Raw genomic sequence first — 144,179 nt, 5'->3', positions numbered from 1 at the left:
CCACAACAATAGCATTGACTTCCCCCCATGAACTTGCTAGATTTACAAAATGACTGTATATCTTTAATTATAGACATCCTTATGAATAATAGACTAAGCCATTTTGAAAAATTGTGCTACGACTTCAGCTGGACTACATGCTTTAGCATCATCCATACAAAAAATAGCATTTCTTATATATTGAAGGGTAGAACGGAAAATTTCAACTCCTCTATTATTTGGATTGGAAACAACTCATGAACTATTCCCTCCTCATTAAGCTTGATGTTTGATGCTCAAAAGCAACTGCTTATAGAACTCTACAATCATACTTAGCAAAAATTCAAGATCAGTAATCTTGTTGCCATTAATTACTGTCAACTAGACATTCGACTATGCTTATAGAAACTTCCTCAACTTGGACAAGGGACTAACACAAGTGCAGACGATCCATTTCCCTCCCCAATAGTCAGGATTTTTTGGAAAATAAAAATCTAAACTAACTCGAGTTGCATATTAGCATTCATCATCTTTTGAGAAAGATGATCAAAGAAATTCTTTTATTTTTCTCCTTTAAAGTCCCTTTAAGAGCTTTTAGCTTGTTGTATAGCTTAAGCATGGGAACACATTTCACATCAATATCCCAGACATTTTTGATCCAGACAAGATAATTTTTATGCGCATTTATTAATACAATATTGTCAACAGAGATTATTAAAGGGCAATAAAAGTAGAACTGCACAATATTATCAAAAAAAGATTATTATAAGGCAAAAAAGTAGAACTGCACAGAGCACAACTATTGCCTTTTATTAATACAACATATTAATTACCAAACATAGGAAATAGACATCATCTCGAAAAGTAAGATGATCTCTTCTTCAATCGCTAGCTAGAAGATAATCACTCTCATGCATCGACTCATCAAACTTCAAAGCTCTCAACTTTTCACCATTTTAGCTTTGCAGGGAAGTACTGTAACAAGTTAACCCATAGAACAAATAAGAAACCAGTAATTGAGGTGATAAAGAAACTTGTAATCTTCAAATGGTACTCACCTTTTCAATCAGAGAGATATAGTATGGCTTGACCTTCTCAACATCAATTCGAACTTTGCTTTTGCTATAGAGGTCATATTTGCTACATTAAAAGAACAAGAAAAGAGAAATTGACATTTAGTATTTATAGTTTAAGGAGAAAGTGACAATCATTCATCATCCAAATAGAGTCTTACTTGAATATTTGAAGCCATTTCAGATTCTCAACATCCTCCTCATTCATTAAGTGCTTATATGCCCCCGATCTATGTAAGGCTGCAATATCAAATATTTCCATTAGATCATTTAATAAGAAAATAGGGCATATTTCATGTAAATGGGAAGCTTATACTTATAGCATTTGTCCATATTTCCTACTTACCATAGAATGAGTGGTATCTGATGACGAAAAGACCTGCTGAAGGTAGAGTGGTCTTATTTTCCTTGGCCACCTGACAATAACATACCAAAGTTACAGATTCTTTCATTCTAGTTTATGAATAGTACATTGATTTTCATGTATACAATGAAATTTAAACTATTTTTTTATAGTTCAAAGATGTACCAAATACATGTAGTCATCGTGTCCCCATGACATCATTACATTGTTGAGTCCACATCCCTCAAAGTAAACTCCATATTTAGTATTGTAAGCAGGATTGTAGTGGTCTGGATTTTCCTTGAAATACTGTGGTCAGAATGTAACATTAGGTCAGATGTTTGAACTTTGATCCACCAAAGACTAGAATGTTTCGTAAATTTTTAGTCAAACGCTTTGCAACCATGTATCTCTTGAAGGATAAAGTTTGTGGAAAAAGCTACCTTGTGATGGACAATTGATTCATCATAAGCACAGCCGACTGGGAATGTGTCCCCTGCATAACGGATTTGAGATTGTGTAACTAAGATTGGCAAATTGGTATGGTATTCTATTTTCTTAGTATCATAAATTGCTATAGTCAAACGCAATACTCACCAACAACAGCCCATTGTGGAAGTTCCCCAAAGCTAGGAAGAAGAAGCACCTTTCCAAGATCTAGAACACAAGCAGGAACCAAATTAGATGATAGCTCCAATTATTCACTCCAATTATTTCTGGCTTTTTTTTTTTTTTTTTTTTTTTTTGTGATTTGAATATTTAATTATTTATTTATTTATTTTGAGGATAAATAACGATGCATCATATGTGGTCCTAAGCTATATATGTAACATAAACCGAAATGTCTAATCATAGCAGGATAAATACCATGGATAAGGCCAGTGAGGTGTAGCCAATCTTCATCAGGATAGTCCCTTCTAATGGCTTCAGCGGTTTGCAACAAATGCTCAATTTGGGGCTCGTCCAAGTCTGGGTCACTCTCGTCAACAACTTCATTAAGAAGTTCACAACATTCCCATATGCTCATCTCCACCCTGTTCAATTTTCCATACTGTTCTCTCATCTTCTTAACCTGTAGTTACATGATTACTTATAAACACAATGTTTATACAAATTTCAATTCCTAAGAAAGTTGTGACATGGGCATGAAGTAAATGTAATGCAAGGGTAAGTTGCATACAAAGTCATAAGTCTGGTGAATGTGATTGGTATGATAGAAGTTCTCCACGCCCTGCCGTCTCTCACTTTCAGCATCATAGTCCATATATTGCATTTGTGTACAAGATTAGAACTACATTAATCATTAACCAAAAATAATGAAAATTCTAAGATAAAGACTACTGTTATTAATTAAAAGTACACTTGACACAAAATTAAAGCGCAATCAAATTTGTGGCTAATTTTTATTTTTATTTTTTTAGAAATTTGTAGCCATACTTTGTTGAGGATAAGTTTATTTTATATTTTATTGATTTTCTGGAAAGAAAAGTTGTAGCAAGTCACATGAAGGAAGAAAATGTCGTCTCTTAAATTAACTTTGGCAGTTGCCCCCAAACTGGGGCTCAATCCATAAGTTTATTTTATATTTTATTGTTTTCTTGAAAAGAAAAATTGCAGACAAGTTACATGAAGGAAGGAAACGTCGGCTCTTGAATTGACTTGGCGATTACCCCCAAATTGGGGCTCAATCCAGCATGCACGTTATTCAATTTGCAATTGTTTTCCTGAAGTGGAGCCCTAAATTGGGTCATTAATAAATGACCTTAATTAGAATCCTTTTATTAGGCAGTCACTTGATAGTTATAGCTGTTTCCTACAAAGTTTGGTTCGGGTGAAAAAGAAGAATTCAGATCTTTTAGATTTTATAGAGTATTTTACAAATAGATTTCTTTAAATTGTAACCATTCTTTTATGATTTAAGAGTTTAGGTTCTACCATATTAGCATTCCACTAATAATACTCTTAAAATAATATTGTAAACAAAACAATTAAGATCATTGTTAATGAAATGCTGACGTAGCAAAATCTAAACCCTTAAATCATTAAATATTGGTTAAGATTTAAAGAAATCTATTTAATAGAATACCTTAAGAAATATAGATGATTGGAATCCGGAAAAGAGATGATATAAAATGAATAAAGTAAAATAAGATTTATTTATTTATTTTGTATATGAGAGAAAATAAAATGAAGTGGAATTTTCTATTGGGTCCATTTTTCCCCCAAATGGAGAAGAAAGAGAGAAGTAAATGACACTAAGAAGAAAAATACAAAATTAGTAAGGGCCTGTTTGGTTTAAAGGTGTCTCAGTTTTCATAACTCAGTACTCAGTTTTCATAACTCAAATCCAAAACCCATAACTCATAACTCAAACTCTACTTTCATTGAAAAATCCCAAAACTCTTGTTTGGTTTAAAAACCCAATCGCATAACTCATCTTTTTAAGTCAACTTTTTGCTAAAGTTGTGGACCCCACCCACTAACTATACACAGTTGTGAAGTCGTTTCCTAACCGCGCATCCAGATTCTTTTATTCTTTTCTTTTTTTCTTCTCCTTCATTTCATCCCATCAGAAAACCCCTTTTATTTCTTTTCTTCCCTCGCCTTCCACATCAACACAGAAGCACAACATAGCAAACCCAAACTGGACTTGCTCTTTCTCTAATGGTGACGATCTAGTCTTGCTATCTCTGATGCCACACCAAAAAAAAAAAAAAAAAAAAAATCCAAAAGAAAGCATAGCAAACCCAAACCACAAATATAGCAAACCTAAACTCAAAATCCTTAGATCAGAGACCCAAATCACGAAATTAGACACAGAGATGAACCGATCTTGGCTGAGCTTGAACTGATCTCACGGTGGCTCGTGGTGGTTTCTCTGTATCTCCCATCTTCAATCTGTTTTTGATTTTTTTTTTCTCTTCTCTGTTTCATTCTTAGCTATTTTTGGTTGGTTTGAATTGGTGGTTATTGGGTTTAAAGTGGTGGGTTGTTTCAGTGGTGGAGATCGAGTTATGGGTCACGGTGGAGATCAGGTTTGATTGGGTTTTTGGGTTTCAGTTGGTGTTTTGGTGGTGATTTGTTGTGGTGGGTTGCTGTGGCGGTGCTGGGTGGGGCTGGGTTTATGTTTTGGTGGTGTTATGGTGGTAGGTTGCTGTGGCGACGCTGGGTGGGGTTGGGTTTGTGTTTCGGTGGTGTTGTGGTGGTGGGTTGCTGTGGCGGCGCTAGGTGGGGCTGGGTTTATGTTTCGGTGGTGTTGTGGTGGTGTTATGGCGGCACTGGGTGGGGCTGTGGTGGTGTTTGCAACGGTAATACCCAATAGCTCTGAACGGACAAGATAACACACAAGCTGTGGGCTCCATGAGGTCAAAAATTTTACAATCTTGCCACTGAGTTATGTAACTCAGAAACTAAAAACACCAATTTGGTGTTTCCAGTTTTCATCACTCTCACTCAACCCAAACTGAGTTTGAGTGATGAAAACAGAGAGAGGAAATCAAGCCAAACACTCAATTCTCAGTGGGTCCCATGCAATTCTCAGTTTGAGTGATGAGAACTAAGTCTTATGACTCAAAACAGGGCTACTTCAAACAGCGCCTAAATCACTCATACTTTTTCTTCTTTTTGTTTTTTAATATAATAAATACTTTAGGGCCACAGTTTGGTTGCCAAACCCCTATTTTGTAAGTCTTAGTCCAAAAAGCGCAACACAATGAATTTTTGTAGAGTATGGGTCAAATAACTAGGTTTAAATAAGTTAAACGGAATATTGCATGGGATAAGGGAACACATGAACAAGAACAAAAGCCATTGCACTGAAAGATCACCCAGACTAATAGGGCTAAAAACTTAATTTATGGATATAGGTCAGTGCAGTAGGATTCATTTGCATGCTACAGTAGTCTCCCTTCTTTTTTCCGTCCCCTTCTTATGGGGACTTCTACACATTATATAGGTCTTTTCTTATCATCTGAGCTTTACACTTGTCGATCATCCAAACCTTCACTTAAGCATCTGTCCCATTAGACACCTCTTTCAGTTCTTTGTGAGTTGCGGTAGCCAAGGCAACACTGTTCAGGGGTCTTCTCCATGTTAATGCGGCCTGGAAAGTAGCTGTAGTGTATTTAATGTGGTGGTGGCAACTTTTGCTTAGATATTTTGTGCTCCCTTCCTTTTCACGTATTTAGAGGATGGGCTTTAGTGGCTTGGATTCCCTTTTGCTCCGGATTTTCGGTGTTCGAGGAGGAATTCCTCCTCGGACCATTTTATTTATTTCCCAAGATAGATTTAGCGTGGATCGCTTAAGCCATGTTGCCTCCTCAGACGGGCCCAAGGCCCAACTCGTTGTTTTGGGCCATAGCCCCCACAAACACATAATAGCAATTTATTCTCTTTCATTTAACATTTTTATACTTTCTATCAAACACATCTTGTAGAAACACAACTATACCCAACATTTTCTATTCTCCAACTATTAATAATAAGTTAATCACATAATAATGACCAAATTTCAATGTAACACGTTCTTAGATGCACGGTAGCTCTAAAATCTTTCTATGACTTGTTTGCCACGTGAAGAACTTACGTTCCTAAACAAAATATAGATAAATTTTTCCTAAATGAATATTATAAGTAAAGAATCCAAGTAGTTTATCAAAGACAAGATATGTCATCCAAAGTAGTGTCATACATCATTATAATCTGTAATTAATACAAATAAAATAGAGCATTCATGTAAGCTCATGCTTAGTGACTTTTGGGCCAAAATTGGCCCAACCAGTCTAAAAAATTAGTTACATCAACTTATATATTTATTGTGTAAAAATGCATTTTTACTACAATACTTGTGTAAATATACACAAGCACTGTTGTTTCAATTGTTTACTTTTTTTGCATTTCCTAAGGATGAATAAATAGAGTGATTGATAGTTTTGGTGTTTGAAAAAAGAAAAACAATTAAAAAAAAACAAATGATATTTGATTGAAATGGAGTTTAGGATAAATAACTTAAAAGGTAGGTATTTCGAAAATTTTGTTAGATAGAATAGAAAAAATAGTTTTTATATTAAAATAAACATATTTTTTTACACGAATAAATGAGGATGCTATGTTTTTCTCCCAATGGTAAGAATAAGATGATTTTGGTGGGCAGATTGGAAAGTCTTTACTAACTCCCTTTTCCATCATTCAACATCCATCGCACCAAACCAAAAAACAAAAATCTCACGCTTTTCATACTCAACCTTTTCCACCCAACTAATGGATAAGTATCCATTGCTTGTCGAAGAGTTCAGATGCTGTTTTTGTTGACTCGTGGATCGCGGTAAGCATGCATGATTGGAAAAAAAAAATTACAAAACAAAACTTTAATTGAAAAGTAGTGTCCTCAAAGACTAACGTCCCATGACCAAAATTGGTTCTTTATTTTTGAGGGGTTGATAAGGAAATTTGCCTACTTTAAATTGGTACTCCAATTATTTGAACAATGATAGTTAGGCTATTTATCGATTTGTGTATGAAGAAAGATTGACGGATTGGAACTAGAGTGGGTTCAGTAATGCTTCAATCAAAGAACTTAACAAAGGGGATTGACCTTGCATGTCCCAATCTGGTTTGCAAAAGACCTTTGGGTCAGGACCCAAGCTTTTTCCACGGGCCTGCAGAAGGACTCAACGGAGCACGTCAATTCGAAATGAACCTCGCCCAAACTTGGTAGGGACCTTTATAATAACTTGCCTCTTATATGAGTGAATCTCACAAGTAATATTAAGATCACATGTGGCCCATCGTGAGAAAATGGTTTTATGATGTCATCTCATTCATTCAACTACGTCAAGCACCCATTGATGACCCATAAACCTAAGCATCTTTAGCCTGTAAGACATACCATACACAGCCCATAGGCACCTTGGACTAAATAAACAGCCCAGCTGAAGCCCAATGAACAATCCAAATATGCCTACCCAAGCCCATCATACACAGCTACCAAAGTAAGCTCACTAGTCCTCTTTGTCAAATGAATAATAATTTATATTATACGTAACAAATACATAGACAACAATTGTGTGTCTATACATGTACCGCAAAAAACAAATTCGATATATTTGGTGAAAAGCAACATAGATCCAAGATATGAGAAAGCCCGAATCACAACATGCAAACACAGTTACACAGTGCAACTTTTTTTTTTAATGGAAAAATAAAATCACAGTGCAACTTAGTCAAAATTGCAGAGAATACTTTTATTATTGGGAATTTGCTCTCAGCTCCCTGTGAAACGAATAATAGAATAAGAAATATCGCACATAGATTGATCTATTTGGCAGCAAATTATACCATAATAAAATAGTGACACATTTTTTTGGTCATAAGTCATAACTTCATTATACAGAAGCACAGGAAATGTTCAACCACCACACCTCCAAAAAAGGACGGAGGGAGAATTTATTACAACACAAACTAGACCTAATCACAGCAGCAAACATTGCATGAGCATGGACAACAGAGTTTCCATCTCTTATAGCCAAAATAAATGAACAATATTCAATTGCAGAAATTCATAATTAAAACGTTGATATATTTGGTATCAAATTACAACAACAACATAATAAAACATTGAAACTTGGTCACCATTGTATAAACAACTTTTATTCTTGAAATTTGGCTCTCATGGAGTCCTGAAATATGTAAATAGTACTATCATGGAGAGCCATTCTTAGATTGAGTGTCAACAGGAGTTGCGCAACACTGACAACAAGAGCCAGGTGGTGCAGGTGTGCAACAAACACAAGCAGGACATATTGGTCCCGAAGCTGCATGCAAATCAAAAATCAAAATCAAAATTTAAAATCTTGTCACGATTAGTAACAATTACATATAAACATTGGTGATGAATTATTTATATAGATACCTCGTTGAGTAAACCTAACTGCATGACATGTTGACATCGGGGACAAGATGATGGCAAATGAGAAGGGTCACCAAACTAGAACTCAATGCCTTAGCTGCCATTGCTTATAAGAAAGAAATATTTGCTAAGATGAACAAAATATGGTGTAGGGTGAACCATATAAATATATAAGATTTGTGGGGCGTTCTAGTCTTTTAGAATTTAGAGTCACATATTTTAACTAAGATGGTATGTCGAATAGTTTGAATGAAAAGGGTTGATTTTTCGTTAGTTGGATGGCTGAAATCTTAATCTGTTACGTACATTTTGCAATGTTATCCTCTTGAATTTTGCAAAATGGTGTTCAGCCATATTCAACACTTTGACTTGACTGGTTTTATTAACGTGTTCCCCGGCCTTTTCGATTTCATTTTAAAGCCCTCACATATTTTTTTGATGAACGACCTCATTCTCATTATAAAGATTTTAAAATGGTACTAAAAAAACCATTGAAGTAAAAATCAAAGAGAACCAGCAATAAATTCAGAGGACTCTTCCTTTACATCAGATTTCACATCTAGTAATCAAAAGGGAAATACCCCAAAGGCAACAAAGACAGCCAACATTTTATTGAATGAAAAACTACAGGCCTAGATAGTTGATTTTGGGTTCTCAAAATATCCACTACTATTCTTGGCACGCTGGGTTACCTTGATCCAGACTAGTTCTTTTTTATTTTTTTCCTTTTTGGTTTTTTTTTTTTTTTTTTGGTGGATAAAAATGTCGTAATTTCATTAAGACGAAGATAAAAACAATACTTCTTGAGTTAAAACTGACTCATTCATACTAGGAAATCCTATATCCAAGTTATATAATGAAACACATTCTTCGCATATTGAGCCAAAATGTGTGTTGGCCAGCTGCCTTGTCTTCTGAAATGAGAAATTTGTACCCGTCTAAACTCCAGAAGTTTATGACAAATCCCCTCAATAATATTACTTATCACAGTTGGTGACTCACTCACACCATACAAAGCATCAGCCATAATCTGGGATTCACACTCTACAATTACTTCAAGTATACCTACATCCCAGGCAAAAAAGATCACCTTCTTCTAACGCTTTAGCTTCAGCTTCCAGCGGTCCCAATGGGAGAAGCAAGTGTTTGCTTAAAGTAGTCGTTACTCTTCCCTCGGCGTCTCTAATAACAGCCCCCACACCAGCCGTTTGAGAGCTAGAGAAGACCGCTCCGTCAACTTTAAGCTTATACCAAGGAGGACGTGGAGCTTCCCATTGGACACAGACCTAAGCCATAGGTAGAGTGATGCTGAAGTTGGCTATTTGGAATTCGTTGAGTAGAAATCTAGCCTTGTGCAAAATTGCCCCACCCTCCTGACTCGGTTTACCTCGACGAACTTCGTTCCAATTACACCATACAGGGACGGACCCAGGTACAAGGCAAAAGGGGCCCGAGCCCCCCCTGGGCCCAAAAAAAAATTTTTTTAGCAAGTAAAATTTTTCCAAAATAAAAAAATAGGGGCTTGGGCCCCCCTGAAATTTTTGCTCCGGCCCCCCTTCCCCTAGCCCATCATCCGGCATGAACCCCCCTTCCCCTAGCCCATAATCCGACCAGCTCAGAGCAGAGCAGAGCCCATAAGGCCATAACCCATGTCAATCCACAACAAAAAAAAAAAAAAAAAAAAAAAAAAAAAAAAAAAAAAGAGAAAAAATCTCAGCCTCAGCAGTCCAAAACCAAACGGAGAAAGCAAAAACCAAAGGATAAAAAAGAAAAAAAAAAAAGAAAGGAAAGTGAGAGACCGAGAGGCAAGAGCTACGAGCGAGAGTGCGAGACGGAGAGAGACAGAGAGGCAGCGGTGTCGCCGTGACGCCGTGACGGAGCGAGACGGGAGCGAGACGAGAGCGAGAGAGTCCCTGAGTCAGTGCGAACCCAGCTGCTTCGAGCGAGACCCACGCCGGCGAGAGCGAGACCCACGCGGGCCACGCCGCCACGCGAGACGAGATCAACTTGCTGCTGCTGCCGCCGGTTGCTGTTTCCCGATCTGCCCAGCCCAGCTTCGAGCCTTCACAGAATCACAGCACAGGTATTTACTCTTTAACTCTTATCTTTTCCTTCAAATTTCAAAACCTTGTGTTGTGAATCTGTGATCTGAGATTCTGAGAATCAAAGAAATTAAGAAACTGTGCAGCTGTGCTACTGCTTGTGGTGTTTGTGTTTTTAGTTTTTACTGATAACTGATTTGGTGCTTGTGTTGTGCTGCGGCTGAAGCCGCTGAACTGAACTGTGTGTTTTTTTTTTTTTTTTTTTTTGGGTTTTTGGCTTTGTGACTGTGTTTGTGGGCTGTGGCTCTTGCTGCCTTGCATTATATAGATAAAAGAAATAGAAAAGAGATAGAGTCAGATGCTTTGTGCCTTTGTTGACCGGTAGTTGGAGTGTTGGACATTAGTTGGACATAATAATAGGGAATAGGGAAAAGTGGTGTGGAGTTGCTGTTGGGCAAAGACAAGCGATAGGGGAGAAAACAAAAAAACAAAAAAGTAATGTTAAGAAAAGTTTTTGTTAGTAGTGCTTGACTGTCTGTAGTCAGTGTAGTGGGATTCATTGGATATTTGGGTTAGTGGGTCAGAATTAGGAAGATGAAGACAAGAGACAATACAAAGATACAAAAAACATAAAAGATATAAATAAAGGAAGAGACAACACATAGACATAAATAAAGGCAGTTTAAACACAAAGATATTAAAGGCAGACAAAAGACAAAAAGAAAAAAAAATAAATCATATAATATAAGAAATTATTACACAAATTTAAAAAAATAACGGTAATTCTTATATAATTTTTATTTTATTTGTAGATCATGAAAAAATCAACTACAATGCTTGATTTTTTCAAAAGAAAGGGTTCAACTTCAAATTCTTCTGAAGTCAACGTGGAATTGCCAACAACTAATGTTGCTATTCCAATTCCGGAAAATGCGGATGTTCCAATTCCGGAAAATGCGAATGTTCCAATCTCTCAAACACAATTTCAATGAATTGACCTCGATTCTTTGGATTATGATCCCGGAACACGCAAACAAATATGGGAATATCATGTTAATCAACGTGATGAAATTCGACGGGCTTACATTAAAAAAGGTCCGCACCAACCTCCTCTAGAGACATTCAAAAAAAGTGGAAAGCAGAATCGTAGTTTTCAAGCTTCTTGGTATAGAAATAATTCAAAATGGCTTGAATATTCTCCTACAACAGATGCAGCTTATTGTCTACCCTGCTTTGTCTTTCATAATCCAAATGTGGTTGTGGGACAAAATACATTTATTGTTGGTGGATTTAGAAATTGGAAAAAGGTTAGGGGCAAAGATTGTTCTTTTCAAGTTCATATAGGAAAAGATCCTAACTCAGCTCATAGAGTTGCTGAGCAAATGTGTAAGGATTTGATGAACCAATCGCAGCATTTGCAAAGAGTAGTTGATCATTTCACTACTGAACAAATTGCAAATAATCGGTTGCAATTGAAGGCCACAATTTTTATTGTGCGATATCTTGCCTTTCAAGCTATAGCTTTTAGAGGTCAAGATGAAAGTTTTAGTTCATTAAATCGTGGGAACTTTCATGAATCATTGGGTATTGTGACTTTTTGGAATGAGAAGGTTGCTGAAATAATAGAAAAAGCTCCAAAAAATGCAACCTACACATCACCTAGGATTCAAAAGGAAATTCTACATGTTTTCTCAGCCAAAGTGAAGAAGGCCATTCGGGAAGAAATTGGTGATGCAAAGTTTTGCATAATGGTTGATGAAGCTCGTGATGAGTCCATGAAAGAGCAAATGGCTGTGGTGTTTAGATATGTTGATGCAGAAGGCTTTGTGAAAGAACGCTTTTTTGGGCTTATTCATGCTGTTAACACTGCAGCTTTGACTCTAAAGAAGGGGATATATTCTTTGTTATCTCAATATTGCTTAGATATACAAAATATTCGAGGGCAAGGATATGATGGAGCAAGCAACATGCGAGGTATGTGGAATGGATTACAAGCTTTGATTTTGAATGATTGCCCATATGCTTACTATATCCATTGTTTTGTACATCGCTTACAATTGGCATTAGTAAAAGCATCAAAACAAGTTGTTCCCATTAGTCATTTTTTTCTTACATTGCTTTTTCTGATCAAAATTGTTAGTGCTTCATGCAAGCGCAATGAGCAATTGAAAGTTGCCAATGCTAATGAAATAGCACGTTTGATTGATCTTGAAGAGCTTGAGACTGGAAGTGGACTTAATCAAATTGGCACTTTACAACGACCTGGAGAAACACGTTGGAGTTCACATTTTAGATCAGTTTCTAGCTTATTAAGGATGTTTAGTTCAACTGTTGAAGTTTTACAAAATATAATTGATGGTGCAATTGATGGAGAAAATCGGGCAGAAGGAGAGTCAGCTTATGAAGGTTTAACTTCATTTGAATTTGTTTTCATCTTGCATCTTGAGAAGGAAACTATGGAGATCACTGATAAACTTTGTCAAGCTTTGCAAAGCCAATCTCAAGACATTTTAAATGCTATGCATTTAGTTTCATCTACTAAAGCACTTATCCAAAAATTTAGAGATGATGGATGGGATGGCTTACTCACCACTGTGATATCATTTTGTGAGAAGCATCGCATTGATGTCCTGGATATGAATGCTCGTTATGTTGCGAGGCGAGGTCGAGCTCGTAATCAACCAGATAACGTTACAAATGAGCATCATTATCGAATAAATATTTTTTATGCTACAATTGATTCTCAACTACAGGAACTAAATTATCGGTTTAATAAAGATGCAATGGAGTTGCTTAGGCTTAGCTCAGCTTTAGAACCTCGAGAGGCATTAAAATCTTTCAGAATTAGTGATCTTTGTTTGTTGGTAAAGAATTTCTATCCACAAGATTTCACAGATTATGACAAACAAGTGTTGGAGAAGGAGCTTTATCATTTTAAGCATAATGTAGTCCAAGATTCAGAGTTCAAAAAATTGAAAAGTTTATCTGAGTTGTCTCAATGGTTAGTGAGAACTGGAAATTCAGAACACTACAAACTTGTTTATAGAATGGTGATACTTGTGCTTACTCTTCCAGTTTCTACTGCTACTACAGAGCGAGCATTTTCAGCTATGAAACTTGTCAAAACTGAACTTCGAAACAAAATGGAAGATGACTTTTTGAATGACTCTTTGATGTTATACATTGAAAAGGATATAGCTTCGACATTTAGTTTGGATTCAATAGTAGATGATTTTGAAGATTTGAAAGAGCGTCGAGTTCCCTTTTCATAGATGATTGTATAAAGAAACAATAGTGTTTCGCATCTTTTGTTTTTGTTAGTAGATTGTATCTTAATATATTAAGAAACAATAGTGTTTCGCATCTTTTGTTTTTGTTAGTAGATTGTATCTTAATATACTAAGAAACAATGATTTTTGGGTATTTGTCTTGGTTGATCATTTATTAATACTATATGGATGCGTATTTGAAAAAAAAAAAAATTTGCTTATCTCTAGCCCCCCCCGGCTTAAAATCCTGCGTTCGTCCCTGACACCATATACTCCATGCCACCATGATCATGTGCAGGGACGTAGTTAGCTTTGCCCCCCTAATTTTTTTAAAAAAAATATTATTATTATATATATGTGCACTAATTTTAGCAATTTTGTTTTATAAAATTACATTTTTTTTTATCTTAAACAATATCATTGATTTTTTTAAGAGTAATGCTATACTCACAAACTTTTTAACAACATTTTTACAAACTGTTTTGGTAGCAAATTCTTATTGGTTCACACATGAACTCGCTACTCACATCATTTTTTTACTTACTAGTAATCACTTATTACATCATTAATTTATAAAAAAGTTTGTAGTGTTAGTATTTTCCTCATTTTAGTGACTATAAAAAAATTTATAGATCTAAAATCTAAAACAAAATATACAAGTTTCAAAAAAATAGCTCAATAACAAAAATTACCAATAGTAAAACTTAAAAAAAAAAAAAATTAGCTCAATTAACCAATTTTATTTAAAATAAACCACCCTGTCATTTAAAAAATTCTAAACAAAAATAATTTTATTCTTACCGTCACACCAAAAAAAAAAAAAAAAATCTCAACAGCTAAGTAGTAGCAGAGTTAAAGGTTGAAACCACTGCACACAGCCACCAGTAAAGCCGTCCCCCTTAACTCAAAGCTCTGGCTCCATCCCTAATCACGTGCTCCTATTTTTACTTTGGTATACTTCCATACAGTTCATTTTTTGGTTTTTTACTTCATTATAGTCTATTAATGCTAACTGAGGTCATAAACGAGCTGAGCTGAGCCAAGTTTCAAAATTTCAAGCTTTTATTTTCCTTTTTTTTCGAAGATGAGCCAAGCTTGAGCTCATCATCAAACAAAATTTTATGTTCAAGGTTGACTCATTTTCTTGTCAAGCAAGCTCAAGCTTGTTCATGATCTGCTCGATTAACTCTCTTTTTTCTATACATTGTGAAACTATTACTGAAATATTTACTCTCTTCAAAATTTCATGAATTTTCACTATACATAGACTATTTATATTATTAGTAAGTTGCAAATAATAATTTTACATCATATGAAAATATTTAATGTTGAGAAATTTATACAATAAAATTTCAAGTCTGGCTTGTTCACAAACAATTATTATACTTAAGCTTGACTTGTTTAATAATTAAGTTTAAACTTAACTTGGCTTATTTTCTAAACAAACAAACATAAATAAATTTTTTCTCAAGTTGAGCTTGAACTGTTCATAAATAGTTTGGTTCATTTACAGCCTTATTTTTATGAGATTAAATTATGTTTTCTTCAATGCATTCTGACTAACAATAGGGTATGTTACTTTTACAATATAGACTATAGTGTATGGTGATGAAGAAGGGCAAAGTGTTTGGACTTGGTTTAGACTATTACCACCCCACTCCCTCCCAAAAACACTCTTCTTCTTTTATTTTCTTTTTTTTTTTATTTTAAAAAAAGAATAAATTTATCTATATAATATCTAAAACCTGGAATGTAGCATTTATACGCTCTTGTTGAATCACATCAATGTAGCATTTCGATCTTTCTTCCATTTCGGTCCACTATGGTCCATTAAGCTCATGATCTTAAAGTCCTTAACAAAATGATGCTATAAAGTAATTTACATTTTTTTTTTCCTTGTATTTTGTATTTAATTTTTTCACCATAAATTGAAGACAATTGGCTTTTGTTTATTTTTGTGGATTCCATTTGCAATATAAAGTATAAGATATAAAAACTGATTTTAGGCATATGTTATGTCATACTTTAAGATAACAGAGTTTTTGCGTGTGACCTTGTTTGTATTAAAGAGATGTGATATTTAGCACTTAGATTAATGGTCTTAATCAGAGTTGTTCTTCAATGCAGATACTACAATTCGTCACTTCCAACAGGTTAACTAAGTGATACGCCCGTAATTTTGGTCGTTCATTGATGACTGGACGACAGTTACAATCTACATTAAAGAGTCAGCAAGTAGCACGCAATCAGATAAATCGGACATAAGATCGTTGTCAACTATAGCTAGCAGACTGCAGTGTAAGCAAGCGTTACAAACACCATAAATGCGTGGCCATAATGACTCCAAAGGATATAAGATGAAGAAGCCTAGAGAAGGGCTAGACCAAAAGAAGAAAGTCACAGACAAATATTCTTAGCAATATTCTATACTCTTTATTCTCTCCAAATCACTTCACTGACTTGATCTTCTGAGGATTTGTGGCTAGCACCACACCAGTGTCTTGAGTCCTTATCTTAAAATCATGAAGAAGCCTAAAGAAGGGCTAGACCAAAAGAAGAAAGTCACAAACAAATATTCTTAGCAATATTCTATACTCTTTATTCTCTCCAAATCACTTCACTGACTTGATCTTCTGAGGATTTGTGGCTAGCACCACACCAGTGTCTTGAGTCCTTATCTTAAAATCACCTCTTTGCAGGATCCATTTTAGTCGTCCACACCATCTTTGGATGAAGGGAATCAGCAGACGATATTCTGCATCATCACAAAGCAAAGTGATGTTTACAACTTTGGAAAATTACTTTTGGAGCTAATAACCTATGTTGCACGTACACGGATACGACACGGACACGGACACAGAGATATGGCAATTTTTGAAAAATAAGGACACGACACGGCGGGGACATGGCGGTTAAATAATTAATTATATTTTATATTTAGGCATATTTTTTAATATTTTTAGACATAAAATACGTTTATGTCTAGAATTTAAATTATGTAAGAACTACAAATAAGTAAACTAACACCTAACGTAGTACAATAATACACAACATTTAACTTTAATAAATAAATAAAACTATAGCAAGACACACAAAAACAAAAATCACTAAATTCATAATAAATATTATAATTTATAAGACAAAACAAAAGGCTGAGTAAAGAAATACATTAACTGTAAGAGTGGGATTAAAAAAAAAAAAAACACGTTATCTATACTATTATTTAAGGGGCTTTTCCTATTTGGATTCTTTATTTTTTTGTTCAAAAATGCCCCTATACTCCTATGTTTAAGTAGAGACAAAACTAAAGGACAATCCGGTAAAAATATAACTCTAACTCTCACTAAAACATTGCCTAAAAAATAGAGTCACTCTCCTATTAGTTTTCAAATTACTTTATCTACTTATAAATTAAATTTCAAAATAAAAAATTATATATTCACACCCAATTGATCATTACTCAACTTCAACTGTTCTTTTTTATTAAAAAAATAAAAAATTGAGACATGTTATTCCATTTACTTCACAGTTACACATTTATCACATCAGAGAAAATAGAAGAGAGAGAGCGAGAAAGAACACAGCATAAAGAGAGAGGGAGAAGGCTAGTGGAGATCAAGTGTCGCCGGAAGGACAAAGTTGGCAGAGATCGGTGTCACCAAAATTAATATCTGAAAAAAAAAAAAAAAAAAAAAAACAGAGAGAGGAGGTCGGACCTGTTGTCCACGCCGAGAGAGAGAGAGATCGCCGGAAGGGACAGGGCACAGCGTCACTCGACGTCTATGGAGCTCACCGATTGACCCGATCTAGCTCCGGCGAGGGACAAAGGGCAGCAGCAGAGGTCAGAGGGAGGTTGGGTTGAGAACTTGAGAGGTGGGTTTCTCAAAATGACTTCTCAAACTCAAAACCTGTGATTTTCTTCTTCTTTTTTCTTCACTGTTGGCGTGTTGGATGCGTCGGAGCTGCATCAAAGCCGCGTCGGCGTGTGTCAGAGAAACAAAAAAAAAAAAAAAAAAAAGTGGTCACTTGCCGGACACCAGAATTCAGCGAGTCGTACCCGTTCCGGTGTTTGACACGTGTCCGACACCGACACGACGCCAAAAATGGCGTGTCCATGCAACCTAGCTAATAATAGGGAAGTGGGCAATAATAAAAAGCTATGAGAATGATAACATTAACAATATTTGATGAGGGACTATCCGGTAAAAATATAACTCTAACTCTCACTAAAACATTGCCTAAAAAATAGAGTCACTCTCCTATTAGTTTTCAAATTACTTTATCCACTTATAAATTAAATTTCAAAATAAAAAATTATATATTCACACCCAATTGATCATTACTCAACTTCAACTGTTCTTTTTTATTAAAAAAAATAAAAAATTGAGACATGTTATTCCATTTACTTCACAGTTACACATTTATCACATCAGAGAAAATAGAAGAGAGAGAGCGAGAAAGAACACAGCATAAAGAGAGAGGGAGAAGGCTGGTGGAGATCAAGTGTCGCCGAAAGGACAAAGTTGGCAGAGATCGGTGTCACCAAAATTAATATCTGAAAAAAAAAAAAAACAGAGAGAGGAGGTCGGACCTGTTGTCCACGTCGAGAGAGAGAGAGATTGCCGGAAGGGACAGGGCACAGCGTCACTCGACGTCTATGGAGCTCACCGATTGACCCGATCTAGCTCTGGCGAGGGACAAAGGGCAGCAGTAGAGGTCAGAGGGAGGGTGGGTTGAGAACTTGAGAGGTGGGTTTCTCAAAATGACTTCTCAAACTCAAAACCTGTGATTTTCTTCTTCTTTTTTCTTCACTGTTAGCGTGTCGGATGCATCGGAGCTGCATCAAAGCCGCATCGGCGTGTGTTAGAGAAACAAAAAAAAAAAAAAAAAAAAAAAAAAAGTGGTCACTTGCCGGACACCAGAATTCGGCGAGTCGTACCCATTCCGATGTTTGATACGTGTCCGACATCGACACGACGCCAAAAATGGCGTGTCCATGCAACCTAGCTAATAATAGGGAAGTGGGCAATAATAAAAAGCTATGAGAATGATAACATTAACAATATTTGATGAGGGACGATTTTGCCTCATCCATATGTTCCTCGTCAGTATGATGGACGACTTGGAGCTTGTCAGTATGTTCCTCGTCAATATTATGGACGTCCTGGAGATCTTGTACCAAAGTAAGCACTAAGTAGATAATGACACCGGTTTGGGGCCTACCAAGGATCCTTCTATGCTTAAATTAGCTTAAACTTTTTAGAAATTCGTAATCTGTAGAGTAATTTGTGTGTGTGTTCAACATGCCTCACGTACTTGTCTCTCTTGGCTTTATATAGCCTTTGTGTGAGTAAATGCTCAGTCTACTAGCCTCTCTAACGTTGTACCACAGCTGGAGGATTTATGGCCTAATAATGATCGTTTATCCTCAATCCTTTAACGTCTATAACGGCCATTAAATGCATATAATTGGACGGCAGTAACGGCTTCGTGCTCATTTATCATTTGGACATTAAATGTTGTGTGGAACTAATGTGCTTACGCTCATCTATACTTTTACTCATCATTAACATGGATGGTTTACAATATGGACGAGCATTTTATCGCTATCCATCAATTATGGTTGAGCTGGAGGGTTAAATGGCTCATTTAATAGCCATTTAACGTCTTGTAATGGCTGTGTAATGGTCAGCTTGAGATAGTTGTAAGCTGTGAGCTGGTGGCTGGAAAGGCTGAACGTCCATTACACTTGTGCCATTTAAGCAAGGAATTTATATCTGAGCATTAATGTGTGCTTATGATTGTCCTTAGTAATGATGATCGTCCTTAGTAATGACGGTCACTTTATGGATGACCATTTTACACTACTCATTAATATTGTTTGGGTCTGTCCCTTCTTGCAAGAGGCAATATAAGAAACATTGTTGATCCATGACTGCATGGAAAATTCGACACCAACTCGGTTTGGAAAGCAATAGAGACAGCAATAGCATGCGTGCCATTAATTTCCATCCAAAGGCCAAAGCGTGAGCCATGTGGTGATTGAATTGAAGGAATGCTTGGAGATAGAAAAGGCTTATGAACAAGATTGGGGTCCAATTATGAAATCCAACGATGCATTTGAAATGAACCCTTTGGGCCTTGAGATGGGTATGGTTACCCAGGCAAGGTAGTGCGTAACTACGTACCATGTAGCCAATGGCTGGTTTTTTACTATAATAGCATACAAACGATTCTGTTTTTTTTTTTTTTTTTTTTTTTTTTTTTGGAATTTATGAAAAACGATCCAATTTGTTGAGTGTGAATATAATGATCGCTTATTTTCATTTGAGAAAGAAAACAATAAGTTATTATTTTCAAAATCTATAGATCTTAGTATAAACAAAATAAGTTATGAAATCCGTAGGTCTTTGTACTTGTTACTTGTTAGCTAGATTTGTTGATATGTAATCCAATCAAAACCAAAGAGAGAGAGAGAGAAGTCTTATAGACAGAGAGAGCTACCTTCTGGTCTTCTTTTGAGGTTTTTTTAAAATTATTTTCTTAGTATATATTTATAATAAATATCACTTTTGAACTTTAACGTGGGTGTCAGTTTGGTTTATAAACTTTTGATTTGAACGGTTTGGAGTGTTAGTGACTATGGACGACTTGGCAAACTCTTGGACTCGCCTTACTCTTTCCGATAGAGAAGGGCCAGGGTGCAATCTCACACATGATGATAGTGTTATGGATTTTTCCATTGCTGCAAAATTTTTGACAAGAATAGCTCTCAATGTGGAGGTAATAGCAAAAACTTTCACGTCATTGTGGAGAGTTAGGAATGGGTTCAAGATCCAAAAGTTTGATGACCATAAAATTTTATTTACTTTTGATAACAAGGAGGATGTGGATAGAATTCTTAACAGTAAACCATGGAGTTTTGACAGACACTTAGTAATTATGGAGCGATATGAAGGTGATAGACCTTTGAATGAAATTAGGTTTGAGAAGACAAACATTGGGGTGCAAGTGCATGGACTCCCAATCAAATACATGAGTATGGAAGCAGGGATCAAAATTTGTGAGGTAGTAGGTGAGGTAGTGCAGCCAACGGAAACTAGATTGTTTAATGCTAGTAATTTCATCCGTCTTCAAGTGTCCATTGATACATCTCTACCATTGTGTCATGGTCGCCTGATATCACTGCATGATGGAAAACAAATTTGGGTCTCTTTCAAATATGAAAGATTGCCCAATATTTGTTACTGGTGTGGGAGGATAACCCACGACAATAGGGATTGCGATCTCTGGATTGAGAGTGAAGGGACTTTGAACATTGATCAGAGGGAGTTCGGCCCACAACTGAGAGCACCACCGTTTACCCCTTCAAAGAGGAATGTTTTTAAGGTTGTGGGGTATTATGCCGAGAAGAAGAAAACCAGTCCTATCACCTCAGCTGGCCAAACTTCAGGCAAGCCACCGCAGCAAAGAAGAGAAACAGGGCCGGAGCAGTCAAACAACGGTGATGAACGTTACGAGGGGCACATAAATTCACCATTAATGCACAACGGTCTGGTTGGAGTTAATAGCTCGACTGAAATGGAAATTCCTCAATCATATCCAGCTAATCCCGATATGGAAGCAGCATTTAAGAGTCCTAATGATGTTCAAACAGCACCCGAAAATATTGAAGAAGATATTGATGAAAGGTTAAGAAAGGAAAAGTCTTGTGACTCAGCAGTTGAATTAACCAGGGACTCTACCTCACGTGCTCAATTAAAACACACTAAGTAGCCACTTATCAACTCATGTGTTGATCAGGTTTCTCCTAAGGCTTCACCGACTACTGAGAAAGCACGCAGCCCTCAAACCTGGACACGCAAAAACAAATCGCATATCTCAACTGTATTAGGTGCAAGGCGGAATATTTCTGGTAAAAAAAGAGTAGTAGATGAAACAGATTATCAACTTGAGGTGCCTTCTAAACGCATCCAGGTTCTCCATTATGATGAGCAAACAATTTCTTTATTAGCAGAGGCTGACAGTTAGCCCCGTCAATAGCAATGAGTTGCTTAGCATGGAACTGTTGTGGGCTTGGAAACCTATGTACAGGAAGAGAGCTTGTGGATTTAGTATGGGCAAAAGATCCCTTTGTGGTATTTTTAGCCGAAACTCTTATAGATGAAGCAAGGCTAGAGTTCATTCAGAATAGTATTAATTTTTATCATCGTTTGGTGGTTCCTAAAGTGGGGCGCAATGGTGGTTTGGTTCTTTATTGGAGGTCTACGATCAATTTGACTATAGAAGGATCAAATAAAAATTTTATTGATGCTGTTATTGACAAAGGTTTGGAAAGTGAATGGCGTTTAACCGGTTTTTATGGTGAGTTAGAAACAGCAAGGCAGTTTGAAGCTTAGGATAAGCTTAGGAGGTTAAATTCAAATTCAGAGAGGCCATGGCTGTGTTGTGGTGATTTCAATGAAATTGTTAGATAGGATGAAAAATTGGGAGAAGCAACTTAGCAACTCGATCCCATGACCAGATGCAACAATTCAAAGATGTGATTGATGAGTGCAGCTTTATGGATTTGGGCTTTCTTGGTCCAAAATATACATGGAGTAGACACTTCGAAAATGGTAATTCAATATGGGAAAGATTGGATAGATGTTTGGCAACAAATAGTTGGTTTTGAAGTTTCCGGGAACAAAGGTGTATCATCTTCGTTGTGATTCATCAGACCGTAGCCCTCTTCATATTGTTTTTTTGGGTATTGATCCTCCTACCCGGAAAAAATTATTTCAATTTAAAGAGATGTGGCTGTCACATTCGGGGTGTAAGGAAGTGGTGCAGGCAGCATGGACTAGTGTTGGGGTGCTCGGGTTTGTTGATTTTGTTCTTGCCAAAGTAGACAAGTGTGGGAAAGATTTAAGGTGGTGGAACAAAAATGTTTTTGGTAGCATGAGAAAGGAATTGGATCGTTTGAAGAAGAATCTAGCTAAGGCTAAAATTGAAGCCATGGCTAATGGTAACAACCATTGGATTAGGCAATTAAAAAGGGAGATTGAGGTGTTATTGGAGAGAGAAGCTATTATGTGGGCTCAAAGATCAAGGGTACCATGGGCAAGGCAAGGGGATAGAAATACCAAATATTTTCACAGTTGTGCTACAAGGAGATATAGGAAAAATATGATTGAGGGAATTAGGGATGAGAAGGGTAGGTAGAGGGACTAACCGATTGAGATATCCACAGTTCTGGTAAATTATTTCAAAAACTTATTTACCTCAACTGAGCACATTATGCCCCAAGATGTATTATCATGTGTACCTGCTATTATTGATGATGAGATGAATGCCGCTCTAAGTAAAAAACTTTTGATGAAGAAGAAGTGGAGGAGGCTTTACACGAAATGGCACCACTCAAAGCTCCTGAGCCTGATGGAATGCCTCCACTCTTCTACTAGCATTTTTGGGGCACAGTAAGGAAGGATGTCACTACCTCCTTTCTGGCATGGTTGAACTCAGGTACCTTACCTTCCCCCCTTAACCACATTTTTATTACTCTCATTCCTAAAACAAATAAGCCAGAATATGCTCATCAATTTCACCCAATTAGTCTTTGCAATGTGCTATACAAAATCTACTCCAAAGTTTTGGCCAATCAGTTGAAAAAATTATTGCCCTCTATTATAACTGAACACCAATTAGCTTTTACAAAGGATAGACTAATTTCTGACAATATCCTTGTAGCTTTTGAAACCCTTCATAGTTTGCAAAATTTTAAGTCAAATATTCATGCTTTTATGGCTATCAAATTGGACATGAGTAAGGCTTATGATCGGGTAGATTGGGGTTTCTTGGAAAAATTGATGAGGCAAATGGGTTTCAATGAAAGGTGGATCCAATTGATAACGGGATGTCTAAAAACTGTTTCGTATTCAGTGTTGGTGAATGGAGAGCCTTGTGGGATGATACAGCCTACCCGTGGGATAAGACAAGGTGACTCATTATCACCTTTTCTTTTTCTGCTATGTACTAAAGGCCTAAATGGGCTAATCAAAAGAGTTGAAAATAATGGAGAAATACATGGTTTTTCACTACGTAGGAGAGGGCCCAAACTAACCCATTTTCTTTTTGCAGATGATAGTCTTCTCTTTTGCAAGGCAACCATAGATGAATGTGGCAAGATACTAGAGATTTTGAATATGTATAAGGAAGCACCAAGGCAAAAAATCAATAGAAGCAAAACGACATTATTCTTTAGCAAGTGCACCCCAAGAGAAACGAAACATGAAATAAATATGGCTTTTGATGTTCCGGAAATCATGCAGTATGAAAAGTACTTAGGTCTTCCTTCCTTTGTCGGAAAAAGGAAAAAGAAAAGTTTCAACTACATCAAGGAGAAAATATGGAAGAAGTTACAAGGAAGGGAGAGTAAATCCCTCTCTCAAGCTGGTAGGGAAGTGTTACTAAAGTCAGTTATACAAGCTATCCCTACCTACACAATAGGTTGTTTTAAATTACCCATTGGATTCTGCCATGGAATTGAAGCCCTAATTAAAAAAAAATTGGTGGGGTCAACGTGGTGACCGTAGAAAGATTCATTAGATAAAGTGGGAGGACATGACAAAATCCAAAACAGTGGGTGGAATGGGTTTTAGAGATTTAGCACTATACAATGACTCTCTACTAGAAAAGCAACCATGGTGCCTTTTGCACAACAAAACATCTCTATTCTATAAGGTGTTTAAGGCTTGTTTTTTCCCAAACTCTACAAGCATGGAAGCAGCCAACTCAAGAATGGGATCCTATGCGTGGAAGAGTATTCTTAGAGGAAGGGATATTATTCAAAGCGGTGCAAGATGGAGGGTTGGAAATGGAGAAAATATAAATATATGGCAACGGCGGTGGCTGCCTAGAAAACACCCAACAAACCTCCCAACATGTCCCATATAAGACTTTGAAAACACTATTGCGTCTTGCTTAATTGATCAAACCACAAGGCAATGAAGGGCAGATTTGGTGGATAGGTTATTCATGGAGGAAGATGCTGAATTAATCAAGTCAATGCCGTTAAGTCTTGTGGAAGCAGAGGATGTGATATTCTGGCCGTACACAAATAATGGTGTCTATACATGTAAATCGGGTTACCGATTCCTCAAAGAGGAAGCTGAAATGGAAGCCACTAACTAGGTTCCTCCTATTCGAGACAAACATGTGTGGAAAGCTATTTGGTCGATGCAAGTACCATAGAAGGTTAAGATGTTTATATGGAGAGCTTGCCGAAACACCATGCTGATGAAACAAGCCCTGTGAGACGCACTATCATTGGTAATTCAATCTGTGACCATTGCCAAGCTGAAGTTGAAGACTCACTCCATGCTTTGTGGACTTGCACCGAGCTTGACACGGTCTGGGCAGATCAAGCTTTATAGGAGTTCCGAAACTCTGTCGATTTTGCAGACTTTAAAGACCTGCTTTCATGGATAATAGCAGAAGGTAAGCAACTGGATCTTTTTGCAGTCACCACATGGTCAATGTGGAATCAAAGAAACAAGGCTCGGGTACAAGCTTCTGCTATTGACCTTCATTAGATTGCCACTGCTACAAGAATCAATTTGGATGAGTTTCATATGACAAGACAGGGGCTAGAGTTTCAGAGGCAATGAGCAGTCCGATCAGCACAAAACTAGTGGTTTCCTTCTCCAATGGACGTGGTGAAAATAAATTTTGATGGAGCGACGTGTCCAAAAAAGAAGAAGGCTGGTATAGGAGTAGTGGTTTGTGATGTAAATGGCTTGGTGCTGGCCTTATGTGTAAAGATAAAACACCAACCTTACAAGGCAGTGGAGATTGAATCCTTGGCAGCAGCAACAACACTATCCCTTGCAACAGATCTTGGTTTTCGACGCGTTATTTTGGAGGGAGATTCAATGGAAGTGATATAAGCTTTGCGAGAGAATTCACAGCCCCTAACACCTACAGGTTTACTAATTGAGGATGTCAGAAGGTTTTCCCAAAACTTTGATGAATTGCTATATTCTCATACTAAAAGAGATGGCAATACTGTAGCTCATAGTCTGGCTAAATATGTTCTAAGCATACCAGATTTTTAGTGTGAATGGAGGATGTTCCATCACACATTTTTCCTATTGTACAAGCTGATTTAGCACGATTACATTAAAAAGTTTAGTTTTTTCCCAATCAAAAAAAAAAAAAAAACTTGTACTTTTCATTAAGGACATACATTTAATCACGCAATTCACACAAAATTCTTTTCATATGATTAGTAACTTCGGAATGTCATTATTATCACGTCAACAGTATTACCAACCATTCTTGATAATAGTTCTTTATCATTAGACCAAGACAACATTCAGTTTTTTTTTGTGTAGACGGGAATTGAATTTCATATCTCTTATCCAACCATAAGAGATTTTACCAGTTGAACTAATTAAAACCCATATATTACCAACTTAATGTATAGGCATTAATTGTTCCTTTTATATATATATATATATATATATATATATGTTCAGGAGAATCAGGGTTCATTGTTCAAATTAAAAGCCCAAGTACCAAATAGAAACTTATCTTAAAGTCCAAAGGTGATGTTAGTTTAAAGTTCACACAATTTTTCTATATCCGTCTTCAAAATAATTAAAAATTTAATTAGTCTGGCTCATGGAGACCCATTCTTAACTTTTAGCAGAAGAAGCACAACTGTATAACTTGTGGTGGTGGATTCACTTATATATAGAATATAGGGTATAAAACTGCACCAACAGTTTTTTTTTTTTTTTTTTTTTAAATTTATATATATAGGCTATATATTAAAGATTATTATAAATTTTTGAATTCTTTTTTATAACTGCACTCACTAAATAAATTTGGAGTTTTTACGAATATCTCCCTTTCGTTTCCATAGCAATTAACAGAATGACTAAGCTTCACATATAAAGAATTGTGTGAAAATAGAGATAAAATATTTCCCAAAAAAATAAAAATAAAAATAAAAACTGAAAAAGAGGCTTGTCTTGGATTGTATTTTCATATTTTGTATACCTACGACTTTAAGTAGAAGTGGCATTATTGAAAAGTGTTGAACACACCAAAAGATAAAATTTGTTTAGTACAGCTTATTTTTAAAATTTTCGAAAATGTGATTGTTTAAAAGTTGTACTTAAAAAATTGAAGTTTAGTAAAGTAATACTTGGAAAAGGTGCGGTCTGTATTATCTCACTTTAAGGAAATGCAAGTTATTTTTGTCATAGTTCTTTTGGGATTTTTTTTTAAGGATCTCCATTTGAATTTTGGGCTCTATTTTAATTGTTAATTATGTATTAATAAATTTTCTTGAGAGAGTTTTAACCTATTGTGTTCAATCCTAATAATAGTTCTTTAGCATCAGACAAAGACAATAATTAGTTTTTGGTATAAGCGGGAATTGAATTCCAATTTTTTTTTTTTTGGTTCAAAAAAAGAAAAAAAAATTGTGGTGGAAAAATGTAACTAAGAAAAAAGTGAGGCCAAAAGTTTATTTTAGTCACTTTTAATTAATAAATTATAAAACAATCGGATTGAGCTAAGTAGGGCTGAGGCTGAGGGCATTGACTTATGTTTTGGCCTTGTGGGCTAGTAGAAACCAGATGGAAAATCTTTTGATGCCTGATGAGGGTATGTTGACTAAGGATTCAATACTCCTGAGCAAGCCATGGAAGGAAACTAACGACGTCTATAGATCCGTCAGTTTCACAAAAGCAAACGGAGGATAAAAACAACAGCAATGGAATGAAAGACGACGAAGCCACACCAAAAACCCGACGGGATGAGTAGCCAACGGGCTAAACAAAAAGCCAACGGGTCTAGCATGGCTTTGCTTGACCCACACAAATGTTAATATAAAGAAACATCTTGCATGTCACGCAAAATAAACCCACTATTGATTTGTATCTCTCTCATATGGAAAGACACCCTATAATCTTGGAAATGCTAGTACCAGATCTTCTCCATAAGGAAAAAACCCCACTCTTAAGGGATCTTAGCTCACTACTCACCAATATATAAGCACCAAACCCTTTCTTTTCTGAGGTACGCAGAAAATCCCTAGCTCTCTCACTATAGATTTCTTAGAGGTTTCTTATTTACTGACTTGACCTTCGGAGGGTTTTTGGCCGGTACCACACTAGTGCCTTTTGTTTGGTCCTATTGTTCTTATTCCACAGGTACCCATTGGAGTGATTAGCCTTATCATTGACTCTAAGACGAAGGGTTGCATGGTCCAGACATGTTCAATGGCTACCACCAACCAGGAAACAGGGAATCCCTCTAACGCCTTGGAAAGACAGGTGCAAACCCTAACAGCAGCGATAGAACGACTCACACATCGCAACCAAGAGTTGGAGCAATAGCTAAACTAAAGGAACGAGCAACAACGCAACGAGTGGGAGATCGACGAATAGAATGAAAGTCACCTATCGATGGGAGATAGACAAGGAAGGGAAGACCAGGAAGAGAGTAACATCCCAAGCAGGAGGGATGGACCGGAAGATACCAACCACCCATTCGAGGCGGAAGTCAGTGCTATGCACAAGGCCCAAGGCATGTAGATGATGAAGGAGAAGATGGATGTGATGATAAATGCCCTGAAGGGATGAGTATCTACCAATCTGAACGAGTTGGTACATCAAACGAACTCCTCATTCACCACCTAGGTGACCTCCTTCCCTCTCCCAACAAAGTACCAAATGCCATAGGTAGAGGCGTATGATCGGTCGAGGGACCCGCATGACCACCTAGAGTCATTTACAACCCTCATGCACCTACAAGGAGTTCTGGACAAAATTATGTGCAGGGCATTCCCTACCACACTAAAGGGGCCAGCAAGGGTGTGGTTCAATAAGCTTACCCCAAACATAGTTTCTACCTTCAAAGAGTTGAGTGGACACTTTGTCACACACTTTATTGGAGGGCAGAGACACAAAAGGTCTTTCGCAGCCATATTATAAATTAAGCAATGGAAAGATGAAAGCCTAAGGTCGTACATGACTCGTTTCAACAAAGAGGCTCTCTTGATTGACAAAGCTGATAGCAAAGTCCTCGTCACCGCCTTCACCAGTGGATTGAAGCGGGGGAGTTTCTCTTCTTCATCTATAAGAAAACCTAAAGACAATGGCCGAGGCACTATACAAGGCCATGAAATACATGAATACCGAAGCTGCAATGATTGCCCAGAGGGACACGTCGAGAAAAAGGGAATGACAGGACAATCATCGTCTGGACAGAGGAAGAAAGTCGGCTCGAATGAATGACCGAAGGGACGACAGGAGATCAAAGACCCCCTCAACGAGGACAATGAATTTCACCCCCTTGAATACTCCGCTACATCAAGTCCTCATGCAAATAAGGGATGATGTGTTTGTCGACGCTCAGGCCACAAACGGCTAGAAAACTGTCGAGCCTTTGTTCGACTACCCATCGTGGCGACGCTCCCACGCATGCGGGTCCCGTTGGAGGCCCCTCTCGATAATTGTGTGGTTCGCGTAGAGCTTCGAGTGCTCTCTCTCTTGGGAGAGGAAGTTGGTCTACCTTTGGAGGTGTGGTAGGAATCTTGGCCAAATTTTAGGTGATTACCAAAGGTAAGTGAAGTTGCCACCAATCATTGGGTTTTTCTAAGGTGTGATTAGTCATCTATTTCTAGTTGATTTTTTACTAATCCTAGGCTGAGAAAAAGGGCATTTTTCCTAATCTATTGTGGATGGCAAAAAATCTTGATTCTTGAGTTCGGAAGTTTGGTTACGTGTAGGGAAGGTGTTAGGCACCTCAACGTCTATCCAAGGACAATCCTTTGTTTTGATAAAACCTTAATTTTCGGGGATTAGCAATAAAAAAACATGATTTTGGCATTGGCTTTCAGGGCTTTGCATGCATGGGAGGCTTTTGAACGGGTGTGGCCCAATCTATGCTTTCCTAAGGCATTCGGGCAAAGAACTAGATTTTCACAGCGAAAATCCGATGACATGTCACCTTACTTTCACAGTAGAAATTAGGCATCGCTTTACCTTAGGTGACATGGACTGTGACAATCACACCAGAAGGGGCAGGCAGGTATATATATACATACATTATGCACAATGCAAGCACACAGAATAGGAAAATAAATGCCTACATCCTTAGAGCATGCCCTAAAATATAGGTGCAGGAAAGTAAACAGGGGTCGCCATACTTTAGAGATGAGAACGAATGGTACATGGCATGATATACCTAATACAACCCATCTAAGAGAGAAAGGAGGGAGGAAGGAAGGGGGTTTAAAATAGTACATAACCAAATGGAAGAGGCTAGACTCCTAAATCTACTGAACATGGCCGCTTGGCTTATATCGACATGGCCTGGGAGACCGTGCCCTAGCTCCATACGTCCTCGCTCCATGTGTGTACATGCAAAGGCAAGAACAAGAAACCAACAGACAAGCAATGGAAAGAGAGAGATGCGTAGATAATGCGCAAATGGTACAAAGCAAACAAGCAAGATAGATATGGCAAGCATAGCATGTGGCGGGAGACATGACAAGCAAAGATAAGTAGACAAATAAGAAAGCAAGCAAACAAGAAAGCAAACAAGCAAGAAAGTAAGTAAGCAAAAGGGCCAACAAAAGGTGGTGTCCATGGGGGACAAATATAGGTTTGAATCGGGTTTCCATATCTTCATTGTGTTGAAGTATGGACGGCACACTAGCAAGCAAGACTCATGCATGAACATGTAAGCAAGCATGTAAAGATGCATAGAAAGCCAACAGATGGCAAGAACAAGCATGGCAAGCATATCATCGCACGGAGCGAAAAAAGGAAGGGTATACAAGCAACTCGACATCCAGAGATGCATCCCAAGTGGTTACTCCCAAACAAGGCCTTATGGGCATTGGATGTAACCAAAAAAGATCAGGCCCGCGGAAGGCGTCAAGCATGGCAAAGCCTAGGACAAGAAAGGCTAACACAAGCATAAAGCATAGAAGCAAGTAAGCATAGACATGCAAATAGGAATGATCCAAACCCTTTTGATATGGGCCATGGTACATGGACGATGACAAAGCCATAGGGTCTAGATCAAGTCCAAACCATTAGGCCAAAACACAAGAAAATGCGATAAAAGGAACAAAAGGGGTACAATAGCACATGGAATGACAAACAAAGCCTAGGCCTAAACACATAAACATGGCAAGAAGCACGCAAGCATATGAAAACATAGATCTAGACATATAGGCATAGAAACATGCATGTAAACATGTAGATCTAAGCAAGGCGCGGCCAAAAATGTGATATCAAGCATGTAAGCATGTAGATCTAACCAACAATACAAGGAAAAGATAGATCTAAGCATGAAAATATGGCATATGGCATGAAAATATGTAGATCTAAACATATAAGCATGTAAGGATGTAGATCTAAGCATATGAAAAAAGAATCCAAACACATAAACATGTGAAGACAAGGATCTAAGCATATAGACACGTAAACATAGGCATAAACACATGGGTCTAGACATGTGAGCATGGCATAAAGCATAAAAGCAAGCATAGGGACCCATAAATCTAGGCACAAGCATGGAGATAGGCATATAGACTAACATAGAACATGTAAATCAAGCCATAAACATAGAAAGCATGGAAACTTGTAGATCTAGACACAAGCACCACATGGAAAAGGTAGATCCAAATCATAAAACATGACATAAGGCATAAAAAGTAAGGAGATTTAAGCTAGAAGCACAAATAATGCAAGAAACATGCTAAAGAAAGTAATAAATCATGTTAATAAAGCAAAAAGAAAGGATAAAAAGCTTGATGAAGCTTTATAGGAAAAGGGGTATGGATTGTAGCCAAAAAGCTACATCCATAACCCTATACCTCAAATCTAAGGTATAGAACCAAGAACAGGAAGATAGAGGGTATGAACATTACCTTGTATTTTTGGAGAAGAGAAAAGAATCAAGAAATTTTGATGTATTTTGTATTTTTTGGGAGAGAAATATGGTGAGAAAATAGAGAAAAAATGCCTAGAAATATGCCCAAATAGATCCCAAAACGCCCCCCCTTCAATCTGAGCTACCAAGAGCCTTTTATAGGCCCTGGCACACTTTTCAAGGAAAGCTCTAGATGTCTAGTTTTAATAAAACTAAAGAAATTAAAATTTCAATAGTTGGATAAGAAGTTATGACCTCGGAAAGCATGCTAACGTGCTTTTCACGCTTATCTCAATATCTCAACCGTTTTAACTCCGATTACGACTCATGAATAGTCGTTGGAATGAGAATTTTATTATCTTCTCAATGGAATTGGTCTCAACCTAATTTGAGGACTAGATCAAGATTAAGGTTTCTAGGGCCCATTAGGAGTCAACTTCGAGTCAAAATTGCTAAAAATATCAAAAGAGCTCGAGTTTGATATAAAACCATGAAAAATATTGTTTTGTGAGGATTTTGACCTTGTTTGACCTTTGGTCAACCTAGGGTTGACCAGGGGCATTTTGGACATTTTGGCTGAAAAGGCACTTTGAGCGCTCCAGTGTCCGAACGGGTTACGCCATGCCATTATATATGTTCTCGTGACCCCATGGAGAGAAAATGATATTTTTGGATTTTTCAGTGTCTAGCACACAAATCAAGGTTAGACAAAATATGGTATCAATAGCTTCATTGACTTGGCCAGAAAAACTGAAGGGTGACCCAAACAAGAGGTCCAGGAACAAGTATTACCGCTTCCACTAGGACCATGGGCATGATACTTCCAAGTGCTACGACCACAAATAGAAAATCAAGGCCTTCATCAAGTAAGGGAAGTTGTAGCGGTTAGTCAGGGATGGGGAGAACTCATCGCGAGACCTCGAGTCGGATTGGCAGGTAGAGGAAAGGCCAAGAGCCCCACTCAAGGAGATAAGGGTAATCATAGGAGGAAATATTATGGCAGGATCATCTAAAAAGGCGAGGAAGACATACTTGTGTATGGTGTAGAGCGTCCAGATTTTCGGACAACCTCCTAAAGCAACCAAGGTTGATAACCCTACCATCAGCTTTACAAAAGAAGATGCTAGACAACTACACCACCCTTATGACAACACTTTGGTAATTAGCTTGTCTATTGCAGATTTCAATACCTGACGGGTATTAATAGGTAACGGAAGCTCAGCAGATATCCTCTACTATCCTATCTTCTAGCATATGAGGATCGACAAAGAATGTCTCCTACCCACAAACACACTGTTAGTTGGATTCGATGGCGCCAAGGTCTTCCTCGTGGGAGCTATCACCCTACTAGTAATCATTATGGTGTATCCTCAGTAGCTTGCTAGAGAAGTCAATTTTTTGGTGGTTGACTGTTCCTCTGCCTACAACGCCATCATAGGCTGACCTACACTTAATTCCTAGAGGGCAATCACATCTACAGACTACTTACTGGTAAAGTTCCTAACGGAGTACGGGATAGGAGAAGCGCGAGAGGACCAGATGGCCGCTCGCGAGTGCTACATCACCATGTTAGAGATGGATGATCACTTACAAGCTTTGAACATTGAGGAAATGAGGGTTTCAGTAGAGCCAACAGAAGACTTAGAAGAAATCTCCTTGGACAACAACATCCCAGGTCGAGTCACTCATATCAGCACGTAGGTCGACCTTTCAATTCGCAAAGAGCTTGCCCTCTTCCTGAAAAACGTTTGGGACGTCTTCGCTTGGAGCCACAAAGACATGCCAGGGATTAGTTTGAGGACCATGGTCCATAAGCTTAACGTATGCATGTCCTTTCCCCTAGTCCAACAGAAGAAAAGGGTCTTTGCACAAGAAAGGGATAGGGCCATAGCCGAAGAAGTACGCAAGTTATTGGAGGCAAATTTCATTTGGGAAGTCTATTACCCCGAATGGTTGGGCAACGAGATAATGGTCAAAAAAGCAAATGGCAAGTGGAGAATGTGTGTAGATTTCACCGAACTGAACAGAGTTGCCTTAAGGATAGCTACCCACTCCCACAAATCGACCTCCTCGTGGACTCAACAACAGGTCACCAACTTCTAAATTTCATGGACACCTTCTCTGGGTACAATCAAATCAAATTGGATAAGCAGACCAAGAGAAGACCTCATTTGTCACGAACCAAGGACTCTTCTACTACAAATTCATGTCGTTTAGGCTGAAAAACGTGAGATAGGGTGAAACGTGGAAGTATACATAGACGACATGCTCGTGAAAAGTGCAAAGGAGGTTAACCACTTAGATGACCTTTAGGAAACATTCTATACTCTTTGCCTCTACGACATGAAGCTTAACCCCAACAAGTGTGTGTTCGTTGTGGCGTTAAGGATATTCTTGGGTTTTATGGTGTCACAACGTGGTGTGGGAGCTAATCCCAACAAATTTCAGGCAGTAATAGAGATGGCTCCACTAAAGAGCATGAAGGAAGTGCAAAGCTTGAACGGTAAGGTTGCAACCCTTAACAGGTTCGTCTCTAGGGCGACAAATAAGTGTACCCTTCTTTAAAGAGCTAAGGAAGGCTTTTGAGTGGACTGACAAGTGCTAGAGGGCTTTTGAGGAACTAAAGACATACCTTACATCCCCACTTTTGCTCATCCTATCCAAGTCAAGTGAAGAGCTCTCCCTCTACTTAGTCATGTCCCTAATAGCTGTCAGCTCCGCTCTCATATAGGAGGAAGACCGGGTGCAGTTACCCGTTTACTACACCAAATGAGCATTCTGGGGAGCTGAAGGAAGATATCCCCCAATAGAGAACCTAGCCTTCGCACTGATCATAGTTGCCCGAAAACTCAGGCCGTACTTCTAAGTACACACCATAGTGATCCAAACAGACACGCCACTGAGGAAGGCAATGAACAACTCGGAAGTAGTAGGACGAATAGTTCTATAGGCAATAGAACTCGACGAGTTCAACATCCAATATTGGCCTAGAACTACGATCAAGGCACAGGCTTTGGCTGATTTCATTGCCAAGTTTACAACAAAAGAAGACGAGGAGGTGGTATTGATGGTATGGATGATATGGACGGACGGATCGACTAATCAACAGGCTGGAGAAGCTAGGGTCCTGTTACAATTGCCTAAAAGAGACACACTAGAGTGTGCAAGACACCTCCAAATCTCAACAACCAACAATGAAGCAGAATATGAAGTAGTTCTCTCAAGCCTCGACTTGGTTAAAGTAGTAGAGGCCATGTCAGCAGTTATACACTGCGATTCACAAGTTATAGTCACACACATCAACGGTGACTACAAGGCAAAACAGGAACAGATGAAAGAGTACTTGAGTGTGGTTAAAAGCAAGATGAGCAAAGGGTTTCCAACTAAGTTTGTGCAGATCCCAAGGGAAGAGAACGAGCAGGTAGACCATCTGGCCAAAGCTGCTTTCGCAGAATATACGAATGCCACTAATCAGGTATTATCATTTGTTCAATATGCCCCTACCATTGACAAACTAGAAGTACAAGTCATCCCCACAAGAACCAATTGGATGATGCCAATCGTACCCTATCTCAATAAAGGGACATTGCCAGAAGACCGCAACGCTTCCTGTAGACTGAAGGTACAGTCGTCACATTTCGTAATGATTGGGGATGTCCTTTAAAAATGGGGTTTCTCCCGTCTGTATCTGAGGTGCCTATCCCCCAACGAAGCAGACTATGTCATGAGAGAGATACACGAAGGAGTATGCAGGAACAACTCAGGGGCACATTCACTGGTTCACAAGCTAATATGGACTAGATACTACTGGCCCACTATGCAAAAGGACGCCCAGTCCTACATGAAGGTATGTGACAAATGCCAATACTTCAGTAGCATCATTCGACAGCCGTCGAAGGACCTTACACCAATGAGCGCCCCCTAGCCGTTCGCCCAATAGGGATTGGAATGTCCGAAACTTCATATGGAAAAGCATTATTTGTCGCTTTGGAATCCCTTAGGTCTTTGTCTCTAACAATGGAATGCAATTCGACAACGATGCGTTCAGGGACTTTTACCAACAATTGGGAATCATAAACCACTACTCCTCTCTTGCTCACCCCCAGGCCAACGAACAAGTTGAAGTCACAAACTGATCCCTGCTCAAGATGATTATGACTCGACTTGAAGGGGCAAAGGGTATATGGCTGGATGAGCTACCTGGCGTCTTGTGGGCATATAGGACGACAACTCATACACCTACAAGGGAGACACCATTTCGCCTCGTATATGGGAGCGAAGTCATCATCCCAGTGGAAGTTAGACTGACCAACTATCGAGTATCCCACTATGATGAAAAAATGAATGAATAAGGGATGCGTCTATAGTTAGATCTTCTTGACGAAGTCAAAGTAGCGGCAAAACACTACAACACTACAACACCAAGGTTAGGCCTCGTCATTTTCAGGTTGGGGACTTGGTCCTAAGGAAGGTAACAATGACTACTAGAGATCCTTCACAGGGTAAGCTAGGCCTCAATTGGGAAAGGCCCTACAAGATTGTCGATTGCTATAGAAGGGGGACCTACTACCTAGAAACCCTCTACGGACAAAGGCTTCATCACTAGTGGAACATCGAGCACTTAAGGAAGTACTACTAGCAACAGACAAATGCAGCTTATTTTATCACTTTCTTATGTTTTTATGAATTAAGTATCAAGAAAGATTGAAAGATGTTAAGTTTCTTTTTAGCTCTTCATTATTAATAAGACTTGGACAAATTATCAGAAATGTTTTTCTACTTTTTACCTTTCAATGAAACATCTAAATTCTACTAAGTCTTACCTACAGGGTGGATGAAGGACTAAGGATATTAACGGGTACTTGGTCTCAAGAATTCTACTAAGTCCTAACTAAGGGTGGACGGAGGACCAAGGATACCAATGGGTACCTGGTCTCAAGAATTCTACTAAGTCCTACCTATGGGGTGGACGGATGACCAAGGATACCGACGGGTACCTAGCCTCGAAAATTGAACTAAGTCCTATCTACAGGGCGAACGGATGACCAAAGATACCGACGGGTACCTGGTCTCGAAAATTGAACTAAGTCCAACCTAAAGGGTGGGCGAATGACCTAGGCTACTGACGAGTATTTGGTCTCAAAAATTCTGATAAGTCCTACCTAGGGGATAAACATACGACCAATGATACCAACGTGTACCTAGTCTAAGGAAAATCATTGATTAAAGAAAAAATTGTTGTGAAACGGATGGATAAAATAGAATGTAGACAAGGGCATATGCAATTGTAATGGTAGAAATAAGAAAGCATAAAGCAGTAGACAAACACCCAGAAGGGGAAATGTTTTTACACAATATAAAGATAGATGTCTTTACAAAAAGCCTGACGAAAAGGGCAAATAGCATTTTCTTACAAAAAGAACTCATAAAATAAAAGAAAATTAAGTATAACTCCTGGAGGAAAGGATTCAAGATGGGGGAGCTTGAGAAGCGGTCGGATCCACAGGAGACAGGCCATCCGCGGTAGATGGATCAACGGCTAGTTGGGCAGCTAGAGTCTCCAAGCCGTCTGGAGCAAGTTGAATGATAGTCTTAGTGTTGGCATCCTTTGCCCCCTGCTCAATAGTGTGGATGGAGTCACTGGTCTCTTCACTGATGGTGTCATCTTCTTCGGGTGTCGACGGGATGATGTTGTCTATTATAATCTAGGACAAGTCCAGATCGAGGTAAGCAGCTTCCACCTGCTTCAAGCAATCGTCGAACCTATCACCATAGTAAATGTCGCATGCATCAAAGAAGGGCTAAGAGACACGGAACTCCGCCACAGTGTCAGCCTTGGCCTTGTCCATCTACTCATGGAGAACAGCTAGTTCCATCGTCAGATTGGTCTTCGCCTTCTCTACCTCCTCCTTAAGACGGGACTCCTCCTTCAGCTTAGTAAGCATGGTCGTCAGCTTCTTGTTAAGGGTACGAACAGCCTCCTTGTACTGCTCCCTTTCCTTGTTCTCGCTCTCTTGATGCTTGCAGAACCGTCAGATCACCCCTTCGTTGGCAACACACCTATCCTACAAGGCCTTCATATGCACCAACGCCTGGAATAAAGAATAACGGTTAGAACAAGAATGTAAAAATTACAAAGTACCATAAGTGATGGAAACGTACCCTGAACAAGTTATAGAGATGAGACACCCCCAAATCTTCTGAGGAGTGATAACCACAAGGATTTAGATCTGTCTCCTTGATGATCGAATTGACCATCTTGACAGTATAGTCTTTGTGTGTAACCAACCTCTAGACAGGATTGGGGCAATGAGACCCTTTCTCGTCATCAGGCCCTTCCCTACTCTATGACGAGGAGGGGGAGGGGGTGAAGAAGACTTCCACTGCTTATCCTTGGTGTCACTCTTTCTCTTAAGGACCGCCTTAGCTCCCACCTTGGAGGCCGATAGTAAAGACCCAATCAGCTGCTTGCGGGTAGCCACAAACTTCCTCTCTATTGCCCTTTGTTTGCTTGCATCCATCTTTGCAAAAGGGCAATGAAGAGCATGAGAAAAGAGGGCAGATGGACCAAATACAGTACTAAAGCTATAAGTTAAGTCAACGGGAAAAAGCGTGCAACCGTTAAGCCAAAAGCGTTGGTTCAAGGCCACCACAGAATGCATGAAGTGTGTCAAGAGTAACCAGATCCTTCCACTTCCTTTGCTTAAAGGATATGGCCCCAACTCGCCAAAGGAAGCTCTCTTGCTCGTCGCTAATCTGCGAACAGATTTGAGCTGAAGACAATAAAGAAATATGTTAGGAGCTTCATCAAGACAGAGAGCTAAAGCAAAAATAGACACCGACGACCCACCTGACTCCTTTACAATGCCCCAAGTGTTATCAAAACCATTAGGCATACTATCCCATTCCTCGGGCCTACAAACCCAATCTGTCACTTGGACGAAGAAATAATGATTCTTCCAATTTTTATTGGAGTCAGGCATATCTGACACCAACCTAAGTGACATCTTCCTTGCCAAGAAATGGTAAATCCCCTTCGACAAGGAGATTTCCTGAGACTTATAACAATAAAAGAACTCGTTGAGGGATAAACGACGATTGCCACCACTAAGTTAACCCAATATCACCTCTGAGCCAATGAATATTCTCCACGCAATGGGAGCGATTTGACTAACAGACAAGCCTAAGTAGTTGGCGAGCTAATGGTGTAGCTCTGTCAATGGCAACTTCAGCCTTGCAATAAATATGGCATCGTACATGCTGACGTTTGTAGTCCTCTCGGAGTAGCACTTTTCAAACTTCCTTGGTAGACAAATGGGAATGTTCTCAGGGATTTGGTAATGGTTTAGAAGGGTGTTGAAAACCTTGTCAGACATCGTTGGGTTAAAATCGTTAACCGTCCATATTGAAGGGAGAATAAAAGGTCGGGAACCCCCGTCCACTTGGCATACTGCCTCAACTACCTTAGGCTGATCTCCCTCATCAACCCTCTCTCCCTAGTCTTCCTTATCTCCCTCATTATATTTGTTTTCTCCTTCCTCATCATTTTCCTTATCCTACTCCCCTTCCTCATCTTCCTTGTCCTCCTTCTCTTCCTCAGTTGGGGAATGGGCAGATGGTTCCCTTTCTGGGGACTAAGGGACATCTTTCTCTGGCTCACGCCCTGATGGATAAACCTCGTCGTAGCCTGCACCTTCACGAACTGATGACGACAGTTCACTTATTGCTTCTCTATCTGATATCTATTCACCTACAAGCGACAGAGGTTTTCTAAGAGCCTATTCGACGAGTCTCTAAAAACAAATGACGGCTACCCCAAAAAGTAAAAGATAAAAATGACAAAAAAAGAAACTTACGAGAAGAAACGGATGGTGGATCGGTATGATAGATTCCTCGGAAGTAACGGGGTCACAAGCAACAGACGATGCAAACAAGAGTGTGACAACTCTGGTCTTAAAAAAGCTCTCAAAAAGAAGTAAAGTAAAGAAAATTAGAGCAAGGGAGAACTATTTATAGAGAAAGGGAGCATGGCATACGAAGCAACGCCAACCTGCCCATGCCACTTGTCACGTGGCGTTTAAACTCGAGGCTGCTTAAGCCATTTATTGACACCTTCTTCAACAAAGCCCTAATTAATGATCATGAATACCCATGTTACTCCACAGCCCGTCAGCTAAAATCAATGGAGCCATGTAGTAGGGGGCAGCTGAAAAGGGATTTTGACTAAGGATTCAATACTCCTGAGTAAGCCATGGAATGAAACTAACGACGTCTATGGATCCGTTAGTTTCACAAAAGTAGATGGAGGATAAAAACAACATCGATGGAATAAAAGGCGACAAAGCCACACCGAAAACCCGACGGGGTGAGTAGCCAATGGGCCAAACAAAAAGCTGACGGGTCCAGCGTGGCTTTGCTTGGCCCACAAATGTTCATATAAGGAAACATCTTACATGCCACGCAAAATAAACCCACTATTGATTCATATCTCCCTCATATAGAAAGACACCCTATAATCTTGGAAACCTTAGTACCAGATCTTCTCCATAAGGAAAAATCCCTACTCTCAAGGGATCTTTGCTCACTTCTCACCACTATATAAGCACCAAACCCTTTCTTTTCTAAGGTACGTAGAAAATCCATAGCTCTCTCACTATAGAGTTCTTAGAGGTTTCTCATTTACTAAGTTAACCTTTGGATGGTTTTTGGCCGGTACCACATCGGTGCCACCTGTTTGGTCCTATTATTCTTATTCTATAGGTACCCATTGGAGTGATTTGGAGCCTACAACTCACTAACAATTTTAGCATATCATCAATGCCACGTACCAGTATAAAATGCCTAGCCCGTAAACTCATCAGTTGTACAGGGCTTTGCAATTGCTGCATCATTATAGCGAAAGCTGCAAAACGAACCAAAGAAAGTGCTCAAGGAATATATTTTATAATAAAAAAAACATGTGTTCAATAAGAAATTAGCTATTCTTTTTGGAAGAATTCTATAGAAAATGTATCAGACATTCATCATCACATTATTATTCTAGTGGAACCAGTAATAATTAGCTTCAATTCAAAAAATAGCTTAATGAGGTGATACATTAAAACTAGGGGTTAATTTGTTTGAAAAGGCCTTGGTTGTGTTATGGTTTTATAGGAAAATCCTAGTACCAAAATATGTCAAAATTGGGCTATATTAAAAAAAAAATTGTGTTAGAGCCGGGTTTGGGTCAAAAGCTACTCAAAGCGGCTAAGGTTATGAGCTAACTCAAAGATAATGAGTTGATAATCATTTTTTTTTTATATGTTCTAGACCATATTGAATTTCTAAATGAACTTGTTTTGTTGGAAAATAGATATTTGTGCTTTCAAAATAAAGAGAAATTTAACCCAATTTGGAATTAATTGAAATGAGTGAGATGTGTCAATTTGATGTTGGCATAACTTTGTAGTCTCCGAAATTTCAATCGATTAAAACTCAATTTGCTCAACTGAAATCAGATAAATAGTAAACCAACTTGCAATACTGGCTATTTGATATACTTTTCTCTATATATACAAATCCTTGCTACAGAGCGATGGTAAGAGGCCGCCATACAAGAGTAGATCTAAGAGCCAAAATTTCCTTAAGCCAAAAAGATCTCTCAATTCCACCCCTTTGAGTTTTTCTCCTTGTGAGATATCTTTTTGAATTCCTCGTTGAGAATTTCTTGCCTTGATCTTTAACTATGACATTAAAAAATGTAAGTATTCATCCAAACCACACAAACTCTAAACCTTTGTTACAAAGTCCAAGGATAGAAAACCTTTAGAGAGTTATTTGGTGTGTGTACACATAAAATTCGTTAAAGATAAATCACACGATCACGAAATAGTGTAACAAATTATCAATTTATATTGATTTTTATATATGTGAGTACAATTCTCTGTATGACTCTTTACAATGAAAGAATACAATAAAACTCCTCTGATTCGATCTCCAAAGAACTTTACGACCCGAAAGGCTATGAAGCTTAATCTTGAATCGTACTTTGATGTCTCTAAGTTGGATGTGTGATTGGATGTATTTGAGCTTTGATTTGAAGTTGAGGGCCGTTGGCTTGATCTCTGTAAGGTTGAACTTATTCAACTATGTGTTGGTTTTATTCTATGCCAAATTTGCTTGTAATTCAGTGTTTAGAAACCCTGTATTTAGGTGGGAATAATGTAAAGGTTGTGTGTGAGAGAGTGTGAAGAATTGATCAAATGGTTGCATCAAAAGGCTTATTGCGACTGGACCTTGCGATTGACTCGCGAGTGGTGACATGCCAGAATCCAGCACATGTGTGAAGCATGCTAGAAGTTGAAGGATCAAGACAGTTAGATCACTACAGGACAAAAAGTACAGTCTAGGCATTCTGTTATCTGGCGACTAGAACTCACGACTCATCCCATTCACGAGTTACTCGCCAGTGCACCCTGTTTTGCAGGAAAATGACTTTTCACATTCCTTCTCATACCCTACTATAAATACCCTTATACCCACGAAATGTAGAGAGCTTCAAGAGAGAATTTTGAGAGAAAAACCCTAGAGAACAACAAGATTGATTCATCCACAATCTTATACATTTGATTCTCCAAATTCTTCTACTCTCAACATCTCCATTGTCATACCCTTGAGAGGATCTTAAGCCAAATTCTTACCTCACCACGTTCAGAACAGTGAGAAGGCTATTGGTGTTTGGGAAGCAGTTCAAGAGAGAACCAATTCATTTTAGTTGATGCAATGGGCTTATTGTAGGATCCAGTAAGCAAAAGAAGATAAGGTTAGGCTTGACCCTGTTGGAGTAAGAAGTTTGGAGGGCTAAGATGCATCGGGTAGATTAGGCTTGGAGGGTCTATTGTTATTCATGTATCCTAACTGATTTTCTAGTGGATCATTTTACCGCTTAGAGGGCGGTGAAGAGGTTTTTCGCCGAATTCTTCAGTTTCCTCTTCGATAACACGTGCCGGTGTTATTTTGTGTTTGCTTCTCTCTATCTATTACTCTTTGCTTTTAATTATTGCTGAGTTGTGATTAAAATATGGCATAGAGTAGTTTGGATGGAGGGGAGAAGGAGAGGGAGTAGAGGAGAGTAGAGTAAAATTGGTTGAAAATAGGCTAATTTTGGGCTAAATTTACTCTATTTTACTCTACTCTACTCTACTCTCCTTTCTTTCCCCTCAATCCAAACAGGCCATTAAGAAGCCTTTATTTATAGGCAACTCAATAGCATTTGATTTGAAATATTCTCTAAACATTTATTGAGAGTTAATTAAAAATTTAGATTTGAATTTAATTTCTTCTTTCATTTAATAAGAACTTTCTATGTGAGTCTTTTCTTCTGACGTTGCCACATGGCTTTCTTTATTTAATGTTGCCACGTGGCTTAGACACATGTCATTTATATGTATGTCATAGTAACTCAAAAACTTGACATGTGGCTTGATTTTATTTGCTGATTGTCCTTGTTGACACGTCATTAAATGCAAACCAATTTGACCATAAGTATTTGATCACGATTAATCAAATGGCTGTAAATACATCATAAAATTTTGATGTCTACAGTGTGTATCAAAGTTCTGGGATTGTTGGAATGAGGTTTATTCATGGAGGAAGTTCATGTACACGAATTCGATTGTTCTAAGGTCACTGCGTTGGCAAGACAAGTGGGCCATTTGTTGAGGTTACATAGAGCCTATGACGGGAAATGTTTTGTATGTATAATTGATTATAATTGTTTCTTCTCTAGTGGATTTTTAACGAATTTGGATCATCTATAGTTGTTTTAAATTTCAAAAGGCGCTTCATCGATTTTTCAATTCTCACTTCGTCACCCAAATCTCTAAGTTGAATGTATAGCTTTTATTATTGTTATTTTTAGATTTGAAAATTGAAAACAATGTTTGGATTATCCATTTTTTGTTACATTATTTAATCGCTGCTTAATCAGTTTGGGTCTAAATCCAAAATTTCAAAATTGGAACAAATAGAGCCTAAGTAATAATCACTCTAATGCATTTTGCATACATATTTCATGGTAGATGGTACTCACCCATCAATCCATAATCAAAAATTAATTCATTCACAATAAAAATTGTGTATTAAAAGCTATAGAAGTACGTCCCACTCGTACCTAATTGAAAAAGTGATCCAAACATGAAATAAGTATTAAGAAATTTTTTAAAAACTAATGTAATTAATACTAGATATTTGGCCAAGAACATATTGCATGGAAGGAAATTCTGACTGCAAACAAACCTAACTACCTAGCAAGGGCAGCAATATCTGATTCAAGCTCTAAAGAGGCCGCTACGAGTTGACCGTTTGAAGTTGTCTTATTTTGGCCTCTTTCATGAGCCATCTCCAGAGTCAAACATTCCTTTATTTCTACCAATACTTGACTCATGTCCGGCCTTTGGATTGCCACGGGTGGTACACAGGACATGGCTATCTCCACAGCTTTCCAGGCAGAATTTTTGTGGAATTCTCCATGTAACCTTGCATCAATAATGTTTTGAATATCCCCACTTTCAATTATAGGATAAACCCAGTCAAGTATGTGAGTGTTTTCTTCAGGTCCTTTTATTATTGCTGGGTGGCCTGTTATTAGCTCAAAGAGGACAATACCATAGCTATAAACATCACTTTTCTTGTTAAAGTTTCCAGATGCTTGAAACCTGTATGTAAAAGTAAAACACATGTTATTAGATTTGTTTAACAATCCTAAAACTATGGATACTTTTTTTTTTTTTTTTTCCAGTCTACTAGTTAGCTACATTATATAATTATATGATTACTGCAAGAAAAATGCTTATTATAACGAAAAAATCCATTTCAATAACATTTGTCTCACTGCAATAGTTGATATAAGTTGTTGTAATAAAATTTGAAGTAATAGATTTGTGCAACAAAAAGTTTCGTAGCATAAACTCCAAATATTTTAATGACAATTTTGATAAATAATATATATATATATATATATATTCTTGCAATAAATAATTTATTTTTTCTAATATCTTGTAATAATAGGTTATTACTTCATAAATTTTATTGCAATAAATTGCAAATAATCGAAAAAAATAAATCAATTCAAATTATTGCAACAATATTTTTGCTATAATAGATAAGTATTTTATATTTGTTATCGCAATAGATTGTAAAATAATTGATATTAGATTATTGCAACGATATCTTAATATTTTTCATTGCAATAAATTGCAAAAATAATTGGTATCAAATTATTGTAATGATTTCTTCATTTTAAATTATTGCAAAAAAATTTTCTAGTGTAGTAATGTATTAAACCCTCTATTTCTTCATTTTAATACCACTATACCAATTTCATTAAGTTAGAATTAGATGTAATAGATTTATTTTTGATGTAGTGGAATGATAGCCTTTAAAAAACTCCAACTAGTGAAAAAAGTGAGGTGTGAGTTGGAATTATAAAATAAAGAAATTTTTGTAAAAATCACATAATATCACTAACATTTCCTCTTCAATTAAGATTTTAAGGGTACCCAATATAAATTTTTTTCTCTTTTGTGCAAAATGGAGATATTTATGTAGTGCAAAATTTTAACATGGTAGGGTAAATAATTCTATTTGAAATTATGTACACTTACTCAGGATCAAGGTATCCAAGTGTTCCAGCAGGACGAGTTGACACATGAGAATCACTTTCTGCTGCGAAAGTCCTTGACAACCCAAAATCAGCTATCTTTCCTTCCATATTTTCATTTAATAAGATATTGGTAGTCTTTAAATCTCTGTGAACGATAGTTGGCTTGCAACCATTATGTAGATACTCCAACCCTACAACTCCACCAGTAAGCCATTTGTAATTTAGTCATGTAAACAAAGAAATAGATATTGGAGTGGAATAATCATGTGATTAATATGTTTCCAAACCTTGTGCTGTATCCACCGCAATTTGAATTCTCTGATTCCAGTTCAGGACATTCATATTGGTAACTGCAGCCAAAATTTTTTAATTTCTCTATTTTAGTTGGAGTTTTCATGGAAGTCAACCTTCACTTTGTAGTTAGACCAGAAAATAAATAATACTTGTGACATGCTCAACATGTTGGAAATAAAGGGGTAACAATGGAATGGAAGAAATAATGACCAAGCAACCCAAAGGTTAAGCCTATGGGTTTTGAGTCCAATTTATATAACATTAACCAGTCATTCTTTTTATTAGTATCTAATATGTAACTCTACTAATTCAATGTGTGAGCCTACTACCACATGTAAATATTCCAACAAATCTTCCTCTTCATGTGTGAACCTACTACCAAGCCAATTGTGGCACTTCAATTAGTCTCCCCCTTAAGCATAAGCAATTTCCTTAACAATCCAATTATCATGCATTACACTCACCAATAGAATGCCCTTTACTCAACCATAGAAGTGAACATAGGAGTCTTCCTTGCACAACCATTGGAATTTCCAACATGCACCTAGTAAAACCCTTTTACTAAACCATGTATGGGTGGAGCTAATATGGAAGCCCTCCACATTCTACTTGGTGAGACCAACTAGCCTCTGATACCAATTTGGCGTAATAGTAGAAGCTCAAAATACCAAGACTATATAAAAACAATCACCCCCCCCCCCCCCCCCAAAACAATAAAATAGCCATTTACTCATATAATTAAATCTTTTTAGGGCACTATCGAATTAATTTAAAGTCTTTCCTTATGTGAGAGGACCTTTGGGTAAAAGGCACCAAACACTTTGTGCTATTGTCTATTTATAAAACGACAATACTTCTTCCTTGCTAGATAAAGGGATACCTTTCTTGGTAGATAATGAATACTTTTCTTGGTAGATAAGGAAATTTTTTTTCCATACTAAGAAAACCTAAATTAATCAAATGTCTAAGAATTTGAGACAAAATGCAGCAATTTGGAGGCACGATAAAATCACTTTCCTTAAACAATTATTACCCTGACTTGCTATAGGCTTACTACAAATTTGTGTGAGATAAAACAAAGCATATTGGATTCTACAAATAGTGATTTTAGAGAATATATAACAATAGGATTTCTATTATATATATATATATATTTTTTTTTTTTTTTCATTATAGGGAATAATGAGAGTTTAAATTATAATATATAGATTATGAAAAGTCACAAATAAAGTTTTTTAACTATTAGAAAATAGTTGGAAATAATGTCCAAACATTCACAAACGTTTTAAATATGAAATGGACTCTTGGAAAATATTTTGCAAAAAAAAAGTATTATTCTAATATTATCCTCCCCTGAATCAAAACCCTTGTTCTGCCATTACTTGGATATATAAATATCTAACACAACAAACATATATCTTTATCTTTATTTTGAATAGACAAGAAAAGGGGAGCAATTATACTTTACCTCCTACACCCTAAACTAAACATCTTTTTACACTTACACCAAAAAACCATCCGAATGAACACTTATCCCCTTAAACTATACATTTTTTTACATTTACCCCCCCCCCCCTAAACTATACATTTTTTTTACACTTACTCTCCTAAATTATAAGAAGACACAGTTCCATAAAAAATTACCCATGAGAAGGGGTTCAAAGTATTATACGAGTAATAATTTAAGGGGGGTAAGTGTGCATTTTCATAGTTTAGGGGAGAAAGTGTTACACAGGTAATAGTGAAGAGGGGTTAATTGTGCATTCTTATAATTGATGGAGTAAGTGTAAAAAGGGGTACAATTTAGGGGAGTAAAGTATAATTTCCCCCCAAAAAATGTTTACCCAAGGCTTAAATTGCCTAGTTTATTCCTCCCACCCTTTCCTCTTTTTTATTCTTTTGTTCATCTCACCTCCCTCCCTTTCCTCCTTTTATCTCTTATCTAGTCTCTCAAATCAGTGTATCACGGAAACATCTCCCCATTCTTGGATTTTCAAGGTAAATCAAACCATTTTGTTTGGTTTTGGGCTTTTTATTACTTATAACAGGAGGCATTCGAAAACAAATTCTTCATCATGGAAGAATCTAGCGGTGCCCACAAGGCTCTTGCCCACCAAAGGCAATACTTGGTTACATTTTTATAGGTGGCAGTCGTTGTGTTTCATGTTAAGAGCAAACAATGTGCACACTAAGTACATGAATTGGCTAAATTTACTTTCTCGGTGAACACTATACCAACAGACTGCCGTTATGGTACTGTATCAAAATCTTGTCCTAGGATAATCATGCTTTTATTTAATTTAATAAGTTAGCAAAGGCCAAACCATATTTGTCAGTATCGTATGATACACGTATCATATCGTGTACAAAAAGTTTCATGCTGTAAGGGCACATCAAAAGTGCTCATGATACACAAACATATGCTTTTAAATGAGTTCTTTTTTTAAAATTTGTTCTTTTATTTGAATTCAACAAGTTGTTAGACTTGTTTTTAACGCAATTATTAGGTTACGTAATTTAGCCTGATAAAGTAACATGTCCATAAGGATTTGTTTTTCCTCCTCTTTATCCTATAAAATTTGGATAACATACTTACACTTCACTTTCATATTTACAATTTTCTTTTCTATACTATGAATAAGGTATTAACTAACAAGATATGATGTTTTATTTTTGTCATTATTGTTATAAGTCTAAGAAGCTAAAATGTCAATAAGAATTAAGAAACATAAAATAAAATAAAAGAACAAGGAGAGAGTAAATGTTGATGATGATGAAAAAAATCAATGAAGAAATAAATTTGTAAAATGATGAGCATGATGATAACATTGACTTAGATGGAGTTCATTAGGCAAAATGATGAATGTAAAAAAAAAAATAAAAATAAAAAAAAATAAAAAAAAATATTATTACTTTTAGTCATTTGTAATGTTTATCACTTTTAAGTTTAATTAATTTGAATATGTATGTTATAAACACATGATAATTTGATTTATTTAGTTGAGTATATTCCAAATTTATAATGAAGATACCATTTATATATGTATATCTATAAACTTCTATAAATTTATTAAGTATTTGTGTATCTTACGATACGCAATATAGAAAAATAAAAAATCGATTAACGATACGATTCACATTTTGATAACAATGGACTGAACCATAAATGAAACACATGGAATAAATTATTGTTTATATGGTTATACCTGATAAATATTGGTGTAGGTTGCCATTAGCCATGTACTCATAGATGAGTGCTTTGTTTTTACCCTCATCACAGTACCCGATGAGAGAGACCAAGTTTCTATGATGAACTCTCACTAAGATTTCTGCCTGCATTTATGGACGGTAATCTAGTTTAGCTTAATGAAAATCTTCTATATGCATGTCTCATACTATCATAGTTTCAATACAAGATTAAAATTTTAAAGGGTCTGGTTAATAGGTACCCTTAGGGCATTTGTTAACTGACCATTTTAGGAAAGTCACAGTACCACTTTCATAGGAAATATAAAAACCTATCAAAAAAATGAATTGTTTTTTTCTTTTCCATAAAAAATTTCTTTGAATAGTTTTTCAAAACAATACTCTTAGGGCATTTGTTAACTTTTTTCAATTTGAAATAATTGAAAAGAATACTATGGTCTCATATTTAACCTCTGCTCGAAATTCCTTATAGCCTTGGTTCGATGATGGAGAAAGCAACTTAACAGCAACTTGAGTTTCTTCCAGAGTTCCCAAGTAAACTTTTCCAAATCCTCCTCCTCCAATAATGGTATTGAAGTTATCAGTTATTCTCACAACCTCAGAGTAGCTATATTGTTGATTCTTCGGTTTGATGTTGGATTCCACAGCCATCTTGCTATTCTTCAATTTGATGTTGGATTCTGTAAACACCTTTACTATCATCACACGTAACTCCCAAAAATGAATATAAAAATAAAATAGAATAAAGAAAAAAGGAACTTTATTCAATGTTTTTTCTATTATTAAAAAAAAAAAAAAAAAAAAAAAAGTAATTTTATTCCCTCAATCTTGAATTACTTAAATCTATGTATATATAAATACTACTCCTCAACTCTAAAATACCTAGTCTAACCATCGTATGCAGTGATATCATCTAAATGGAGACCGAAATCGCCTATTACGATCTTTGAGCAAATCTAAGTACACCCAATGGCTGATCAACCTTTATAAGCAACTAGGCATCTAGGCCTCCTAAATTCAGATTCTCCCGAGTTTCTAGAATACTCTACCATATAAAATTCTTTTAATTTTGATCTTTTATTTAAAAGCTATTTGTTCAAAGACAAACCCTTGAAAATAGTCCGGGACTATACTCCTTCCCTTTCACATAGGGATGAATCCCATCCATCACAAGATCTACATCTATGTGAGAGGGAGGAGGTATACTCTCGGATTACCTAATAATTTTCCTAAAAATAGATGTCACATCAGCTATTAAAATGAACATGTCATTAATTTTTGCACATAACCTTGAAAATAGATGTCACATTAATTACTAAAATGGACATATTACATTTTTTGTGAGTTCTAAAAGCGTACGCCATAAATTGAAACCTCTAAAAAAAAAAAACATTTTAAATTTTCTTTTAGTATTAAAAAATTAAAAAACTCAGATCTGAACCCCAATCTCACAGCCGCACCAGCACCAACACCAACAGCACCAAACTTATCTCTAACGAGATCTCAGTGCTAGAATGAATAGAGAACTTGCCGACATTTTTAAGCGACAGAAAAACAACTGATTTTCTAGAACCATTATTAATATACTTTTGTGCAAATTATATTTCTCAGGTTGTCGCATTTTTCAATTGCCAGGGTTTTGTACCAATTCTTTTCTAAGTTAAAAATTTGTACGTAATTGAATTCACTAGTATATCATTATATTTGCTGAGTCGGTGGATTTAATGATGCGTTCTAGGGTGAGTGGAGTCCATACTTGTAAAATGGAGAGATCAATTTCACTGTGGGAACTCTTAAGAAATTCCTAAACACTTCGTCTTGCTTAAAATTATATCCATTGTAATAAAAGGTTCGCTTCTATAAACCAGGTCTAAAACTAGTTGGCAAGAAGAAATGGATTGGGGTTCGGTTTTCAGATCTGAAAATGCAACTCTTTCACCTTCCATACTTCTCTACTCGCCCAACTCTAGCGACATACCTCCCTAATCGAACCGGCCGCCAGGTTTTTTGAAGTCCTAGCACCTCAACATCGCCAGAGACAAGTTTGGTTTAGTTGGTGTTGGCACGGCAATGAGAATGGGATTGAGATATGACTTTTTTTTTCTTTTTCTTTTTTCCTTATTAAAACTAATTAAATTAAAAAAATGTGACATGTACACTTTAATAGTGGCATCTATTTTTAAAATTTTTCCAAGAATTAATGACATGGTGTAATATAAATTATTGATTTTTGAATAAGAGGTGAAGATTAGAAAAGATCTATGTAGTAGAGTATTCTAGATACTCTAGAGAATTTGAATTTGCAATGTTATCTTCATAAACTTTTGAGGAAAGTTTGTTAGAAATATGACAAGTCAACTGTTGATCTTTAATTTTCTAAAAATTTTCTAAACAATGAGGATATAAGAAGAAAATGTAATTCAATAGTGGATTTATCAAAATTCACCTCTAATAAAAAGATATTGAATAATGTTAAAACCTAAGGCTATAATCAATTTTGTAACTAAACTTTGTTGAAAATAATCACAATTATATAGTTCAACTTATATCATTTTTTGAGAAAATGTTCCAATTATACATGGTAATAGCTTACATCTTTTTTAAATCATACATTTCTAAAATATGTAATGGTTTCTCATTATATATATATATATATATATATATATATTATTTAGAACTTTGACTCTTTAGTTTTTACAACCAATAATTTACTTGTCAAAAAAAATTAAAAGTTAGATGGATAAATTGTGCAAAATAGGACTCCAATTGAAATCTAATTTAGAATTGGATTTAGACTCTTCGATTTTTACACTCAATAATTCACTTAACACAAAAATTACAAATTAGATGGAACATATAACATAGAATTGAAAATCCAATTAAAATCTAATTAGATTTTTTCTAAAATTTAGCTTTTAATATGTATAGGTTATTTGGAAGGTTTTTTTAATCTGCCTTTAAAGCCAAACATTTTTTAACTTGTTGCTTATTTTGAACCATTTTATTTATGTATTATGATTTAATAGTTACAATGGGGAAATGAGAATTGGAACTGTAGATATATTAGTTGGAAACACCAAGAAGTAATAGTGCTCTTGGTTTTTTGAACTATTTAAGGGTCTCTTATTAATGTACATGTACTATAATATTAATGAGAAATAATATGTCCACAACATTTTTACAACAAATTCTAAGTGACAGATTATTATTGATTATTATTATTAGGTCAAAAAAGTAATCTCAATGCTAAGTTCAAATTTAAACCAATAATAACTAACCACTTATAATTTGTTATGAAAATATTTTCTCAATATTAATAGAATATTTTTGGATAGCCTATATGGACTTTTGAAAATTGAATAAAATGGAATGGAACAATCATAAGGTTAGTTTGAAAGTTCACAGAGGAATGGAATGGAATGAAATGAAAATGATCTTAACCTTTCTTGAAATCCTATACGGACTTTTGGACACTAGTTTTTTCCAATTTGACCATTATTTTTAGGGCTATCCAAGCAACCTGCCAGACCAACCCACACAAAGCACTCAACTGAAACCAATCCAACAACTTCGGTGGTTGAAGGTGGGTCTTAGCCTTCCAAAACTGACACCAGCGAGTCGAATGGCAGATGCCCTCTAGAATTGTGACATAGTTTCAAATCCAAAGACATTTAAGGTGAAATTCAGTGGAAATCCACTCGTATCAGTGATGAATTAAGTCAAATACAGTGAATATCCCCCATATCCGATGAGATCTCCACCAAATCTAGCAAGATCTCATTGGATTTGGTGAGTTTTCCTTCGTTGCTCCCCCTCTCTTCATGGTTAATTGGTCTCCCGAATTCGACTACCACCTGACGAAAATCTGATCCATTCGATCTGATCTCCTAATTGGTCGGCAACAGATCTTGTTCTTCTCCACTCGATCTAATCGGGTCAGGTGCAAGTTGAGCTCGAAACCCAACCTAGACATACTTGTAGACAACCCTAATTGTTTTAATAGAGTTCTAGATGGTGACTAGTTGTGGATCATTGGCATTAATTAGAAAGTTTGGTGTGTCCTAAAAATCATGAATAGTTATGCCATGGGTTCTAGATCTCTTATAAATAATCTCAACACTATGGAGTGTAGTAACAACTATAAAATGAAGGACATACCTCGTCTTTTCCTTTTGTAGATAGCCAGAGCACAAAAAATGAGAAGGAGGACCAGGACTACTAGGGACGTAGCAGCAAGTGAAACAATCAGCCCCTTTATCTTCTTCTTTTCCTTCTTCTTACATGGAACTGGGTGACAAAGATCTGAATTTTCGCCAAGACTTGCGTTTTTTTTTTTAGGAGAAGATAAGTAAGTTTTTAAAATTTAAATAATGCTGACAAACGGAATTTCCTTTAAAAATACAAATGAAATCAGATTTACAAAACAGTTGCAAAGGGAAAGGGGGAGAGGACCGTGTGAAAAACTTGAAATTACAAAAACTAAGAAGTAGAGGAAAATGAAATAATACAGTTAGGATGAAAAACTAACCCCAAGACCAATAATCCATTTCTAGACTTCTGTATAAGAGCCTCTGGAACTGTACCTTTCAGCTGGTTCCCACTTAAATTACTGCAAATATAAAGTAAAATAGAATATCTCAATTCTTATCTGTAAATTTGTTGGTTTGTTTTTTGATAAGCAATTTGTTGGTGTGTGTTGGAAACACTTTTTCTAGGCTTTTGTAAGTATAGTAATCCAGCCTGATTTTCCTACAGCCCATTCTTTTCTCTCTTCTCCAGTTTTTCTTTAATGGGCTGGGGTCTTATATATGGGCTTTTTAGCCGTTTTTTACTAAGGATTTAGGGCCTCGGGCTTTCAGCTTGTTACATGCTTAGCCTACTTCCCAAATCGCGACGACACTACCAGGTTTAACCACACAAAAATAACAATTAAAAAAAAAAACTAAATAATAAAACCATTTCTTTCTTATTTGTCTACACACGAGTGGTCATCTCCGTCACCTCAAAAAGCTGATCAGAGTCATATAACAAATTTCATTATATTTTTCCAATAACCAATAATATGACAAATTATAATTTGTGTATAACAAAAGTAATATTATTATTTAGTAATCAAAGAAATGATATTGCCCTAATCACAGTATATGATTTCAACAAGAAAAAAAATATATAATGTAGCATTGTTGGAATCTAAAATCGCTACCTTTGTCATTTTCTTCTAATTTTGAAGTGCATCATTGCATCAATACAAGAGGCATGCTATATTTTAATCTTGTGATTGAACTATCTAGAAATCCATTTGCATTGAGCTCATTGGTTCTGAAGGTGTGTGAATCAATCTTCAATAACAACAACCATACACGATTTTATAACTTTGTGCGATAAATCTAACCTTGCTCTTAAAGCTATTTATTTGTGATTTTCGTATTAATATTGTTTGTTGTTGTCGTTGTTGTTTTTTTTTTTTTTTTTTTGGTAGAAGAATAATATATATTGAATGTTTTGTGACAAAAAATCGTGCATCATTTAAAGCTCAATAACTTACAGGGTTTTCAAATTTGGTAGTTGAGCTAAAAATTCTGGTACGTTCCCATCCAAGCTATTGTATGATAAATCCCTGAAATTAAAATAAAAAAATAAAAAAAATTCACATTTACAATAAAGTTAACATTTACAATAGTTTTGGGTAAAGATAGCTCTTCGGCATGAAGATAAACTATTTCATTTACAATAAAGTTAACATTTAAGAATCTCACATTTAATTAAACAACTTGCATAAAAAGCTTAGGATAAAACTTAGGTAGAATTCTTAGTGTAATACATTAAGTTTATTAATTAAATTTAAATAAATCCTTCTCAAAAAAAAATTAAATATATAATTGCATTGATCAATAAAGGAGAAATAATATTTTTTTGAGGACAATTAAATTCAATGGAACTATATATTTGTATTTAATAAAAAAATTAATATATTACACCTAAGAAATTATACCTAAATTTAATTTGCAAGCTTGGTTCTTGGACTTGTATATAACATTTAACACTTTTTAGGCAGTTTAAGACATCGCTTGAACACTTATACATGTTAAAAGTGAATTGATTTCGGCCAACTGAGCGAGCCAGCGAGCTAGGAAAAAAAAAAAGGGAATTCATCTCAGTCCAACTTTGTTGATCAGAGACTAGTTTTTCTAACTTTTCCTTTGTGGAATTTAATAATCACACGTGCACTGGCAGCGGAACTCAATGCTAAAATAAAATCCCATTTTTACTTATTACTTACAAGTACTGCAGTGCTGTGAGGTCGGAGAATGAAGTCACTATCTTCCCTGTCAAGTTGCTTGAACTCAAATTCCTGCTTGTAATTTATCAAAGAAGAAAGAGCTGGTGTCGTTACCATAAAGAGAATTTATAAATTCACACACACACCACCCACACACACAAAAGGGATTGTGAGTATTCCATCAAAATGAAACGAGTGCAGTGAAATTGTAAAAAGCACCAGAGAAATTCATTTTTGCTTGCATATGAATAAAAAAAGAAAAAAGAAAAGAAAAGGGGGGCGTAATTTATCTTAAGCTTGTTCCCAGTAAAATTTCTGCAAAGACAACTTCAAGCAAATTGTGTATCCTACCCAAAAAGTTTTATCGCATTTAAATATCTAACTTATAAGAATTTCAAATTCAAGAATTAGAATTTGTAATGTATATGCACATATAAAAACATTTGGGTATGTGTTGCGGCCGTTAAGTTTTTGAGAGAGGATCATATGAGCAAAAACCGAGAGAAAAGCTGGAGGGAAATCAAAGATGAAGAAAGACATATATCTATATTCTTGCATTACTGAACTGAAGAAGTTCAGTAAATAGTGCATGTAACCATCAATTGAGATATCTTAAAGAATAAACCAATTATTTGGTTATTGCATTTCTTCTCTCTCTTAATATCACAAATTAAGGATAATTTGTAGAGTTTGGATTATTGTAGTGAAGAGAGAAAAAGAAAGAGGCAAATGTATGTGTAAGAGCAAAGAAAACAAGGAGATTTTTTTTAACTATGAGACCTACACAAGGGGAGAAAAAATTAGGGTTTTCTCCGAAACAAGGTTTTTTTGGATACTACAACCATAAAGAGTTGTATCCAGAGTGAGTGGAGATCTTAAGTGAGTTTGTATTATTTTTCAGATAAAAATATTATTGCATTTGGTGTGAATCTCAAGTTACTCATAAACCTAAGAGAATATTGTAATTGATTTTATAATAGTGGATTTTTTGAGTGTGTCTAATGGTTTTTCCCTTCAAGGATAAATAGGTTTTCTACATAAATTTTTTGTGCTTATATGTGATTAATATCTTGGCTTGGTAATTTTAGTAATAATCTTTTTTTTGGAGATTGAATAAAGTTGCTAATTGATTTTCATAATTCACATAAGACTAGATTGACACAACACAATATTCGGCAGTGAGTATGCCTTGAGAAGTTTAGTATTTGAAAATTTCCTTATAACATAGTTATTCTGATCCAATTTGACAGAGATTAGATATTCGAGAGTGATAGCATAGGTGTTCGCTGTGAAGCTGGCTGGTGATAATTGATTTGAATTAATTGTAGCGTTAGTAGATAAAGAAGCCATGGTTGGATATAAAGGTAGCTTTGATACCATGTTAAATTGTTGATAGAGAAAACTGATGACCGAAAACCTAGAGAAAATCAAGACAGAAAGCAAAGATGAAGAAAGGTTATCCGTTTCTTTGCATTGCTGAACTGAAGCTTATACTGTGAGCTATATGTCCAATCTAAACAAAACTACCTCAACTACTTAAATAACAAATTACTACCACTTCTAACAACCTAAGTATAAAAATCACATGTGACTAATACAATCTGCAAAACCCTTAACCAACCGTAAGGGTTAATACAAAAGCATGATTTCCCCTTCAAACGTAAAAGAGATGGCTGCGATACCAACCACCCTTAACCAACCGTCAGAATTAACAGTTCTTTTTCTTTGAGAAGGAATTAACAGTTCTTTTGAAATGTGATACTATCAGTTTTTGTGATGGTCCAACTTTTGTAATGGATTTTTATTTGAGAAACTTTTTTGGTTTAGAAAATAAATATATTAATGAACTTAATTTCATTGATTTAACATGTTTTGGAAGTGCACTCACAGTGTAATGATCCTTGGAGTACTATCTGAACTGCAAGTCAAACCATTCCATAAATATTTATGTGGAACACATGGGTCTCCTTGCCAATCGTCTCTAGAGATCCTGAACGTTCGTTTGATGTCCATGATTGCAGTAACTGTTGTTTACAAGAATTATTATTTGAGAATATTAGGGCTGTAATCGGTTCGGTTCGGTCGGTTTTTTTTTATCCGGCCAACCGAAACCGAAATTTTCGGTTTGTAAAAGTCTTAACCGAAACCGACCGAAATAGTTGAAAAACCGTCGGTTTCGGTTTGTTTCGGTTTCTGTCGGTTTTTCGGTCGGTTCTGGTTTTTGGGCCTGGAGTTTAGGCCAGTTGAGCCTTTGGTTTTTTCCTACTAATTTTTCGCATTTTTCCAGCCATTTTCTCAACTCCCAAACAAATTTTATAACAAAAAAATTCAAAATATACCCTTAACACAACCAAAAATCAAAATAAAACATCTTTTATTCACAATCCAGGTGAGAGGAGGAAGAAAGGAAAAATCAAAATAAAAACATCTTTTATTAGCAAACTCGGTGAGAGGAGGAAGAAAGGGTGAGAGATTGAGGGAAAGAGAGGATCGGAGTGGATGGAGCGGCGGCAGCCAGATCGGTTTTCCTGCATGTGGCTCGTCCGTGCTTTCCGAGGCGTTGCCTGTGACTCAGTATGGGAGAAGCGCGGCCAGATCGGCGATCGGTGTTGGTGGCCTGGGTCGGTTGTCAAGATCGGAGCTCGTCCGTGCATGGCTGGCGATCGGAGAGGTGGATCGGTGATGAGGGAAGGGTAGGCTAAGATCTGGGTGGACCGGTGATTGTGGGTCTTGGGTGTTTGGCCGACACTTGATCTGGGCGGTCGGTGGTGTGTGGAGGCGGCGGCAGAGGGAGATTCGGCGTGAGACTGTGGAGTGAGGCTGAACTTGAGAGAGAGGAGAGTGTGAGACCGTGAGAGTGAAATCTGAAAAATGTGGGAACGTAGGATTGGGTTTTCTAACCTTTGATTTTATACTCTAATTAGTTTTAGTTTAATTAGTTTAATTAAATATTTACTTAGTTTAATTACAAATGATTAATTTAATGGATTTTAAAATGCTATATTTACTTTAGTTTACTTGGTCGGATGATTTGAATTTTGAAAGGAAATGAGGGAAGCCACTGCCAATTTATCATTGAGTTGTATTAAAATGAAAGGATAGATGATGGAAAGGTCCACTGCCCAACACAATGCTGAAAGCAGCCAGCCAATATTTACAAAATATTATATATTTAATATAAAATATAATATAATAATATATTTCGGTTCGGTTCGGTCGGTTCGGTGTATTAAAATTTGAAACCGAAAACCGAACCGAACTTTTCGGTTTTTTACATAATAAACCGAAACCGAACCGAACCGAAACCGAACCGAAATTTCAGTTCGGTTTCGATCGGTTTGAAGCGGTTTTTTCGGTTCTTCGGTTTTTTGCACACCCCTAGAGAATATAATCATTCAAAAAAAGAGTGAAAGGAGAGATTGTGGTTATTTGCTATACAATATGATATCAACAAAGGGGAAAAAAACAGTAAAATGTCAAAACATCTTTCCTTCTGAAATAAATAGCACAACTATATGATTATTGAGTGGCAAGGAGTTTTTATTTTTGTTTTTTGTGAATAAAGATAGATATATAGATAGAAACAAGAGAATGGTTGCAACCCATTTTAATCTTTAGGGGAAATAACTCTCGGAAGAAGAAAGGAGATGGAAATGGGTCCATCCCAATTATAGATAACAGCCCAGCGAGCCAAATTGTGAGAAAAGAAATTTACGTCCCTAAAAAAATAAAGACAAAAAGAATTCTCCAAGAGAGACGGAGCAAGGAATCAGGGAGGGGTTGAGTGAACATACTGCAGAGCTTCAATAAACCCTTTGCAATATCCTTTGAAAAGAACATAGGAATTATCGTGAAAAACTGCTGGCTTGACAGCTTGAAGAGCAGCTTGGGATTCTCCAAGGGTCGGATCCGAGGGAGTGAAGAGATTTGAATGAGCAAAAATAACATCACATAACTCGTTTGATTTTAATCTAACTAGTTTGGGTAGGAGTCCATTTCAAGGTTGGCCTTGCAATCTGAGAGGATCCGACTTAAGCATGTTCAGAAAATGATCTATATACTGATTGCATCTGCATCTTTTCTGGGGTCAGGTATGTAATGTGCAAAGATCGTTTAATTTCTAATTCTCCAAATGTTATCAAAGAGGAATGAAGAACACAATGTGATCTTGCAGCCAACTTCTTACAAAACTTGTAAATACTTTTGAGGAAAAATTGCATATTTCACAATATAAGATAAATGCCCAAGGGAAGCATCTAATCATCGTTACTACAACATATACACATCTTATGTAATTCAACTTGTGCATAGACCTAATATGCATCTCGATGATGCACAAAAATCATTATTGAGTTAATCGTCCATACACGTGCCAATGGGTGTACCTGAAGAACAAAAGAAAAGAACCAATCAAAGGGCACCAGTAGGGTACCGGGCAAAGACCCTTCGAAGGTTAAGTCAGTGATAGAAGAATCTCCAAGAACTCAAGAGTACAAGAGCTAGGGAGAATTCATGTACCTCAAGAAGGGTAAGGTTTGTAGTTTATATAGTGGTAGAGAGCTAACTTGAATCCCTTGATACAAGAGAGTTTCTATGTAGAGAGAATGATCCCAAGATACTCGGGATCACCTTCTCATATATAAGAGATTTGATTGCATTGTAGGGCCTTTAATCGTGATGTGCAAGTAATTTTCATATAAGGATGTGTGAGTGGGCCCTACGCAAGCCCTATGGAAACCCTAGGGGGATGGATCATCAAGATCAGGGATTTGCCTAATCCGTTGGCCCATGGGTCGATCATCCCTTTTGGAGTCAGTCATCCCTTTCGGGCACACCCATACCGATCAGTCAGAAATTATCCCCATTAGCTACCCCCTACTCCGTGAGTCATCGGGATGGCCGACAGGTCACGGAGTTGCCATAAATGCTTTTCCTTAGTGTCATGCATCATAAATAGGGGTAATTATGTCCTTTTGACAGGGCTAAAGACACATGTCAATTTCTGATTTGATGAGCCAAGCATCACGACGCTTCTTTCTCCGCGCCAGACCATCCTATAAATAGCTCAATGCCATTACTATCCTCATTACTTAAAATTTTTTCATTCTGATCCCAAAGCCAAATCGTCAAACCCTTTGCTTCATCGGTTTATTCGTTCGTCCGTTTCTTAGGTATGCTTCGTCGGTTTCCCTTTTTTTTTTCTTTTTCCTCTTACTTCTCTTTCGTTAGTTACATAGGAGGTGGAGTAGAATCTTAGTTTTCATTCATCGCTTGTAGGTGGGAGATGTCTAGAGATAGTGAAGCGACCAGTGATCGTACACCATCAGTCTGCATGGGTTCGGATGATGACTTGTCTAGTCATTCTAAGCATGAGTACAAGTCAAAGGATTCGTCGATTTCTGGCAGGGAGTCAGCGTCTAATTCCCCTTCGGAGGAACCTAGTCCCTCTGGGCGACGTCCAAGGGAGATTGTCCTTGATATCTGGTCTATCCATGATTTTCCAATTGATATGAGTGATGAGGTCTTCAGCAAGCTGAGGCCTCACTTCCAAATACCAAACGATGTGCCCATTAGGAAGGGCGACATAGGGGAGAAGTGCTATGATGGGAGGTCGTCTGATGTAGGTTTTTACAAGACCGCCTTCATAGCAGGGCTTCGTCTACTCCTATTCCCCTGCATCGTTGGTTGGCCTCTTACATGGGCATGTCCTTCAGTCAGATAGCCCTTAATGCTTGGAGGATCTTCATTAGGGCTGAGGTGTTATGGGATCAACTTAGTGGAGGTCATTGCTCCCTAACTTTAGAGGGGTTTTACTATTGCTACAAGCCCTAAAAGCTCCCTCGATCCAAGGGCTTTTACAATTTCATATGTCGTTGGGCTACCTTAAGATTGATATCTAATATGCCTGACTCCAATTGTCAATGGAAGGCTAGGTTCTTCTTCGTGCAAGGGGTCAACTAGGTGTGTCATCCCAACGAGTGGAATAGCATAAGGTCTTTCTACTACCATTCTTGGGGGTATTTGAACAAGTCAAGTTAGTCATTGGTGTTGATGAGCACATTAAGGAGTACCAAGTGTCCCAACCCCATTTCAATGAAATTGGGGGTTACTATAGGGACGGCTTCAAGGACTTCTACAAGCAAGTTGTCCTCATGTTCCCAGATTTAAACTTCTCTCAAATCCAGATCAAGGTTACTACCCCGACGACTTCGGCTGCTGAGCCCAATCCCGATGATGCAGACAATAATGACGAGGTGCTAGTGACCAACGGACCTATTGACAAGACCGACGACCCCAAAGGTTCCAATGATCAGCCAACCAACACCCCTGCCGATGCTTAAGAGATTGTTTTTTCCTTTTTGTATTATTTTTCTATTTCTTTGGTTTGTAATTTAAGAACAATGGTGGTGCCATGTTTTGGACATTAGTTACTTTTTGTCCTTGTTTTGGGCTGATGCTTATATATTTCTACAACTTTATAAAGCTTTTATAATTTTTCTCTTGCATTTTACACAAGTGTTTATGTTTGTCGGTTTTCTCTATACCATATCAATGTTAAGTCAATTGTTGGTTTGGAGGGTTTATCTCAGTATTGGGCACTGAAGGCTACGACTCGTCGGTTATTTCACCCCAACCCTCCTTTCTTTGAGCCGTCGATTTACCCATCGGGTAGGGTTTTAAATTTTGGTAAGGATCAGATGCACGAGGGCATCCTTAATCATTGGTCCATCCCTTAGGTAGGACTTAGGATTTGATCAAGTGCACAAGGGCATCCTCGATCGTCTGTCCACCCTTTAGGTAGGACTTAGGATTTGATTAAGTGCACGAGGACATCCTTGATCGTCTGTCCACCCTTAGGTAGGACTTAAGATTTGATCAGGTGCTCGAGGGCATCTTTAATCGTCTGTCCACCCCTTAGGTAGGACTTAGGATCTGAGCTGCAGGAGGGCATCCTTGATCGTCTGTCAACTCCTTAGGTAGGACTTAAGATTTGATCAGGTGCACGAAGGCATCTTTGATCGTCTATCCACCCCTTAAGTAGGACTTAGAATTGGATCAGGTGCACGAGTGTATCCTTGATTGTCTCACCATCCCTTAGGTAGGATTTAAGATTGGATTAGGTGCTCGAGGGCATCCTTAATCGTCGGTCCACCTCATAGGTAGGGCTTAAGATTTAATTATTGCTCGAGGGCATCCTTGATCATCTGTCCATCCCTTAGGTAGGACTTAGGATCGAATCAGGTGCTCAAGGGCATTCTTGATCGTCGATCCACCCTATAGGTAGGACTTAAGATTTGATCAGGTGCGCGAGGGCATCCTTGATTGTCTATCCACCCCTTAGGTAGGACTTATGATCTGATCAGGTGCTCAAGGGAATCCTTGATTGTTTTTCCACCCCTTAGGTAGGACTTAGGATTTGATTTGGTGCTTGAAGGCATCCTTGATCATCGGTCCACCTCAAAGGTAGGACTTAAGATTTGATTAGGTGCACGAGGGAATCTTTGATCATCTGTCCACCCTTTACAGAGGACTTAGGATCCGATCAGGTGCTCGAGGGCATCCTGGATCATCTATCCATTCCTTAGGTAAAACTTAGGATTAGATCAGGTGCTTGATGGCATCCTTGATCGTCGGTCCACCCCATAGGTAAGACTTAATATTTGATCAAGTGCGTGAGGACATCCTTAATTATCTGTCCACCCCTTAGGTACGACTTATGACCTGATCAGGTGCTCAAGGGCATCCTTGATCGTCTGTCTGTCCCTTAGGTAGGACTTGGGATCTGATCAGGTGCACAAGGGCATCTTTGATCGTCTGTCCACCCTTCAGATAGGACTTAGGATTGGATTAGGTGCTCGAAGGCATCCTTGATCATCTGTCCATTTTTTAGGTAGGGCTTAGGATTAGATTAGGAGCATGAGGGCATCCTTGATTGTCAGCCCACCTCGTAGGTAGGACTTCGCTTTTATAAACCTTCCTTCATTGTGGATAATAATAATTCCATTTGAAAATAACTGAATGAAATGTCGATAACTTGCTGTCGTTTATCGGAAAAATCGGTCTGTCAACTATTTAAACAAAAACTTAAGGGAAAGTGATAACGTAAGCGATAACAAAAGCTATATCACAAGCTGCTGCAGATGCATTATTGATAGTTTTTTCTGAGGTGCTCAGCATTCCAAGGATGGTGTAGCCTTTGCCCGTCGAGTATTTCCAAGTAATAGGTGCTCTTCCTATTGCAATCAATGATTCTATATGGACCTTCCCAATTAGGTCCTAATTTCCCTTACGTGGGATCTTTTGTGACCGTGGTCACTTTCCTCAAGACAAGGTCCCCAATGCTAAAGTGTCGAGGCTTCACCTTGGTGTTATAGTGTTTGGCCATAAGGTCTTGGTTTCGGGTCATTTGTTGCTTAGCGGCCACCCTTACCTCGTCCAGCAGATCCAAGTGCAAACAAATCTCCTCTTCATTCTTCCCTTCGTCATGGTGAGCTATCCTGTAGCTTGCTATTCCCACTTCCGCGAGGATGATAGCCTCACTCCCAAATGGTAGACGAAATAGTGTTTCTCCTGTGGGTGTTCGAGCGGTTGTCCTATATGTCTATAAGATGCTTGATAGCTTGTTCCGCCATATCCCCTTTACCCCCTCCAGCCGAATCTTGATCAGTTTGAGCAATGATCAGTTTGTAACCTCAATTTATCCATTGACTTGTGGGTGGGCAGGTGAAGAGTAATGGTTTTTGATCCCCAATTGATTGCAAAAGTCTTTGAATGCATCGTTGTCAAACTGTTTGCCATTATCAGATATAAGGACCCTAGGGATCCCAAATCAATAGTTGATGCTCTTCCAGATGAAGCTACGAACATTCTTTTCCATAATGGTTGCTAGTGGTTCTACTTCTACCCATTTGGTGAAGTAGTCGATCCCCACAACTAGGAACTTAAGTTGTTACATTGCCATTGGAAATGGTCTAATGATGTCCAGTCCCCATTCAGGGAAAGGCCATGGGGCATTCATCGGGGTGAGTAGTTTGGACGGTTGCCTTACAACATTACTGAAGTATTGGCACTTGTCACATGCCTTCATGTAGGATTTGGTATCCTTCTGCATTGTAGGCCAATAGTATCCTACTCGTATAAGCTTGTGGTCCAATGATCGCGCCCTTGAGTGGTTTCTGCACACCCCTTTATGGACTTCCCTCATGACATGCTTTGCTTCGTCAGGGATCAAACACCTTAGGTTTGGTCAGGAGAAACCTCTCTTGTATAGCATATCCGCTATCAGCACGAAGTGTGCTGCCCAAACTTCCAATCGTCGGTATTCATCGCGGTCTTAGGGAAGTGTCCCGTTCTTAAGGTAAGAGATGATCGGAGTTGTCTAGTCAGCACCCTTTGAAATCATCTGTATCTCCAATTCCTCAATGGCGGGGGAGTACTGAATGAAGGATAAGACCTATCGATCGATCGTAATGTGTTCCACAAATGCAACTTTGGCTAATTAATCGGTGCGTTCATTTTCTTCTCTTTGGACTTGTAAGAATTTTACCACAAAGGTTTGATTTGTCCGTCTTCTAATAAGGTCGAGATACTTTTTCATTTGTTCGCCCTTGGCTAATAATCCCCATTGATATGCCTAATGACAACCTGGGAGTCGCTATGAAGGATAATTGATAGGGCCCCAACTACTTGGCTAAATCAAGCCCTATGAGAATGGCTTCGTATTTGGCCTCATTATTAGTCATCAAGAATTGGAGATAGACAATACATTCGATGATGTCCCCTTCGGAGGATTGAAGGACCACTCCAATCCCTCCAACACTTTTGTTGGATGACCCGTTTGTTTGAACTTCCAAGGGGTTGCCCCCTAGTCGTCAGTTTCGCCCATCATGAATTCTGCGATGAAATTAGCTAAGGTCTGGGCTTTGATTGCGATCCTCGGGCAGTACCATATGTCGAATTCACTCAGCTCTATTGCCCATAAGACCAACCATCTAGTAGCCTTAGGATTATCCATTATTTTCTGTAGTGGCTTATTTGTTTGAACCACTATGGTATGTGCTTGGGAGTATGGCCTGAGCTTGTGGGTTGCTATGATCAAAGTGAAGGCTAACTTTTCCATGAGGGGATATCTCTCTTCTGCCCCCCTTAGTGCTCGGCTAGTGTAGTACATGGGCAAATGTACGCAATCTTCTTCTCGGGTCAGGGCTGAATTGACGATTGTAGGGGATATGGCAAGGTATAGGAAGAGCTTTTCATCCGTTTTGAATGGACTTAAGAGCGGTGGGGACACCAAGTATGCCTTCAACTCCTCAAATGCATTCTGACATTCGTCTGTCCATTTAAAAGCTTTCTTTAGAATTCTGAAGAATGGCAAGCATTTATCCGTCGCCTACGAGACAAATTTGTTGAGTGTCGCGACTCTTCCGTTTAAGCTTTGTACCTCTTTGAAATTCTTTAGAGGGCTAATTTCTAGGATTGCTTAGATCTTATCGGGGTTGGCTACGACACCCCGTTGGGATACCATAAAGCCAAGGAACTTTTCCGATGATACCCTGAACACACATTTGCTAGGATTAAGCTTCATTCTGTAGAGGTGAATAGTTTCAAAAGTCTCCCTAAGATCATTCAGGTGATGGTCCTCTTCTTTGCTCTTCACCAACGTGTCATCTATGTATACCTTGATGTTTCTTTTGGTCTATTAGATAAACATCCTATTTATGAGCCTTTGGTATGTTACCCCCGCATTCTTCAATCCGAATGGCATGACCTTATAGCAAAAAACTTCTTGGCTTGTGACAAAAGATGTCTTCTCTTGGTCAGACTCCTCAAACTTGATCTAGTTGTAACCAGAGAAAGCATCCATGAAGCTTAACAACTGGTGTCCAATCGTCAAGTCTACAAGGAGGTTAATCTGTGGGAGAGAGTAACTATCCTTTGGACATGCCTTATTTAGGTTGGTGAAGTCCACACACATCCTCCACTTGCCATTTGCCTTCTTAACCATTACTACGTTAGCCAACCATTCGGGGTAATAGACTTCTCTAATGAAGCTTACATCCAACAGCTTGTGAACTTCTTCAGCTATGGCCTTATCCCTTTCTTGTGTGAAAACCCTCTTTCTTTGTCTAACGGGTGGAAAAGATAGGGAGACGTTGAGTTGATGGACCATGATATTTGGGTCAATCCCAGGCATGTCCTCATGGCTCCAGGCAAAGATGTACAGGTTGTCCCTTAGGAAAAGGATCAACCCATTTTGGACCAAAAGGTTGGCTTGCGTGCCGATGCAAGTGATCCGATCTGCGTGTTTGTCATCCAGGGAGATGGTTTCTAATCCCTTCATCAGTTCTACCTTCACTTGTCGCTCCTCAATGTTCATGGTGGTCATTTGTTCGTCCTTCTCCAACATGGCTACATAGCATTCTCGAGCTACCATCTAATTCCCACAAGCCTTTCCTATCCTGTAATCCGTAGGAAACTTCAATAGTAGGTGATATGTGGATGTGGCTACATACCACGCGTTGAGTGTTGGTCACCCGATGATGGCGTTGTAGGCTGACAAGCAATCCACTACCAAGAAGGTAACATCCTTGGTGATTTGTTGAGGATAGGTGTCGATGGTAATCGAAAGCATGACAGATTTGAAGGGCATGAGCTTTTTCCACCAAAGCCCACTAAAGGGACATTCGATGGCATAAGTTGTTCCTTACTAATCCTCATCTGTTGGAAGGCTAGATAGTGGAGGATGTCGGCTAACTTCTGTTGTCTACTAGGACTCGTCAAATATTAAAGTCTGTAATGGTCAGATTGATCACCAAGGCATCTTCATGGGGTGGTGGACTCGTCGAGCATCCTCCTTAGTGAAGCTGATCACTTGGTCATTCATCCAATTAAGCTTAGGCGAACGACCGATAAGTTGTACATTTTGCACCATCCGTAGGTAGGTCTTCCTTGCCTTCCTTGAGGATATAATCAATGTGCTCCCCCTAACGATCACTCTTATCTCTCCAAGTGGGGCCTTGGGTCATTCCTTGACTCGTCGATTTGGCTCTTGGTCCCTCGGTGGGTTTTCTCCTACTCTTTCTCACCCTATGAACCGTTGCAATTTTCCTTGTCTAATGAAGGCTTCTATCTATTGCTGTAGGTTATAGTAATCGGAGGTGTCGTGCCCATAGTCATGGTGGAAGCGACAGTACTTATTCCTCGGCCTTTTGTTTAGGTTGCCCTTTAGCTTATTGGGCCATGCCAAGGCGGGGTCGTCCCTAATCTACATCAGGACCTAATCGAGCGGGGCATTAAGCGGAGTGAAGTTGGTCATTCGTCTGGGAGGGGCCTTGACCTTCGTTCGTCCCTTTTGTTACCAGTTCGGGTTGCCTTCCTTCCTCTATCCAAATGGGGATCGTCATACTTTTCTCGCTTCTTCAATCTGCACCCCTCTAGCGATCACGGCATCTTCGGCATTCATATACTTCATGGCTCAGTATAGCATACCAGCAATGGTTTTCAGATCATTCTTATAAACAGAGAATAAAAACTTTCCGGATCAGAGTCCATTGGTAAAGGCTGTGACCGGGACTTTATCGTCAGCTTCAACGATCAATAGTGCCTTCTTATTGAACTGAGTGACGTACGACCTCAAGCTCTCGTCGTCTTGCTGTTTGACATTTAAGAGGCTTGCCAAGGACCTCTTGTATCGTTGACCTCCAATGAAATGTGTGACAAAGAGCCCACTTAATTCTTTGAAGGTTAAGATGGAATTGGGGGATATCTTGCTGAACCATACTCGAGCTGGCCCTTTGAGTGTGATGGAGAAGGCTTTGCACATGATCTCGTCCAAGACTCCTTGTAGGTGCATAAGGGTTCTGAACAATTGTAGGTGGTCGAAGGGGTCCTTCGGCCCATCATATGCCTCTACTTGTGGCATTCTAAACTTGGCTAGCAAGGGGAAGGATGTGACTGGTGTAGTGAAGGGAAAATCGATACTATGGACTAGTTCGTCCAAGCTAGTAGACACCCGACCCTTCAGGGCATTCATCATCATATCCATTTTCTCTTTTATTGTCTGCATCTCTTACGTCATGTGCAACACGCTGACTTCCAGCTCAGAGGGACGATTGGTATCCTGCTAGTCCCGTCCACTAACGACATTGCTTTCCTCTTGGTCGTCCCTCTCTTGGTGATCAATTGTTAGGGGACAATTGTTGTCACGTTCGTCCCTTTCTTGTTCGTGATTTTGTTCATTTCGTTTCCAATCATTCCACTACTCCAACTGTCGTTCCAATTCATGGTTCCATTAAATGAGCCATTCAACCGTTGCAGTGAGGGTTTGCACCTAACTCTCTAATGCGTTGGGTGGGTTTCCGGTCTCTTGGTTGGTGGTGGCAATTGATCGTGTCAAAACCATACAACTCTTTGTCTTTGAAATGATGATATGGCTTATCACTCGTCCCCATAGACAGCACCAACTGATGATGCACAAAAATCCTCAATGAGTGGATCATCCACACATGTGCCAATAGGTGTACCTGAAGAACAAAAGAGAAGAACCAATCAAAGGGCACGGTGGCGTACCGGCCAAAGACCCTCCGAAGGTTAAGTTAGTGATAGAAAAATCTCCAAGAACTCAAGAGTACAAAAGTTAGGGAGAATTCACGTACCTCAAGAAAGGTAAGGTTTGTGGTTTATATAATGGTAGAGAGCTAACTCAAATCCCTTGATACAGGGGAGTTTCCTTGTAGAGAAAAGGGTCCCAAGATACTCGGGATCACCTTCCCATATATAAGAGATCTGATTGCGTGGTAGGGCCTTAGGTTGTGATGTGCAAGTAATTTCCATGTAAAGATGTGCGAGTAGGCCCCACGTAAGCCCTATGGAAACCCTAAGGGGACAGGTTGTCAGGATCAGGGATTGCCTGATCCGTCGGCCCACGGGCCGGTCATCCCTTTTAGGGTCAGTCATCTCTTTTGGGGTTAGTCATCCCTTTCGGGGTCGATCTTCCCTTTTGGGGTTGATCATCCCTTTTGGGCACCCTTATACCGATTTGTCAAAAATTATCCTCATCACATCTAATTATTGTTAACTTTTAAATTCACCTTCATGTAGTCATGTTTTGGTTCCTGGACCTATAACCAAGTGGCAACTCTTTCAGCTTTTTTTAAGAAGCTTCATATACTCTCAGGCTCGTGCTAGCTTTGAGTCTAAAACCACTTTTAGGGAGATTAAGTGCCACACACCCCGCCTTTGCGAGAAGGAACTGACATGCCAATATGTCATCTAAAGGGGGGTACAAAACACAGAACTTACAGCCTATAATAATACTGTTAACAAAAGCACTGGTAAATCTTCATTAGCCATTGTCTACTGCGTGCCCCCAAAACATGTGTTGATGCCCATTTTTTGAATCCATGCCCAAAGGCCCATACGGAGGAAAATCCAATGAAAAGCAAGGCCTAAAGACCCACCAAGAAGACCGAAGAGCAAGAAAGGTCCAAAGAAAGAAGTGCAAGGGAAAGGGATCTGCAGCAAAATACAAATCAGCCGCAAAATACAGTTCTTTGACAGAATGGCTTCAGCAAACAAAGATAAATTGGGCCCAAGACCCTTTTGATCCAGTCAACATTATCTGGCCCACAAAGGCCCAAATTCTTTTGTATAAAAGGATAGGCATGAAAACTGATATGAAGAAGCACAATGAAAAGAAACAAGGAACGGCAGGAAGTGTCAGCAGCAGGAATCATGTGAAGGAAAGAAAAGCCAAACCAAATGAAAATGACAAACGTAGCAGGAAACGCGTGAAGAAATAAGACAAAACACGCAGTAGACCAAAACAAAGCTAATCTGCTATGGCAGAAACGGCGTGAGAGGCAAACACAGAAGATAGTAGAGCAAGCACAGAAGGGTCAGGGCACCACCAACCTGTACCCAGCCAATACAAGGGAGGTGGGCCCACGATCAAGGGGATTCAAAGGGTGTGGTTTGGTGGTGGGGGGAAAAAGGGGTGTATATTTGGTTTCCTGCCGTGACTTCTTTTGGGAAATATATCTTGTTGGGATGGTATCTTACCCAAAAGAAGTAATAAATGGTTGGGACCATCGGATGCATGCCATAGAGCTAGGTAGTGAGGTAGAGGTATACAGCAGGAACAAACAAAAGGGAATTTTGTCGTGAAATGAGTAGTGGTGCAGCAGACATGAACTGAACAATGGCAGTGATCTGGGCAACCAATGGGTGAGTGGGTAATCTTGAAAGAATACCCACAACAAACCAAAAATAGTTGGTGAAGCCCTAGGGGTAAAAAGGAGAAATCTCATTGAATCAGTTCGCTATAAAAGGAAGGTAACCATGGTAGAAAGAGGGGACCGAATGGAAAAGGAAAAAATAGGGGAAGAGAAAAAAAAAAAAACAGGGGAAGAGAGAAAAACACTAAAAGAGGGAGACCCAATGGAAGGAAACGCTTAAGGGGGGAAAACCCATGGTAAGAGAGTAGTAAACACCCAGAGAGAGGTACCTAGGAAAAGGAAAGACTAAAAAAGGGGAACAACCCACCGCAAGAGAGTAATAAGAAACTAAGAGTAAAGAAAGAACGGAGAGAAAGAAAGAAAGTGGTAAAACAAAGAGAGAAAATACGGCAGGAATAGGGGCATGCATCAATAGACCATCTTTTCCCTCCCTCTTAGCAAACCCATTCTTTGATGTCCCCAAAAGTAATAACTAGTAGCCATTTAGGTCTATTCTCCAAAATGCACAACTTTGATGGCAAAAGCCTATGACAAGGTTGTTCAAGTTGGGGTTTGGGTTCTTTCTTGGTTTACTTATTCTATGGGAAGATTCAATATTTGATCTTGATTGCAAATTTATTTGATTTCTCTCATTATAAATTATATCTACTGTATTTAATCATTCTGTCGTAACACGTTTTTATCACGTCTACTGCATCAATTGTCCTGCTGTGATATCTTTACTTGTTGTACTAGTTATTTTGCTGTAGCACCTTTTCATTATATTTACCATGTTAGCTATTATACTAGCTAAACCTTTTCTGCAGAAGCTTTCTTCTTTATTTGTTATTACGTATTTTACTATTGACACAAACTAATCATTATCCTACCATAAGTATACATATATACATATATCTTATTTCTCATGTTCTGCAAAATATATTTTATATATGTATATGTGAATACGTATAAGTATATATACTCATATATGTATGTATATATTTGAGAATATGCTAACCCATTTAAACTAACATTTGTTTGATAAGTATTTTCTTTGGGTTTTAGATTTGTTTATGTGCAGGAAGTAGAAAAGAATTTCTGCAGTAAAAATGAAGAGTAGTCATTCACATTGCAAAAGGTTTTACTGCACGGCAGAAGGCTTTAAAGCACAACAGACAGCTTTAAAGCACAGCAAAAAACTTCAATGCACAGCAGAAAGCTTTACTGTACAGCAGGAAGCTTTATTGCACAGTAGGAAGCTTTATCGCACAACAGAAAGTTTTGCTACATAGCAAAAAAGTCAGTCCTGTTGCAGAAACTGGAGAAACGTTTTTTTTTTTTTGGCGGCAAAAACTGGAAAAAAGTTCTTTTTGTGGCAGAAACTAGGGAAAAGTTACTTTTGCGGCAGAAACAGAGGATAAGCACCACGTTCTGCCCGCCGTAAGTGTGTTCCTAGTAGACGAGACAAAGTTTACGCACAAGCTTGGCCAAATTGAGTTGCACTTGGACCGGTCTCAACTCTCTTACTCAGAATACTCAAGCCCAATACCGTAGGAGGTAGCCCAGCCCATTTTAACCACAAAAATGCCCACCACAACATGCTTTGGACTTGGTACCTTTACCTGAGCTTCCCAGAGTGAGTCAAGCTATAGAAAATATAGTTGACCGTATTCAAGCTATGCATAAGAGGAGGTGAGACAAAAACTTAAAGTTTCTAATGCCAAGTACAAGGAAATTGCAGATAAGAAGAGACGTGAAAAGATCTTCAATGTCAAAAATTTAGTGTTGGTCTACCTTCGAAAGGAGAGATTTCCTATTGGTACCTAGAATAAATTAAAGGACAAGAAGTATAGGCCATTTCAGATTACTAAGAAGATCAACAACAATGCTTATGTGGTTGGACTCCCATTAGACATGAATATTTCTTCTTCCTCAATGTTGCTAACCTATATGAGTACTATCTTCGTGATGAGCTAGACAGTGAAAACTCAAGGTTGAGTTCTTTCCAAGTGGGGGAGGGGGGATTGATGTAAAACAAACAACAATAGCCTTCTTGGAAAGGCGCAAGCAATTTTGCTATTTTTAGTAATATTTGTTCCTTTAATAACTTTTGCGAATAAGGTCCCGTTTGTTTTAGGACAACCCTTAAGGACTGTAGTTTATAATTTTCATTTAATTCAATTTTTCCATTTTTGGTATTTTGCCACCTAATCTCGTGATTAGTGCGAATTAGGCTTATCTAGGGGCTTTCATAGTTGCCCTTGGTTTTCCAAGCCGCCTTAGGTTTTCTAGCCACCCTAAGTTATCTTTTTACTATTTAAATGTATTGTAGCATGCAAAGTCAATTCAGATTATTACTTAGTCTATTTTTTTCTCTGGTGGATTCTAGATCTGTCACCTTGTGGATTTAAGGGACCCCTCGTGAATTTACGGTTTATTGCCAGAAACTAACAGTTTAGTTTCTACTTTGTTAAAGAGAACATCATGTGTGCTTTCTTCAGGCTTCCGCGACATCAAGGTGCTTGAAGTGTAGGCCTCCTTGATTCTTTAGACGACACAGATCTATGTTCTTTTAGGAAATTCAAGCACACCCTTAGATATAAGGTATTCTTAGTCTCTTATACTGTACAACCATTGGTTTATTTGGTCTATAGGTTAATTAGTTGCTCTTAATTTGGAGAAAGGGCTTCTGATCCTTACTTCCTGGGATGCGATTTGTACTTCCACTGGTTTTGAACTACTTTGCTCAACTTCGGAAACACAACATTTACACATGTTCTCTCTCTTCTCTCTGTTTACAAATTTTTTATTTATTTGTTTTGTTTCCTTCTAGATTTTGAGTCTAAAATGTTTTTTTATTCTAGTTTCTTTGAATTGCATGATTTTTTAAAAATCCTTGGTCAATTTAAGAAGTTTTATATATATATATATATATATATATTTTAAGTTAGGTTGTTTTACCATGCTTTTCTTAGGCAATGGTATGTGAATCATTTTTGTTTATATATATATATATATATATTATGTAGATGGTTGGGTTCAAGTTACACCTTTTGTAACTTCAAGAAATGTTATGCATCTAATTATTGTTACCACAACATATACGCATCTTATGTAATTCAACTTATGCATAGATCTAACATGCATCTAATTATCGTTAATTTTTAAATGCATCCAAGCGAAGCTAGAGGAGCTTGGGCCTTGGGTTCCTCGCAGTGAGAATATTGTAGAGAGAAGCAACTTCCCTCCAAAGAAGGCTCAATCGATCGGTTTGGTAGCATGCACATCCACAATAGAGGTTTTAGCAGCTAAGACGTTCGCAACGTAGGTTGATATCAGGACTTTCAGCTCTAGTGACTCATCATAGAGTTGGACCCAACAATTAAGACAAACCCAAATATGGACCCATCAACTAAGAGAAACCTAGATTTGGACCCAATTCTAAACAATTGTCCACAACCCCAACCCACCTCCATGGCTGAACACAACCACAACCACCAGGCCATGGTATGAGTCACCATTGCAGTGGTTCTTCTCTCTGCTCTCTTGGATTCTTTGCCTCTCATCTCTTTGGTTCCACGAAGGGTAAACACCACGAGCAAAGAGGCCACAGATGGCAGTGATTGATGCCACCACAGTTGGTAGCCGCCTTCTTTTTATTTTTCAATTCTTATTTCGGGTTCTATATGGGTTTAGGGATTGGGTTTCATTTTGGTTGTTAGGTTTTGGGGTTAATCGTAGATCCATAGGTTTGGTATTTAGAGTTTTCAAGGGTTGGATTTTGTGTACATTTGATTTTTATGTTTTTGTATTTGGTTGCTAAGAAAGTGTAAGAAATTGCATGAAAAGTTGTGAATGTTTCTACCCAAAAAAAAAAAAAAAAAAAACCTATTTTTTTAATTTTTTTTTTTTCATTTTAAATGCTGATGCAACAAATTTTTAATGATTATTATTCTATTAGCCACCGTAAGCTTAAGTATGTTAGTTGTGTTTGCTATGTGATACGTATATATTTTTCGTTAGTGAGTTATTAAAAATGATCAAATTAACTGTAAGTTGAAATAACAAGAATTAAATTGACTATTATTAAAATATAGAAACCAAATAGAGAGTGACCCCAAAATAGAAAAATCAAAATAGTATTTTCTACCTAAATTCTAACCAATAAAAGTTTTTTTATTTTTTTTTAATTCACCCACTACAATGTTATCGCTATTAGTAGAAGATTTAACAACAAACACTAAATCATTTGTCCGCTCATGTTATGTAGCCCTCAATGCTTTAATTGTTGTTCTGTCTAGCTCAAAACAATATTATATAACAGCAGTATTTGGTTGAGAAAAAAAATAAATAGATAAAAGAACATACCGTCTGCGTGGTCAGTTGGTTTATACGGGAGAGGAGCTACTGTGTAAAGCTCAAACGCGTTTAGGATGGGAGGAAGGTCGGACTCCATTGTTGCATCAATAGAAAAATGAAACGGCGATTCGAATGTTCGATTTGGACATATGGACAAAGGCGTTAAGTATTCAAGAGTTATCAGTTTAGAGGTATAGTCCCCCCGATTCACAGAAATAATGAATTCTCTTTTCTTGCCTTGCGTAAGTTCAGCAATTTCAGCGAAGTGAAAGCAAACATACCATCTAGTATAAGAGTTTCCAAATTTGGAAAAACTCAAGGTATTATTGTAAGCTCCACTGGCTTGGACTGCGGTTCTTAACACCTGTGCTGGTAGTTTATAACCATCATTGCTGTCGTGCACGTCAATAACTGAGGAGGTATTGATTCGCACCGAGTTATAATTAAGTGTACCATAAATATACCAGAGGCGATCATAAACATCTTCCCTGTACCTTGGACAGAAAAATCTCAGTCACATTACAATTTCCCAGACATAAGTATATGATTAGAAAAAAGAAATTGTTAACATGTTTTTTTTTTTACAAGATAGAAGCTCTATATATTCTAGTCTAATCTAAGTGTATAAGTGTGTGAAACTTCCTCCTAAAGACTTGAATCCTGACCTTTGCCCCCTACACATCACAATCACTTATATTTGTGGAGTGGTCATCATACCAATTCTTAATAAATCATTTTAAAAAAATTTTAATATCACTTTCAAGAGAAATTTAAGAAACTATCAAAAAAAATTAATTAATTTTTTTTCTCATAAAAAGTTTCTTAATATATTTTTTAAACCAATGTCTTTAAAGCATTCATTAACTTTTTCCTTTAATAAGAAAACAGAAAAAATAAAAAACTATAGCATATTCAAATTGGACCTATAAAGCATTGGTATAGCAAATTAATTATAAAAAAATTCGTATTTTAGGATAAGAGCCTACTTTTCCTGTTTTAATTAATGATTTTTTTTTTCTTTTCACCCATATTGATCATATTCCTTATTTCAAATCTTATTTTATTTAAATATTATTTCTTCATTAATTTTTTATTATTCCTTTCACTCTTTAAAACACTAACTTTATAGTTATCAAAATACACAAATAATAAACAAATATTTAGGGAATAAATAATACTTCCTAAATAGGGTTCGATTAACAGGTGCCTTTAGAGTGTTTTGTTAATGGACTATTTTAGGAAAGTTTTAATACCATTTTTGTGGAAAATATAAAAAATTGTCAAAAAAGTTAGGTTATGTTTGGTAACAGTTTTTGTTTTCTATTTTCAAAAACTTGTTTTTGGAAATATAAAGAAAAACAATTTTATTGTATTTTTTAAATTAAAAACATGTTTGGTTAGTTGAAATTAAAATATATATATATATAGTTTTTTGTAAAAAAAAAATAGAAATACTAAAATATGTTGTTACTAGAATTTGAACTTTAATGTTAACTCATTAAATGAGACAGATTCATTAAATCAAATGTGTGTTTTTATTGACTTTTGAAAATTAGAAACTGAAAACAATCTTTAGCATGTTTTTAGTTTTCTTTTCAAATTAAGTTTTGACAACAGTTTTTGTTTTCTATCCATTTTGAGTTGCCAAATAAGTTTTTTAGTCTAAAAAATAGAAAATTATTTGTGAAAACAGAAAATAAGGAGAAAAAACAGTTACCAAACATATCTTTAGTTACTTTTTTCTTTTCCCATAAAAATTTTTCAAAAATATTTTCTGAATTAATGCCCTTAAGGCATCTATTAAATTTTTTTTCTCCTAACTATAGGGAGTAACTGTAGCTAAAAGCCTAAAACCCATCTTTGAAGGAAAATAGTTAAGCTGATGGGAGTAGGTTTTGGGTGTTTTTTTTTTAATCTTGTTTTGATAATCCATTTTCACCCTTTACCTACTTTTGGTAATCTGTTACTAATGCTCACGAAACAAAATTATAGCTAAAAATAAATAAAAATTATAGCTGATTTACCTGACAAATTCTCTATCACTTAAGGTACCCAAGTCATATCGCCATGAACTAAATTGTGCTCCGGAGTCAATCGGATACATGGACTTGCTTAATGGACGTAATTCCAAGGCGGAAATGAAGGGTATTCCAGACCCCGTGTTTATCAAACAGATCAATATGGTGTCAGAAGAGGGAACATAAATGAAATCTGGGTACATTAGGTTAGATGCACCATTTAATTCCACTGTATACGTAATTTACCCCAATGTATACGTTGAATTTCGGAATTTGATTCTTGTTGTCGTAATTTCCATATTGAAAGAAAGCCCCGATGAGATAATTGCTGTTTAGGTTTCAAGGTGTAACAATTCTTTGTTCCTTGCGGAAAGCTTCTCAGAGTATTCGCTTGCCGTGCATAAACAGGATTTGAATAGTAGTACTCAGGGGATATATCGTTATTTGCCCCAGTATCTATAAAACTTGTATCTGACTTGTAAAATATACCAGTGCTTTCATCCACATAATCGCTATCTGCCCCGCAATCAATGCTTATGAATCCTATATATTTTATGCCAAAAAGGAGAAATATAAATTTAGTATACTGAATCACTGATCAATATGGAACAGTCAAGAAGAATTTGAGTTCGAAATTCAAAATAATAACAATAATAATAAAAATAAAAAGTAGGCCAGATTAATCACCCACACTTTGGTCACTTCCGAATTTTTTGAAAATTTGCTTTACTTTTTCTTAATTTAAAATTTTATCATCATCAACCATGTTAGGTGAGTTGGTACTTCCCCAAGCCTTAAAGGTTTGAGGGGTTCATGGACCCAAATTTGAGTGGTCTTGGGGTGGGGAGGGGTGGGATTATATTGTCGATTGTCAAAAAAAAATTTATCTAAATTTTAAAATTATTGATTCAGTTAACGAGTGCCCTTAAGACATTTGTTAATGAATTATTTTTATAAAAAAAAATTATATCACTTTTATGAGAAATATAAAAAGTTGTCCAAAAGTCCTGATAATATAATTTCTAAACCAATGCACTTTTCCCAAGTATTAGGAATTTTGTTTAAGTTTAAATGAAATTCTATTTCAAACTAGGGACTATAGCTAATGGCATTTCTTCTATTAAAACCACACATGAATTTGTGAGTGTTATTATTTGGTTGTTCAAGTTCCTATGACTCTGTGGGTTTTAGTTAGCTCGGCTGGTAAAGTCTTTGATGGTTGAACAAGATATCTGGGGTTTAATCCCCGCCTACACCAAAAACCGATTGGTGTCTTGGTCTAATGATAAAGAGATATCATCAGGAACAGACGCTATAGGTTGAAACTCTCTAAAAAAAAAATATATATATATATATATATATTTCCCATGACCCTCCAATAAAAAATTAAAAAAAATAAAAAAATAAAAAAAAAATAAAAAAAAGTTAGTGCCCTGTGATGTATGGTTTAACAATTCCTTATTCCTTGTGAAAAGCTTCTCAAATTACTTATCTGCCGTATAACAAGGATTTTGGTAGTAGTAGTAGTAAGGATTAAAAGTTCCTTATAAATTCAAAATACAAAGATTCCAAGGCCAAAAGAGGAGAGTCCTCAATCCAGACTACATCATAAGAAACATGCCTAGCATATCTAGCTAATATGCTACAGAAATATTACTCTCTCTATAAATGTCCGACTGGAAGCATATATTAGTTCCTTTGTCCAAATAATCTTCTGTTGCCTTAATTTATGCCTATAAATTCTAGAAATTTTATGCAAAGAAAAAGAAAATGAAAAAGAGAGAGATATTGAGTTAGATATAGCAGTCAATGTGGTAAAACCTAGTAGAATTCAGTTTAACTTAAGGCCCCGGGGGCTAGTAAACAAATACTTTTCGAGCTTTTTGGAAACAACTTGTCTTCCTTTTAGATAACTTATCAGTTAAAAAATAAAAAATAATTTAAAAAATATATAGAAATTATGTGGTAGTTTAACTGAAATCTAGTTTCTTTTTTCTTTTTCTTTTTCTTTTTTTTTTCCTTCATTTGAGCAATAGGTTTTAAGTAACTGATTTTTTTATAGCTTTTTACATACAAGTTTATTATTATTATTATTATTATTATTATTATTATTATTATTACTATTACTGTTGTTGCTGTCGTTGTTTGATTTTTAGAAAATCTATTTTTCCATTTGTAGATATGTAACTCTTTCAGATGATTTTGCTTATAATGTTTCTTTTCTTTCAAAATAGATTTGATCTAGTGTTGGTTAAATTTTTGTGTTCATTATGTTGTATTTGTGAAATTTACAATATTTTGGTAGTATAGGTTTGTTGGTACTGTGGATTTTGTTCATTTTGTTAGATTTTGAGAGAATATACTATATTAAATGTTTGTATGGGGAATTAATTTTATATTCATGTACAAAAATTGTCATTTTTTTAATAATTTCAATATAAAAATAGGAATTTATTATATTTTATTTTACAAACAAACGAAATGACTGAAAAATATTTGGAGCATATATTTTCAGCAAAGCAACCAAACACTATAAAACAAAATATTTTTCTTAAAAAGTTTTTTATCCATCGGAAATGTTGTATATATTGAAACGAACGTGGCCTTAGTATTGCTTGGTTATTTGCGTTACCTGCACCTGACATGCACCTTTGGTTGTTATATAAATTATTACCAAAGGCAACACTTGGTTTTTTATCAACATTAAAAAAAAAAAAAAAAAAAAAAAAAGAAGGGCCAATACTTGGTCTTTGAAGTCATCTAAGAAATCTTTTTTCTTCTTTTTCTTTTTTTTTTAAATTTAGAAAGAGTCATCTAAGAAATCTAAACAAGAGTAATAATAAAAATAAAGATTATGACGAAGTAAATATGTTTCAAAACATTCAAACATTATTTAGATTTTGTGGAATTTTTTTGGGGTCACCCATTTTATTGAAACATACATTAAAATTATTTGTGCATTCGTATTTTTATTTTAGTTTATGTTTCACTTGTTTTGATCAAAAATTAAAGAAACTTCAAAAACAAAATGCATGGCAACCAGGAGTTCACCTATAAATTTTTGTTTGGGAGTCATTAATTCTGTAATATAAATATGTAATTATATATAACATATATGCATTTAATTATAGATACACATGCATATACAACTGTATGTATGTAAACTAACTCCGCATCAATTTTCTTGATTCAATTTCATTTTTCAGAATTTTATAAATTATAATTTTCAATTGGATTTCATTATATATATAAATTATAAAAAATAATCAATGAAAATCAACATACAATATTAATAATTTTAAAGACTTAATTTTTATACTAATAAAATTAATTTGCCTTAAATATTTGTATTGTCTCTAAAATTTCTGTGTTTTATTCTTATTTATAAAATAATTTCTGTTTCTTAATGTATATAGAAATTTCATTTTTTTTTTTTTTTTTTTTGAGATGTGGAAGTTCAGTTTTTTTTGGGTGCACCCCCCAAAAAAAATTTAAAACATTTTTGTAAACTGATTAGTGAACTTTTTAAATTATCATAATGAATAGATTTATTTAAAAAAATTTTGATGAAAGAAAGAAAAAGTGCCATATTCCGTATAAGGTATTAAATTATTAGTTGTGGAACTGGAAATTATATAAATTTCAATAATATACTTACATATTATTGTCATAAATTAATTTCGTTTGACAGTTATGGAGGCCAAACATAGTGAATGACTGAATGGTATAGATTTTTTCAAATTAGAAATGAATATTGTAAGGGGTACGTAAATGTGTAATTAAAGAAAAATAGATTTTATTTTATTTGATTTATATGGAAAAGAAAAATAGAGTCATAATCATAATTATGGGTATATATGTAGGTAAATATGTGATTTTAAGTTAGCACTTATGCAGGTTCCAATTAGCCCAACTTGTAAAATATTTTTTTTGTTGTCGAACTAGCAGAGACCTTAGTTCAATCATACTTATATTAAAATTAATTTGTGTCTTGATTTGATATATGCATGGAGCAGTCAAGCAGATGTCAAATGTTCAAATCATATCATATCTATAAAAATAAAATAAAACAACAAAATTCTATTGTATTGTGATTCTGAAAATTTCTGCCTCTACATTTGCTGAGGCAACAAATTATTCCAACCAAGGAAAGTACAAAAACTAGTCATTAAGAAAGGTAAGTGGGGAAAAGAGAAAAATAAAAGAAAAGGAAAGAAAAGAAAGAGAAAACAAAATTGGCTGACTGAGTTGAGTATTAATTCATGGCTAAACATACCAGGATTATTGTCTCCTTTAGCTAGTTTCCAGTTGCCAAGAATACCAATCACCACAAAAACGACGAGCCATGCTCTCAGAACAAAAATCGATTCTAGTGCACCATCCATGCTGGTCTTTCTCGGCATATTGTGCCTACTCACTCGTATAGAAGATTAGATCCAAAGTTATAACTTATAAGTGCCTAGCGATAATTTCGGAAAAGTGCCTAGCGATGATGACTTTTAGGCCGTAAAGCAGCTTTGAGAATTCTCTAGGGTTACATTTTTGACAGAAAAGAAAAAGCGTTTGGGAAGCGATAATTTCGGAAAAAAAGTGCCTAGCGATAATGACTTTTAGGCCATGAAGCGGCTAAAATAGCCAAAAAAAAAATATATTATTTTTCGAAATTATTAGTGTTTTATTACCGTTGGAGAAATATCTAGTAATCTACAATTTTTTTTTTAAATTCAAGTTTTAGAAACTCGAGTTTGACATAAAACTCGAGTTTAAGAAAATTGAGTTCTATAAAAAATGCCACATGGAACTCGATTATGTGGAAGTCGAGGTCGTTGCAATGTGTTACTCGAGTTAGTACACTCGAGTACCATGTAAGAAACACAGCACTAATACAGCCACAATTTTTTATTTATCTAAATTTTTTTTTTTCCTCATTGGCTTTCAATTTTGTTTCTAATTCTTTCAGGTGTGGGTTTCTCTTTTTTCTTTCTTTTGTCAAGGTCACATGGGATGGGAGGCCACAATTATTGACTTATCTAATTCTTTTTTTCTTCTCATTGTTTAAACATAGGCAAATAGTTTTCTCATTGGCTTTCAGTTTTGTTTCTTATTCTTCTAGGTGTGGGTTTCTCTTTTTTCTTTCTTTTGTCAAGGTCACGTGGGATGAGAGGCCACAATTGTTAACTTATCTTTCTTTCTTTTTTTCCTCATTGTTTAAACACAGGCAAATAGTTTTCTCATTGGTTTTCAATTTTGTTTCTTATTCTTCCAAGTGTGGGTTTCTCTTTTTTCTTTCTTTTGTCAGGGTCATGTGGGATGGGAGGCCACAATTGTTAACTTATCTTCTTCTTCTTTTTTTCTCATTGTTTTAACACAAACAAATAGTTTTATCACAAGAAACTCGAGTTTCATAAACTCGAGTTCTAAGTGGACTTTTGAGTTCAATGTCAAACTCGAGTTTGTGAAACTCAAATTTCAAAAAAGTGGTACATTACTACATATTTATCAAACAATGGTAAAACACTAATAATTTTGAAAAATAGTGGTATTTGGCTATTTTTGCCCCCATAAAGCCGCTTTGAGAATTCTCTAGTGTTACATTATTGAAAGAAAAGAAAGAGGTGTTTGGGAAAGGGAAGGAAAGGAATCTTTAAAGCTCTTTTAAATAACGTTCAAGAATTTAGAGAAAAAAAAGCTATAATGTCTGGCTGTATCCTAGGGACCTTGTGTTTGTAGTGTTTACTCTCTTCCGTAGAAGGGTCTTTCCTTATTTTTACCTTTTAATGAAATTTCTATCTTTAATATCAAAAAAGAAAAGAAATATATATATAATTTTTTTTATGGCAAAAAAAAAATCTATAATTTATTGCCCAAACCTTATAAAGTTAATATAATTTTTTAAGCACAATTCATTACAAAATGACACACTCAAAATCCAAAAAAATATTTTCCCTTAAAACACTATTGTATAAAAGTTCTATTACTAAAACTTTACAATTACACATTTTAATACTTATAAAATACTTAGGGTCCATTTGGTTGAAGGAGTGAAAAAGTTGGAGGATAGAAAATGGGGAAGGGATAAAAAAGTAGGAGAATAGAAGAGATTTAGGTTTTTCTCATATGTATATGATTGGGAGAGATGGGAAATTCATTTCTTTAGTTAAGAAGAAAAAAGAGAGGATAGAAAGTAAAGTTGGTATAAATTTACAATTTTCTTCCTATTAAATAAAACAAAAAGTAGAACATTTTTTATTAAAAAATTGTGTATGGGCACTTCAATTTTATTTTTTATTAAGAGCACAAATCAAAGGATATAAAACATATAAGCATAAAATATATATATATATATATATATATATATGAGAAGTATAGATTCTACATAAAAAGAAAATAAAAAATAAAAACCCAAAACAGAAGGTATAATAGAAAAAGAAAAACAATCAAATGAAAGGAAAAAAAAAAAAATGGAGTGAAGAATCAAACAAACCCATGTGCGCGTTCCACAAGGGTTTTCTGATCCATTTCTTTCTCTTGGTTTTACTCTTCAGTTTTTCCCCTAATTTGGAGATAAAATATTTTGGTGGTCCCGGTTGAAAACACCCGGCCCCATCAATTTTCCTTTCTACCCAACCAAACACCCCCAAAAGTTTCTCTCTCTCTCTCTCTCTCTCTCTCTCTCTCTCTCTCTCTCTCTCTCTCTCTCTCTCTCTCTCTCTCTCTCTCTCTCTCTCTCTCTCTCTCTCTCTCTCTCTCTCTCTCTCTCTCTCTCAAAATCCACCAAAACAAACAGATCCTTAATGTTACCAAATGAAAATTTTTGATAGCCTACATTTACTGAGAACACATTTGGTTGCACAAGGCATGGAGCCAGAACTTTAGATTTGAGGGGGACATATGTTACACAATGGTGAAACTAGAAATTTTTTTCCAAATGGCCAAATTAAATAAAAAAATAAAAAATAAAAAAAAACCTAGATAAAATTTTTAATTAAAAAGGTATAATTTTTAATTCCCATATTGTGTTAATCAATATTTGCAAGAGCGGGTAGGGTGCTACTATGGTCATGTCTAGATAGGGAAGCCACATTGGTCGTCCCCCTCTACCTTTTTTCTTTTTCTTTTTCCTACCAAAACAAAAAATCACTATTTGTTACCTTCATTTTCATTAAGGAAGCAATATCAATTTCTATTGGTCCATCAAATTGCTAAATTTATTATTATTTTTTGGATAAGTTATTGTTAAATTTATTATATTATTGAAGTAACATTAATCACATTCATTATCATAAAATGTACAATATTTTTGTCATAAAATTTATAACAACTTTAACATTTTTAAACCATAAAGATATGAAGGCTAACAAAAACAAAATTACATGGCTTAATCAACAAAATAGTCAAACATTTAAAATAATAGATCGTTTGATATTATACAAATGCAAGCAAGCTATAAAGCACAAATTGTATACACGGTTACCAAAACATTTTTTTTGGCAAAAAAAAAAATTCAAGTTACATCTGATATAACTATATAAGAGTTACACATTTTTTAAACTGTAGATTTCCAAAAGATCAAATATTTAAAAAGAAAACACTATTATCCATTATCTATACTACTATTTAAGGGGTTTCCCCCGTTTGGGATCCTCGCTTTTTTTCTTTTTCTTTTTCTTTTTTTTTTTTTTTTTTTTTTTTTTTTTTTGTTCAAAATGCCCCTACACCCGTATATTTAAGTAGAGACAAAACCAAAAGATAATCTGGTAAAAATACAACTCTAACCCACTAAAACATTGCCTAAAAAATAGGGCCACACTCTTGTTGATTTCAAATTGTTTTATCCACTTATAAATTCTAAATGCGTAATATTAATGAGAAAATGTGTAAACCTTAAATTAGAATGAATGAAAAATTATGACACTAAGTGTGCATTTGGATTGAAATGAAAAATTTTAATTATTTCATTATCCAGCTTATTTTTGCTACTATTCATAGGTCTCACTGCACTTTTTGACACTATTCGTGGGTCCCATTGTACTATTTCAACTAATTTTTACTTTTATTTACAGTACTTTCAACAATAATTTTTTAGTTTCAGCAAAATAAGCAATATCCAAACACACCCTTAAAAAAATAAAAATAAATAAATAATAAAAAATAAAAAAACCCTCATCGCACGTGCAAAGCACATGTGATGAGACTAGTTACATCATTAAATACTTACCAGATTAATAGCATCCTCATTATCTTTCTCCTTATTAATTGCTAATTGTGTTTCTTTTTATCTCTCTTTATTAAGTCTTTCTCTTTCATTGTAATCCTTTTTTTTTTTTCTTTTTCTCTAGAAATTCATCATAGGTTTCTACCCTCTTCATCTTTCTAGGCTTTCCTTACTTCATTCAGTTTTTTTATCCCCTAAATAAAACCTCTATCACTTATTTCCTCATCATTTTTAACAAAATGTTCAAGACCACAAATTTCTTTAAAATAACTTCTAATTATTTTTAGTTTAGGTTCTTTGTTTCTCGTGTTCCAATTTTATTTACTTGATTTTTTTAAATCTTTTTTTATATGTTAGTTGATTTGCAAACAACCTCATCACCTAAGATACAATCTGATTATCTAATCACTAAGGATAGGTTTTTACAGACTATCAAATATGTCCTTATCTCCGTCTCTTGTTGATTAGGATCAGTAGAATCCATAACAAGGCTCAAATAATCGAAATACATACAATTATGTTTTTTATAATTAACTATTTGCAGCTTTGGTCGTGAATAACAAAAAAAAAAAATCGTTTTGATTTTTTTTATGAGGAAATTAAATTATTTCAATTGCTACCACAAACAAGAGTCAAATAACTTTCAATTGCTCCTTAAAAAAAGAAAAAAAAAATACCAAAACTAAGTTGAGCCTATCATACACTAAACAAAATATCAAGTGTGATATATGAGTATAAACAACTTTTTTTTTTCGTTAGACTGCATTGAAGCTGCTAGTCCAAGCAGAAGGTCTACCTTTCAATTACTTGTTGACAAAATGAGAGGTTTGATTGTTTAGTGTATGATAGGCTCAGATTTATATATATATATATATATTTTTTTTTTAATTTCCTTTAATTTTTTTTTTTTTTAAGGAGCAAATTGAAAGTTATTTGACTCTTGTTTTTGGCAGTTTTTGTGAAATCAAAGAAAATGAGATTATTTTTGCAAAATTGTTTGTGGGGCCCGGCCCAAAAATGATGGGCTATTCCAAGCTCAGGCCCGTCCGAGGAGCGTCCTGTCCAACGAAAAGCCTCATATGAAGCGCTATTCAACCCCAATAGCGTCAAGGAAACCTGTCCGAGGAGTAACTCCTCCTCGGACATCGCGAAGCCCAGACGAGAAACTTGCCCCAGCCATTCCAGCTCGTCTTCCCAACATATAAAACGAATTAAATTCAAAATATCTCACGGAAGGCTACCACCACATTAATTGCGCCCCAACCACCCTCTTGGCCGCATTAATGAGGAAAAGACTCCTGAACAGTACCGCCTTGGCCTCTGCAACTCACAAAGGGTCTGATGAGGGCGTCTGATGGGACAGGTGCTCGAGTGGATGCTTGGATGACTAACAAGTGTAAGGCTGGGATGAAAAGAAGAAAAATATATAATGTAGTGGAGTCCCTCAAAGAAGGGGACGGGAGAACTGTATCAGAAACAAAAAAAGAAATAAAATCAGACTTGAGAAAGATCCATTCTGGTGTTTTTCTATTTTTCTTTTGCAAATCATACTGCCCATGCATAAGACCGAACAAGTTCACTGAGGCCAAGTTCTTTGACCCATCCTCTACAAATAATTATTGTGGGTTGCGCTTTGGGCCAGGGCCTAATCAACACGAGTTGGGCCAGGAAAATCGTGTAACCACAATTGGCGCCGTCTGTGGGAAGAGCTAGGGCATCAGCTAGTGCAACAGTCGAGCATGGAAGAACTAGATCCACACCAGGAAGATCCTCACCAAGCTAACTCCCAACGAACACAACCCGCCGAGTCCCAAAGGCAAAATAACCCAACCAACCCAGGCGGCAGGGGGAATCGTGAGGGGAGTGTGCATACCACCCGGACGAGCCAGAGTCACACTGAGATAGGAAGTCACGTGTCTCAAAGGCGAAATAGTCACCAGGCCATGCAGCGAGAGATAGATGACCTAAAAAGGAAGCTACGACGTGTACAGCGAAGACAATCTCCCTCTGACTCAGGCGAGTCTTCTAATGCGGAGGACACGAGTTACAGACGAAGGTCAAGGACCCCCCCCAAGCGAGACCTTTTCTTACGTAAAGGAACCACGCCCAGTACGGAAGTATGAGAGCCCATCCAGCAAAGGTTCGGGGAGCGATGCCATGAAGAAGGCGTTGGATCAGATCTCAAGGTCACCCTTCACGAGTAAAATCGAAGGGGCTAAGCTGCCAAGACGCTTCAACCAACCGGTATTCGTCATCTATACCGGCAGAACAGACCCGGTAGAGCACGTGAGTCAGTTCAACCAGAAAATGGCGATCTATTCGCAAAACGAAGCCCTAATGTGCAAGATCTTCCCGTCCAGCTTGGGATCGATGGCAATGAGGTGGTTCAACAGCCTGAGGACAAACTCAGTAGGCTCCTACAAGCAGCTCACTCAAGCTTTTTGCTCCCGTTTTATTACAAACACCCGAGTCCCTCGACCGCTCAGTTCGCTACTGTCCTTGTCCATGCATGAAGGGGAAACTCTGAAAGCATACTCGGATAGGTATTGGGAGGTGTATAACGATTTAGACGACAACCATGATAACGTTGCTATCAGCACGTTCAAAAGCGGCCTCCCTACCTGGCATGGCTTGAGGAAATCCCTCACCGGAAAGCCAGTTACCGACGTCCAACAGCTAATGGATAGGATTGACAAGTACAAAAGGGTGGAGGAGGATCAGCTGCAAGGGAAGGGGAAGGAGAAGGTTGTCCCCCCTAAAGCAAATGATTTCAGGACGGAACGTCACAATCCTGGTCAGCCGAGGAGAGATTTTCCGCGACAGGCTGGGCAGAGCAACCCGCAAATTGTGAATGCCGTATTCAGAGAGCCGGTACAACAAGTACTGGAGAAAGTAAGGGATGAACCCTATTTCAGATAGCCGGGAAAGATGGCTGGAAATCCTGCTAATCGTAATCAGAACTTATATTGCCAATATCATCAGGACCACGGGCATACTACTGAGGATTGCAGGAATTTGTGGAATCACCTGGATCAATTGGTCCAAGAAGGAAAGCTACGTCACCTGCTGCACCCATCGAGCGGCCATCCCGGCCAGGCAACACAAGAACCTCGAAGGGACGTGTCTTTAAGACCCCCCACCGGGACGATACATGTCATCCTCGCTGCACCAGGAAGAACTGGGCCACCCATCCCCAGGGTGTTAGCCGTGGACCGCCTTCCCTCCGAAGGCAGGCAAAGGGAGCCCAAAAGGATAAAAAAGGGAAGCTCTTTGATACTGGGATTCTCGGATGAGGATAAGAGAGGAACAATTCAACCTCACGATGACGCCTTGGTGGTCACCTTGCGGATGGGGGGTTTCGATGTGAAAAGGGTATTAGTAGACTCTGGAAGTGCGGTGGAGATAATGTACCCCGACCTATACAAGGGGCTGAATTTGAAGCCGGAAGATTTGACAGCTTATGACTCCCCCCTCCTCAGCTTCGAGGGGAAGCTCGTTACACCAAAGGGGCAAATCCGACTGCCCGTACAGACTGGGGCGGAAGTGGTGGAGGTGAATTTCATCGTGGTCGACGCTTATTCACCCTACACCGCGATAGTTGCAAGGCCATGGATCCACAGCCTAGAGGCCGTGACCTCCACACTTCACCAGAAAGTGAAATACCCATCCAGAGGACGAGTGGAAGAGATCCGAGGAGATCAGGCCGTGGCCAGGAAGTGTGTGGTGGCCGCCATTTTACATCGGCCCTTGGTCGAGTCCTCGGCCCCAAAGAGCTTGTAGCAACCAGCCTCCTCGGCAAAGCAAGACGAGAAGCTGGCCGAGGAGATAAGGTGTGAAGGTTTAGATAAGGTTGCTGTCAGCAATGACCCGGAGAAGTTCTTTCAGGTCGGCTCTGAATTGCCCTCTCAGGAAAAGGAGGAACTGGTCAGATTTCTCAGAGAAAATGTCGACGTATTCGCTTGGGACGCCTACGATGCCCCTGGAGTTGATCCCAGCCTCATCTGTCACCACCTGAACGTCAACCCCTCTTCCACTCCGAGGAAGCAACCACCCCGACGTCCTTCAAAGGAACACGCTGGTGCCGTGAGAGACGAAGTGGCCAAGTTGAAAAGAGCAGGAGCTATCAAAGAGGTCTTTTATCCTGAATGGTTGGCGAACACAGTGGTGGTAAGGAAAAAGACGGGGAAGTGGAGGGTCTGCGTGGACTTCACGGACCTGAACAAGGCGTGCCCCAAGGACCCATTCCCCCTACCCAAAATTGATCGATTGGTGGATGCTACCGTGGGACACCCTCGAATGAGCTTCCTGGACGCCTTCCAGGGCTATCATCAGATACCCCTTGCGCTAGAGGACCAAGAGAAAACGGCTTTCATGACGCCCATCGGAAATTATCATTATAAGGTGATGCCATTCGGGCTAAAGAACGCGGGCTCAACCTACCAAAGGATGATGACTCGGATGTTCGAGCCGCAACTGGGCAAGATCATTGAGGTGTATATAGACGATATGATTGTGAAGAGTAAAAGGGTGTCCGAGCACGTGCAAGACCTTGGAACAGTCTTCGCTATCTTAAGGGAGCACCGGTTGCGGCTGAATGCCTCCAAATGTTCATTCGGGGTCGGGTCTGGGAAATTCCTAGGGTACATGGTCACCCATAGAGGAATAGAAGTAAGTCCTGACCAAATCAAAGCCATTAACAGTCTACAGACTCCTCGGAACCCGAAGGAAGTGCAGAAGCTCACTAGCATGATTGCGGCATTAAGCCGGTTCATATCACGATCGGCGGATCGATGTCGGCCTTTTTACCTCCTGATAAACAAGTGGAAAGAGTTTAAATGGTCGGAGGATTGCGTTCAGGCTTTCCAGCAGCTTAAGGACTACCTGTCCCGACCACCCATCATGTCCAGTCCGGAGGCAGACGAGGTGTTGTTTGCCTACATCGCCGTAGCTCCCCACGCCGTAAGCCTGGTATTAATACGGGATGATAATGGGGTGCAGCGACCGGTGTACTATGTGAGCAAGTCACTACATGAAGCCGAGGTGTGATACCTACCCTTAGAGAAGGCAATTTTGGCGATAGTGCATGCAACCCGGAAGCTTCCTCATTACTTTCAGGCGCACACGGTCATCGTCCTGACTCAGCTTCCACTTCGAGCCGTGCTTCGAAGTGCTGACTACACAGGAAGGATCGCCATGTGGAGTGCTCTTCTGGGGGCTTTTGATATTAAATATATGCCCAGACCCTCCGTCAAAGGACAGGTCCTCGCGGACTTGGTAGCAGAGTTCGCTGAGCCCTCTATAGAAACGGTGACCGAGAAGAAAGACCTGTGCGGAAAACTGGTCGGCGCGATTTCGGCCGGGGAAACCATGCATTGGAAGGTCTACGTGGATGGCGCGGCCAACCAGAGAGGATCAGGAGTTGGGATAGTTTTAATATCGCCAGACGGCGCTGTCATTGAAAAATCATTAAGACTCGGATTCTCGGCTACGAACAATGAAGCCGAATACGAAGCCTTACTTCAAGGAATGGCAATGGTTCAAAGGTTGGGTGGAAGAGTAATAGAAGCCTTCTCGGACTCCAGATTAGTGGTCGGACAAGTGATGGGAGAGCTGGAAGCTCGAGATACTAGGATGCAAGAGTATCTGGGACAAGTCAAACGGCTACAGGAGAGCTTTGAATCCTTCAGTTTAACGCACATCTCCAGGAGCGTAAACACTCATGCAGACTCGCTGGCCACTCTTGCCACGTCCTCGGCACGTAATTTGCCACGAGTGATCCTAGTCGAAGATCTAGTTAAGGCCAGTCCCATCAGTGGAAACCCGACCCAAGTCCATCAGATAAGACAGAGCCCCAGTTGGATGGACCCCCTGAGGAATTTCCTCCAAGATGAGATCCTACCGGAAGAAAGACTAGAAGCCGAGAAGATACGTAGAAATGCTCCTCGTTTTTGGCTATCAGAGGACCGCAAACTTTATCGGCGCTCCTACTCTGGACCGTACCTGCTCTGCGTACATCCAGAGGAGTCCGAGTCTCTTCTTGAAGAGTTGCATGAGGGAGTTTGTGGAAGTCACACCGGAGGAAGATCGCTGGCGCACAGGGCACTCACCCAAGGATACTGGTGGCCGAACATGCAGAGACAAGCCCAGGAATACGCTAAGAAGTGCGATCAGTGCCAAAGATTCGCCCCAAATATCCACCAACCCGGAGGGGTTCTCAACCCACTCTCCAGTCCATGGCCGTTCGCGCAATGGGGTCTTGATATTGTCGGACCTTTCCCCAAAGCTGCGGGGAACAAGCGATACATAATAGTCAGAACCGATTACTTCACTAAATGGGTGGGGGCTGAGCCTTTGGCCAACATCAGGGACGTGGACGCCCAGAAATTCATCTGGAAGAACATTATCACCCGCTTCGGAACTCTGAGAACACTCATTTCCGACAATGGTCTTCAGTTTGACAGCAAGAATTTTAGGGAGTATTGCCGTGAGTTTGGGATCATCAATCGATATTCCACCCCCGCATACCCCCAAGGAAATGGGCAAGTCGAGGCCGTAAACAAGGTCATAGTGAACGGATTGAAGAAAAGATTGGATGAGTCAAAGGGGAGATGGGTAGAAGAACTACCGCACGTCTTATGGACCTATCGGACAACGCCGCGGCGTTCCACCGGTGAGACCCCCTTCTCAATGACTTACGGGGCTGAGGCTGTGCTTCCGATCGAGAACAATTTCCCCACGTTGAGGTCTAGCTCATTTACCCCAAGCGATAACGATGAGTTGCTAGGAGGAAGTCTGGACCTAGCCGAGGAAAGGAGGGAGAAGGCCGCGATTCACATGGCCTATTATCACCAGAAGCTAAGACAAGGGTATGATGCTAACGTCAAACTGCGGCCTCTGGGTCCAGGTGATCTCGTGATGAGGAAGATTCTTGGCAGCGCAAAGAACCCCTCTTGGGGCAAGTTGGGGCCCAATTGGGAGGGACCATACCGTGTCACATCCGTGGCCGGAATAGGCACCTACTACCTAGAAGATTTGGATGAAAAAGCTGTACCTCGACCATGGAATGTAAATAACCTCAGGAGGTATTATTATTATTAATAAGAATGGCATAGCGTACGTTCTCTTTCATGACCATTTGCCGCTTGCCAGTCTACATTACAATTATTTATAAGTTTTAAACAGAACCCAAGTCCTGCATGGCTCCTCGGACCACAGACTTGGGGGAAATTAATACTTAAGCCGATTATTTATAAGTTTTAAACAGAACCCAAGTCCTGCATGGCTCCTCGGACCACAGACTTGGGGGAAATTAATACTTAAGCCGATTATTTATAAGTTTTAAACAGAACCCAAGTCCTGCATGGCTCCTCGGACCACAGACTTGGGGGAAATTGTTACTTAAGCCAACTATTTATAAGTTTTAAACAAAACCAAAGTCCTGCATGGCTCCTCGGACCACAGACTTTTGGGGAAGTTATTACTCATGACAGCTCATAGTTTTAAACAGAACCTAAGTCCTGCATGGCTCCTCGGACCACAGACTCTAGGGGAAATTATTACTCATGACAAGTCATAGTTTTAAGCAGAACCTAAGTCTTGCCTGGCTCCTCGGACCACAGACTTTTGGGGAGATTATTACTTGTGATAGATTGGGAGATCATTACTTAAAGGAAATCACTTTTAATACATGCGCACAGTCTAGCACCATCGCGACCCTCAAATGAGCAACCCAAAAACCCATTTTCATTTTGACCGTTTGCCTGTATCTACCTCGTTGCAAATGTTTAAAAAAGAACGCTATTGACATACATTCTTAGTAAGCAAAACGAACATTTTATATTAATATTCCGAGTACATTAAAAGGAGAGGTCCTTACAAAAGAATGAAAAAACAAGACAACTCTCATTAAAAAAAAAAAAAAAAAAAAAAGGGGGGGGCTAAGCCTTAGCGGGAGAATCTTCTTTCTGCTCGGGCTGAGGAGGAGGAACCTCAATGGTAGAGTCTGTGGCAGGATCCTTAGCCACATCAGGCACAAGGACGGCATCAGGCACCGCCAGGTCTTGCTCCGAAGCGACTTGGGCTTCATCAGGGTTAGCTCGGATCTCCGGAGGATAGAAGATGCTCTCGGGCAGTCTTAGTGCCGAATTCGCAGGAACTCCTACAGCATCAAAAGCATGAGCCCATGAAATACTGCAGTAATCCCTGCATACCTCGGGAATCTCCTCAGATAACCTGGCCTCCGTCTCTTCGGCCCCAAGCTGTCGAGCGGCCTCCTTCTCGGCCTCTATTGCCTCTCGGATCAGCTGAGCATCCTCCTTTACCCGCCTCAGCTCATCCTCTACTTTTTGCAGGGCATTTTTGAGGTCCTGCACTGCCTGCCTCTCGGTGTTAAGATTAAGCTGAGCCGTGTACAGTTGTTTGCGCTGGTCCTCCGCCTGATCCTCGGCACTCTTCAAGCCAGCCTCTGCACTTTTACGTCGGTTCTCCGAATCCTTGAACTCAGCCGTGAGTTTAATGTGATCATGCTTGAGGGACCCCAAGGCTTTCTCCACCTCTGTCCGAGCCTGGGTCTCAGCCTCAGCCAGATTGCGGCTATTACGGCAAAACTCCTCAGCCACGAAGACCTGCTGAGTAATCTGCAGACAAAACAAGAGTGTCCTTAAAAGAAAAATATATAATCTAACAGGAGCAAGTAAATGGACAAAGCAGTAAAAGGATTACTTACCAGCGCGAGATCCCTTTTAAGGGATAGGAAGAGCTCGGACTGAGTGCACCGCCTGTAGGCCTCCATGTCCCGAGGAAGAAGTAGGGGCTGCTCTAAGGCCTCCGCCACGTACCCTGCCCGGCCACGATTATACTCTCGGACCGAAGCAGTGTAAGGAATGGCGAGCCCATCCAGCTCCAACTTTGGGTCCCATGGACGAGGGGAAGTGCGCACTTCAGCAAGGTTCCCCTCATCCCTGCTGTCCAAGGAGGTGCCCCTTCTGCTCCTTGGCGCCCGTGTGGTTTTCTGCTGCTTGGTCGGCTGGACAGCCACCTCGCCTTCCTCAGGCGTGTCCACCGGCCTCTTCTTCTTCAGGTCCGGGATAACCTTAAGGCCAGGGTCCGAGACGCCCTGGGGGACCACAGGGGGAAGGGTTTTGACCTTTGATAGACTTGGTCCCTTCGATGGCTGAACCTTTGATGACTGACCTTTCCCCCGAGAGGTCATCAGCTCCTTTAGAGACTTTCCCTTTCCTGCCATGGGCTCTACCTCTTCGTCTGAAGTATCGTCCGAGCAGATAACGATTGAGGGAACACCAACTGCGGAATGTTGGTCCTGCTCTACTTCGGGATTAGAAGACTCCACCAAGGGGTTTTGCTGAATTTCCTCCTCGAAGTAAAACTTATCTATCTCCTCTTCAAGGGAAAGACGAGATGATTCAGCCTCTTCTTCAACCAAAACAGCAGCACCAGGCTCGTTTACCGGAGGTAACTGCTCCGCTAAGTAGGGATTTCTGACACCTGGCAACACAACTGGTGGCAAATCGTGGTCAGCTAGGAATCCGTCCCGGGACACGTCAATTCTGGCTAGCCTCGGGCTGCCAGCCCTTATAGCGTGACCGATTGCCTGGAAAGCGCTGCTCAGAGGTTGATAGCCCAAAACCAGATGGGCCGCACGCAACTGTCCGTCCCCGGTAACGTAAATCTCCGACCTGAGAAGATAGTTCAGCGCTGGCACGTTCACAAGTCTTATCCGAGGAGCAACGTGACTTTTGTCTGCAAACAAACCAAGAAAAGTGAGGTCAGATCATGAAATTTTCCAATTACAAAGAAAGCCAGAAAAAATAACCCCTCAACACTAAATCCTTTCCCCAAAAAGGATCAATCCTAAAAGCGCCGCACCTGGGTTTCCTGCCCGAGTTGGACAGTGAATACCGTCGAACCACTCCCCAGAAGCAATGAGGAAGTCATTCTTCACGGTCTTATTGGAAACTGGAAGACAAGAGATCAACCTAACGTCCTCGTTCCGGGATTTAAGATAATACCCATCATCCCCGAGGCGGTGGCATTCGTACAAATAAGCCATATCGTGCCAAGTGAGGCCTAGATTCATCCGCTCGTTTAAGACATCTACACAGCCTAGTATCTTGAACATATTTAGGGCACACTGATACGGCGTCAACCTATGGTTGAACAGGTATTCCCTTGTGATCCTGCGCATGGGAAGTGTCATCCCTCCCTCTATGAAAGCAATCATGGGGATAACGACTTCTCCCTCAACTCTATCGGTCAATATTCCTTCAAGAGGACAGTGCCGCAGCCCAACCCTCGGGGGAATGTGGTATTTAGCCCTAAAGGCTTCCATAGCGGCAGGAGTTTTTACTAATTTTTCGAATCTACCCATCTGAACTGAACTGAGGAAATGAAAGTAAAGACTGAAAAGAAAAGTAGAGTCCGAGGAGGGAATTGAAACGGAGAGAAAGGCGAAATGTACTGGTACCTTCACAAAACGCTCAAGGGGACGCCTGGGAATCTCTCTTGGACGAAGCGCTTCACAAGAACGGCTACGGCGGCGTAACGGACGCATGTGTTCGTATATCTCTAGGATTCGATGGAGTTCTCTGGAGTCTTTTGAGGTTTGCGAAATGCAGATGAAAGAAGGAACTGAACCCCTCTGGCGTCTTATATAGCTGGGAGGAGAGAGAAAAGATCACCCCCGCCTAGAAATACGGGAAGAAACGATGGCCGTTCGATCCACGCCAAGCCGTTGGATGAAGGGAACATAACGCCTCCAAAAGTTAATGGCCACGTCTCGTAAATTGTAGCGCGTCAAAAGTAACGGTCCGCACGCGCGCCCCACGATCTCCTTATTTCCCTCCACTCACAAACATCAAAACCCCGCCTTTCCCCTCGGAGGGAGATAAAAACCGAAGTTTTGAGGGGCTATTGTGGGGCCCGGCCCAAAAATGATGGGCTATTCCAAGCTCAGGCCCGTCCGAGGAGCGTCCTGTCCAACGAAAAGCCTCATATGAAGCGCTATTCAACCCCAATAGCATCAAGGAAACCTGTCCGAGGAGTAACTCCTCCTCGGACATCGCGAAGCCCAGACGAGAAACTTGCCCCAGCCATTCCAGCTCGTCTTCCCAACATATAAAACGAATTAAATTCAAAATATCTCACGGAAGGCTACCACCACATTAATTGCGCCCCAACCACCCTCTTGGCCGCATTAATGAGGAAAAGACTCCTGAACAGTACCGCCTTTGCCTCTGCAACTCACAAAGGGTCTGATGAGGGCGTCTGATGGGACAGGTGCTCGAGTGGATGCTTGGATGACTAACAGGTGTAAGGCTGGGATGAAAAGAAGAAAAATATATAATGTAGTGGAGTCCCTCAAAGAAGGGGACGGGAGAACTGTATCAGAAACAAAAAAAGAAATAAAATCAGACTTGAGAAAGATCCATTCTGGTGTTTTTCTATTTTTCTTTTGCAAATCATACTGCCCATGCATAAGACCGAACAAGTTCACTGAGGCCAAGTTCTTTGACCCATCCTCTACAAATAATTATTGTGGGTTGCGCTTTGGGCCAGGGCCTAATCAACACGAGTTGGGCCAGGAAAATCGTGTAACCACATTGTTTTTGTTAGATTGTGTTGAAGAAGATATTATCTAGTGGAAAGCAATAAATAAGAAGAGAGAGAATACTAGTAGTAATTAGGTAACAAGGTGGAAAGCAATAGCATTTAATGATATTTTTTCAACTGTTGGATCTTAGAAATCTTCAGCGTACAAAAGGTGTAACTTTATAAGAGTTAAACTAAGTGTAATTTGAACTCAGTTCATATTTTGTTTGTTTATATATATAAAAGTGGTTGTCAACAGAGAATTAGGTTTTGTTGATGGTGGCTGAATGGGTGGATGCAGAAGATGGTGGTGGTGATATAACAATGGTTGGAGGCTTTTTTTTTTTTTTTTTTAATTCTAGCAAAGATTGATGAATTTTTTTTTTTTTTTTAGATATTGATTTTTTAATTCATTTTTAATAAGATATTGATTTTTTTATATAAATGTTGATGTGGCATGTTTTAATGCAATTAAGAAATTTTATTATTATTTTATTAGCTACTTAAGTTTCAAATGTGTTAGCTGCAATTTGTTGGCCATGTAAGTATTTTTTGTCGCTAAGATGATGATAAGAACTAAATCGACAAAGTAAACAACCCCACATAAGTATTTTAATCATGCATCATATTGGCATTACACTAATTGCATAATTAAAAAAACAAGGAGATTTATAACTCAACTAGCACCTTATAATATTTTCAATGGAGAAATGTATGGTTCAAATCCCAACACATCTATCAAAATATAAAAAATAAAAAATAAAATAAAATAAAAAAGAGAGAAGAGGAGAAAGGAGAAAATCAGAAGAAAGGGAGGGTCTTGTAATTGTATTCTCCCAAAATTAAATAAGAGCAAAATAAATTTACAAGCTTATAAAATCAATACACACCTATGTGATAGACATTTTACCATACTTATAGCGTATTCCAACCCTACCAACGCGATTGGTGGCCTAGTGGTTGGGGTCTTGGGTTAACAAGACTTTGTTATTCGGAGTGATTTGGGTTCAACTCATCCCTCCCCCACGAGTAACGTGCTAGTGTTCCTTATTCTTCATCAAAATGAATAGTGGCGGCTCTAGGAATTTTTCTCAGGATGTTCCTTAAGAAACATAAAGTATATAATCTAATAAAAAGAGAAATTCATATATTGACAACAACAACAATAAAAAAACACGCAAATACATAAAGTTTACAATTGTCTTCTACAAGTTTTCATATTTTGAAATCGTTATATAATAGTCTCATTATCAATGCTACAAGCAACATCTCTTTCAATATACACAACCATGTAATCATTTATCCACTGAATGTAGAACAAATTATGGAGCAAAATTTAATTTTATTGGCATAAAAAATAAAAAATAAAAACTGAGGGTGTTCTCAAAATTTTTTTTTTGAAGGGTAGACAAATAAATTTTTTTAAATTATTATATAATATAAAAAAAAAATCAGGTCAAGGTGGTCCCAGGACCACCCTGGCCTTAAAGTGGCGCCGCCCCTGAAAATGAAGTCTTGCTCAGGAGTAGTTAAGAGCTATTATGGCTACCCTTAGAGAGGAAAGCCACATAGATCACCCCTCCTTAACCATTTTTTTGACTTATTAAAAAAAAAAAAAAGCATATTACAACCCTAATAACTATATCTTTGTCCATACCTGCTAACGATGTGAAAGTTTCCTCACTAACAACTATGATTTTGTATTAATACTAAATCTAGAAGTATATAATTTTTTTAACAAATGCTAATATGACCAATTCAAATGCTAAAACTACTATGAAGTTTTATTACAAAGGACTTAAGAATTGATGTGACAATTCATCAAAAAATGCATATTATAGTCCTAACAACCATAGCCTGGTCCACATCTGCTAACGATGTGAAAGTGTCCTCAGTAACAACTATGTTTTTGTCTTAATACTAAATTTAGTAGTGTATAACTTTTTTTGACAAATGCTAATGACCAATTTTAATTGGTACATCATAAGAAAGGGAGGGTCTTGTAATTGTATTCTCCCAAAATTAAATAAGAACAAAATAAATTCACAAGCTTATAAAATCAATACACACCTATGTGATAGACATTTTACCATACTTACAGCGTATTCCAACCCTACCAACGCGATTGGTGGCCTAGTGGTTGGGGTCTTGGGTTAACAAGACTTTGTTATGCGGAGTGATTTGGGTTCAACTCATCCCTCCCCCATGAGTAACGTGCTAGTGTTCCTTATTCTTCATCAAAATGAATAGTGGCGGATTCAGGAATTTTTCTCAAGATGTTCCTTAAGAAGCATAAATTATATAATCTAATAAAAAGAGAAATTCATATATTGACAACAACAACAATAAAAAAAAAAAAAAAACACGCAAATACATAAAGTTTACAATTGTCTTCTATAATTGTAAACTTTATGTATTTGCGTGTCTTCTACAAATTTTCATATTTTGAAATCGTTGCATGATAGTCTTATTATCAATGCTACAAGCAACATCTCTTTCAATGTACACAACCATGCAATCATTTATCCACTAAATGTAGAACAAATTATGGAGCAAAATTTAATTTTATTGGCATAAAAAAAAAAAAAAAAAAAACTGAGGGTGTTCTCAAAATTTTTTTTGAAGGGTAGACAAATAAATTTTTTTAAATTATTATATAATATAAAAAAAATCAGGTCAAGGTGGTCCCAGGACCACCCTGGCCTTAAAGTGGCGCCGCCCTGAAAATGAAGTCTTGCTCAAGAGTAGTTAAGAGCTATTATGGCTACCCTTAGAGAGGAAAGCCACACAGATCACCCCTCCTTAACCATTTTTTTGACTTATTAAAAAAAAAAAAAAAAAAGCATATTACAACCCTAATAACTATATCTTTGTCCATACCTGCTAACGATGTGAAAGTTTCCTCACTAACAACTATGATTTTGTATTAATACTAAATCTAGGAGTATATAATTTTTTTAACAAATGCTAATATGACCAATTCAAATGCTAAAACTACTATGAAGTTTTATTACAAAGGACTTAAGAATTGATGTGACAATTCATCAAAAAATGCATATTATAGCCCTAACAACCATAGCCTGGTCCACATCTGCTAACGATGTGAAAGTGTCCTCACTAACAACTATGTTTTTGTCTTAGTACTAAATTTAGTAGTGTATAACTTTTTTTGACAAATGCTAATTAATGACAAATGCTAATGACCAACTTTTTTTGGCATTATTTAAATGCTGAAACTACTAAGAAGTTTTATTACAAATGACATACGAATTGACGCGACAACTCATCAAAAACCCATATTACAGCCCTAACAACAACAGCTTTGGCCATATCTGCTAACAATGTGAGAGTGTCCTCCCTAACAACTATGGTTTTGTCTTAATGCTAAATCTAGGAGTATACAACTTTTTTAACAAATGCTAATATGACCAATTTTTATTGGTACATCATAAAAGTGGAATAAGTTGTTGACCTAGGTGAAACTAACACTACTCTAATAATAATAAATCATATAATATTGTGAAAATTATCGTCTTTGGCATTATTCAAATGCTAAAATTACTGTGAAGTTTTATTATAAAGGCCTCACAAATTGATGTGACAATTTTTTTTTAGAGAACATTGACGTGACAATTTATATAAGTAATATCATTCAAACAATTAAAAAATAAATATCCAAATTACCTTAATGGATATATTGTTCACATTTTTTATATTATAAATTAGGCATTTTCTTAACTGTTTATCCTGAACTATAGACAACGAAAAAAAGGTTTCCCACCGCTTTATATATAATATTCTTCTATGATTGAAGATTAAAATTTTGAGAAATATTACTAATAAAATAATTTTCAAGTTTCGTTCAAAAAAAAAAAAAACAAAAAAATTTTCAAGTTAGCATATTTTTATTACTTCTCATGTGGGTGTACGGCCAATGTAACTTTATTATCAATCACTCAGCATTTGCATAGGCTTGTGCATAATTTTCTATCTATTTTGGTATAAGAATTTTTTTTTTCTACTTTATATATTCACTTTTCAAAACACTTTACATTAGATTATCTATTTTAGACTACATTTTATTAAAATATCAAATTTTCTTGATTTTTTTAATTGTTTCTTTTTCTTCATACACAACAATTAACATCCACTCTCTTATTTCATCCTCAAGATACTAAAAAAAATAAAATAAATAAATAAACTAAATATAAAATGAGTAGTGTTTGTGTAAATTTACACAGTTACTATAAGAACCATGTATTTTTATATAACTTTGCATGAACTGATGTGGGTGATTTTTTGAACTTTTCAAAACACTCTATATTAGATTATCTATTTTATACTACATTTTATTAAAATATCAAATATTCTTGATTTTTTTAATTGTTTCTTTTTCTTCATACACAATAATTAACATCCACTCTCTTATTTCATCCTCAAGATATAAAGAAAAAAAAATGAGTAGTGTTTGTGTAAATTTACACAGTTACTATAAAAACCCTATATTTTTATATTACTTTGCATGAACTGATATTGGTGATTTTTGAACTTGATTGGCTAAACTGTGCTACTTTTTCTATAATACAAACACTGATGCAAATGCTTATCTCATTGACTACCTTGGTTATCGTAAAATACTTGTAAAAATTAATATGACTATAGAGTTAAAAGGTTTCACACATATTTTTTGGAAGATGTAGGGTTGGCCTTAGGCCCAAGGGCCTCTGCTACCAAAAGGATCCAAAATTTGGGGACAATAAATGTAATCAGTGAGTTTCAACCATTTAATAAGTGAATGTTTGAATTAATTTTTTATTTGTAATTGGTGAGACATCAAAAAAGAAAAAATTTAGAAGAAAGTGAGAAATCAATTTGTATAAACTTTATGTAGTAAAATTTGTAGTATGCATAATATCACTCAAATTTTATTACATAAGTCCTATAAATTAATGTGTTATCAATCACAAGAAATAATTTGAATACTTATTTAGTATCTTGTTAAAATGCCAACAGTTACATTCATTGTCATTAGTTTGTAAGATTTTTTAAATAAATTTATAATAGTGAATTAGTCATATTAACATAATAAATTTTAAATAAAAAATTATAATATATAAATAAATATTATATAAGTTATATTTAAATATGAGAAAACGCATTTAAATTTATTGTCTTAGTACTCAAATTATGAGAAAACTCTGCCAAAGTGCATATGGCATTATTGTGAAAAGACTCCAGCGATTAGGAAAAGAAAAAAAGTAGAACGGTCTATTTTTTGTCGCCCACTACGCAAAAAGTCATAAAGTAAAATCGAGGCCATCTTTTTCCGCGAAATGAACCCATTGGTCATCTCTCAGGATATAAATTATGAATTTTTTTTAATATAATTATTTTAGGATACAAGGCCACCAGATAGAATAAGTTGTTTCTCAAAAGATAGGATAAATCTAAGCATATAATTTTCTTTTATGAATTTTTTTCATAATAATTGAGCTAATATAGTTATGGATAACAATAAAAATTATATAAGGTACATGTGAGAGTCGTGTTGGCTTTATGCAATTTGAAAACTAAAGATAATAATTTTGTGTGAGACATTTTCTTATATTCTAATAAAAAATTAATAATATTTTCTTTTCAAAAATTTTTAATAATTTTTATATACTATTTTTTATTTACATCAATTTTTCTTGTTAGTTAAGTAATAATTGGTATAAATGCACCAAAAGGTTCTTATATTTTGGACCCAAATTCATTTTAGTCCATACTTTTTTATTTTACCGTTTTTAATCCCCAAAATAAAAAATACGTTCCATTTTGATCCTTTCCATCCTTTCACTAATAGAAACAACCTATGTAGCAGATGGCAAATTAAAAAATAAATAAATTCATCCTACGTGTCATTACTAACTTATCCACGTCAATTTTCCACCACATTTAGAGTCATGTGACTGACTCACACGTTTGGCTAACAATTGTGAACCCAAAACCCTAACAACCAAATTTCACGATTAAAGCTCTTCCCCCATAGCACAACACAACTTATACCTCCAATTCACAATTGAAGCTCATCACTAATTACAAACACCAAATCTCGTCATCGACAGCTCATCCCATCGATGGAATCAAGCTCATCAATCGGTGTAAGTCTAAGGAGGAGAGCACCAATGAAGTGCTTCTGTTCCCAAAAAAACTAGTGTTAGTGGCATCATGGACATCAGACAATTTCAACAAAAGGTTTTACGGATGTCCTAATTACTGGGTATTGACTGATATTAAACATAGATGTTTTTTTGTAAGATTTTGTTGCAATTTTGGGTTGCAGATTTTACAGGTATTACATAGTCAATTTTAGCTTTGGTTTGCATTTCAAGTGCAAGTGTAATTTTTTCCAATGGCATGAGGATGAGATTTGTGAGTGGAAAGGATCTTATCTTAGAGCAGAGGTAGACGATTATCACACTTGAGACTGAGGTTGCAAATTGCAAGAAGATAGAGAAGTTTTTCACACTGTGTTTGGCATTGTCATTGGTGATATGTGGGGTTTGTTTTTTGTGATTCTATCTTTGGTGGGTTAGATAGGTGGGGTGGAAAAAATGATGTAGTTGTGAATGTATGTAGCTTTGGGCTGTCAATTTTTTTCCAATTAGCAATGGAACACCTGCAGATTAGGTTGTACTTGTAATTTGAATGAATTGGAAAACTTTCTCTCCATATGTGCATACTGCTGTGTTGTGCTATATAAAGGTAAGTGGTGTGAAAGTCCTAATAGTTATTGTGGAAGATCACTCATAAAACAACTCAAATAAGATTTGCACAAACTTGCTGCAATGAAATCTGTCATACAATCACAACAAAGATGTTTCAAAATCACTGGAAACTTTCATCCCATGAACACTAAAGCCCTAATAAATTTTAGCTGCTTTTAATTTTACCTTGTACCAAAATATTTACCCAAATAAAGGCTATTATTCAAACATTGACAATTTGGGATGGAAGTGAGTTTTCAGTTTAATGATTTTGGAGGAATGGAAATGTGTTTTCAGTTTAATGTTTTTGGAGTTTGGTATCTATTGTTTCATCTCCAGATTCAAGAAATGATTGATGATGGTAGAAAAGAGGGATTAAGAGAGGGATTTATGGTTTGATCGTCTGATTTGGGGTTTTAATCTGTCACATGATTTGGGTAGTTGATTAGTCAGTCACATGAGGGTCACGTAACTTTAAATGTGGTGGAAAGCTGACATGGATAGGATAGTAATGACACGTATAATTAATTAATTACTTTTTAAATTTTTCGTCTGTCATGTAGGTTGTTTTCATTAGTGAGATAACGGTAAAAACCAAAATAAAACGCGCTTATCATTTTCAAGACTAAAAAAGGTAAATTAGAAAAGTAGCGACCAAAATGGAAATGTGGCCAAAATTTGGAAAGCAAAAGTGTATTTACGCCATAAAACTATTAATGAAAATTTTGTTAAATCTGTTTGTGTGTGCGCATGCCATGCATTTTTCATATATTTTTAGGATGGGGAGTTACCACCATTTTTCTATTGAGGAAAAAAAACTCTTATGTGGGATGAAGGAGATGGAGACCATTCTTTCATACTTGCACAAAATACCTCATCTAGCAATATTATGGGTAACAAAATTTACTTCTCTAAATGTATACCAAATCAAATAATTAGAGAAGGAATTCTTTGGCTTCTCTTATAAAACAACCAAAGTTTAAAATAGAAGTAAATAATAATAATAATAATACATAAAACACAGAGCAATCCCCATGGTAGACTGTAAGTGGTAGACAAAGTAATTAAATTACTCTAACATATAATGATCGCTAGAATATAAACTCAAACACAAAAAGTATGGGAAAAGTATCTATTTTATTTTTTAGTTGACCAATATATATGACTTTACTCAAAAGGATCAAGTCTGTTGTTAAGAGCAGAATAGGATTTGGGAGTTTGTTGTAGCTGGGTTCGAGGTCAGTTGGGCATCCTGTGATTATGGAATTGAGAAGAGAGAATTAAGAGAGTGGAAACAACTTGTACATTCCTATTCAATGCTTTCAAAGTTTCAAAGTAATGGTTATATACAATTCCTTGCCTCACTCACTGTAATATCAGAAACTACTTGTACAACTGTCATTACAGCCTCTAGTAACTAGCAACCAACAAACTAACTCCTTCTGTAACTGACTCTTGATGACTGTGCAAACCTTCCTTGTGCAAACCTTCTTAGCTACTGTGAGACTGCCTTGGCTGCTGAGCTGATTGATGAGCCGGTGTGATCTTAACATCTATTAAATGCTACTGAGGCCTGATTTCCCTTCATATAAATATTTATTGTGCCACACTAACCTTCAATTAAATGTGATTAAGCATGTCCACAACCCTTATTATTGCTTTAGCCTTTAGGAATGCCATCTTAGAGGATTCACAGTAGAAGAGCTAAAAAAATTTAGGCGTAAATGTACTTTTGGTCTCTACATTTTGCACTTTTTCCATTTTGGTCCCTACATTTTATTTTTCACTTTTAGTCCCTAAACCAATTAATGTGTGACATTTAAGTCCTTACCATCAGCCAACTAAGGGAAAAACTGAGGTGGTAGACGGAACACCCTATTAGCTAACGTAACGCTGATGTGGCGATTAAAATATTATTAAAAAATATTATTTGGCATTTTTATATGCCACGTCAGCATTTTAATTTTTTTATAAAAAGCCATGTCAGAAAATTTAAACCAAAAAAGAAAATAAATTAAAAAAACAAAACTTTTTTTTTTCCATTATTTTTTCATGAGAACTGAAGTTGTTCTTCGTGTTCTTCCTAAATCCATGAAATAAACCAATCTCTAGCAAACCCCAAATCCAAATCCAGCAACCAAATCTACTCCATCAAATCCAGAAAAACAAGAAATAAATCTAAGAAACCAAACCAAGCCATAAATAAATCGAAGAAATAAACCTATAAACCTAGTAACCAATTCAATCTCTAGCAAACCCATAAACCCAAAATTTTTCTTCAAAAACAAACACACAAAAAAACCCATAAAAACAAACAACTCCTCGTTGTCTCCAAAAAAACAAAAACACAAACAAACCCAGAACGAGAGCAAGGATACCCAAATCTGAACAAACTTAGTCACACAAGTCTCAAACAAACCCAAATACCCACTCATGGGCAATGGATTCTCTTCTTGATGCATGCCACAACCACCACCGAAGATGTTCCCATTTTCCATCCAAACACCATCCTCCACCGAAACCTCCAACAAATCAAACCCATAAACCCAAAAAAATCATCAAACCCACATAAAAAAACAAACCCAGAAATTTAAAACCGATTAAACGCTCCATATTGATGAAAGCGACGTAAGACGATGTCATTCGGTTCCCTTGGTCTTTAGCTATGATCTCGACATGGTCATGCTACCAAACTCCGACACACGAGTAGGTCGTGCTGAGATCGATTCCGATGGCAGGACCCTCTCTTTTAATAGACTTTTTTTTTTTTTGTACGGTCAAGATTCAACAATCTGAAAAGAAATCTATGAGCACTTTTTGAAAGAAACGGAGAAAAAATAGAAAGTTGTGATAAAATTTGCAGAGTTTTTGAGATAGAACTGTGTTGAGAACGAAGGAGGGCCTTTTATTTTTGTGTTTGTGTTTGTTTTTTAATTAGATTTTTTTTTTTTTTTTGGAAACCGTTTTTTAATTAGATTTAAGTTTTGTTTTTTAATTTATTTTCTTTTTTGGTTTAAATTTTCTAACATGGCTTTTTATAAAAAATTAAAATGCTGACATGGCATATAAAAATGCAAATAATTTTTTTTTAATAATATTTTAATCGCCACATCAGTGCTACATCAGCGCCACATCAGCTAATAGGATGTTCCGTCTGCCACCTTAGCATTTCCCATTAGTTGGCTGGCGGTAAGGACTTAAATGTCACGCGTTAATTGGTTTAGAGAACTAAAAGTAATAAAAATAGAATGTAGGGATCAAGATAGAAAAAGTGCAAAATGTAGGGACCAAAAGTGCATTTACGCCAAAAATTTAACTTTTAGCAATTCAAAAACTTATTTTATTTATTTTAACAACACATTTTACAATACACCCAACATCAAAACTTCTATTTTAACAAACACCACATTAAAATAATATAAGAAATCCAATTAAATAATATATCCCTACAAATCAAAACCACCCAAAACCACATCCCTGCAAATTAGACCACCAAAAACCACATCCAAATCAGAATCACCAAAAAAAAAAAAACACATTTAGCAACCCCAATAACCTGCAACCAAACCCGGCAAAGATGAGTCTTTGCCACCGCCATTGGAGGCCAAAAAGACAAAAAAAAAAAAAAAAACAAAACAAAACCACAACCACCGTGAACCCTCTATGACCCATTCCAAACTTACTTGAGACCCACGACCACACCATCTGAGACCCACCTGAAACCCACGATCACACCATCTGAGACCCACCTGAAACCCACGATCACACCATCTGCAACCCATGAAACCTCACCTAAGACCCACGGCCACACCATCGAGCACGGCCAAATGCACCACTGTACCCATGAACCCATAACACCAACCCAGAATGCCAACGCCGCACCCACCCACCAATCCGACCACCACAAAGTTCAAACCCATATCACAACCAACAAAACCCACCCACCATACCAAAACCCAGCAAGCCATAAATCACAAAACTGCGAATTCGATCTCACCTCACCAAATCAAACCCATGAATCTGATCTCACCTCTTGACTACAATTGCTGAACCATGAAGCACAAACAAAGGCATAGGAGAGAGCAAAGAGAAAAGAGAGAAGTGAGCGAGGAAAGAGAAGAGAGAAGAGTCTGAGGAAAAAAAGAGACCATTAGCGATTAAAATTTTGATTTTTGTGTTTACCTTTGTGCTACAGTAGACTGTTATTCATAACAGCTCACTGTAGCGTGAAGGTAAAATATAGCTACAAATTTTAGTTATAGCAACTTTATTGTAAAGCATTTTTCGTTGGTTGAGATGCTATTATTATGAGTGCTCTTAGCTAAGCATACCCTCAATTAACCAAAGAAAATAATCTTTTGACATGCTCAAATTTTAGGAATCTACTGAATTTACCATCGGATAGCTTTGACCAACTCCTAAGTCATATAAGAAGGTATCTCCTCGACTTGCATGGGTAGCTTGATGCAGTTGATGGCCTAGGGTGAAAATTGATTATCTTGTTTTATATGCAAAATTACTACTACTTAACATGAACCTCATAGATTTTTTTTTTTCCTCAAAAAGTTTATTGACACAAAAAATTTGACAAAACTTTTTACATTTGTTGATGTAAGAGATTGATGATGGTAAGTAAAAGAGTGATATTAGTGATGGATCTAGATGAGAACTAATAAAAGTTTGCTAACTTAACTATCGTGAAAAATGTTGTGAATTTTTTTGTGTATTGCTTTTTTTTTTAAAAGTGTTACATTCACAATATTTTTCACAACAATCATAGGTGTCAAGTTACTTCTTGTTTTCTATGTGAGCCCACCACTAAAATTATATATTTGTTAATCAATGACAACATGTAACAATCTGCTACTTAGGATTTTTGTAAAAGTGTTGTGAAAAATATTGTAAATGTAGCATTTTTCTTTGTTTTTTGTTTGTTTTTTATTTGATAAAAAATATTATTTTATTTATTAGTTAATATTTGGACTTGATTAATACTATTACAATGCAAGAAATAACCCTAATTGATGAAATTTGGGGGCTTTTTTTTTTTTTTTTTTACTTGGGACCTTAGGCAACCATATCAATTACTTATAACATTGAGCCAACATAACAAACAATTTCCCAAAGGTTCCATCCCTTCTTAAATCACCTATTACAACTGGTGTCGTTTGTTGGAATTGCAAACCATAAAGAATCTTTTTTTTTTTATAGGTAATAACAAATTTATTGATAATAGAAGTACAATGGATTTACGATAGTAAACTCACTGCACTGAAAAAAATACAAACCAATCAAAAAGAAAGGCTAACAGAATTAAGAAAATTAAACAAAGAATGACAATGTGTAAACCCCCAAATACGGGACCACTCAAACAAAGTCTTAAGCAGCAAGGACTTCACACAATCTACAAGTCTCTCAGTTTCCTCAAAAGTTCGGGCATTGCATTCCTTCCAAATTAACCACATAAGACACGCTGGAACCATATTCCACACATTTGAAGTGTGACTACCCAACCAATTCCACCATGCAGAGAGAAGAGAAACAACGTTCTTGGGCATCACCCACTGAACCCCAAACAAACGAAGGACTTCACTCCACAAGGTATGAGCATACTTACAAGGGATCAATAAGTGATCCACAGTTTCCTCTTCACATCGACAAAGGCAGCACCAATTAACAAGAGGTAAATCCTTCTTAACAAAGTTGTCTATAGTAAAAATCCCACCCCTAGCAGCTGTCCATAAAAAGAAAGCCACCCTTTTAGGGACCTTAACACACCAAATGCTCTTCCAAGGAAAAGACACCGACAGGGCTGCTAGCAATGAAAAATAGAAAGAGCGCACATCAAAAACACCACTACGGTTCAATTGCCATATCATGGTGTCATCACCCCCTCTAGGTAGCTTGGATGAGATATGCGCAAAAAAATCATAAAAGATCCCTGTCTCCCAATCCTGAAAAGCACGACGGAAACGTAAGTTCCAACTTCTACCACCCCCATCTGGTGCATAGTCAACCATATCAGAAATCATAGCTGACTTATCCATAGCAATAGCAAACATAGCCGAATATAAATCCTTCAGGGCAGTAGGGCTACTCCAAGGGTCATACCAAAATCTGATACGAAAACCCTCACCTGCTGCATACAACACATGACCAAAAAAGCTCTCAACCCCCTTCCTAATGTTCTTCCACATACCACATCCATGCGTCCCTCTAACAACTCTAGTACACCATCCCCCACTGGCCTCCCCATATTTGGAAGCTATAACTTGCCTCCATAAATGTGTGACCTCATTCCCAAATCGCCATAGCCACTTCCCAAGCAAAGCTTGGTTAAATAGCCTAATCTTCCGGATCCCCAAGCCACCTACCTCCACGGGCCACACAACTTTCTCCCAAGCAACAAGTGAGAATTTAAAAACATCATTAGAACTCCCCCAAAGGAAATTCCTCTGAATCCTCTCTAATCTGTCTGCCACATGTTGTGGAATAGTGAACAAAGATAAATAATACGTAGGAAGACTTGATAGGGTACTCTTTAATAAAGTAAGTCTACCCCCTTTTGACAAATATAACTACTTCCAACCTGCAAGCCTTTTTTCCATCCGTTCAATGATAGGGTTCAATATAGAGGAATCCTTATAATGTGCCCCCAAAGGCATACCCAAATAAGACATGGGTAAACAGCCTATCTTACAACATAAAATACGAGCTAAGGCATCCAAATTCCCAACCTCACCAATCGGCAAACCATAAAGAATCAACATTAGGTCAAACCAAGGTGACATAACCCAAGCAAACTAGGCCTCCAACTCTAGTTTGTGTAGATCCCTTCTTCAAACCAAAATTTGAACTTCGGGGCAAACAAAGCACAAACTAAAAAAGACTGAAAATGAAAACTAATATCAATTATATTGGTGGTAATTACTGTAATTTTACATTTTTTTTTTTTTTTAAGAAGTTGTAGAAGATATTAAATTTTATAAGGATGTGGTGTAAAACCCAAGTTTTACTTCTCCAATCCCAATATGTCACCCAATAGTACACTATGACAAAATATTTGGGGCTGCCTTCTCTCATCGGAAGACTTAAGAAAGCTAGCTTTGATTATATCAAAGAAAGAATTTGGAGGAAATTACAGGGTTGGGAGAAAAAATTGCTATCACAAGCTGGTAGGGAAATTTTGATCAAAGCAGTGGTTCAAACCATCCCAACTTACACAATGAGTTTCTTCTTGCTTCCTCTTGGTTTATGCCAAGAAATTGAAGGTCTAATCCGTAAGTTTTGGGAGGGACAAAGGGGGGAGCAAAGGAAAATTCATTGGTTAAACGGGGGGAATATGTGTGAACCAAAATTGGAGGGGGGAATGGGTTTCAGGGAGTTGTCACTCTTCAATGAAGCACTCTTAGCAAAACAAACTTGGAGATTATTGCACAATAAAAATTCTCTATTCTATAGAGTTTTTAAATCAAGGTTTTTCCCAAATGGCTCTATCATGGATGCTAATGAAGGAAGGGGTGGTTCTTACGCTTGGAAAAGTATTTTGCTAGCTGTGCCAAGCAAAATAAAGAATTTCTTATGGAGAGCTTGCAGAAATGCACTGCCAACAAATGCAAATCTAGTTCGAAGTTGTGTAATGACTGATCCGAGATGCTGCATCTACAATAACAATGAAGAGAACGTACTCCATTGCCTCTGGTCTTGTCCGAGTCTGTCAACAATTTGGGAAGAAGATCCACAATGGAATTTCAGGACTGTCACAACACTCACAAGTTTTGCACAGCTGCTGGAGTATGTTTTGGCTTTGGATTGTTCATCAGAATTATTCGCCATGGTCACATGGACAGTGGCAAAACAAGGTACGCTTTTCCCCACCAGGTTTCCCAAATGACCAAGTGATGCAACGAGCTGTTGCAGCATTGATCGAGTATCAGACTGCCCCACCTCCAGTTCAGGCAGCAAAGGTCAGAACAAGAACGAGGTGGAAAGCTCCTCCAAGTGAGTTCTCAAAAGTAAACTTTGATGGGGGCAATATTTAAAGAGGAAGACAAGGTATGAAATTGGAGTGGTTATTTGAGATTGTCAAGGGCAAGTCTTGGCATCAATGTCTTAAATCATTCCCTTACCTCTAAATATTGTGGAGCTTGAAACATTAGTAGTGGTGAAGGCATTATAGTTTGCTATTGATTTGGGGTTGAGCAAAGTCATCCTAGAAGGAGATTCGGAGATCGTTATAAATGCTTTGAATGAGAACTTGCAATCTTTGGCGTCATTTGGTTTACTTATCAAGATGTCAAGAATATTGCAAACTATTTTCATTGTATTAGTTTTCCACATGTTCATAGGGATGGAAATTGTGTAGCTCACAACCTAACTAAACATGCACGACATGTCACTGGTTTTTTAGTGTGGATGGAGGATGTTCCATTATACACCTTTGGTACATATCAGGTAGATTTGCCTACTTCGTAATAAAGCTTTTAGATCCAATTTCTCAAAAAAAAAAAAAAAAAATCTAATAGCCATTTTAAAATATAATTTAACTGTGTGTTTATTGAGATGTTATTATGTGGTAGGATCTATTGAGTTTTAAGTAAAAAATTGAAGTGTCAATCTTTTATTGAATAGTGTAAAACATGGGTTTTACACCTCATCCTTACCAAATTCGGACTCTTTTTAGAGATTGGGATTTCAACATTAGAAGTTGGTAGCATTGTATTATTTATGAGGCAAAACTTAGATATAGTATCTTAGGTGCAGTTCCTTAGGTATCCCTCTTAAATTTTAGACATCTGTCCATTTTAAACATCTCTCCAAATGACATTAAAATCCATTCTCTCTCTCAAAACCCAATGGCTTCAGATCTCTTCATATCTCAAACTGAATAAGAAATTTTGCCGACAATCCTTTTGTAATTTTAGATCTAGTCCATTGCTAGGGAAATCTGCTAGACCTTCTAAATCTTTGACTACATCAACAATTCCTTCAATTCTTACAATAATCTCAATCAGCAAATATAATAGTGAAAGACATCCATGAAGGTGGTAACACAATTTTTGAGATGGTTTCTCTTTTTGCATCAATGGGAGCTTCTAGTGTTGAAATTGTCGGTCCAAAGAAAGAATTAGGTGTTCAAGGAATCCTGGAAGTTTTTTGTACAGCAAATTTCATCTCTCCAACCAAGTCATCTATTTTAAATGAAAATTGAAGTCAACTTGTTTCAGAATTTCGAAAACTACCCATGGATTATGGATTTTGCTAAAGCGGTTTTTCTTTGGATTGGGTGTGAGAAGTCCAAAGAAATCTGGTAATTGGGTTTTTTAGTTTTTGTGAGAAGGAGAAAAAAAGAAGTAAACAAATAGAGAGGATTTTAACGTCGTTTTGAGAGATGTTTAAAATGGACAGATGTCAAAAATTAAGAGGGGTACCTAAAGAACTGCATCTAAGGTATTGTATTTAGTTTTGCCATTATTTATGAGTATTGACTTCTAATTTTTTTCTCTCCTAATTTCGGCAGTGATATTGTCACAATTCTTTCTTTCTTTTTTTTCTCTCTCCCATCTGTCAAATATGTCTCTCTCCTCTCTTACTTTTAATTTTTTATTATTGGTGAATATGGAATACTTAACCCTTATTGATGCTTTGGTTGTCTCCTTATTTTTAATTTCATATCATTGATTTATGTTCAGAGTTTTTGTGGGAGTATCTACTTGAATATATGATACAAATTGTGTTTGAAAACTGATAACAGTTAAGATCATGAAACGTTGTATTATCTGCTGAGTCATGTGTTCTGCTATTCTCATTATTCTTCTTCTTCTTAATTTCAAGTTCAGTTTCTGTTCCATTTCCATCATTGTATCACCAATATTCATATTTTTCTTTATTAAGGTTCTCTTCTAAATAGCATATTTAATTTCTTACTTCTGACACTAGTAATGGAGAGATAAATTAGTACAATTTGTTCGTGTGCATTCTCTAGGATCTTATTGATGCCATAATTGTTGGTGGCAATTTCAATCTTATTCAGATTTCTTGCAACAAATAATTGTGACATTATTTTGGGTATAGTTAGTTTGTGCCTCACAATGCTAAACTTTTTTTAATGATTGATTTGAATCATGAGATCTGACAATGCTATTTCTAAGTGTGATAAATGCAATTAGATGGCTTAATATGTTTGATGAAATGGCCTTTGGCATTGATTTTTGTGTCCGCGGCACTGCTGGGCTTGTTTCACATTTAGGTTACAAGGCACAAATTCAAGCCACTCCTTTTCTGTAATTTCCCCCCTATGTCTACAGGTCTAGATTGCACTTTGGAATGTAATAGATTTTTAGATTACCTTTTATTTACAAAGTTTAGAATTTCCTTAAACAACCTTCAACACATTTATTTCTTACCCTAGACTTCTCATTTTTTGATAACTTGATGCCATATCCATACTTTAACTTGTAAGTTCGTGCAAACTTTCTGAATTGTTTGTTGTCCCTAAAGGACATCCCCAACACAAATTCAGGATCCTTTAAGTATTCAACTCTAAATTTAGGTAATTTTTTCTTTTGCTGACCATCAGATTGTCGGGAGAATGCAACTAGTTTGAGGATGCATAGTCAAATCCACTTAGAATTTCATCTAATGGCCAATTAAAAAAAGTTGGAACTAGAACTAGGTGGGATAATTATTGTTTTGCAAAATTAGATGGGTATGACAATGGATGATAGGCAATATTAGGTGTGTGTTCTTATGAGGGCTGGCCATTATGTGGGCTGGTGGGCTGACAAGTGTTGCCATCATATTCATTCACAATAATTTCATATAACTTTTCATTAACTAGATCATCATAGTCAGAGTCATACCATTCATAAGTCACATCCTCCATGGCACCATTCGCGTCATGACCTTTAGCATCATTCCCTACATCCACCAAATTACCACCCACCTCAAACTCATCGTCAACAAGAGCATCATCCCCATCCTCCATATCAACATCATTATCATCATCATCAACATCCACATCCACATTCTCCACACCAATACCACAACCAACCAAATTCGCAACATTAACAACACTGACATCCCTAATAAACAATTGTTTCTGAACAGGGGTTTCATGTTCTACATAAATGTCTATTTTAGGATCAATGGGGTCAAGACACTTAAATAGTTCCTAAGTATCAGCATCATTGGACAAATATCTTGGGCCATTGTGAAGATCACACCCACGCACAACAAAATAAATTTGGACATAATCCGATACCCCCAACTCCATACAATAATGCTTAACCTCTGGTATAGAAAAGCAGTCTAAATCCACATAATCATAAACTTTCACCTTACCACCTATATACTACCTCTTAATCGAGTGGTGTAATACTCCATTGTAATGAATAAACAATGAAAAATTCTAACCAAGCATCTTTCTTGTGACAGTTTTAAATTAAAAAGGCAACACATAGCACAACAAAGTATTTTAGCTGACAAAGACAGTGTTAAGTACCCCACACACACCAAAATATTAGCAGAAAAATAAAGTACTAACTGCTAAGTACTCCACACAGCAAACAACTCCAAGTGTGGACCAATTTATTTTGAGATAATAAAACTGCATGTGAAGATGTTCAACAAGCAGACAAACATAAATATAAATATAAAGTAGATTATCCCAAAGCATTTAATCTCACCTATCAGTCAACAAAATCCAACATAAACAAACAAATGAAATAAAGTTAGTCTTCAATTGAAAAAGTCACTAGCTTTAAAGAATGCACCGCAAAATCTAACACAAAACCCATCTACTACTAACTATACCCAAAATAACACAAAGCAAAAATGTTGGGTTTTCAGAACTTACCCAATGCTATACTTGGTCGGAGCCAGAGCTAGAGCTGCCTCTTGAAGCGGCGGAGTAGACCCTAGCCTACCGGAGCGGACGGAGACGCCGCAAATTCCCTCTTCTCATTCTCGGTCTCTCCTTCCCCTTTCTCGATATATCTTTCTCTCTCAGTCTCGGTCTCGATCTCTCTTTCCCTTACGGTTTCAAATATCTCCCTTTCTCGGTCTCTCAGTCTCTCTCTCTCTCCCCCAGTCGATCTCTCACTCTCTCTTTTTCCCCCTCTTTCTTTCTCCCCAAATTTCTCAATTAGGGTATTGGGATAGTTTTTGAATTTCACTAGGCAAGGGAACGACGTCGTTCCTTGAGCCCTTAGTTTTTTTTTTTTTTTTTTTTTTGGTAATTAACGTTTTTCAGTAAAATTAAATTAAGAAATAAAAAAAAAAATCCAAAACAGCATTATTTTGTTTAGTAAATGGCAACGCTTAACCAAAGGATTGAATTAACAAATTTGAAACTTAGAGGACTAAAATAACAAAACTGAAACTTAAAAGACTAAAATGATAAAATGTGAAACTTAAAAGGGTTAGTTTTGAATTTTAACCTTTATTTTATGTCTTTTAGTCTTGACCCCCAAGGACCTAGACTAAAATCAACTTGGGCTTGTCATTGGACCTCCATAATAGGTATTCAAGAAGAACATACTCATGTGAATGTTTATGTTACTAGTTTCTTTTCTTATTTATCAAAACTGTTGAATATAATAAGCTAAACTAGAGTGTAGCACTATAGCCTTTGTTCAAAGATGATTAAAAATGTAGCACAATAGGCAAGATTTAAGAGAAGAAAGCAAAACTGTGTCGTACTATGTGATAAACACAGACCAGAAACATACGGACATGGAACTTGACCCATTGCTAAAAAGGGGGAATTGACATTTGTTTTCTCTTTTTGGGAAGCATGGGTTTTAGGGTTTTGAAAGTTATAAATATTAAAAGGATACAAGGGTAGCCACGTTATTGCCTACTAGAAAACCTTATTTTTTATCAATTTTTGAGAGTTTTTATTTTCTATGGAAGCTTAATTAAGAACCTAAGTTAGGGTTGGGGGTGAATCCCCAATCTTATAAGTTGTTCACTTATCAATCCAAGCATGTCTATAACGTTTTGATTATTGAAATCAATTGTTCTCTTTTAATAATTGTTTTGTTAGAATGATATTTAATCTCTAATTCTTACATAAGTATATTCTTCAATTTTCTTATTGTTAGAATAGGGTTTTATAATCTCTCTAGCAAAATGTGGTAATCTTATTAGATATTACTTTTGCCATAGTATTGCCTCTAGGGTATGCAATGTTCTTGAGTTTTTCTAGCAAAACTATTATTTTCTAGACTAAATCATTGGAACAATTGATGAATATAATCAACTAAAGAGTGTTTTATTAATCAAGTTTACTTCTAAATTTTCCAATCAAATAGTTTATGTGTTTACTTATCCAATTGTGTACTAAAATTGGATTGGTAGTGGATGCTTAATGACATAGATAGACAAACCCCAATGCCCTAGTGTTTTTAATTATTGAATTTTGCCAAACTTTATTTGTGCTAGTTTAAATAATATTTTTCTATATATTATTAGTGCTTTTGATTTTTTTTTTTTCCTTTTCTCGGTGGAATGATAACCTTAGTTACACTACAATTTCCATTACAAAATTGTAAGAAATCAGTGCCAATGTCTAATCACAAGTCAAAACTTAGTGCTCCGAGCGTTAATGATAGTAAACCTTTTCTTTTTCTTTTTCTTTTTTTGTGAAAGATAGTCAACCTATTTCTCAATTTGTATATGAAGAAAGATTGGTGGAATTGAACTATAGTAGTTTTAGTAATGTCTTAAGGTCCGTTTGGATACAGCTGAAAACTGAAAACTGAAAAACACTATAGCAAAATAATTTTTAAATGTGTGAATAGTACCGTGGGACCCATTTTTAATGAAAAAGTTGCTGAAAAGTGAAATTTGTGGGTCCGTGAATAGTACACGATGTGCACTGATTGACTAAAAAAAAGTTAGAAAAGTCAAACTTTGCAGCTACTGTTCATTGAACAGTGCATGAACAGTAGCCGCAAGTCTCAAAAACGCGTGAAAAAAAAAAAAAAAAAAAAAAAAAAAAAAAAAAAACCCCAAACACGAACGCGCTGGTTTTCAGCCCAATCCAAACTAAGCCTTAATAAAAGAAATTTAGTGAAGGAGATTGGGCCTAGTGTGTCCCAACCTAGATCGCAAAGGAACTTTGGGTCAGTACCCAAGCACTATCCACGGGCTTGCAGATGGACCCAACTAAGCAAATCAATTTGAAATGAAATTCTCTCAAACATGGTAGGGACCTTTGGAATAACTTTTTGGTTAAACAAAAAAGTATCATAGACTTGCCTGTCACATGTGCAGATCACATGTTATGAGAGGATGGTCTCATGAGATCATCTTTTTCATTCCCTTTGACATAAACCTAAGAGCATCCACAGCAGTGGAGCTAAATTTTTAGCAATTTAGCTCTACCAAAAGTTACTTTATCTATTTTACCTACACACATACTACAGCAGTGGATCTATTTTAGCTTTCAACACAATAAAATAATATATTCATCACAATAAAATAATATTTCTACTCTAATAAAATAATAATATTTTTACAATAATAAAATAATATATCACCACCACCACACAGCACAAACATCCTCCACCACCACCACTCAACACAAACATCCTCAACCACCACCACCACCACCACCACCAGTCCACAGCAGATAAATAAAAAAAAAAAAAAAAACAAAACCCAAATCAAGGCTCAAGCAAACGACGATACAGCACAAACATCCTCCACCACCACCACTCAACACAAACATCCTCAACCACCACCACCACCACCACCACCACCAGCAGCAGTCCACAGCAGATAAAAAAAAAAAAAAAAAAAAAAAACAAAACAAACAAAACCCAAATCAAGGCTCAAGCAAACGACAATAGTTCGCTCCTCCGTTGTTCCCAGTTCGAGTTCGAAGACCTCTTCCAATCCCTAGTTTCTCGGTTCCCTTCCTTCAATTCCTTGGATTCATCGCTCCGGCGCTCGGTTACGCCGGCGGTTTCGCTCTCCACCGCCACTCCAAGGATCGGCTCAGACATCGAGGCGATTCCGATGTCGGGGAGTGGATTTTCTTCACCAGTACGACGCCGTTTAGCCGGTTCGTGTTCCTGCGGTGCCCTTTGGTGTCGTTCGCCGAAGGCGAGGACGTGAACGAGAGGCTGGTGAAGGAGGCGTGAGGTTGAACAAAGGAAGAATGGTGGTAAGGAGCGACGGCGACGGCGTGGGCTGAGACTGCGACGGCGTAGGCTCGGCTGAGACGGCGACGGCGACGGCGTGAAGTTGGCTTGGAGATGAGAGCTTGAGAGAGATGAGAGCTTGAGAGAACAGAGTGCACGGAGAGAGAATGAAAAACAGAGTGCACGGAGAGAGGATGAAAGAATGAAAAAAGTAAAGTGTGTTTTTATTATTTTAATCCGGTGTTGAATTAAAAATTTTTTTTTTTTTATAGATGAGTGCTACAGTGCACATCTATAGATAGATGTGCACTGTAGCAAATCAGCTAAATTTTTTTGGTATGGCTCCACTGCTGCAAGCCTCTTTTGCTATATTAGTGGAGCTAAAATAGCATTATAGCTTTTTAGCTCCACTACTGCAAATGCTCTAAGCATCTTTCACGTGTAAGATAAACCTAGACAACCCACACGCACCTTTGACTTAATGAACACCCCAACTAAAGCCCAATAAAAAATCCAAATTTGCATATCCAAGCCCATCACACACAGCTACTAAAGTAATTAAGTTCACTAGTCCTCTTTGTCAAATGAATAGTAATGTATACGTAACAAATTAAATGCATAAGCAATAATTGTAAGTTTATACATGTATCGCAAAAAAAAAATTATATATTTGGTAAAAAGCAACATAGATCCATGATGAGAAACTCCGAATCACAACATACTAACATAGTGTAACTTAGTAACAAATTACAGATACTACTTTTATTATTGAAAATCTGCTATCAGCTCCTTGTGAAACGAATAATAGAATTAGAATATCACACAAAGATTGATATATTTGGAAGCAACTTACAATACAGTGACACTTTTTTTAGGTCATAAGTCATAACTTCATTATACAGAAGCACAGGAAACATTCAACCACCACACATACACCTCCAAAAAAGGAAGGAGGGACAATTTGTTACAACACAAACTAGACCTAATCACAGTAGCAAACTTTGCATGAGCATGGACAACAGAGTTTCCATCTCTTATAGCCAAAATAAATGAACAATATTCAATTGCAGTAATTCATAATTAAAACGTTGATATATTTGGTATCAAATTATTACAACATAATAAAACATTGAAAATAGATCACCATTGTACAAACAACTTTTATTCTTGAAATGTGGCTCTCATGGAGTCCTGAAATATGTAAATAGTATCATGGAGTCCCATTCTCAGACTGAGTTTCAATAGGAGTTGTGCAACACTGACAACAAGAGCCAGGTGGTGCAGGTGTGCAACAAACACAAGCAGGACATATTGGTCCCGAAGCTGCAAGCAAAACAAAAATAAAAATCAAACTTAAAATCTTGTCCCGATTAGTAAGAGTAACACACACACACACACACACATATATATATATATATATATATATAAACATTGGTGATGAATTATTTATATATATACACCTCGTTGAGTAAACCTAACAGCATCACATGTTGATATCGGGGAAAAGATGATGGCAAATATGAGAAGGGTCACCAAACTAGAACTCAAAGCCTTAGCTGCCATTGCTTATAAGAAAGATATATTTGCTAAGATGAACAAAATATGGTGTAGGGTGAACACTATATATAAAACATTTGTGTGGGGTTTTAGTTTTTTAGAAACACATTTTAACTAGATTGGTATGGGAAATGCCGCATATTTTGAATGTAATGGTTGATTATTCGTGGGATGAATGGATGAATTCTTTGTAACATTTTGCAATGTCATCTTCTTGAATTGTATACAATTAATGGAGTGAATTAATGGACTTCCGCTATATTCAATATTTTCTTCTTTTGACTTGACTGAAGTTTTGATTTCTATTTTATAGTTTAAACTTTTCAACTTTCAAGGGCATTTGAGCTGTCGATAAGCTTAAGCTTTGGCTGTTTTCATATTTTAAATTAAAGTCAAAATCAAGACTTGAAGAATTGATAAGTACCCTTACCAGTTGCTATTATAAAATTTACATCATGAATTAAATTATGAAGAATCAAAATAAAAGTCTTGAGAAAACAGGTTTTATAAATGTGTCCCCCCTTTTCGATTTCGTTTTATAGTTCTCATATATATTTTTGTTGAATGATCGAGCATCTCATTATAAATATTTTAAAATAATACTAAAAAAAGAATTATTGAAGTAGAGAATCCACAGAGAACCAGCAATAAAAGTCTATAAAAGACATAATAATAATAATAATAATAATAATAATCTCAGAGGACTCTACCCAAATCAAAAGCAAGGAAGAGCCTTGTCTTGTATAGAGTTACAAAATTGACCACCACTTTCTATTCTAGTTTTGATCTCTGGTCTAATTTTCTTAAGTATGACCTTCATAGATTAATCCTTCCTCCATTTCGGTTTGTACATAAGAACGAAATATTTTGATAACAGCCTATTTCAATATACCATTTCGATATAACTATTAAAACAAATTATGCTTTTATATATATATATATATATATCTCAAAATCAAGTAATGCACATTCTTAATATCTTCATTACATAATATAAATATATAACATGTCAACTATAAGTAAAGAAATATTAATGAAGAAAATTATGTCATATGTGAGTAAAGTAAACAAGAAAAACACATTATTAAAGGAAAATAATAATAAATTTTCCAAGGGAGACAATTCCACCTAAATTTTCCAAGAAAAACGCATCATACACTACCTAATAGCCATATTGAAGGAACAAACTCAACAGTGTCATTTAGATGCCAATAGTCATGCCAAGGGAGACAGTTCCGCCACCTAAACGTACCATGAACTTGATGACTACCCTTGTTATTTCGGCAAAATTTGCTAAATAGTATATTTTCAGGAAAAAATTAGGCGGATGGCATGCATTCAAACTTAATTAGTAAGTTGGACTCTTTTTGGAAGTCGATTTTAACAAACTCGACTTCCTACAAAAAATCAGTTCTGCAAAAGTGTAGAACACCTGAAAGTCGAGTTTAACAAACTCAATTTCCACTGAAAGTCGAGTATGTTGAACTCGATTTCCAGGTGCAGTACAAATCAAACTTATTTACTTGCTGGATGAGGGGTTGAATTTGCCTGGAAGTCGAGTTTACTAAAATCGACTTCCAAAAAGAGTCCAACTTACTAAATAAGTTTGAACGCGTGCTATCCGGCTGAAATATTTCGGAATTTGTATTGTTTGGCAAATTTTGCTTGTCATTTCTCTTGATTTCAAAATCTTCCTCAAAGACCAAGAGTAATATGAGGGAATAGTGACTACCCTAATGGGTTTGGCCAAGTGGTTGGGCACTTGGTCTCAAAGTGGCTATCTTGGGTTTGACTAGGAGCTCCCTAGTTTAAGTCTAGGCACCAGCACTTTGAAAAAACTCTCTAGATCAGCGATTTACCTTACTATGGGCCCACCCGTCGTGAACAGTGATTAATCTTTGGTTGAAAGTTTTGAGAAAACACGGTGGGAAACCAAAAAAAAAAAAAAAAAGACTCTTTCCTTTAAGAAGATTCAAGTGAACCCATGTCTTATTGAGCTTGCATGAGCAAATAAATTCCAAAACAAATCCCATAATAGTAGCCTTATCCTACTCCTCTAATCTAAAGACAAATGAGTTTACATATATAGGTGAAATACATGCTGAATCAGTGGGTGAAATACATGCTGTCATGCTGAATCAGTGAGAATTTAATACACAGTAGCTGTTATATTCCATTGTTAGCGGCTGGAATTGTGAAAGATATGATGCAGAGAAGAGTTGATTCAGAAGCTTTCCAAATCTGTTGGAGCAGATTCTGCAGTAGCTTCCATATCAGTACCTTTCCAAATCTGCTGATGTTGACTTTGTTGTAAATTCCGTATCTGTTATGTTTTCACTCCCCCGCAAACTATGAAAAGGGTCAAACACAAGGCCCAGTTTGAGTCTTAAATCAAGAAATAATGCCTTGGATAGGGGCTTGGTGAAAATGTTTGCCAGTTGGTGTTTGGAAGGAACAAAACAAGTTTCAAGAGCATCAAGAGCCATTCTTTCACGTACGTAGTGATAATCTAATCAATGTGCTTTGTTCAACCATGGAAGACAGGATTCATAGTCATGTATAATGCACTGAGATTATCACAATGTAAGATAGGAGGGCATGGCAATGGGATACCAAGATCTAGAAGAATGAAGGATAGCCAAGTTAATTATGCTGCAATGGAGGCCATAGCTCGATATTCAGGTTCAGCACTCGAGCGGGCTACTGTGAATTGTTTCTTGGCACTCCAAGAAATGCAATTGCCACCTAGAAAGGTACAAAAATCAATTGTGTATCGCCTAGTGATTAGGCAGCCAGCCCAATCTGCATCAGAGAATCCATACAAGTCAAGGGTGCTTGATTTATGAATGTTTATCCCAAAGGTAGTGGTGCCACGAACATAGCAAAGAATGCGTTTGACCATCTTGTAATGACCTATAGTAGGAGCATGCATGAATTGGTAGGCAAAGTTGACACTAAAGGAAAGGTCTGGTTTGGTGAATGTTAAGTACTGAAGAGCTCCCACTATGCTTCTATATTGAGATAGATCAAGATATAGCATCATTGTAACTGATAAGTGTCGTCCTTTTTCAGGCATGGGAGTAGAGATTGGTTTGCATGACTTCATAGAGGCACGACTAAGAATTTCCTCAGCATATCGTTGTTGGCAAAGAAAGAGGACATGCTGACGACGGTGAACTTCAATACGAAGGAGATGGTGAAGGAACCCCAAGTCTTTGATGGAGAATTCCTGACCACGTTTAGTAATGAGCCAATTGATGCGATTGGCATCATTACTAGTGATCACCATATCATCAACATAGAGGAGTAATATAAGGACGTCATGTTATGAGTGACAAATGAACATGCTGGGATCAGAGATGCTGGAATAAAATCCAAGGTTAAGGAGAAATGTACCGAGTCAATCAAACCAAGCTCAAGGAGCTTGTTTAAGTCCATACAAAGCACGACTGAGTTGGCAAACATGAGTTGTATATTTAGGATCAATATATCCTGGAGGTTGTTGCATATAATCTAGTGTGGAAAGAGAACCATGAAGAAATGTGTTTTTTACATCAAGTTGCCTAATATTCCAACCTTTGACAATTGCCATTGTGAGAACAAGGCATATGCTAGCAAGTTTGATCACAGGAGAGAATGTTTCTGCAAAATCAATACCATCAACTGATTCAACTTGGTTAAACCCCTTAGCCACCAGCCTTACTTTGAGACGTTCAAGGGAGTCATCTACTGTCAATTTAGCTTTGTATACCCATTTACACCCAATGACATTCATATTCGGGCAATGAGGTACTAAAGTCCATGTATGATTGGTGTGCAAGGCAGCAAGTTCTTCATCCATAGCAGCAGACCATCCAGGGTGTTTCTTGGCAGATGTAATTAACCTTGGTTCAGTAGGTATGATTAGTGGAACTTGTACTGTGTTAAGGCCAAGATACTTGGGATTGGGACATTGAATCCCTCGTTTGGAGCGAGTCACCATGGAATGACCATTTGGAACTGGAACATATAACTCTGATTGGAGGTCGCTTTTTTCTATAGATGGAGTGCTGATAGAGGGTGGAACTAAGCTTTGTTGATTTAATTCAGCTTCAGTTGTAGGGGGCTGAACATGAGGTGTTTCAATTGAGTCTTGGTGACGGTCCATGTGAGAAATGGTTGGTGGTGCAAAACCTGAAATATGAAGAGCATTAGTCAATTCTGTTGGTAATAATGAAGATGCTTCCCAATTTGAAAATGTACTAAGTTCCCCTTCAATTGGATTACCGTCATGTAGTTGTGTTGGGGTGGTTCTCATCAAACACAACATGGCGAGAGATGTAAATTCAGCCAGTGGGTGGATAAAAGCATTTGTATCCTTTGTGCTTGGTGTTACATCCAATGAATACACAAGGGAGAGACTTGGGTTCCAATTTGTTGCTCCTATGATCTCCAAGATATGGGAAGCATTTACAACCTAACACATGAAGTGATGAATGGTCAGGTTGTTTTCCATAAAGCTTTGAGAAAGGAGAGTCCATACCAAGTGTTGGTGAAGGTAGACGATTGATCAAGTATACTACAGTGGAAAAACACTCAATCCAAAACCCAGGTGATAAGTGTGCATGGAACATCATTGTGAGGCTTAATTCTATGATGTTATGATGCTTACGTTCAGCAATACCATTTTGCTCAGGTGTTTTTGGACAAACAAATTGATGAGGAATACCAAGAGTAACTAATTTTCTACTAAACTCTCCACTTGCAAATTCTCCTCCCTCATCACTTTGGAAGATATGAATATTGGCATTGAAATGACAACTTATATACTTATGAAAATGATCAAAGCAATTAGTTAAATTAGATTTCTTGCGCATAGGATAGAACCAAGTGAAATGTCTATAGTCATCAATGAAAATTGCATAAAATCAAAATTGTTCTCGAGACCTCACTAGGGCTAGTCCCCATAGATCACAATGAATCTTATGGAATGGGGTTTTTATTTCATGTTCAACAGATAAGAAAGGAAATCTACACAACTTTCCCATTTGACAACTAGCACATATGGTAGAAAACTTATTTTTAAGATCAAGAGAGAAATTTCTTGATACGAAGATGATCTACAACCCTTTGATGAGGATGACCCAAGTGTTGATGCCAACATTCATTGTCAACACGTTTGAATCAAGAAGAAAAGAATATTGCAGTATTGAAACCATCCTTTGACTCTCCAGCAAGTGCATACAACCCATCCTTCTTAGTTCCCCTTGCTACTATTCTGTTGGTTAACCTGTCCTTGATCACAAAACCATCTCCATCAAATTCAAATTTAAGTGGAAGGTCAGATGTATGTTTACCTACAGATATTAAATCTTTCTTTATATTAGGAACTAATAGCACATCATTGAGTTGTAGAGAATTGTTACCAGACTGAATGTTTGCTTGTCCAATATGAGTGATCTGTAAAACATCTCCATTTCCAACCATTACTCCTTCTAAACCAGTATAAGGTGACAAAGAATGGAGATTACTTGGGTTTCCTGTGATGTGATTAGTAGCACCGATGTTCGAGAACCACTCAGAGTTTTGGCTGTCAGCAATGGTAATGGCAGCAAGTGCTTGTGGTATGTTTTCTATTGTGAAGGAATGATTGAAACGATCGAAGCATTTGAGGGCTGTGCGATTTCGTTTATTGCATATTTGATATATAGGAACTTCATCCTTATTGTTGGATCTGAAAGGATTATTTGCACTTTGAACTCGTGCATCTCGTTGATTTGGTTTCCTTGAACTAGATGAATGTCCTTGAGAAAAAACACGTCCTTTACAAGGTTGTCACAAATAGCCTATGGTAGCAAGGCTTTCCTATGGTAGCAAGGTTGTCACAAACAGCCTTAAATCTATGTAGATATTCTACCAAGATGCCTGTACCTTGATTCATAGAGGTGAGCCGCTGCTTGAGTGCAAGGCTTTGATATAAAGAAACACAGGCAAAGGTATGGACTAATGCATTCTAGACCTCGACAGCAGTATCGAGACCTACTACAATGCCAAGTACTTCTTTTGAGAGGGTGGCTGTTAGCCATCCCTTTACTAGGCGATCAATCTTTCGCCATTTTATAAAACTGGGATTGAGAATCTTTGACTGAGTCAGATTCCTCAATAGTAACAAACTGCGGTGGTTGCTTTGCCTCACCTGTGATAAAGCTCTGAAGATCATAGCTTTCAAGGATGTTTAACATCTGTGACTTCCCAAGAAGAAAGTTTGTGGATGAAAGTTTGAGTGACACAAAATTAGCAATATTCTGTGTCACATGGTAAGGGTATTCTTCAGATTGGGTTGAAGACAAAGAGGAGTTTGTGGTGGAAGACATGTTATAGCTGTGAACAAAGCAAAGAAAAAAAAAATTCCCTCTATCTCACCTTTAGCTCTGATACCATAAAGACAAATTGAGAAACTCAATCTCAAGATGAGTTAGAGAGAGATTTTGTATTTACATATATAGGTGAAATACATGTTGAATCAGTGGGTGAAATACATGCTGAATTAGTGAGAATTTAATACACAATAGCTGTTATATTTCGTAGTCAGAGGCTGGAATTGTGGAAGATATGATGCAGAGAATTATGAAGGAGTTGATTTAGAAGCTTTCCAAATCTGTTGGAGCAGATTCTACAGTAGCTTCCATATCAGTACCTTTCCAAATCTGTTGATGTTGACTTTGTTGTAGATTCCATATCTGTTAATCTTCTCTTAAACCACCCTTATATTTTGGTTTTCATATTAGATCCCATTTAATTTGCCCCAAATGCTGAATGGTCAAATCCATTCCACAAAGAGTGGTGCTACGTCTACAACATTTTTACAACAAATTATGGGTGGTTAGTTATTATTGGTTCAAATTTGAATTTAGTACTGAGATTACTTTTTTAACCCAACAATAACAACCAGTAACAACCTGCCATGCCACTTAGAATTTGTTGTAAAAATGTTGTAAAATTGTTGTAAACATATCATTTCTCTTCCACAAAAACCCCCCTGAGCTTTTGTTCCGCAATCTTAACAACCATTTTTGGAAGGATGAAGATTATGGTTTAGTACACTTAAAAGGCTAAAAAAGATTTACTTAATCAATTGCAACCTTCCAGCATAGGGCAGAGACTTAGAAGACCATGAATTTACTATTGCAATATTCTTATTTATAAGAGGACTACATTCTTTTTCAATGAGCTTGCTAGATATGAGAGGCACTCTAAGCTAGCTAACTGGAAATTTTCCTTCTTTGATTTGGAGCATGTCAAGAATCTATTGCTAAACAACTCACTCTTGGAACATGGAAGCATTGGCTTATAAGCCAAAAGACTTATAAAATCTTCCAAGACCTTTTTCACCTCTACTACAGACTAGATATTAGCAAATTTATGGGAACACCAATAGTTAACAAGCAGTGAAGTATAAAGTCCAATTCAGCAGAATCGCATTCTTTCATTATATCAATTTTCAAGGTACACCTAGGCTGCCTCTTTTCTTATGATAGTTCTTCACTATTTCCTGCATTAGTAACACTTTTTTCTGTTATGTTTCTTCCCGGATAAAGGCAGGTTGAGATTTTACCAATCACTTCATTCAAAGAAGGTTTCAATTTATTGGTTGAGATAGTAGTAATGCACTTATAAATGATATTACTGAATTTACAGTGACATATAAGAGTGAACTCAGATATTTTGGAAGGATAGGGATCAAGGCCACAACAATAGCATTGACTTCCCCCCATGAACTTGCTAGATTTACAAAATGACTGTATATCTTTAATTATAGACATCCTCATGAATAATAGACTAAGCCATTTTGAAAAACTGTGCTACGACTTTAGCTGGACTACATGCTTTAGCATCATCCATACAAAAAATAGCATTTCTTATATATTGAAGGGTAGAACGGAAAATCTCAACTCCTCTATTTTTTGGATTGGAAACAACTCATGAACTATTCCCTCCTCATTAAGCTTGATGTTTGATGCTCAAAAGCAACTGCTTATAAAACTCTACAATCATACTTAGCAAAAATTCAAGATCAGTAATATTGTTGCCATTAATTACTGTCAAGTAGACATTCGACTATGCTTATAGAAACTTCCTCAACTTGGACAAGGGACTAACACAAGTGCAGACGATCCATTTCCCTCCCCAATAGTCTTGAATCATTGGGATTTTTTGGAAAATAAAAATCTAAACTAACTCAAGTTACATATTAGCGTTCATCATCTTTTGAGAAAGATGATCAAAGAAATTCTTTTATTTTTCTCCTTTAAAGTCCCTTTAAGAGCTTTTAGCTTGTTGTATAGCTTAAGCATGGGAACACATTTCACATCAATATCCCAGACATTTTTGATCCAGACAAGAAAATTTTTATGCGCATTTATTAATACAATATCGTCAACAGAGATTATTAAAGGGCAATAAAAGTAGAACTGCACAATATTATCAAAAAAAGATTATTATAAGGCAAAAAAGTAGAACTGCACAGAGCACAACTATTGCCTTTTATTAATACAACATATTAATTACCAAACATAGGAAATATACATCATCTCGAAAAGTAAGATGATCTCTTCTTCAATCGCTAGCTAGAAGCTAATCACTCTCATGCATCGACTCATCAAACTTCAAAGCTCTCAACTTTTCACCATTTTAGCTTTGCAGGGAAGTACTGTAACAAGTTAACCCATAGAACAAATAAGAAACCAGTAATTGAGGTGATAAAGAAACTTGTAATCTTCAAATGGTACTCACCTTTTCAATCAGAGAGATATAGTATGGCTTGACCTTCTCAACATCAATTCGAACTTTGCTCTTGCTATAGAGGTCATATTTGCTACATTAAAAGAACAAGAAAAGAGAAATTGACATTTAGTATTTATAATTTAAGGAGAAAGTGACAATCATTTATCATCCAAATAGAGTCTTACTTGAATATTTGAAGCCATTTCAGATTCTCAACATCCTCCTCATTCATTAAGTGCTTATATGCCCCCGATCTATGTAAGGCTGCAATATCAAATATTTCCATTAGATCATTTAATAAGAAAATAGGGCATATTTCATGTAAATGGGGAGCTTATACTTATAGCATTTGTCCATATTTCCTACTTACCATAGAATGAGTGGTATCTGATGACGAAAAGACCTGCTGAAGGTAGAGTGGTCTTATTTTCCTTGGCCACCTGACAATGACATACCAAAGTTACAGATTCTTTCATTCTAGTTTATGAATAATACATTGATTTTCATGTATATAATGAAATTTAAACTAATTTTTTAGAGTTCAAAGATGTACCAAATACATGTAGTCATCATGTCCCCATGACATCATTACATTGTTGAGTCCACATCCCTCAGAGTAAACTCCATATTTAGTATTGTAAGTAGGATTGTAGTGGTCTGGATTTTCCTTGAAATACTGTGGTCAGAATGTAACATTAGGTCAGTTGTTTGAACTTTGATCCACCAAAGACTAGAATGATTCGTGAATTTTTAGTCAAACGCTTTGTAACCATGTATCTCTTGAAGGGTAAAATTTGTGGAAAAAGCTACCTTGTGATGAACAATTGATTCATCATAAGCACAGCCGACTGGGAATGTGTCCCCTGCAGAACGGGTTTGAGATTGTGTAACTAAGATTGGCAAATTGGTATGGTATTCTATTTTCTTAGTATCATATATTGCTATAGTCAAACGCAATACTCACCAACAACAGCCCATTGTGGAAGTTCCCCAAAGCTAGGAAGAAGAAGCACCTTTCCAAGATCTAGAACACAAGCAGGAACCAAATTAGATGATAGCTCCTATTATTCACTCTAAATAACAGCAATAACAACCAAGCCTTAGTTCCAGAATTCTTAAGGCAGCTATGGATGCTCAATAGAATTGGCCACATATGTTCATTTCCACCATTCATAGTGTGAAATCTAAACAACAATGGTTATCTATTGCATATGAAAGTTGCCCAAGAACCCCAAGCCAAAGGCATTCCAAAGTCTTAGCTTAAGTAGATGAACAAATTTCAAGTCAGTCCTGGTCATGAAAAAAGGAAACATTTTTACCAAGGGTATTATAGTTGCTTAGCAAAAACTTCACTGCACCTACCATGGTAACATTTATTTCTAGCTTCTTTTCTTTTCTCTTTTTTGATTTGAATATTTATTTATTTATTTATTTTGAGGATAAATAACGATGTATCATATGTGGTCCTAAGCTATATATGTAACACAAACCGAAATGTCTAATCATAGCAGGATAAATACCATGGATAAGGCCAGTAAGGTGTAGCCAATCTTCATCAGGATAGTCCCTTCTAATGGCTTCAGCGGTTTGCAACAAATGCTCAATTTGGGGCTCGTCCAAGTCCGGGTCACTCTCGTCAACAACTTCATTAAGAAGTTCACAACATTCCCATATGCTCATCTCCACCCTGTCCAATTTTCCATACTGTTCTCTCATCTTCTTAACCTGTAGTTACATGATTACTTATAAACACAATGTTTATACAAATTTCAATTCCGAAGAATGTTGTGACATGGGCATGAAGTAAATGTAATGCAAGGGTAAGTTGCATACAAAGTCATAAGTCTGGTGAATGTGATTGGTATGGTAGAAGTTCTCCACGCCCTGCCGTCTCTCACTTTCAGCATCATAGTCCCTGTATTGCATTTGTGTACAAGACTAGAACTACATTAATCATTAACCAAAAATAATGAAATTTCTAAGATAAAGACTACCGTTAATAGGCAAAAGGGTGACTATAATTATATAACTCATTCACTCAATTTCATTTAAAAAAAAAAAAATTAACTTGTTCAGTCAAAAAAAAAAAAAAAATAGATCACATGACATGCACATGAGCAGCACTATTGCCTAGACCTAAAGCCTGATGTGAATCATGTGATGACAGCTGACGTTAATTGGGCTTTGTCCTACCTCTAGGATGGAAGTGACAAGGATTGAAATTAGGCCACGAAAAATAATTCACTATGTTTCGGTTTTTCATTTTATATAATTAGGTAATTATGACCTCTTTGGCTAATAAATTCAATAAATTTAGTGACAATTTCATAACTAGCTGATTTAAATAATGGACACTTTCCACTAGTGATTATATAGGCTCACTACTTTTTAAATTTGGATTATATATCTAGTGATTACACAAGTAATTCGGTGTGTTCCCATAGTATTGTTACAATAAATTAGGATGCATCAAAATTATGAACTCAAGGTATCTTATTTTTATTTTTAAAAATTTTTCTGGTAAGTTATAAAAGTATGTAGTAGTTTTTGAACTATTATGAGAGAAAAAAGTTATCGAGTTCTTCAACAGAGATCGATACAAAATTTTTCCAAAAGGGCAAAAAAAGTGAACGATTTTTTTTTAATAAAAATTTAAAATTTAAATTTTTTGTTGTTGTTGAAGTAACAGAGGATAAGCATGACACTAGAGTCCAAGGCTTAGCAGGATAGGTTTAAAGCTTAATGGCCAGGGCCCAAGGCTTGAAACTGGTCTTATACAGTAATACCATCTCAAAAGGCCTTATGGACCAAATCAGAGAACAAATACAGGCCCAGATTTGGATCATAACAATTACCATAACTTTTGACAACATCATAAATTTCAACAATTTACACACACACAAAAAAAAAAAAAAAAAAAAAAAAAAAAAAAAAAAAAGAGAGAGAGAGACAAGATCAAGAAGAACAATCATAATAATAACTGAAAAAAAAAAATAATAATAATAATAACAACTGCTGATCCACTCCCTACATGATCTACATTTTTGTTTAAGTCTTCGTATCATGTATCTTAATCTAACTCACTGATCATTCCTGCTATTTTATTGTCAAAAAAACACAAAAGGAAATATCACTGCCAATCTCTCAATCAAGATTTGAATATCATGTTTTGGAAATTTCAAACTGTCAAAATAACAAAATAAGTGAATAGAGATCACGAGAAACCTACGACCAGGAGAAAAGTAAATGAGCTTATTATATTTGCCAGAAAATATGAATATCCCTTATATATTTAAAGCCCACACCAAGTCCAAAGTCCCAAACCCTTATCCCCTTTTTTTTTTTTTTTTTTTAAATCTCAAGCCCCCAATAATTTATTGGCTTGGCTTTCAAACAGAAGATTAAAGTGCTGCTCGGCCTTTTTGTGTTCAATAGTGAAGCCTATCATTTAAGTCCGTATCAAAGTTCTGTGCTGAATGATAAGATAAGAACAACCACTGCTTTTGACCTTAGACCAAGAGCCAAGATACGTATTCTCACAAACCTATGTCCAACACAATATCTAGATAGTTTTGCTCATAAACATGATCTACATGCAGAATTGCAGATCACAGATAATTTATAGAACACTTTTATATTCAGTGATTATATAAATATATATATATATATATATATATTATAGATCTCGGGGCTCAATAGGCTAGAAAATTGCGGTTCCAGTTTTTTGTTTTGTGGGGTTTAAAATAAAAATAAAATTAATGAAAAAGGAGCAAACCTAAAGGTGTGGCCAAATGAATTGATCTGTGGAACAACAAATCCACCATCCAACACCAATTCTTTTTCATCAACAGGGACCTTCGTTTCCTCAGCTTCAACTCCTGTGTGATTTAACCAAAGTCAATTTTAAACAGTGTGTGGAAATTATATATGGGTTTTCTATTTAAACATAACCAGTCAATTTTATTTTGATAAAAATCATAAAATCATGGCATACCCAGATATCAAAATTTTAACTAAAATACCAAGAAAAATAAAGAATTCTTTTCAACAAAAATAAAGAATGCTGTGTAGGATTTATTAAAAAATAAATAAAAGAACTACAAAGGAAGAAAATTTTCAAAGCCTATTTAGAAAAGTAAACTAAACTCAGAATTTAAATATTAAAAAAAAAAGATGAACAGTGAGATTATAAACAAGAAGCAGTGAAAAAAAAAAAAAAAAAAAAAAAAAAAAAAAAAACAGTAAGAAAAAAATTACCAAATTCAGGCTGCTCAATTATGAGAATAGTCATCCTGACTCAAAAATAAAGCAAAAATGAGAGAAATCTAAGAGATAAGTTTTAAGAGTATGAGTTTTGGTGGCATTGTGGGTGTGATAAGTGGTTGGTATTTATAATTGGCCGGAGAGTCCTTCCCTGAGAATTGGAATGTCCCGAGTCCTTACCTGAAAATTTAAATTCCTTTCTTTTTTCTTTTTCTTTTTTTTTTATTAATTCCAATATATATTAGATAATTTATGATATTGATAAACGTTTATCTTACAACAAAGTTAAATAAGAAAGTTAGACAAAGTTGGAAACAGAAGGGACTCCCATTCAAGTTGGCAACGGACGGACACAAAGGGAAATATTTTCCTATAAACAAAAAATTAAAAAAAGGAGATATTGTGGGTGTGTAAATTTGATTGAAAATTTCTATATAGTTATTTTAGTATAAAAGCTTATTTTATTTATACTTTTAACAATTATTTTTCAAAAACTATATTATCTATTATAATCTATTTTATTATAATATTTTATTTATTTATTTTATATAATAAATACAAAATAAATAATATCAATATAAATTTAAACAGAATTGTAGCAATTTTACAAATTTTATTCATCTTTAATTTGACTAACATGAGTAATTTTGAAATATAAACTTGTAAAATTGAACTTTTTTTATTGTATTATTTGATGCAAATACTTTAAGTATAAGTATAATTAAGAGATTTTAAATAAATTTTATAATTATAACATTTTTATAATAATTTTACAGTAAATTCTAAGCTATAGTTTTTCATTGAACTACTGTTGTGTCGGTACTCGGTAGAACTACTCAAAGATATTTTTCATGCAAGTGTCTCATTAGTTAGCTAATCGTTTTTGTTTCTTTGATAATTATAATATTTAAGGGGCCCATTTGAGCAATCTTTTCGTCATTTCTGAGTCAGCTTAGAGTTGGACATCGCAATCTCATACTATTAACTATTTGAGTAGGTTCCCCACCTGACGTGTCATCTAGTCAAGACGGTTACCTACATTTCTTGTTTTTATCAGGAACTTTTTTTTATTTTTAAATAATTTATCACTCATTTTTTTGTTTTGTTAAGAGAGTATTTCAGCCTATAAATCCGTTCTTAATAATAACTTTTTATTATTAGATTAAAATATTAATTAATTCTTAGCGTAGATAAAGATTGATTGTCAGGTCTTTTATTCAACTCAAAAAGCCTTACCACTTATTTTTATTTTGATAATCCATCTGACACTTGTTATTTTCATTTTCCCCTGCTTTGTTTTTTTCCTACCGCCAAGCCACTTTGTTTTACTCAACCACTATTACGGGCATGAGCGTGCCACGTGTCATGATCTTGCCACAGCACCTACGTTAATGTTGACACGTGTGGCAGAATCTACACGTGTTTAGGTCAAATGTACTTTATAGCAGTAAAATTAATTTTGATATTTAATTAGGTGTGAAAATTCAAAAACCGACTCCTACAAGATTTATTATAGGAGAAAAGCATATTTTAGTCTATATATTTTCAGGCGATTCTCATTTTAGTCCATATATTTTATTTTTACCGCTTTTAGTTTCTATCCTGAAAAATGCTTCCCGTTTTGGTCCCTACCATTACTCATTTAACAGAAATATCTTACGTGGCAAACAGTCCAACAGTAAATTCTGACGTGTCTATTAAAATAATATTAAAAGAAGTCACGTCAGATAAAAATAATATTAAAAAATACCACGTCAACAATTTAATTTTTAAAAAAAGCCACATCAGATAAAAATAATATAAAAATTTCTAACCTAATTATTAAAAAAAAAAGAAAAGAAATTAGTTAAATTATTTTTTTTTCTTTTTTTTTTTTTTGGAAGAACATGAAGAACGTTCCAAGAGATGTTTCCCATTCCTCTTCCTCTATTCATAGCTCTCCATCTCTCCCTCCATATCTCTCTTCTACGTTTCCCATTCCTCTTTCTCTACTCACAGCATGTTTCGCTCATCTATCTCTTCTCATCTGACTAAGTTTTGGTTGGATCAAATCGGTGGTTTCTGGGTTTTATTGGTGGCGTTTCGGTGGTGGGTTTCAGTTGTGGAGTTAAATCGGTGGCCGGCTTTGGTGGTGGGTTTTTTTCGGTGTTTGTTGGATCCATTTGGTGGTGGGTTTCGGTGCTTGCTGGGTCTATTTGGTATCTGGGTTTTGTGATGGTCTTTTTGGTAGTTGGGTTTCATTGGTAGCCGGGTTTTGGTGGTGGCTGGGTTCTGTTCGATGTGGTGGTGGTCGTGCCTTTGGGTTTTGTTTGGGTGTTTGGTGATTTTTTGTTTAGGTGTTTGTTGAGTTAGGTATTGGGTTTAGGTTTGAATTGCTCGGCAGTGGGTGGTTTGATTTCTGGGTTTGTGGTGTATGTTGATTTATGGGTTTGTGGATTTGTGGTGTATGTTGTCTGAATCCAAATCGACTACTCATTTGGAGAAGATTTCGAATCCAAAGTGGAATTAGGTGTACACTTTCTCTAAGATCATATTCAGGCTTCGCTGGGTTTGGTTGTGCATGGAGGCCGAAAATCTGGGTTTGAGTTTTGTGTTTTTTGTGTTTGGTTTCAAAGCATAAGAAAATCTTGTTGAATGTTTGTGTTTTGTAAATTTTTATGGGCATATCTTTTTTTTTTTTTTTGTAAATTTGAGTGATTTTATGGTTTTGGTTGCTAAGAAAATGCAAGAAAAGAAAAGTAAATTTTTAATTTTTAATTTTCTGGGCAAGCTTAGTTGGGGAAGAAAAATGAAGAACATGTTCTTCATGTTCTTCCAAAAAAAAGGGAAAAAAAATTAATTTAACTAATTTCTTTTCTTTTTTTAAAAAATAATTAGGTTAGAAATTTTTATATTATTTTTATTTGATGTGGCTTTTTTTAAAAATTAAATTGCTAACGTAGCATTTTTTAATATTATTTTTATCTGACGTGGCTTTTTTTAATATTATTTTAATAGACACGTCAGCATTTACCGTTAGACCGTTTGTCACGTAGGATATTTCTGTTAAATGAGTAATGACAGGGACCAAAACGGGAAGCGTTTTTCAGAATAGGGACTAAAAGCGGTAAAAATAAAATGTAGAGACTAAAATGGGAATCACCTGAAAATGTAGGGACTAAAATGTACTTTTCGCCTTTATTATATATGGAGACCAAAGCCAAGAGATTTGATGTTCAAGACTTTCAAAGCATTGAAAAAAAAAAAAATTCAGGGGTTATTCGATAGACTTGATTAAATACATGTTTTCAGTTTTTAAACAACATTACATGCATTTCTACACATTTTTTTACCCACACATATTTCCCCGCATGCTTTCAAATAACAAAACACATATTTTCAAATACGTATACCAAATACCTCCTCAATTTTCAAGGCCAATTTGACTGTCCTATATAGAAAATGGTCAAGAATGGCATAAATTGAAGCACCATAAGGGATGAGGATTGACAATGTGATAGGTTTCTCTAAGAAGTGTGACATTAAAGATGAAGGAGTTTGAACTTTGAATATGAGTTTATCCATTAACAGAAAGGAACAAGTTTGAAAAACTTAGCTTGATAAGATAAGTTTAATACTTTTATCCACTTCTAATTACCAAACAAACAAAAGAAATTAAAAAGTTAAAGCCTGCAAGAAAATCAAATAGACTTTTCTTTGGTGAAGAATTTATTCAACTAAGCCTTTGTTATTAATCTTCTAAAAAAAAGGCTTTATTATTATTATTTGTTGAAATTAAGAATATATTCGACTAGAAAAAGTCTATGAAGTATAAACATCACTCGAAGTCCATGACTAATAATAATATATCCATAAAGTTAATGTACATAATTTTTTTCCACAACTTTTTCAACAAGGTGATGAAAAAAATAAGACAAAATTTTGTGTCGCTTAATTTATTGATATTTTCATAACCTTTTCCTTTTTTTTTTCACCAAACAAGTGTAATGTTTTGCTTAGAATGCATTTCACATTTTTTAAGTTGGAATCATTTCCAAATCAATTGTTCATTTGATCTCACTTGATTATTATAATGCAAGCATCAATCTCCGTTCTCGGTTATGATCCATCATATTTTCTTCATTAACTCACTTAAAAAAAATAACATTGTATATTTTTTTCCCTTTTTTTTGGTTCAAAATTACATCACTTGTCGGGTGGATTAACAACAAAACTCCAACCTATATTAACAGAAGAAATAAGTTAATATTTTTATATTACTAATGATTGAGATTTTTAAGTTTTATAACTAAGAAAGATTTAGGAGGAATCTCAAATTTAAACAATGTATATAGCATCTAAATTTATTGTTTTTAAATCTGAATATAGTTGTCAAAACTTTGGAATGTGACACCATTGAAAAGTGAACAATGAAGCTAAAAAACTAAGAGTGATATTTAGGATGTTACAAATTTCAATTAAAAAAAATGTTACAAATTTTATTATTTAAGATTTATATACAAACTGATATGCCATCAATAACAATAAATTAATCTAAATATTCATTAATTAGGTTGTTTAAGTTTATCAATCACATTCATTATTATCATGTATGATGTAAACATATTTGGTAATAAATTTAGTAATTTCTTATTAAAAAAAAAACTGCTGACAATAAAAAAAAAAATTATGTTGCCAATTGAAAGTTACAATTGCAATAACTATCACCACCCATAACCATAAGCCAAAAGAAGAGTATCAATTAACAGGGATGAAGTATTTGACTATTTGTCTCCTCATTGCTGTAAGAGAAGTTGTAATATCTCAAACAAGGATGAAGTGTGCGTTTGGATACCGCTTATTTTGCTAAAAACTGAAAACTGAAAACAATAAAAAATCATTTTTCGGTTACTGTTCACTTTTAAAATTATTGTTCATGTCCTATGAACAGTGCAATAGGCGCTGAGCTAAAAAAAAAAAAAAGAACCCTGAAACGTCAGATGCGCAAAATAGACGGACCCAAAGTCTTTCTCAATATCACGAAACATATCAAGAAAGATGATTGTAATGTAATTTACTCACTAAGCTACTAGCTTTCACTTCACCCGATCAAAATCTCTCATTTTATTAGTGGAAATTTTAACATTTAAGCTCAACTTTGCTCACAAGTCTTTCCCTATATCACGAAACATCAAAATCACTTAGGGGTAACAAGCACGTACGTTGCTGTCAAAGTTGTTAATGTCACAAAAGTTTTCCACTAGAAAGTCGTATCACATTTGTAGTGAGAGAAAGAGAATAGTGGGATTTTTTTTTTTGATAGCAAGACTCTTGCTACCAATTCTATTAAAAAAATCCCACTATTCTCTCTTGCTGCAAGAGAGAATAGTGGGATTTGGAGCTGGAAAAACCATCTATAGGGTATAGTAAAAAATTCTATTTCGATCCCAATGCTTTTTTTTTTTTAATGTCATTTTTTTTTAATTTTTTTTTTATACAAGATAGAAATTCAACTCTACCATAATCTAAGTATATATATGTGTAAAGCTTTTTTCTAGAAACTCAAACCCTGGTCATTATCCCTCACACCCCACAAACACTTAGCATTTTTACCTTCTTTTCATTAAAGTTTTTTAACTGCTACCCAATAGTTCATAGTAAAATCTTTTTGCTATTACCCAATAAATCATAGTAATCCCAAAATTTATCACTAATCCCAACATTACGCTTTCACCTCTTGCTATTCTCACCTCTTGCTATTCTGGTACTTATGTCTCTTCTCTTTTCCTTACGTTTGGTCATGCAAGAGGTTTTGTTCAAGTTACTCTTTCTTTTTCCATTTTTGCCATCTTTTCCAATGTTCTCGAATCTACTATTATCTCCTCATGTTTCTTGGAGAAAATGAGCAAATGCCCATTTCAAAAAAAAATCTAGCATTTTGCCCATTTTCCCAAACTAATTGGGGAAATGCCCATGTTATAACTTGATTGTTCAAAAATCGAGTTTCAAAACGCTACTATAGGGTCCTTAAAACGTCACTATAGATATGGGGTGATTAAACTTTAAAAAAAAAAAACATGGAACTCAAGTCCAAAACACCGCTATAGGATCTTAAAACGTCACTATAGGGCTCCTTAAAATGCCACTATAGGGCTCTAGAATTTTTTTTTTTTTTTTTTTTTTTTTTTTTTTTTTTTTTTTAATTTTCAGTTTGTTATAACTCAATTGTCCAAAAATTAAGTTTTAAACTATAACTTGATTTTTAGAAAGTCGAGTTTTAAAAGAAGGGTATTTCTCTAATTAGTTTGGGAAATGAGGCAAAACGCTGGATTGTTTTTTTAAAAAAGGCAGAGGCCAATTTTCTCCCATGTTTCTTTATATACGTTCCATGCATGATTTGGACCTTTGTTTCTTATGTTTGGATTTGCTTTATCATATTTGGTATCATCCTCATCCAAATGCTTCTACTAAATACATCAATTAATCTGAAATCTGTTGTTCATGTTTAGCCTTAATAGTGGCTCTTCACAATTACAAGTACAATGCTGTGGATCATTCCTACCATGCTAAATATGTGTGTCAACCCTTTTGGTCTCGCTTCGATAATTTCTTCTCTCTTTGGATGCTATAAGTGCTTCAATCGTGCCTATTTTCGCTTTAATTTTAATGTATTTAATCTGATGGTATGCCAAATTGTGAGAAGCATTTATGGAAACTAGAATTACATAAATATTTTATTATTGTTGTTGAAGTGTGTGTCTTTGGTTTCATTTGTGCAATAGTGCCCGTCTCTCAATTCTTATTGTCTCTATACTAAAGGGTTCATTTTTGCTTCTTATATTTTTTTGGATGTCTAATAAAAATAAAAATAAAAATCACTAATTTCAAATGTTGGACATGAGGACAAACTTCTTTACAGATTAGAAGCTCCAATTTTTGTCCTTCAACTAGCTACATTCTTAGTAACTTGAGAAAAAAAAAAAAATGGTGTCTATGGCTTAGTGGAATAGGAGATGAAAACCAGCGTTAAAATCATTCATGCTAGGTTATCTTTTTTTGTTCATATAATTCAAATTCTTTGATTTTCTAGACATATATATTTGTTTTATATATATATATATATATATATATTTGTTTGAAGTTTTGTTGTTTCATTACTAGCTAAGTTTTGTTACTCATATATTTAAATTGTTTGATTTTTCAGATATATATTTGTTTGTAGTTTTATCATTTGATCGTAAGGTTCAAGTATGTTTTTTTTTTGTACCTTCAATTGTGATGGAAATTTCGATTTCACTATAGAAAAAAAAAATAATAATTAATTTCTTTGCTTGGCTGATGAGGAAGTTTGAGAAATAAAAATTGAAGCTTTTTACCTTTTTCTATTGTTTGTTCTTTAGGGAATTGATCAATCAAATTGGACATATAATTGTAAACAATTGAAAATTACTAGGTTTTAAATCTATATTTGCTTTCACATTGCCCTATATTTCTCATTTAGAATCACGAGAAACCTATGAAATTTATATAAGAAGATATGAATTTCAAGCATTCATTTACCCAAATATTTACATAGAAACTAGCACCTTGGGAAATTTTTTTCTGAAAATATTCCTACCAAACTTCTTTATATACACCTATACATAACCTTTCATGCCATTCCATATCAAATGCACACAGATTAAAACGATGTTATTTACTTTCAAACTTTCAATGACATCTATCTAGCTCCAACATTGTTGTCCTATCTAACATTAACCCGTATGAGTTGGCTACAACCAAGGAAGGGGGTTTGCATTTTATATTGAGTGACAACTACAAATACGATTTTGATGTTAAGGTCAAACATTGTGGACTTGGGGGTTTTTAAAAGGCCGTGATTGACTATGGGTATTTAGGATGTTAATGTGGGAAATTCATAAGTGTATTTTGTTTTAGAATTAAGGAGAAAGAGAAAGTCACATTTTATATCAATTTTTATTCTACAGAATTATTCCAAAGTTATGGTTTTATTGTTCATTACTTAAACTGAATAATTATAATTAATGTGTATGCAATTTATAATTATTGTTTTTATGATGAACTCAATACTAACAAACTTATTTAACAATTATACTATAATATATGTAAATCATTCTTCAAAATCATCTTACAAAAAACATTACAACATTATCCGTGCATCGCACGGACAACTTATTAGTTATTAGTAATTGAGAGACATTTAACTGAGCTTTTAATACTAATCCTCCACGTCTAGTAGATCATATTCAAAAGAATAAAATGTAAATTCTTTTCCAGCTTATGTGGATGGATAGTATAAAAGCTGAACTGCGTAAAATGGGAAAAAGTATAAGTTTTCTACATCTTAATAAATAAATAAATCACTAATTATAATTATAATAATAATAAAGGATGGAATTTTTGTTTTTGATCCTTACTAACTATAACCAAGTTGTTCAGTGGGAGAAAAAAAAAATACTAAGTATACCCTGCTCAAGGTTTAATGGTTTTAAGTTCGTAAAGAGATCTGCAGACAAAGTTGCTGCGGAAGTACTTGCATTTGCATGTATGTGTGCGTGTTTGAGAAACAAAGAGATGGCAATATATGGGTGTGAATGAAACTGTGACTCTCTGAATATAATATCTATTTTGACACATGTAAAACGTAAGGTCATTTTCATGCTAGCTGTTTCTTGCTAGTATATAGTGTACATTTCTTTCCTCTCCTAATAATCCACGGCATAGAGTTGCACATATTAGCTGGAACCCATGGCCTAGAAGTTGCTACATGTTCGATATTCTTACCAAAAAGATTCACAATTCTTTAAAAAAAAAAAAATTTCACAACTGTTAAGTTAGTATATTGCTGTGTGATTGATGCTAAAAAAGATAGTTGTCAATGGTATACTATGGAAATAGAAGGAGAAAAAAATGCTAAAAGTTTGGTGTCTTATACTAACATATCACTTTATTTTTATTTCTTTCAGCAAATTAGGCATAATATCATGTCGTTTTCATGACCAAGCCAGCGAGTATGGATAATACTGTAAGTTTTTAGACCCCAAACACACAATGTTTAACCTAATTTTATTGCCAAGTTGATACTTAAGTCAATTATGTAAATTTAGGTTAAACATTCATCACACATATCTTACAACGGAAAAATAAATAAGATAAAGATATGATTAATCTAAAAAACCAATAAAACAATCTAGTTTCAAGGTAAAAAAAAACTAGGGGGGTCAATTCCAAGAAGAACAATTCACGTAACTAATGACTACAACTCTCATTAAAAGCTCTCGTCATTATTATCATTATTTTTTGTATTATTATAATTTGAGTAATGCTACAGTTACAAACTATTTTACAATATTTTTACAAACTATTGATTATGTCCTGGCTTTCCAGCAACTCAAAGAATACTTGTCGCGACCACCCATCATGTCTAGCCCTGAGGCGGACGAGGTACTGTTCGCATACATAGCAGTAGCCCTTCATGCTGTCAGCCTGGTACTGATACGGGATGATAATGGAATACAGCGACCAGTGTATTACGTAAGTAAATCATTACATGAGGCTGAAGTGCGCTACTTACCATTGGAGAAAGCAATTTTGGCGGTAGTGCATGCCACGCGAAAACTCCCTCATTACTTTCAGGCACACACGGTCATTGTTCTAACCCAGCTTCCCCTTCGATCGGTGTTACAAAGTGCCGATTACATGGGAAGAATCGCCATGTGGAGCGCACTCTTGGGCGCTTTTGACATTAAATACATGCCTAGGTCCTCTGTAAAGGGTCAAGTCCTCGCGGATCTAGTTGCAGAATTCGCTGAGCCTTCTGTGGAAACAGTAACACCAAAGGAAAACATGGATGGAAAATCGGTTGGCACAATCTCGGCTCAAGAAACCTCGCGTTGGAAGGCCTACGTGGATGGCGCGGCCAACCAAAAAGGATCTGGGATCAGGCTAGTTCTGATATCGCCCGAAAGTATTACCATTGAAAAATCAATAAGACTCGGGTTCTCAGCTACGAACAACGAAGCCGAGTACGAGGCCTTGCTTCAAGGAATGACAATGGTTCAAAAATTGGGCGGAAAGGCAATGGAAGCGTTCTCGGACTCCAAATTGGTCGTTGGCCAAGTGATGGGTGAGTTAGAAGCTAGAGATGCTAGAATGCAAGAGTATCTCGGTCAAGTCAAACGCCTGCAGTCAAACTTTGAATCCTTTAACCTGACACATGTCTCTAGAAGTGGGAACACACATGCGAATTCCCTGGCCACTCTTGCCACGTCCTCTGCACATGAGCTACCACGAATGATCCTTGTTGAGGATTTATGCTAGACAAGTTCAGCCGGGAGAGACACAGCTCGGATCCATCAGATTAGAAAGAATCCCAGCTGGATGGATCCTATAATGAACTTCCTCAGAGACGATACATTACCAGAAGGAAAACTGGAGGCTGAGAAGATACGGAGGAATGCTCCTCGGTTCTAGTTGTCGGAGGACCACAAGCTATACCGGTGTTCATATTCTGGCCCATACCTATTATGTATACACCCAGAGGAATCCGAGTCCTTGCTCAAAGAACTGCATGAGGGGATTTGTGGAAGTCACACAGGAGGAAGATCGCTGGCGCATAGGGCACTCATCCAAGGGTACTAGTGGCCGAACATGCAGAGAGAGGCCCAAGAATATGCAAAGAAGTGTGATCAATGCCAAAGATTTGCCCCAAACATCCACCAACCGGGGGGAGTCCTTAACCCCCTCTCCAACTCCTGGCCGTTTGCTCAATGGGGTCTTGATATTGTCGGCCATTTCCCTAAAGCAGCAGGGAATAAGCGGTACATAATAGTCGGCATTGATTATTTCACCAAATGGGTAGAGGCTGAACCTTTGGCCAACATCAGGGACGTGGATGCCAAGAAATTCATTTGAAAAAACATTATTACGCGTTTCGGAACTCTTCATACCCTCATCTCGGACAACGGTCTTCAGTTTGATAGTAAAAACTTCAGGGAATACTGCTGCGACTTTGGGATCACAAACCGATATTCCACTCCTGCATACCCCCAAGGAAACGGGCAAGTCGAGGCCGTGAACAAGGTCATAGTGAGCGAGCTGAAAAAGAGGTTGAATGATGCAAAGGGGAGATGGGTGGAAGAGCTCCCCCATGTTTTATGGACCTATCGAACGACGCCGCGACGGTCAACGGGCGAAACTCCTTTTTCAATGACTTATGGGACCGAAGCCGTACTTCCAATCGAGAACAGCTTCCCCACATTGAAGTCTAGCACTTTTACCCCAAAAAACAACGACGAGTTACTGA

The 144,179-nt window shown here is 36.6% G+C and overlaps 7 protein-coding genes and 3 long non-coding RNA genes across 11 annotated transcripts; 1 reads left to right on the top strand and 9 right to left on the bottom strand.

Annotated features, from left to right (window-relative positions):
- Positions 1 to 639: 639 nt before the first annotated feature.
- On the bottom strand, positions 640 to 2,704 carry LOC126725274 (inositol oxygenase 1-like). The gene is made up of 9 exons (XM_050429837.1): positions 2,576 to 2,704; positions 2,263 to 2,467; positions 1,993 to 2,052; positions 1,839 to 1,891; positions 1,582 to 1,704; positions 1,399 to 1,468; positions 1,214 to 1,292; positions 1,038 to 1,119; positions 640 to 954 (listed from the first exon to the last, which is right to left on the bottom strand). Exons 1-9 carry the CDS (start codon positions 2,666 to 2,668, stop codon positions 928 to 930), a joined length of 792 nt encoding a protein of 263 aa, XP_050285794.1. The 5' UTR covers positions 2,669 to 2,704; the 3' UTR covers positions 640 to 927.
- Positions 2,705 to 7,778: 5,074 nt separating this feature from the next.
- Positions 7,779 to 8,478, bottom strand: LOC126725277 (uncharacterized). Its single transcript, XR_007655388.1, has 2 exons — positions 8,306 to 8,478; positions 7,779 to 8,207 (listed from the first exon to the last, which is right to left on the bottom strand). It is a non-coding gene; the product is annotated as an uncharacterized LOC126725277 (long non-coding RNA).
- Positions 8,479 to 11,726: 3,248 nt separating this feature from the next.
- LOC126727886 (uncharacterized) lies at positions 11,727 to 13,616 on the top strand. Its single transcript, XM_050433787.1, has one exon. It carries the CDS (start codon positions 11,727 to 11,729, stop codon positions 13,614 to 13,616), a length of 1,890 nt encoding a protein of 629 aa, XP_050289744.1.
- Positions 13,617 to 43,548: 29,932 nt separating this feature from the next.
- Positions 43,549 to 76,794, bottom strand: LOC126725272 (LRR receptor-like serine/threonine-protein kinase IOS1). Of its 2 annotated transcripts, none has more exons than XM_050429835.1 (12): positions 76,575 to 76,794; positions 74,560 to 75,044; positions 56,865 to 57,000; positions 54,977 to 55,048; positions 54,242 to 54,313; positions 53,225 to 53,305; positions 52,855 to 53,015; positions 49,147 to 49,391; positions 48,696 to 48,822; positions 45,483 to 45,545; positions 45,197 to 45,386; positions 43,549 to 44,248 (listed from the first exon to the last, which is right to left on the bottom strand). In XM_050429835.1, exons 1-12 carry the CDS (start codon positions 76,769 to 76,771, stop codon positions 43,834 to 43,836), a joined length of 2,244 nt encoding a protein of 747 aa, XP_050285792.1. In that variant the 5' UTR covers positions 76,772 to 76,794; the 3' UTR covers positions 43,549 to 43,833. The 2 variants fall into 2 exon arrangements, with proteins under 2 accessions (XP_050285792.1, XP_050285793.1); XM_050429836.1 differs by having other exon boundaries at positions 49,147 to 49,376.
- LOC126727885 (probable LRR receptor-like serine/threonine-protein kinase At4g29180) lies at positions 76,789 to 81,132 on the bottom strand. The gene is made up of 2 exons (XM_050433786.1): positions 80,845 to 81,132; positions 76,789 to 77,111 (listed from the first exon to the last, which is right to left on the bottom strand). The coding sequence occupies exons 1-2, from the start codon at positions 80,969 to 80,971 to the stop codon at positions 76,789 to 76,791; spliced, it is 450 nt and encodes a 149-aa protein (XP_050289743.1). The 5' UTR covers positions 80,972 to 81,132.
- An 11,785-nt stretch (positions 81,133 to 92,917) lies between these two features.
- On the bottom strand, positions 92,918 to 93,732 carry LOC126727884 (uncharacterized). Its single transcript, XM_050433785.1, has 3 exons — positions 93,509 to 93,732; positions 92,994 to 93,419; positions 92,918 to 92,941 (listed from the first exon to the last, which is right to left on the bottom strand). Exons 1-3 carry the CDS (start codon positions 93,572 to 93,574, stop codon positions 92,918 to 92,920), a joined length of 516 nt encoding a protein of 171 aa, XP_050289742.1. The 5' UTR covers positions 93,575 to 93,732.
- Positions 93,733 to 102,263: 8,531 nt separating this feature from the next.
- Positions 102,264 to 115,331, bottom strand: LOC126725273 (uncharacterized). Its single transcript, XR_007655386.1, has 2 exons — positions 114,997 to 115,331; positions 102,264 to 102,568 (listed from the first exon to the last, which is right to left on the bottom strand). It is a non-coding gene; the product is annotated as an uncharacterized LOC126725273 (long non-coding RNA).
- Positions 115,332 to 119,098: 3,767 nt separating this feature from the next.
- LOC126725271 (uncharacterized) lies at positions 119,099 to 119,996 on the bottom strand. The gene is made up of 2 exons (XR_007655385.1): positions 119,752 to 119,996; positions 119,099 to 119,614 (listed from the first exon to the last, which is right to left on the bottom strand). It is a non-coding gene; the product is annotated as an uncharacterized LOC126725271 (long non-coding RNA).
- A 2,499-nt stretch (positions 119,997 to 122,495) lies between these two features.
- Positions 122,496 to 123,137, bottom strand: LOC126727883 (uncharacterized mitochondrial protein AtMg00810-like). The gene has a single exon (XM_050433784.1). It carries the CDS (start codon positions 123,135 to 123,137, stop codon positions 122,496 to 122,498), a length of 642 nt encoding a protein of 213 aa, XP_050289741.1.
- Positions 123,138 to 128,308: 5,171 nt separating this feature from the next.
- LOC126725270 (inositol oxygenase 1-like) lies at positions 128,309 to 133,046 on the bottom strand. Its single transcript, XM_050429834.1, has 11 exons — positions 132,869 to 133,046; positions 132,387 to 132,489; positions 130,445 to 130,526; positions 130,132 to 130,336; positions 129,576 to 129,635; positions 129,422 to 129,474; positions 129,165 to 129,287; positions 128,982 to 129,051; positions 128,797 to 128,875; positions 128,621 to 128,702; positions 128,309 to 128,537 (listed from the first exon to the last, which is right to left on the bottom strand). Exons 1-11 carry the CDS (start codon positions 132,900 to 132,902, stop codon positions 128,511 to 128,513), a joined length of 918 nt encoding a protein of 305 aa, XP_050285791.1. The 5' UTR covers positions 132,903 to 133,046; the 3' UTR covers positions 128,309 to 128,510.
- Positions 133,047 to 144,179: the final 11,133 nt, after the last annotated feature.

The sequence above is a fragment of the Quercus robur genome, chromosome 5 (assembly GCF_932294415.1).
Source record: "Quercus robur chromosome 5, dhQueRobu3.1, whole genome shotgun sequence".
NCBI lineage: Eukaryota > Viridiplantae > Streptophyta > Magnoliopsida > Fagales > Fagaceae > Quercus > Quercus robur.
This window is presented reverse-complemented; position numbering and strand designations above follow the sequence as displayed.

What these genes read in the sequence shown, in the direction of transcription:
- LOC126725274 (XM_050429837.1), bottom strand. Translation starts at nt 2,668, where the DNA reads ATGCAATATATGGACTATGATGCTGAAAGTGAGAGACGGCAGGGCGTG. An exon ending in ACGATGACTACATGTATTTG is followed by an intron (nt 1,469 to 1,581) that starts GTACATCTTTGA and finishes TGTTATTGTCAG; the next exon opens with GTGGCCAAGGAAAATAAGAC. An exon ending in CAGATACCACTCATTCTATG is followed by an intron (nt 1,293 to 1,398) that starts GTAAGTAGGAAA and finishes TTGATATTGCAG; the next exon opens with CCTTACATAGATCGGGGGCA.
- LOC126727886 (XM_050433787.1), top strand. Translation starts at nt 11,727, where the DNA reads ATGTGTAAGGATTTGATGAACCAATCGCAGCATTTGCAAAGAGTAGTT.
- LOC126725272 (XM_050429835.1), bottom strand. Translation starts at nt 76,771, where the DNA reads ATGTACCCAGATTTCATTTATGTTCCCTCTTCTGACACCATATTGATC. An exon ending in CCTACACCAATATTTATCAG is followed by an intron (nt 45,546 to 48,695) that starts GTATAACCATAT and finishes TTTTGGCTGCAG; the next exon opens with TTACCAATATGAATGTCCTG. An exon ending in TGCGGTGGATACAGCACAAG is followed by an intron (nt 45,387 to 45,482) that starts GTTTGGAAACAT and finishes GTGGAGTTGTAG; the next exon opens with GGTTGGAGTATCTACATAAT.
- LOC126727885 (XM_050433786.1), bottom strand. Translation starts at nt 80,971, where the DNA reads ATGCCGAGAAAGACCAGCATGGATGGTGCACTAGAATCGATTTTTGTT. An exon ending in TAAAGGAGACAATAATCCTG is followed by an intron (nt 77,112 to 80,844) that starts GTATGTTTAGCC and finishes TAAAATATATAG; the next exon opens with GATTCATAAGCATTGATTGC.
- LOC126727884 (XM_050433785.1), bottom strand. Translation starts at nt 93,574, where the DNA reads ATGGAGGCCTACAGGCGGTGCACTCAGTCCGAGCTCTTCCTATCCCTT. An exon ending in TTAAAAGGGATCTCGCGCTG is followed by an intron (nt 93,420 to 93,508) that starts GTAAGTAATCCT and finishes TTTTGTCTGCAG; the next exon opens with ATTACTCAGCAGGTCTTCGT. An exon ending in TATCTGAGGAGATTCCCGAG is followed by an intron (nt 92,942 to 92,993) that starts GTATGCAGGGAT and finishes TTGATGCTGTAG; the next exon opens with GAGTTCCTGCGAATTCGGCA.
- LOC126727883 (XM_050433784.1), bottom strand. Translation starts at nt 123,137, where the DNA reads ATGGTGATCACTAGTAATGATGCCAATCGCATCAATTGGCTCATTACT.
- LOC126725270 (XM_050429834.1), bottom strand. Translation starts at nt 132,902, where the DNA reads ATGACTATTCTCATAATTGAGCAGCCTGAATTTG. An exon ending in AATCAATTGTTCATCACAAG is followed by an intron (nt 129,288 to 129,421) that starts GTAGCTTTTTCC and finishes TTCTGACCACAG; the next exon opens with TATTTCAAGGAAAATCCAGA. An exon ending in ATATCTCTCTGATTGAAAAG is followed by an intron (nt 128,538 to 128,620) that starts GTGAGTACCATT and finishes AACTTGTTACAG; the next exon opens with TACTTCCCTGCAAAGCTAAA.